We start from the raw sequence: 144179 nt of genomic DNA, 5'->3' as shown, positions 1-144179 counted from the left end.
AAGGTACTGAAGTGACTTTTGCGTGTGCTCCTATTCTTGCTCTGACCCGGCTGGGTCCCCTCTGTCCTACATCCCCCCTCCTACGCTGCCCTGAGGCCCTGCTCCACCTGTGGGGAGCGATATCATCTAAGCTGCCACAACACCGGCGTCAGTGGACTGCTGCAGCGCTGGTGATCCTCACCAGACACCACAGGTGGCGTCACGAACATTTACAAACCTATTATCCCAATATACATTCCCCTCTTTTCAGTTGTCCACCCTGGGCCACGGACCGGGCCAGCCACCGTGATATCCCCCAAGCATCTGAGGGCCCGGCTGCCGAGAACCCCACGGCCCCGGGGGCGCGACAACTTCTGGCGTCACGAACAGGATCGCGTGCCCGCTGCAACGACGGATTGTTATGCGCATTGCCACCGGGTACTGTGTGCCTTTAATTAAAAACTGTGTACATTAAACTGTGGTGAAGATTGCCGCCATTGTTGGGCCGCCGAGCGAGAAGAAGGGCGTAACCGCGGGAAACTGAGGGGCGTACCTGCAAAAGTGCGCGAAGCCCCGGGCACACCTCACGCCTCGACATCAAACCAGGAAGCGCCAGGTCCTGGAAGGAGCGTCGCCGAATGCTCTGACGTAGGACACAAGCGACGCAAGGTCCTGAAGACGACCGTCATCTGCGGAGCTGCGGCCTACCGGAAGAAAAGAAAAGACACGGTTCGCTAGGGGGGCGCCAGAATGTCCGAAGAACAGTACAGCGCCGCAGCACCGGTTCACCGCCCTGATGTTCAACCCGAGCTCGGCACCGAGCAGGCCGAAGCGGCCGCCCCGTCAGCAGGACCTGTAACTCCTGTCATACCCATGACCCTGAATGTCCACAAGGTGGGGGAGGAGAGCAAACCCCCTCCATCTACGGCTGATGACCCGGCTGGGCCAGCCTATCATGGACAGGTGCTTTCCCGGAAGGAGCACCATTATTGAACTGCTGAAAATGTTTTATATGTTTCTAATGTTTTTGTTATGCAACGTTTAAGAAATATGCCTCCCATAAAGGGAAGATTGTTAATGTTTATTGTTTTATAAAATGTACTTCAGCCCGGGAGTGCTGAGCTTTGCTAGGGGGGAATGTGGCGCCCAGCTGCGCTTGGTACCACAGATCCTAGAGGGTTGCATAGAAGGATTTCTCCACAAGAGGCCCCTCACAGCATTCACACACCTCCACCTTCCACCTCAGACCACCAGAGGGAGCCCGTTAGGGATATAAATAGGGAAGGTGGAGCCAGGCAGCTCAGCGATTCAGCAGTTCCTGCTCAGACACAGAAGGAGTCAGTGCCTTCGAGCCAGAGCCTAGCAGTTCCTGCAGAAAGAGTTCAGTATAGTCTGTAGAGTGAGTCCAGACTAGAACTCACAGAGCTCAGGATAGAGAGCTAGGAGTGTGCCGACACTCTGAGAGCGGCGAAGAAGAGCAGCGTCCCGGCTGCAGTGTGTGTAGCCTAGTGAGGGCCCGAGCGGGGCTGAAGGCAAGTGGAAAGTGAGTAACATAGGGGACAGAGGAGCTTTACAAGCTCACCCCAGTAATATATACCGGACACCGGGTCCGAGTCTACGTGGATCTTCATGACCAGTAGAAAACAACCGGAACCCCTAGCAAACTACATGTCCCAGGATCACCAAAAGCTGATACGTACCAGGGTCAGGAATCACGGAGACCCCAAAGAATAGGGAGAGTGATCTTCAACAGAAGGCCCTATCACCAAGTCAGCAGGTGCAGAACAGAAACCAAGTTAGGCCTAGCTCTAGGCAGGTCAGAAACTTACTACTGAGAGGCTAGAAACAGGAGGCCCTACACCCGCTCACTGGGGAGAATCCGGACGTGCACCCCTCACCCTACAGTGCTCCGGGATGTGCCTGAATTTCCATGAGTAAAAGGTACTGAAGTGACTTTTGCGTGTGCTCCTATTCTTGCTCTGACCCGGCTGGGTCCCCTCTGTCCTGCATCCCCCCTCCTACGCTGCCCTGAGGCCCTGCTCCACCTGAGGGGAGCGATACCATCTAAGCTGCCACAACACCGGCCTCAGTGGACTGCTGCAGCGCTGGTGATCCTCACCAGACACCACAGGTGGCGTCATGAACATTTACAAACCTATAATCCCAATATACATTCCCCTCTTTTCAGTTGTCCGCCCTGGGCCACGGACCGGGCCAGTCACCGTGATATCCCCCAAGCATCTGAGGGTCCGGCTGCCGAGTACCCCACGGCCCCGGGGGCGAGACAAGTGTCTTGGCGCAGGGCAACTTAATGAATGGAACCAAATGGAACTAAAACGGTCGACGACCACCCAGATGACAGTAAAACCCTCGGACACAGGAAGATCAGTAATAAAATCCATAGTGAGATGCGTCCAAGGCGCACTAGGAACCTCCAGAGGGTAAGCAACCCTGCAGCAGGAGTATGTGAAGCCTTTGACCTAGCACACACAGTACACTGACGCACCCACTTGATGACTTCCTTCTGCCATCCAGTTCACCAAAAACTGCGACTGATAAGTCTCTTAGTCTCCGAAATTCCTGGATGACCTGCCAACCGAGACTCATGACACTCCACAAACAAATCTCTCCTAAAGGCTCTAGGCACGAACAACCTCCCATGGGGAGTGTTAGATGGAGCATCATCTTGAGCTTTCAGAATCCCATTCTCCAAAACGGAGTCCAAAGCCGCCACCACAACTCCTTTCTGTAAAATGCTCTCCTCCTCCTCGACACTGCCCGTAGGAGAGAAGCTGCGAGATAAAGCATCGGCTTTAACATTCTTAGTACCAGGGATATAGGTAACAGAAAAATGAAACCGAGAAAAAAAAAGTGCCCACCTAGCTTGACGGTCATTCAAGTGCTTGGCAGCATCCACATAGATCAAATTCTTATGATCTGTGAAAACCTGAATAGGAAATCTAGCGCCTTCCAAAAAATGACGCCAATGTTCAAACGCGAGTTTAATAGCCAGCAACACCCGATTTCCAACATCATAATTCAGTTCGGTTTCCGAAAATTTTTTCGAAAAGAAAGCACAAGGATGTACTCCACCCTTGTTCTCCTGAGACAAAACTGCTCCGACCCCCACCGATGAAGCATCGACCTCGACCAAAAAAGGCTTGGTCTCATCAGGCTGCATAAGGATAGGGGCAGAGCTGAACCTCTCTTTGAGATGCTCAAACGCTTCAATGGCCTCAGTAGTCCACTGGGCCATATTCGCACCTTTCCTGGTGAGATCGGTTAGAGGTTTAACAATTACAGAAAAATTCTTAATGAATTTCCTGTAATAATTGGCAAAACCCAAAAATCTCTGTATAGATTTCAAACCAACAGGCCTAGGCCATTCCTGCACAGCCTGAACCTTCACAGGGTCCATCTCAAAGCCCTCGCTGGAGACAATGTAGCCCAAAAAACTAATTTTCTGCACAGCGAACTCACATTTCTCCAGCTTAGCAAAGAGTGAATTATCGCTCAATAACTGCAAAACTTCACGTACACTCTGCCAATGGGACTCTAGATATGGTGAATAAATCAAAATGTCATCCAAATACACAACCACATTCTTACCAATCAAAGGTCTCAGAATGTCATTAATAAGGTTCTGAAAAAATGCAGGTGCATTGGTAAGACCAAAAGGCTTCACCAGATTCTCAAAATGACCTACCGGAGTGTTAAAAGCAGTTTTTCATTCATCACCCTCCTTCACACGTAACAAATTGTATACCCCCCGGAGATCAATTTTGGAGAACCACTTGGCTCCCACTAACTGGTTAAACAAGTCAGGAATTAACGGTAATGGGTAGGAATTGCGTACGGTAATCTTATTAATTTCTCGAAAATCCAGACATGGACGTAAACCGCCGTCCTTTTTTTTAACAAAGAAGAATCCAACTGCCACAGGCGACTTAGAAGGTCTAATGTGACCAGCAGCCAGACTAGTCTGTATGTATTCCTCCAAGGCCTTTCTTTCAGGGATAGTCAGATTAAACAAGCGACTTTTGGGAAGAGTAGCACCCGGAACAAACTCAATGGCGCAATCATAATCCCTATGAGGAGGTAAAACTTGCGGCTCCTCCTCCGAAAAAACCCTCCAAAAATCTTGAATAGGTACCGGTAATTCCCCTTTTTCCACAGCCCCAATGCGACCATTACAACATGTATCATAGCACTTCGGACTCCAAGACTTAATCACATTAGTAGACCTGTCCAATAAAAGGTTGTGCAGTCTTAACCAAGGCAATCCTAGAACAACTGGAGAGGGCAAATTATCCAAAACAACCAAGTCCAAAATTTCTTGGTGCACTCCATTGATAGTGAGAGGAAATGCAGCAGTCTTGTGAGTAATACATTTCAAAGGAGTGTTATCAATTGCAACCACAGAAATAGGTGATGACAAAGGTTTGGATTTCAATTTAAGGTTTTCCAAAAACCCTTTAACAATCACATTAATTGTTGAACCACAATCCAGAAATACCTGAAATTCAATCAAATCTCCCTGCAGAGTAGTACTCCCAGAAAGAAACACTCCTGCAGAGCGTAAACAAGCTATACGGGCGTAACTGACCTTTCTTTTTTCTTTACTTAAACAACGCTCACAATACTTAATCAAATGGTCAGCTTTACCACAATAAAGACACAATCCCTCGGCGAATCTCCGGTCTTTTTCCTGAGAACGGAGTGACATCCCCCCAACCTCCATCGGTTCCCCGCCGTCAGAGCAGATTTTCTGGGGACTGGGACCTGACATTACAGGAGTCTTTACCTCATTGAGCCTGCACCTCAGTCTCCTGTTTATACGAATAGCTAACTGCATAGCTTCCTGCAGAGTCTCAGGTGCAGGGAATGCAATTAGCAAATCCTTAACCCTTTCACTCAGACCAGCAAAAAATAAACATCTCAGCGCCGGGTCATTCCACTTAACTTCTGAAGCCCATCTCCTGAAGTGTGTGCAATAATTTTCAACATTATCTGACCCCTGATTCAAACGTCTAAGTTCTGATTCAGCAGATGAGATTCGATCAGGATCGTCATATAATAGCCCCATAGCAGAAAAAAATTCTTCAACAGACCTTAAACATGGATCATTAGGCTGGAGAGAAAAAGCTCACCCCTGTGGTTCATTGCGCAAAAGTGACATAATAAAATCAATGCGCTGTGATTCATTCCCAGAAGACCTTGGTCTCAGACGAAAATATAACAAACAAGCATTTTTAAAGGAAAAAAAATCTTGCTGTTTACCATAAAAAACATCAGACAGTCCTACCTTGGGTTCCACAAAATGCACTCCAGAACAGCTACTCACGTGTTGCTGAAGTTCGGCCACCTCCAGAGACAATCCCTGCAGGCGTTGAGCCAAATCCTGGACGGAAACCATAGTGATCCCCGAATTTCTTTCATTTTATTTTTTTGGGCTGGACTTACTGCTATGATCTGCAACATGTACTAAGGAAAGACAGGGGAAAGCTGTCCCTACAGTAAGACTAAGCTGAATCCCTACAATGTAGCGGGCTGCCTGTTCCTAGTGAACAGACCCGCCTTAGTCCTCGGCTAGTCTGAACGAAGACCTATAGAATTAAGTGAGGGGTCCCTAAAAGAACTAAGGACTGGGACAAAAAAGGGACACCTCCTAAACAGAAGTTGTTGCAGAACATAAAAAGACAAACTGACAAAAAGTACTAGAGGTCCCAGAGAACCAAGCAAACTTGACAGAGAAAGGCACAGAAGCACCAGGCTAGAGAGACAGTAGAACACTGAAGTCCAGCACTGCTAGAAGGGCGGAGCTGGAATATAAAGGCAGATGGTCACATGACCGCAAACCACAAGATAGAAAAAACAAACAGGAGGGTTCTAACAGGGTCCCCCGATCTAACACCACATCGGAGGGAACCCCGTGAAGCTTCACAATCTCATTTACATCAACATCAACACCATTTACATCAACATCAACACCTGAGCAAGAGTCTTGTCATTTGGAAGTGCAAATGTGGCACCCCAGGGGTCTGGTTTCCACAGTAACGGCAATGTTATGTCTGAGAGCAGGTGGGAGGTCTCTTGGTCAGGAATCCTATGCATGCCACACCTCCTGCCCAGTCCTGGGAGGGGAAGAACTTCCCCTGTATAAACCTGGGGCTGAGGCAGGGTTAGAGAGTGGAGAGGGAGAGTTCAGCCAGGAGGGCTGACAGGGAGCTGTGGCTCCGGCTGGGCCCAGCTCCTGGGCCATGCCAGAAGTAGAGAAGAGAAGCAGCATAGGAAGAAACAACAGGAGCTCTGTGGGAGCAGTGTTACAAAGAGTCAGGGGCTGGCAGCTGCAGAGCTCGCCCTGACTGAGAAGATTTCTTACCGGACCCGGAGTCCGAGGCTGTGGGGACTAACTCCTACCCAGCAGCAGAATCCGTCAGGCAGGGGATTTCAGGTCCTCTGGCCAAGAAACCCGAAGGCACGGTCACACGCATGGGACCAGCACCGCCGTCGTGGAGCGGAAGCTACTAGAAGGCCCCGAGTCACCGGCCATACGGGTGAGCACCACACGGTACACTCAGGGACGTGGGCTACTTATACTCGCTTCTAGCAAGGTAGCCAGAAGAGTATCGTTAGTTTGGGAGGCCTACAACTCCGCCTGGCCAGGGGAGATCCCATCTGCTCAAGGACTGACCAGGCCCCAACCGCTAGCCAGTACTCCGGGAGGGTCTATCTTTGTCACCAGTAAAGACCCTGAACTACACCGCATCGTCTCTGAGTGGTTCCTGCTACCCCCATCATCCACGTCGGCTGCCCTGAGGCCATACCCCTCCCGTTGGGGGTTATACCATCCACGCTGCACCATCCTTCCACCGGCCTCAGCGGTCTGCCCTGCAGCGGCAGCTCCATAGCTGTACTCAACGGGTGGCGTAGTCGTCCAACATCTACCGCTAATACAGCGCCACTTAGTCTGACTCCCTGGGCACGGACCGGGTCACCGCCACGAGACTACAACCCTCAACAGATCCGGCTCCGGGTAAGCTCCCGCGTGCGCAACGCTGCGCGACACAGGCCCAGGGGTGCGTCACAGGCAATGCGACGAAGTGAACCATTTTACTGAACCTATCTACTACCACCAAAAACACCGTTTTGCCTGCAGAAACAGGTAGGTCAGTAATAAAATCCATGGACAAGTGTGTCCATGGCATATTAGGGATAGGTAGCAGAAGAAGAGTACCAGACGGACGGGTATGCGAAACCTTAGAACGCGCGCAAATACTTCAAGCAGCTACGTGTTCAAACACATCCCGATGCAACCCCGGCCACCAAAAACTACGAGCGAGGAGGTCCGCGTTTGCCTTACCACCTGGATGCCCAGCAAGCACAGAGTTATGATGTTCTTTAATTACTTTGTGGCCCAGATTAGATGGTACAAATAACCTTCCTAAATGGCAGGAGCCAGGGGCGTCCCTCTGAGCCTCCAACACCTCACCCTCCAGTTCAGAATATAGTGTCGAAATAACTACCGCTTTCTGTAATATCGGAGAAGGGTTCTCATGGTCACCACCATCAGGGAACCACTGGGACAAAGCATCAGCCTTGACATTTTTTACCCCTGGATGAAAAGTGACAACAAACTTGAACCTTGTAAAAACAGGGACCATCTGGCTTGCCTAAGGTTGAGACATTCAGCTGACTGGAGATATGATAGGTTCTTATGGTCAGTAATAACAGTAATAGGATGAACAGCCCCATCCAACCAATGTTGCCATTCATCGAACGCCAATTTGATCGCCAAAAGTTCCCTATTACCCACATCATAATTTCCCTCAGCCGAAGACAATTTTTTAGAAAAGAAGGCGCATGGACGCCATTTACCAGGGGACGGACCCTGAGACAACATAGCCCCAACCCCGACATCTGGCGCAGCCCAGAAAATGTTGTAGAGTCTTCAGGTTCTCGGGACGTTCCCAGTCAAGGACTACACTGATCTTCTCCAGATCCATCCGAAAACCTGAAGATGACAATAAGTACCCCAAAAAACTGCACCTCCTGAACAGCGAAAACACATTTTTCCAGTTTGGCATAAAGTTTGTTATCCCTTACTATCCGGAGCACCTGCTTAACATGCCCCCGATGAGTCTCAAAATCAGGTGAGTATACCAAAATATTGTCCAGATAGACCACCACAAACCTCCCCACCAAATGATGGAAAATATAATTTATGAAATGCTGGAATACTGCGGGTGCATTGGTCAAACCAAAAGGCATAACCAGACTCTCGAAATGCCGCTCAGGGGTTTTGAATGCCGTTATCCATTCATCCACTTCTCTGATTCTAACCAGATTGTAGGCTCCCCTTAAATCCAACTTGGAGAACACCTTAGCTCCCACAACCTGGCTGAACAAATCTGGAATCAGAGGAAGAGTGTTTGGATCTCGGATGGTAATTTGATTCAATTCCTGGAAATCTAAACTGGGAAGGAGACCGCCATCTTTATTCTTCACGAAGAAGAACCCTGCCACCACGGGCTAAGATGAGGGTCTGATATGTCCCTTCTCAAGACTTTCCACAATGAAATCCTTCATGGCTTGTCTCTCAGGGCCAGAAAGATTACACAGTCTGGATTTCGGTAGTTTAGCTCCGGGGGTCAGGTTAATAGGACAGTCATAAGTCATAAGCACGACGAGGAGGCAAATCCTGACACCCCCTCTCAGAAAAAAACGTCCTTAAAACCAGACAGAAACGCAGGTAATATTTCCGTAGAGACAGTAGCAAGGGAAATATCTAAACAGTTCTCATGGCAGTAATCTCCCCATTCAATAATCTCCCCAGCTTGCCAATTCACCAACGGATTATGTTTAACAAGCCAAGGGATACCCAAAAAAATCAATGTGGGAAGATTGTCCAGGACATACTGTAGCAAGGGATTATTTCACAATGAACTGACCCCACCCTCAGTTTTAATTATGTACAATCTGAGTAAATGCTTTTTGTGCAAGTGGCGCCGAGTCAATGGCAAAGATGGAAATAGGTTCAGCTAAAGCACAGCAAGCAAGACAGTGAGTTTTCACAAACTCAGCATCAACCATGCCCACTCCTGCTCCACTGTCAACAAACACAGAAATTTTCTCGGTTTTGCTCTCTAGCACCACCTCTGCTGACAGGATAAAGCGGGAACTGCAGGTTGGTAACAAATGCACCCCTTGTTTATCCAACTTCAGACTACCAAGAGTTAATCGAGACTCCTTTTGTTTAGGAATTGAAGGATAGGTCCCAACAAAATGTCCCTTTTTCCCACAAAAAAAATATGCCTTTTTTCCTGCAAATCTCTGGGGAGATGTATAATGTAGAGACACCCCCTAGGTGCATGGGATCCTCCATCTCCCCCAGTACTGGCTCAACCCCAGACCACTCCCCCGGCAGAGGTACACAACCCCGACCAGAAGGCCCCGAAAAAAGGTGGCCTCACCCGTCTATCCCGAAGGCGTCTACAAAGACGTATGGCCAACGACATGGCAGCCTCCAAGGACTGAGGGGTTTCATATACTTCCAAGGCATCTTTCAACCCTTCAGTAAGCCCCTCATAAAATTGACTTCTAAGGGCTGAGTCATTCCATTTGGAATCCGTTGCCCATCTATGGAATTCCAAATTGTACATCTCCACTGACCGATTCCCCTGCTGAAGGCAACGTAGCCTAGTGGCTTCATAAGAAGCATTTCAAGGTCCTGGAGTGGCCTAGCCAGTCTCCAGATTTAAACGCTATAGAAAACCTTTGGAGGGAGTTGAAAGTCTGTGTTGCCCAGCGACAGTACCAAAGCATCCCTACTCTAGAGGAGATCTGCATGGAGGAATGGGCCAACATACCAGCAACAGTGTGTGCCAACCTTGTGAAGACTTACAGAAAACGTTTGACCTCTATCATTGCCAACAAAGGATATATAACAAAGTATTGAGATGAACGTTGTAATTGACCAAATACTTATTTTCCACCAAAATTTGAAAAAAATTTCTTTCCAAATCAGACAATGTGATTTTCAGGATTTGTTTTCTTATTTTGTTTCTCATAGTTGAGGTCTACCTATGATGTCAATTACAGGCCTCTCTTATCTTTTTAAGTGGGAGAACTTGCACAATTGGTGGATACTTTTTTTCTCCACTGTATTTATACACCCAGGCAGGGTGTTAATTAGCCAGAGGGAGGTAGCCGCTGGGTCATAGAGACAGCCTCTAGGAAGATGTCTGTAATGCCAAATGTAGAGATCTCCTGCAACCAACTACAGGGCGGCTGTCTGTCAACTCTGACACACCCGTGACAGCAGCACAGAGACCAAAGGTAAACCTGAAGGAGCAGCAGAGTTCCCAAGCAGAGACTGGAGTATCTGTCCATATGACCACAATAAGCCATACACTCCATAGAGGTGGCCTTTATAGAAGAGTGGCCTGAAATAAGCCTTTACTTACACACAAAAATTATAAGGCTCCTTTTGAGTTTGCCAAAAGATATGTGGGAGACTCCCCAAATGTATGGAGGAAGGTGCTGTGGTCAGATGAGACCAAAATTGAACTTTTTGGCCATCAGGGTAAACGCTACAAGCTCATCACCCCAAGAGCACCATCCCCACAGTGAAACATGGTAGTGGCAATGTCATGCTGTAGTGATGTTTTTCGTCAGCAGGGACAGGGGAAATGGTCTGAGTCGAGGGGAAGATGGATGGTGTGAAATACAGGGATATTCTAGAGCAAAACCTGTTTCAGTCTGTCAGTGATTTGAGACTGGGATGGAGGTTCATCTTCCAACAAGACAATGACCCAAAGCATACTGCTGCAGCAACACTCGAGTGGTTTAAGGGGAAATGTGTAAATGTTTTGGAGTGGCCTAGTCAAAGCCCAGACCTTAATCCAATTGAAAATCTGTGGTTAGATTTGAAGATTACTGTTCACCTGAGGAAACCATCTAACTTTAAGGAGTCTGTTGTGTTTGTTCATACATTGTGTTTTTGCAGCTTTTTTTTCGCGGAAAAAAATGCATAATTTTACAGAATCAGCAAAGTCAGTGAGATTTCTGAAATCTCATGCACGTGCTGTTTATTTTTTCCATGAAGATTTGAATCTTCAAGGCGTTTTTTTCAAATCGGCAGCATGTCAATTATTTCAATATTTTTGCATAGTTTTTAACCCATTCAAATTAAAGGAAAAAATGCAAGTAAAAACCCGTCAAAATAGTGCACAAAAACACGCACATTTTATGCAGCGTTTTTATTGCCGAAACTCTGGATTTTGCAGCAGAAAAATGTGCTGCAAATACAAATTGTATACACATACCCCAAAGGCGTTTTGTCATCATAGATGTGTGAATGCTACCGGCCATGACTGCAGTCTATCAGAGGTGGTACATTTTTTTATAGCACATGCTGCTCTGAAGCTGACCGGATCGCCGCCCCCCCGGCAAGTAGAAAGCCGAGAAGTTGTGGGCAGTATGCTCCTGAGGACAGATTGTGTGAACAACCCTTTAAGCAATCATGATCAACAGTAGTAACAAGTGATGTGTGACTAGCCAAGATTTCATTTAATTCCTGGTACAGTTCCCGTTTATGATATAAGACCAAATAAAATGAAATTGCTGAACATTGCCGTAGACATTTAGGCTGTGTGCAGACTGTGTGTTTTTGCAGTGTTTTTTCAGTTCAGATTTGTCACAAAACCTAAAGGGTTTCCAAAGTGAATGAGGATCCTGAAGTCTCATGCACACGTTGCTTATTCCTGACTTGCAGATTTGGTGCAGATTTAATCAATTTTAATCAAGTAAAAAAAGCAGCAAAAACACGGCAAAACGCACATTTTTTGCCCCTGCATTTTTCCTGCCAAGAGATGCAGAAATGGTGCAGAAATTTCTGCATTAAATTTTTAACATGCGCACATACCCTTATACATACAGTTGCACATAAACTTATTGATTGAAAAATACAACCGATCATATCGATTTAAACACTCAATGAGGTGCGTTCAGTATTTGGTCAGTATTTTACATCAGTATTTGTAAGCCAAAACCAGGAGCTGTTGAAAAATGCAGAAGTGGTGACGTGTTTCGATTATACTTTTCCTCTGATTGTTCCACTCCTGGTTTTGACTTACAAATACTCATGTAAAATACTGACCAAATACTGAATGTGTGAAAATGGCCTAAAAAATGTTACAAACAAAGGAAATATTAAAGGAAATGGCCATCAACAAATTACATATTGTTTAAACCAGCTTTTGAAGTAAATTTTATTTTATATTTTTTCCAGTTTTTTCCAGTTTTCTATATCACTATGTATATTTAAAAAAAATTCTGAAATTTTGCTATTTCCTCACTGGCCACTAGGCTTTATATTAAGCCATTAAGCCATGGTCCATTATCAATATTTGGTCAGTATTCGGTCAGTATTTTTTTTCAGGAGTGGGAGCCAAAACCAGGTGAGGAACATCAGAGAAAAGGTATAATAGAAACAAGTCACCAATTCTGCATTTATCACCCACTCCTGGTTTTGTCTCCCACTCCTGAGAAAAAGTACTGACCGAATACTGACCAAATACTGATAGTGGGGCCGCAGCCTTAGGGTCATCGAGTGTTATCCTCTAATCCTTAGGTCTAGGTGGGCACACAGACCCGGGGCATTGATGCAGCAAGCAGGAGGGCACGTGGGCTGCGAGGACTTGACACACACAGAAATTTCAGGATGGATGAAGTGTAGCCCAGCAGGGATGGAAGCCAGTAAAAGACAAAAGAAAATACAGAAGGTGGAGCACACCAAACATAGAGGTCTGGGGTCTCTATCCCAAGACACAGGTGTGCGTCTAAATGGGTCTTAACCCTAGAACGCATGACCATAAAAATCTACACTTTCACATACTCTGAATTGTATAATATAGATATTGATACGGAAAATTGTAAAAAATATATATCAAAAACTTAAAAAAATATACATTTAAAATAAAAACCTGATTTAAAAAATTAGGTTCAGAATTTTTTGGCAGATATGTTCCTTCACATAGTCCCACATCTCCACACAGTCTCTCACCAAACATATCCATCTTGTGTAAAGTGTCAATCTGCCCCAAACTCTCACCCTACTGCCAAGGATCATATCTTCTGAAACATTCTCTCCTGCCTTTCCAGGCTTCTGCCTAGTCGGTCACTTTTTCCTATGTTTCTAGGGTTTAATCCCTCACTGGTTTCTCACCGCTGGATACCCTGACCCCACCTCAGGTCCTCGCTCTCACAGATAGCGGTGCAGCCTTACACACTCCCTCTATCTTAGGGCCACTGTAGTGTTACTCCATCCGTTATAAAGTCCATGCTCTACAACCAACTTCAGGACGGCACCACTAGGCCACATTTCTATCAAACAAGTAATGCATTTTAAGAAATAGAGGAGATGGTCCAGGGAACTTGGTGAACCCTTCTTACAAGGTGGCCCACCGTGAAGGCAGGCCAGGTGTAATGTGAGACAAACTGGTCACTATGGATGTGTTGCCTAAAAATCCTCCATAATATCTGTAGCTGTTAGGGAGTGTGTCCCGAGCAACCGGCAACCGGTCTTTTTTAGGTTACTCAGCTGTCTATTTCAGCACTTAATTGGTACACGTGTCGTCAGCGGTCACACCACGCCATTTCCCATTCTCAGCTTGCACTATTTATTCGATTTTTTTTACCATTAATTCAGGTGTAAAATTACTAAGTAGGAAGTTTTGTTTCATGTATCGGTGCACACAGTGGAAATCTGTCATATTCGTTTGTGCCTATAGCTGTTTTTTACGCTTCTGACTTATTTATCATTGGTGGCTGCTGACAAATTTACTCCATTTTATGAAACATCTGAAATTTCCGACTTGTTTAACAGGCTGCAAATCCAAGAATGGTGTTAAAAGGCTCATTCAACACCCATCCTGCCGCCTGACAGCGATATCAAAGCTGTGTTCGCATCTGGGGAAAAAAAAGGCCTCCTTATCACAAGAGATTCATTGCCATGGAAACGCTAGGGAAGAAATGTTGTCTGGAAGCTTTAGTCCTTGATAGATGGTGAAGGATGTTGTATGTATGAAGCTGTGCACCTACATGTGTGTACACGCTGCCACATACTGTTGTGTAAATTCAAGATGTATCATTGCTAGGCAACCCCTGCACCCCAACATGGCTTATCAGCCTCCTCTGCGGACGAGGGTTTCACACATGATCCCTTTATGTTTAGAACAAATAAATGATCACTGTGTGTTGGTATTATTTGAGCAATGTTTGGTTGTATTTACGTTGGCATTATGGCACTGCTGCTAAGACACTGTATATTACTTTTAAAAAGTATGGTGGTGGTGAAACTGTATATCATTGGAAAGAAAGAAAGAGAGAGAAAGAAAGAGCTAGGGAGGTAATTACCATATAAATAAAATAGCCTCCACTGTCCTAGAATATTAATAGGACTGGTTCCTGTGAGCCTGTGCAGTAGAAAGTTCCTCCCTCTCTCTTCATGTATAGAAAGACGTTCGCCCATTGGATATTTTTATACAGCGGTACCAGGAGTGCTGAGGTAAGAAGAGGCTGCTCACACTGCTGTGTATCCTGTCTATCTGATTTAGCACTGGAGATACCAGGGGTGTTGCGATAAGAAGAGGCTGCTCACTCTGTTGTCCACCCTGTCTATATGATCAAATACTGGAGATACCAGGGATGCTGAGGTAAGAAGAGGCTGCTCACACTGCTATCCTCCCTGTCTATCTGATCTAATACTGGAGATACCAGGGGTGCTGAGAACAGAAGAGACTGCTCACACTGCGGTCCACCCTGCCTATATGATTTACTACTGGAGATACCAGTGGTGTTGAGTTAAAAAGAGGCTGCTCACACTGCTGTCCACCCTATCTATATGATCAAATACTGGTGATATCAGGGGTGTTGAGTTAAGAAGAAGCTGCTCACACTGCTGTTCACCCTGTCTATATGATCTAATACTGGTGATATCAGGGGTGTTGAGGTAAGAAGAGGCTGCTCACACTGCTGTTCACCCTATCTATATGATCAAATACTGGTGATATCAGGGGTGTTGAGTTAAGAAGAAGCTGCTCACACTGCTGTTCACCCTGTCTATATGAGCTAATACTGGTGATATCAGGGGTGTTGAGGTAAGAAGAGGCTGCTCACACTGCTGTTCACCCTGTCTATATGATCTAATACTGGTGATATCAGGTGTGTTGAGGTAAGAAGAGGCTGCTCACACTGCTGTTCACCCGGACTTCCTCTACACCTGCAAAGGCTTCCTAAGCATTTAAAAAGGTCCCTTAGTCTGTTTCAGTAGGCTCCACAATCATGGGGAAGACTGCTAACTTGACAGATGTCCTGAAGGCAGTAATTGATACAGTCCACAAAGTCCCAGAGGTCCAATTTTCATTTGGAAATCAAGGTCTGGAGGAAGAGTGGAGAGGCCACAGCCCAAGCTGCTTGAGATCTAGTGTGAAGTTTCCACAATCAGTGATGGTTTGGGGAGCCATGTCATCTGCTGGTGTAGGTCCACTGTGTTTTATCAAGATCAAAGTCAGCGCAGCCATCTACCAGGAAATTTTAGAGCACTTCGTGCTTCCCTCTGCCGACAAGCTTTTTGGAGATGGAAATTTCATTCTCCAGCAGGGCTTGGCACCTGTCCACACTGCCAAAAGTACCAATACTTGGTTTAAAAACAACAGTATTGTGGCGCCCCTGCTGCGCATTGGTGCCACAGATCCTAGAGGGGTGCATGGACGGATTCCTCCACAAGAGGCCCTCACAGCATACACACACCTCCACCTTCCACCTCAGACCTCCAGAGGGAGCCCGGATAGGGATATAAAAAGGGAAGGTGGAGCTAGGCAGTCAGTTCCTGCAGTAGATGAGCCTGAGAGAGGTCAGCCTGCAGTGGAGCTCAGTCTAGAGAGAGCTCAGACTAGTGAGCCAACTGTTAGAACCTTGCTGTTAGGTTTTTTTTCCTTTGCTGGTCACATGACCTTGTTGGCCTATTTAATCCTGCTCCGCCCTTCTGGCTTTGCTGGACTTCATTGTATATCTACTTTCTAGCTAGCCTGTGCTCTGTATCTAACTCTGTTAGTTTGCTTGGTCTACGGACCTCTAGGTTCTATCTATTTTGTTTGTTCGTCTGTCTGCTACTATTTCTGTTAGGAGGTGTCCCATATTCCTCCCAGTCCTTAGTACTTGTAGGGATTCCCTCCCCAAATCTATAGGTCTCCGTACAGACTAGATTAGGACTTTAGCAGGTCTGATCGCAGGATCAGGTTCCCTGTTACATCGTAGGGATTCAGCTGAGTCTTATAGTAGGGACAGATCTCCTCTCTTTCCTTAGCTTTGGTAGCAGAACATAACAGTAAGTCCAGCCTGTAAATTCTCTAAGGAAAGATTTTTTTTTGTTCCATCATGGTGTCAGTTCAGGATTTGGCTAAACACCTGCAGGGACTCTCTCTGGAAGTGGCCGAGCTCCGTCAGCACGTGAGTAACTGTCCTGGAGCATATTTCTTGGAGCCTAAGGTATGTTTGCCGGATTTATTTTTTGGTGAACATCGAGAATTTTTTTCATTTAAAAATGCTTGCTTATTGTATTTTCGTTTGAGACCCAAGTCCTCTGGGGATGAATCCCAGCGCGTAGGGTTCATAATGTCACTTTTGCGCAAAGAGCCTCAGGAGTGGGCCTTTTCTTTGCAACCTAGTGATACATGCTTCAGATCAGTGGATAGTTTTTTTTCTGCTTTAGGACTATTATATGATGATCCTGACCGTGTGGCATCAGCTGAGACTGAGTTGAGACGTTTAAAACAAGGATCAGGTAATATGGAAAAATATTGTACACATTTTCGTCGTTGGTCCACTCAAACAGGGTGGAACGATTCTGCTCTGAAAAGTCTATTTCTTGCTGGGCTCAGTGAAAAGGTTAAAGACCTGCTAATTGCTTATCCTACACCTGAGGATTTGCAACAGGCTATGCAATTAGCTATACGGGTGGACAGAAGACTGCGTGCTAGGGTTAATGAGAGCAAATCCTCTGCTATGTCAGTTTCTGGTTATGATAATGTGTGTACTAACAGTGGTGAACCGATGGAGATTGGATCGGTGGCACCTCGCTCTCAAGAAAAACACCGTCGTTTTTCAGAAGGCTTGTGTTTCTATTGCGGGAAATCTGGTCATTTGATTAAAGGCTGTGAGCTTCGTATGAAGAAAGAAAAAAAAATGGTCAGTCACGCCCGTATTGCCTGTTTAAATTCCAAGGGTATATTTTTAGCTGCTTCCACGATTGCTCAGGAAAAATTAATGGAATTTCGGGTGTTTGTTGATTGCGGGTCTACACTGAATGTTATTGATGGGGGATTCGTGGAAAAACTCAATTTAAAACCTGAACCTTTATCATCCCCCATTGCTGTGGTTTCTGTGGATGGCTCCCCTTTGAAGAATATTACTCTCAAGGTCGGTGAATTTCCTCTCACTATTAATGGTGTTCACCATGAGAAATTGGATTTGGTAGTGTTGAATAACTTGCCTTCTCCAGTAATATTGGGTTTGCCCTGGTTAAAATTTCACAATCCTGTACTGGATTGGTCTACCAGTGAAATTAAATCCTGGAGCCATAAATGTTATGACAAGTGTTGTAACGGGCGTATTGCAGCTTTGGATAGGGGAGAATTGCCTGTTCCTATTCAGGATTTTTGGAGAGTTTTTTCTGAGAAAGAATCGCAGGTTTTGCCTCCCCATAGAGACTATGATTGTTCTATTGAATTTGTCCCTGGAGCGACTCTTCCTAAAAGTCGTTTATTTAACCTTACTATTCCTGAGAGGAAGGCTTTGGAGGAATACATACAGACAAGTTTGGCCGCCGGTCACATTAGGCCCTCTAAGTCTCCTGTGGCGGTTGGATTTTTTTTTGTAAAAAAAAAGGACGGCGGTTTACGTCCTTGTCTGGATTTTCGTGAGATTAACAAAATTACGGTACGCAATCCTTACCCACTGCCATTGATTCCTGATCTGTTTAACCAGTTATTGGGGGCCAAGTGGTTCTCTAAAATTGACCTTAAGGGGGCATACAATCTGTTGCGCATGAAGGAGGGTGATGAATGGAAGACTGCTTTTAACACTCCTGTGGGTCATTTTGAGAATCTGGTTATGCCTTTTGGTCTTACTAATGCTCCTGCATTTTTTCAGAATCTGATTAATGACATCCTTAGACCTTTGATCGGTAAAAATGTGGTTGTGTATTTGGATGACATTTTGATTTATTCGCCAGATCTGGAGTCTCATTGGCGGAGCGTGCGTGAGGTATTACAGTTATTAATGGACAATTCGCTTTTTGCTAAGCTGGAGAAATGTGAGTTCGCTGTACAGAGAATTAGTTTTTTGGGCTACATTATCTCCAGCAAAGGTTTTGAGATGGATCCGGTTAAGGTTCAGGCTGTGCAGGAATGGCCTAGGCCTATTGGTTTGAAATCAATACAGAGGTTTTTGGGTTTCGCCAATTACTATAGAAAATTCATAAAAAATTTTTCTAGTATTGTCAAACCTCTGACTGATCTCACCAGGAAAGGTGCTGATGCGGTTCAGTGGTCTTCTGAGGCCATTGAAGCTTTTGTGTATCTCAAGGAGAGGTTCACCTCTGCTCCCATCCTTATGCAGCCTGATGTTACTAGGCCGTTTTTGGTTGAGGTTGATGCTTCCTCTGTGGGGGTTGGCGCAGTATTGTCTCAGGATAACGGGGATGGATTACATCCCTGTGCATTTTTTTCAAAAAAATTTTCGGAGACTGAATTGAATTACGATATTGGTAATCGGGAATTATTGGCTATTAAACTCGCATTTGAACACTGGCGCCACTTCTTGGAAGGTGCGGAATTTCCCGTTCAGGTTCTTACGGATCATAAAAATCTGATATATCTTGACGCTGCCAAGCGCCTGAATGCCCGTCAGGCTAGGTGGGCACTGTTTTTCTCGCGGTTTAATTTCTCCGTTACTTACATCCCTGGTACTAAGAATGTTAAGGCGGATGCCTTGTCTCGCAGTTTTTCTCCCATAGTCGGTGCTGAGAAAGAGGAAAACATTTTACAAGAAGGTGTTGTGATAGCTGCTTTAGACTCCGTTTTGGAAGATGAGATTCTTAAAGCTCAGGAGAATGCCCCATCTAACACTCCTCATGGGAGGTTGTTTGTGCCTGGGACCTTTAGGAGAGATTTGTTTGTTGAGTGTCACGAATCTCGGTTGGCAGGTCATCCCGGAATCTCTGAGACCAAGAGACTGGTGGGTCGCAGTTTTTGGTGGCCTGGATGGCAGAAGGAAGTCATTAAGTGGGTGCGCCAATGTACTATATGTGCTAGATCTAAGTCCTCACATACTCCTGCTGCGGGGTTGCTTTGTCCTTTGGAGGTCCCCAGTGCTCCTTGGACACATTTGGCTATGGACTTTATAACTGACCTTCCCCCCTCTGAGGGTTTTACTGTCATCTGGGTGGTCGTGGACCGTTTTAGCAAGATGTGTCACTTGGTTCCCTTCGTCAAACTGCCCTGCGCTAAAACTCTCGCTAAGGCCTTTGTCAAGGAAATTGTCAGACTTCATGGCGTTCCTACTGACATTGTTTCTGATAGGGGTCCTCAGTTCGTGGCTCGTTTTTGGCGTGCCTTTTGTGACAGGTTGGGAATTCATTTGTCGTTTTCGTCCGGATATCATCCTGAATCTAATGGCCAGACAGAAAGGAAAAACCAGGATGTTGAGCAGTTCTTGCGTTGTTTTGTGGCAGACAATCAAGAGGGGTGGTCTGAGTTTCTGCCACTTGCCGAATTTGCTCTGAACAATCATACATCTTCTTCTGCTGGTTGTTCGCCTTTTTTTTGTTGTTCTGGGAGACATCCGTCGTTTGGGTCGTTCTCCAAGTTGGGATCTGCCGTGCCTGAGGAGGAGAATTTTTCCGGTGATTTGGAAAGAGTTTGGACGGATGTGCGTGGTAATCTTCAGGAGGCCAACAGAAAATCTAAAGACTACTTTGATAGGAAACGACAGGAGGTTTTGTTCGCTGTTGGTGACATGGTTTGGTTGTCCTCTAGGAATCTGCGGTTGAGGATTCCTTCTAAGAAATTGGGTCCCAAGTTTGTAGGGCCCTTTAAGGTGCTTCAGGTTGTCAACCAATCTGCTGTTAGGTTGGAGGTTCCTACCTCCTGGAGAATTAATCCGGTCTTTCATGTCTCTCTGTTAAAAAAAGCTGTTGTGTCGGATGGTGACGCCTCTGCCTCTGTTCCTCCGGTGGTGGAGGACGGGGAATATGAAATTTCTCGCATCCTTGACTCTAGACGGTATAGAGGTAGTTTGCAGTATCTTGTGGCCTGGAAAGGTTTCGGACCCGAGGATAACTCTTGGGTGAGGTCGGATGATGTTTCCGCGTCCAGACTTATCAGAGCGTTTCACAGGAGATTTCCTGATAAGCCTGGTCCTAGGGGATCCGGAGGATCCTCTTAGAAGGGGGGGTACTGTTAGAACCTTGCTGTTAGGTTTTTTTTCCTTTGCTGGTCACATGACCTTGTTGGCCTATTTAATCCTGCTCCGCCCTTCTGGCTTTGCTGGACTTCATTGTATATCTACTTTCTAGCTAGCCTGTGCTCTGTATCTAACTCTGTTAGTTTGCTTGGTCTACGGACCTCTAGGTTCTATCTATTTTGTTTGTTCGTCTGTCTGCTACTATTTCTGTTAGGAGGTGTCCCATATTCCTCCCAGTCCTTAGTACTTGTAGGGATTCCCTCCCCAAATCTATAGGTCTCCGTACAGACTAGATTAGGACTTTAGCAGGTCTGATCGCAGGATCAGGTTCCCTGTTACATCGTAGGGATTCAGCTGAGTCTTATAGTAGGGACAGATCTCCTCTCTTTCCTTAGCTTTGGTAGCAGAACATAACACCAACGGCATGCCGACGCCATAAGAGCGGTGAAGAGTAGCGAGGCCTACTGCCAGTGTGAAGCCTAGTGAGGACCCTGAGCGGCCGAAGGCAAGTGGAGTAGCGAGCTACATAGGGGGCAGAGGAGCTTAGCCAGCTCACCCCACAACCATCTACCGAACACCGGGTCCGAGTCTGCGAGGATCTCTAGGACCAGCAGAAACTACCGGAACCCCTGGCGAACTACATGTCCCAGGAACACCAAAAGCTGACTGATATACCAGGGTCAGGAGTCACTGAGGCTCAAAATTCCAGGGAGTGTGAACTCCAACAGAAGGCCCTACCACCAGGTCAGCCGGTGCAAGACAGAGACCAAGTTAGGCCTAGCTCCAGGCAGGTCATAAACTTACTAGGAAAAGGCAAGAAACAGGAGGCCCCACACCCACTCACTGGGGAGAGTCCTGAAATGCACCCTTCACCCTACAGTGCCCTGGACCGTGCCTGAAACAACACCAGTAAAGGTACTGAAGTGAACGTTCGTGTGTGTGCCTATTCTTCCTCCGACCCGGCTGGGTCCCCTCTCTCCTGCATCTCCTCTTCTACGCTGCCGTGAGGCCCTGCTCCACCTGTGGGGAGCCACACCATCTAAGCTGCCGGAGCACCGGCCTCAGAGGACTGTAGCAGTGCTGGTGATCCTCACCAGATACCACGGGTGGCGTCACAAACGTTTCCTATCCCATACACCCTCCATCCCTTTCTTTCTTTTAAAGAGTGACCCCAGGGTACGGCCTCGGGAGCCGACCACCACGGCATCCCCCAAAACTAACAGCAAGGCCCGGGAGCCGAGTCCCCATCTCTTGGGCGCGTCAGTATCACTGTGCTTGATTGGCCAGCAAACTCGCCTGACCTCAACCCCAGAGGAAGATGAGAGACATCAGACCCAACAATGCAGACGAGCTGAAGGCTGCTATCAAAGCAACCTGGGCTTCCATAACACCTCAGCAGTGCCACAGGCTGATCACCTCCATGCCACGCCACATTGATGCAGTAATTGATGCAAAAGGAGCCCCGACCAAGTATTGAGTGCATTTACTGAACATACACTTTAGTAGCACAACATTTTGGATTTTAAAAACATTTTTCAAGCTGTTGTTATAAAGTATTCTAATTTACTGAGATAATGACTGTTGTGTTTTCATTGGCTGTTAGCCATAATCATCAACATTAACAGAAATAAACACTTGAAATAGATCACTGTTTGTAATTATTCTATATATTATATGAGTTTCACTTTTTGTATTGAAGAACTGAAATAAATTAACTTTTTGATGATATTCTAATTTAGTGAGATGTACCTGTATTTGACCAACACTGAGAATTATTATAGGGGCTCCATATTTATTAAGCTTATAGTTAGGACTTGATTGATGTATCCAATCTAGGGTTGTCCCTGTATGCGATAAGGTTTTTGTAAATGCATCAGAAAATTAAATTATTATGACACTTATTTATTATAAGAAAGGGTTTCTTCATAAAACAGAATTTCCAAATGGTTTTTCTTGAGATATTCTCCTTTGTCAAGATTTAGATTTTTTTTCAGACATTTCTTATAGATATATCTATTTCAGGCTTTCAGCAACAAGAATGTAAACCCGCTGCTACCATATGGCAAATATTTGTAGCAAGGTGAAGGTACGCAATACAATAATTAAATGACGTTAATGTTGAACTTTGTCTTCAATAAGAAGAGCAAAATAATCCTCCATATTAACAAAGGTAAAAATAGATAGGAGGTTGGTCACATGTGGAAAGTGCCATACTGGACCCACTTACTTAAGTTTATTGGCTGTGAACTGCAGTAAGCTTACTGACGTCACCGCTCACGGACCCCGAACAAGGAGAGCCACCAGGGATTGTGATTCTATAGGATTTTTCAGGAGCTGAGAGGGAGAAGAGGGAGGTGATCAGCTAACTGCTGTATAGAAATCAGTGGGCTCGAGAGAGTTGACTGGTATGTTAGGAGTTAACGCCTCTCCAGGAATGTAACTACTGGGCAGGCACTGGTGATTAATTTCCATGGAAACCAACTGTACATTATGAAAGATAAAAGCTGTCAATAGAATGACAGCAGCTAGAAAAAGCAAATCAATTCCAAACTTGCTTATTTTCATGCTGTCTAACTAACTAACTAATCAAAGCAATGTAATAACTTGAGAATATCCCTTTAAGTAAAAAAATAAAAATTGTTCTCAAAGGTGGACAATCCCTTTAAATGTCAGCTGTGAGCATGTAAATGATATGCAGCTTTCTGTTAACATGACAAAAAGGATTTTGAGCTCAGAAACGCGTTTATTAAGTTTTAAAACTATAAATGGCTGCAAAACTAGAGGAGTTCTGAAATTTTTGGATGACTGTGCCACTGAGGGTCTTCTTTACTGGGGGTTTCCAAACTCGGTGACTGTCTTCTCTGCAGTTCATCCCTCTCGAGGTCGGCATCTCAATTCTAAATGGAACAGAGTACAGGCAGCATTATCCACACCTTATTTAACAGTCTTGTGCCATTCGCCGCAAAACCAATCAAGGTGAGCACCGAGGATAAAAGCCACCTCTGATTTTACACTCTGACCTGATGTGGTGCCTATCCTCTATTTCCTTCCTTTTTTTTGCTTTATATATTTTCTTATCCTCCTGTGTAGCCTCGTACAGGTTAAGGAATGGGCTGCGGACTGAGGGGGAGGTTTCAAAGAAGGAGAGGTACGCTTTAAAAAATGGGAGAAGAGATGGGTTGGAAGGGTATAGGGGTTTAAAGGGAACCTGACAGATATATGATGTCCGAGTCACAGATGTGGCACCCCAAGAGTCCGGTTGCCACAGTGGCATTGCCTCCCTCACATGCCTGGAAGCAAGGAGGGGTCCCCTAATCAGGTTTTGCTAGCATGCAACACTTCCTGGCTCCAGACCAGCAAGGGGAGCTCCTCCCCTTAGCAACTGGGATATGGAGGCGGGGTTAGTTAGTGTGAGGAGAGCAGACAGGGGTTGAAGTCAGGACGTCGACGAGGAAGGGCCAAGGGAGTGGAGCTGCATGGCAGTTCACCCCAGAGGAAAGCGCAGAAGAACCGGACACCAGAGTCCGAGGTTGTGGGGCACCGAAAGCCCAGCAACAGAAACTGGAGGGCAGGAGACTGCATGTCTCCTGGCCCCATCAGACGCCCGAAGGCTCAGCAACACGATAGGGCCCAGCACCGCCACGTGGGAGCGACACCCCAGAAAGGCCCAAGCAGCCTGCCATACGGGTGAGCACAAAGACGTTTTACTCAGGGATGAGGGCCGCAGCATAGCTATATGCAGCAGGGCCAAAGAGGTAGCGCAAAGGGAAGGCCTACAACTCCACCTGGCTAGGTGGATCCCCCAACTTGCTTCCAGGCCGCCGAGAACTCTACTACCAGCTAGTACCCGTGCCCTGGTCTGCCTAACCACCACAAGTAAAGATAAGAGGAAACCGCCATTAAGTTGTGGACTGATTATTAACTGCGCCATCCTCTGCACTACACTGCACCACGAGTGCTACTTCCATAACAGCAACATCTACACTGCCCTGGAGCTAAGCTCTACCTGTGGAGAGCCGAACCAACTCTGCTACATTAACAACAGCTCCAGAGGATCTGCTCCGCAGCGGCGGCTCCCTTTAGCCACATACCACAGGTGGCGTCACGAACTGTATATAAAAACTATAAATCTCCTGTAAATATCTCCTTTTATTGACCGCCCTGGGTCACGGACTGGGTCACCGCCACTGTGACATCTCCCCTAGCAACGACTGGCCTGGCACCGAGTACCCCACGGACCAGGGGGCGCGTCAACTTGGAGTCATGAACAGGATTCACAAAGCGCGGTATAACCGGGTCCTGTGTGCCATAGACTGTACTGAACTGTGTTATCACGTCATTTGCCGTCAACCGAGGTGAAGCAGGAGGCCCCGATCCAGAACCGCCGGGTAAGATATCCTTTCGCCTGCAGAGCAGCATACTGGTACGTCAGCGGAAACCCAGGACCTGGCTGAGGTTCACTAGGGGGGAGGAGGATGCCCAACCGAGGAGAGGATTCAGCCGCGGCCACTGTAATGCCGTTATGGATGCCGTATATACCAGGGGTGGCATGGTTACCCCAGTACTCAGGGGAGTCGCACACCCTGAACGACTTTGAGGAGAGACTGCGCAGTTTGTTTAAAGTGTACCCCCTGTCTGAGGAGCAAAAAGTCAGCATCCTCATAGGTCAGCTAATCGGTGGAGCCCAGAGAGAGGTGAAGTCCTGGCCGGGCAGGGACAAAGGCACTGTTAAGGAAATACTGGCCCGATACCTTTGACACCCGCACCGCAGCAGAGATTAAAATTAAGTTCTACGGGTGCAAACAAAGGGTGCAGGACAGTGTACGGGACTATGCTCTAAACCTGCAGGAGGCGCTGCGGGCCATTAAACAGGTGGACCCTGACAGTGTGCGAGACGAGGACAGATTGCTAACTGAGCAGTTTATTGAGGGAGTCCTGTCTAACGCTCACCGGACACAGTTGCGCATTATGGCTTTGCAAAACCCTGATCTGGACTTTGCGCAATTTAAAGACGGAGCCATCCGGGTGCTACGAGAACCAACCCCAGGTGGCACTGCACCCCTCCGGCGCCCAGCTATCACATACCACCAGGAGGTGGCGTCCTTTCCCCCAGCACCTTTGGAGGCTGACGCGCAGACTCTAGACAATGACCCGTCTGCAGACCTATGCCTTCAGGTCCAGGAGCTGACCAAAAGTGTGGCTACACTAGCTAAAACTGTGCAGGCCATGCAAGTGTCTCCAAAGGAAAAGATCCAGCTGGCTTCCAGTCCAGATGACGTCCTGTGGCGACGACAGAGAAAAATTCCACCGACCAGAGGTAGGAACAGCGATCGCTATGACCAGGATGGACAACCCATCTGCCGCCGCTGTCAAAAGGCAGGGCACTACGCAAGATTCTGTAATTTAAACAAGCAACCCCTGGGGCAGAGGGTCAACCTCCAGGAGTAAGACGACCAGGCCCACAAAGCTGGTGAGACAAGTACATGGGAGGACGACCGGTCCTGCTTGTCATGCTTGATGGCATCCCGATGAATGCACTGCTGGACACTGGGTCCCAGGTGACAACGATTCCATATATCCTTTATAAACAATACTGGACTGATTCAGACATTATCCGCCGTCCAGATGAACATCTTAGTATCTATGCCAGTGTGGCGCCCTGCTGCGCATGGTGCCACAGAACCCAGAAGGGTGCATGGAAGGATTTCTCCACAAGAGGCCCTCACTACATACAAACACCTCCACCTTCCACCTCAGACCAGCAGAGGGAGCCCTGATAGGGATATATAAAGGGAAGGTGGAGCCAGGCAGCTCAGTCTGAGTTAGATAGTTTGAGTATGTGTAGTTTGTGCTCAGTCAAAGTGAGAGGAGCACGCAGGCTGCTGTGTGAGGCAAGCTAGGCCTCCAGCAGCACGGAAGACTAGTGAGGGCCCCGAGCGTGGCCAACGGCGAGGAGGAAAGGAGAGTGGAGCTAAGGGGGCAGAGGAGCATAGTAAGCTCACCCCGTTAAACAAACCGGACACCGGGTCCGAGCCTACAGGGACCCTTTACACCCAGTAGGGATAACCGGGATCCCAGGAGGACTACAAGTCCCTGGCAAACCTGAAGCTAGACACATACAAGACCAGGAACCACGAAGGCACCGACGTCCAGGGAAAGTGGTTACCAACCAGAGGTCCTACTTCAGAGCAACAGGTGGAGTAAAAGCAGGACACATAAGCTAGGACCAGTTGCAGGCTGGCCAGGAGTTTACCCAGAGGCAGACACGGATCAGGAGGTCTTATACCCGCTCCCTGGGGAGAAGTCCAAAAGTGCGCCCTTCACCTGGAGTACCCTGGACCGTACCTCACAGCTGTACCAGTAAAGGTAATGAAGCAAAACCCCCTGTCTCTGTAAGTTACTCTGGCTGCGCCATCGTTCTCTTCCTGCACCACAACACCCAGCGCACCATCTATCTATCTACACTGCCCTGAGGCCCGCTCCACCTGTGGGGAACTGTACCATCTTTAGCTGCCTTGACACCTGCCTCAGAGGACTGTTGCAGCGCTGGTGACCTTCACCAGACACCACAGGTGGCGTCACGAATTCTCTGAACTTTTACTAATAATCGATACCCCTTTGTGCACTGACCCCCCTGGGCCAGTAACCGTTATATACACCAAACAGTAAGGCCCTGGGGGCGAGTCATCCAACTGGCGTCACGAACAGGTTTGTACTGTGCGCCTTAAGAGTCTGTAAATTTTACTGTGGTGAAGTTTTCCCGCCATTCCTGAAGTTTTCCCGCCATATCCGCCATTTTTCCTGTTGCCGCGCGGGAAGAAGAGGGGCATAATCGCTGGAAGTCGAGGACACGCCCCCCCGACGTCGAACCAGGAAGCGTCTGGTCCTGGAAGGAGCCGGAGGACGCCCTGACGTCAGACGCGAGCGACGCCAGGTCCTGAAAGAAGACCGTCGCCCGCGGAGCTGCGGCCTACCTAAAAGAAAAGTTCAGAAGGTAGGCTCCGGTTCACTAGGGGGGCACAACGATGTCCGAAGCCCAGCAGAGCGCCGGAATACCGGTTAACGGCCCCGATGTCCCACTTGCGCTCGGCGCTGAGCAGGTTGAAGCGGCAGCTCCACCCGCAGGGGCTGTAACCCCTGTCATACCTATGGCCCTGCCGTATATCCCTGGAGCGAAGTGGTTCCCCCAGTATAATGGCAAACCGGACAAACTGTCCGGATTCAAGAGGAAAATATGCGGCATACTGGATATGTACTCTATGACTGGCAAGCAGAGAGCCGCTGTAGTTTTAAGACAATTTACTGGGGCTGCTGAGCGAGAAGTTGAAACCTGGCCAGCCGCAGACCAAGAATCAGTGTCCACCATCTTTAAAAGACTGCAAACAGCGTTTGAAAACCGCACTGAGACAGATCTCCGGATGAGGTTCTACCATTGTGTCCAGAAACCTGAGGACAGTATCCGGGACTATGCCTGGCGCTTACAGGAGGCCCGGCGGTCCCTGAAATAGGTTAGTCCAGCCAGCATCCATGATGAAAATAAAATGCTGACGGAACAGTTCATCCGGGGGTTAAAGTCCCAGGAGGAGAGCAGAACTGTGCGGTGGTGGGCCTTAGACCATTCAGATGCCACCTTTGACACCCTTAAGGACATGGCTATAAAGGGCCTGCAGCCCCTGGAAATCACAGACACTGCTATCCAGCGTTACCAGGGTGGGGCCACCCCAGTGCCTGCAGCACCCACCGCTCCTTCACTAACGGACGAAACAAGGATGCAAACAGTGCCCCCTAGCGAGCTGGACAGCCTAAGCTCTGAAGTGCGCCAGTTAAGTAAAACCCTGGCCACTGTCATGAGCACCCTGCAGCTACAGATGGAGCCTGAGCCGGAAGGAAGAATCTTGCTAGCCGACAGCCCTGAGGATGTCCCCTGGATGAGAAGAAGAAGGAGGACAATGCCACCCCGTAGGAGGACAACGCCACCCCGGAGGAGGACAACGCCACCCCGTGGGAGGACCAACGATGCCCTCCAGAAGACTTCATCTGCTACCGCTGCAATAAAGCAGGCCAAACCATGCGGACCTGCCCTTTAAACGAGGAAACCCTGGGGCCGAGGACCGACACCCAGGAGTAGACCAACCAGGCCCATCAAACTGGTACCGCCAGTTTGTGGGAGGAAGACCTTTCCTGTCCATTGTGCTGGATGGCATCGCGACCCCTGCACTGCTGGACACAGGATCTCAGGTAACCAAAATGCCTGATGTCCTCTACAAAAGGTTCTGGTAGACGAACTGAGCCCGCCAGCTCCAAACCTTTCCGTGTATGCCTCCAATGGCCTTCCCCTTAACCTAGTCGGGGTTAAGGATGTGGCAGTAAAGGTGGGAAGAGTGGAACTGAAGGACCAGGGACTAATTGTAGTAGAGACTAATCCTGATGATACAGACATGTATATGGTACTTGGCACAAATATTGTCAGTAACTGTTTGGTAGAAGTGTTGTTTTTGCTCCAACAGATGGCTGACACCGCCAGACCAGGGCAGAGGAGGGTGCTCCAGAAAGAGATCCGAGCCCTTATGTACCAGCAACAGGTAAAGCTATCAGGTGGTGAAATCGGTAATGTATGGGTGACAGACCCGATACCCATTGTGATTCCCCCAATGAGTGAATTGCTGATTTGGTATAGAGCAGCAATAGGTCTCAAAGGACGGACCTACCAGGCGGTAGTAGAGCCCCTTAGCTCGGAGCATAGACCTACACTCTTGACTGCCAGGGGGGTAGTGGATGTACGCAATGGGAGGGTGCCCGTATGCCTCCTAAACTATGGGGAGGACGAGATTACATTACAACGCTACGCCACTGTTGCCAAACTGTACACAGTAGATAACAACTCCATACACACGGCGGAGTCCTTAACCTCACCAGACGAAGTGGAGGATAATGACCCGGGAACCCAGGTGGAGGATTGGTGTCAACAGCTCCATGTTGGGACAGACACCACTCCTGCCCATCAGAAACAGGGTCTACACCGGGTGGTTCAGGAATACGAGCAGGTATTCAGTAAACACCCACTTGACTTTGGGAGGATTAAAGGGGTACAACACCATATACCCAAAGGTGACCATCCACCCATCAAAGAACGTTACAGGCCCATACCACCAGCACACTACCAGAAGGCGAAGGAGATGTTGCACGACATGAAGAGGGCAGGGGTAGTAAGGGATAGCTGTAGTCCCTGGGCAGCTCCCCTGGTCCTAGTCAGGAAAAAGGATGGAAGCATGAGAATGTGTGTAGATTACAGACAGGTAAATCGCATAACACACAAAGATGCATACCCTTTGCCCCGCATAGAGGAATCCCTGGCTGCATTAAAGTCTGCAAATTATTTCTCCACCCTTGACCTCACTAGTGGGTACTGGCAAGTAGCTGTTGCTGAGGAGGATCGGGAGAAGACGGCCTTCGGCCTTCACTACCCCGATGGGACTCTGCGAGTTCAACAGTATGCTGTTCGGTCTCTGCAACGCCCCCGGAACGTTCCAGAGGTTGATGGAGTGCTGCCTGGGACACCGCAACTTCGAGACTGTACTGCTATACATGGATGACATGATAGTGTACTCCAAAACGTACGAGGACCATTTGAAGCACCTGGCAGAGGTATTCGAGTCGCTGTCCTCGTGTGGGATGAAGCTGAAGCCCTCCAAGTGCCACCTGCTCAAGCGAAAGGTACAGTACCTGGGGCACATCGTCAGTCCAGAAGGAGTAGCACCGGACCTGGAGAAGGTCACTGCCATCCAGAAATGGCCGCAGCCGAAGAGCCTCAAGGAGGTACGTCAGTTCCTGGGACTAGTCGGGTATTACCGGAGGTTTGTGAAGGACTATACCAAGAAAGCGGCGCCTTTGCAAGATCTCCTGGTAGGACAGTCTGGGAGAGGCAGAAACCCCCCTTTCCAGTGGGGTAAGGAGCAAGCTGAATCCTTTAAGGTGATGAAGGAGATCCTGACCGGCGAAGAGATCCTAGCCTACCCTGACTACAGCCAACCATTCCTGCTGTACACTGATGCCAGCAACGAGGGATTAGGAGCTGTGCTAAGTCAGAATCAGAATGGCCGAGAGAAGGTGATCGCCTATGCTCCGCCCGACCGAGAGGAACCCGGAGAACTACAGCAGCTTCAAGTTGGAGTTCCTGGCCCTGGTCTGGGCCACCACCGAGCGGTTCAAGTGACTCACCCCCTGGGCCGTGGGGCACTCGGGACCGGTCTTCAGGGCAATGCTGGGTGTAGTAGTGGCGACCCGGTCCCGTGGCTCAGGGTGGTCAGACCAGTGGTAGTCTATGATGTGCTGTAGGTAATGTCCGACTACGCCACCCGTGGATTGCGGTCAGGGCTAACCGCCGCTGCAGTGCAGACCGCTGGGGCTGATATAAATGTGCAGCACTGAATAGTTCAACTCCCCACGGGAGGAGTATGGCCCCAGGGCAGTGTATATAATGGATGATGGAGGGGATGATTCCGACCGCGTTAGCCAGGAAATGGAGGCCTCTTAAACAGTTCAGGGTCTTTATTAGAACAGGTAATATGACCCCGAAATAGGCCCGGCTAGGAAGGGCCTGGATGTCTGAGAACAAGTGGGAAGCTGGCCCTGGTCAGGGTGAGGGTGTAGGCCTACCGTGCTCTCTGTGCTCCTTCTGGCTATTTCCCTTCTGGTAATGTAACAGCCCACGTTCCTGAGCTCACCGTGTCCTCTCGCGCGTATGGCTTGCAACTTGAGTCCCTTGCTACTCCCGGCCTGGTACGGCTCTGCTGGTCCCTTCCGCTGTGGCAGAGCCTCCGGGCTTCTTAGGCCAAGGAACATACAGTCCCCTGCGGACTGGTTATCTGCTGTAGGATGTGGAATCCTCACAGCCTCAGACACCAAAGTCTGGAAGATTAGTTTCTTTATCTGCCAGGACAGACTCACTTCGCCTTTTGTCCCTGGCTCGTGGCTCTCCTACTGCCACACATCCTCTTAGGCTGCAACATAACTGTCTGTCCCTGCTCTGGGACACCTCTCAATCCAGAGACAGGTTGTCCAGTTCTCCCTAACCCAGCCCCCAGCTCCAGCTTTTATAGGGGCAGCCTGCTCCCCCTACTGGTCTGGGACAGGAGGTGCTGCATGCTAATGGTCCTTGACTAGAGGACCTCCCCCTTGCTCTCAGACACAGCTTTATTATATTTGTGGCATCCAGGCCAGGGTGAGACATTCCCCCCTAGTAAAATTTAGTACTCCGGGACTAAACAAGAAACAAGAATAATATGCATGACCATAAAACATTAGTAGACAAACGACGCACAGGTTGAGTTCTTAAGGTCACAGTGTGGTCTGTGACCAGGTGTCCATCTCACCAACACAACGGGGAGCCTTAACCAGGTGGGGGTCTGTCCTAGCCCCAAGTCCTTTACAGTCTTAGTTCATTCCTTGGTCAGGCTCCGAACACAATCCATACAAAGTCCCGGTTATTAAAAGTCCATAACCTTTGAGTCCGTATGGTAACTGTAAGAAACTGAAACACACAATTACCAATCATGCATGTAACTTTGCAAACATTTCAACACTTGGCAACAGGGTTATTTACAGTTTTAGTGCACCCTATATTCTCCAGCGAGCGGGTATCTGCCCCTTTGTGCTCCTGGTTGATCTCCTTATCCCACTGTCTGGTGGTGGACCGACCTGGCTTTCCCCACTAGCGTTAGGGGTACAGCTACCAGCTGGGTGTACAGGTAGGGCAGGCAGCTGTCTGCGGGTCCTTTGGCTTACCGCAGGCATGGCAGGCTCACTGTCAGAAGAGGGTTGATTCTCCTGGACTGCTGGTACAGGCTCTTCTGCCTCTGGAACTGCTTGCTCTTCTTCACCTTCCGGCTCTGGTGTAGGTTGTTGCTGAGCCGGTTGCAGGACGGGTACCACTATGGCATCGTTTATTCGAGTCCAGGACTGAGGAAACTCTCCGAGAACGGTGCTGATCATTTCTTCCTTGTCCTCTGCGGGTTCAAGGTCACTTTGATCCTCTTCTGCACTACGGAGTTGCTCGGGGCACCTTTTTAGGTGGTCTCTGGAGACGGTACTAGTGGTTTCTCCTCCATCCTTGGTGATCACGCACACCTTCGAGTTGTCGTGGTCAGACTGCAGTACGGTGTAGGGTTCCCTTTCCCACTGGTCGTCCAACTTATGTAGCCTTCTCTTTCACTTCAGGACCTGCTCACCAGGTTCTAGGGGACCAGCAGGGGCGTGTTGGTTGAAGAGTCTTTCTTGCCTTTCTCTCACCTGGGCCAGGCTCTTCTCCACACTCTCCTGTACCTTCTTGTACTGCAGTCGCCTCTCCGTATCCCAGTCCGCATCCGGGGAGGTGTCCTCAGGTGTTTGGACTCCCATCTCCAGATCTAGGGGCAGCTTACCTGGTCTGGCTCGCATCAGGTAAGCCGGGGTGCAGTTTGTAGCGTTCACTGGGATATGGTTGTATAAGTCTATCAGGTCTGGCAGTTTTTCTGGCCACAGGCTGCGTTCCTCCAGGGGCAACGTCTTCAGGAGATCAATGACTATATTGTTCATTTTCTCACACATCCCGTTGGTTCGTGGGTGGTAAGGCGTTGTACGAATCTTCTTACAGGCATAGAGGTTGCAGAACTCTTGGAAGATTTCGGCTTCGAACGCTGGACCCTGGTCTGTCAGGACCTGTTCCGGATATCCTTGTGGACGGCAGAAGTATTGCTGGAAGGCTCTGGCCGCCGTTTGGGCTGTCAAGTCTTTCACCGGGACCACCACTAGAAAACGGGAATAGTGGTCCACGATTGTCAGGGCGTAGATGTATCCTGACCGGCTTGGAGCCAATTTGACGTGGTCCAGAGCTACCAGCTCAAGAGGCTGCTGGGTGACGATGGGCTTCAAGGGTGTCTTCTGGCTGGTGCGGTCTTTTCTCCTTAAGTTACAAGGGCCACAGTCCCTGCACCACTTCTCTACAGCCCCTCTCATGCCGACCAAAAAGAACCGTCCTCTTAGCAGGAACTCCAGTTTCTTCCAACCAAAGTGACCCGCTCTGTCATTGTAAGCCCCCAGGATCATAGCTGCATCCCGCCTTGGGACCACGACTTGCCAGGTCAGCTCGTGTGTCCGGTGGTTGACAAGTCTTCTGCACAGCTTGCCTTCATAGAGGAACAGCTTGCTCTTCTCTTTCCATAGCTGCTTGGCTTCCTCTGGAGCATCCGGATCTAAGCGGGCGTCTTCCTGGGTCAGCAGATCTTTCACCAGGCAGATTGCAGGGTCACTATCTTGGGTCTCGGCCCAGCTGTGGTGAGGTAGGGGATTGATCATAACAGTTGTTAAATCTTCCTCTTTCACGCGGTGGGAGTATTGAGCGGCCCCATACCGGTGAAACGCAGGGAGTTCTACCTCCTCCAGCTCTTCTGGGTCTTCGTCACCTTCAGGTAAGTGAGGCATTCTCGACAGGGCGTCAGCGTTGGCGTTGGTTTTGCCTGCCCGGTACTTGATCACGAAGTCATAATTGGAGAGACGGGCCATCCACCGCTGTTCCAGGGCACCAAGTCTTGCACTGTCTAGGTGTGTTAACGGGTTGTTGTCCGTGTACACAGTGAACTTGGCGGAGGCCAGGTAATGCTTGAAGCATTCCGTTATGGCCCACACCACCGCCAAGAATTCTAGCTTGAAGGAGCTGTAATTCTCCGGGTTCCTCTCGGTGGGCCTCAGCTTCTGGCTGGCGTACGCGATCACCCTTTCTCTGCCCTGTTGGTTTTGTGACAGTACGGCTCCCAGTCCCACATTACTGGCGTCTGTGTGGAGAATAAAAGGCTGGCCATAATCAGGGTAGGCCAGGATCTCATCCCCTGTGAGGGCCATCTTCAACTGGCGGAAGGACTCCTCTTCCGGTTTATCCCACTTGAAGGGTGGCTTTTGGCTTCTGGACTTAGACTGTCCTATCAGGAGGTAGCCTACCAACCCGAGGAACTGCCTCACTTCTTTGATGTTCGAGGGGCTTGGCCAGCTCTTGATTGCCGTGACCTTGTCAGGCTCGGGGGCTACTCCTTCCGCACTTACCACGTGCCCTAGGTACTGGACCTTCGGTTTCAACAGGTGACACTTCGATGGTTTCACCTTCAGGCCATAGCCTGCCAGGGCTTCGAACACCTCGGCCAGGTGCTTTAGATGGTCCTCGTAAGTCTTCGAATAGACGATCACGTCGTCCAGGTAAAGGAGGACCGTCTCGAAGTTTCGGTGTCCTAGACAGCATTCTATCAGCCTCTGGAAGGTCCCTGGTGCGTTGCAGAGCCCGAAGGGCATACAGTTGAACTCGCTCAGTCCCATCGGGGTGGTGAAGGCGGTCTTCTCCTTGTCAGCCTCTGCCACAGGAACCTGCCAGTACCCGCTAGTAAGGTCCAAAGTAGAAAAGAAGTTAGCTGATTTTAGTGCGGCTAAAGACTCCTCTATTCTAGGCAGGGATATGCGTCTTTGTGGGTGATACGGTTGATTTGTCTATAGTCCACGCACATTCTCATGGTGCCGTCTTTCTTTTTTTACCAGAACCAGGGGGGCAGCCCAGGGGCTACAGCTATCTCTAATGACCCCAGCCTCTTTCATTTCTCTTAGCATGCCCTTGGCGTTCTGATAATGTGCAGGGGGTACAGGCCTGTGTCTCTCTTTTATTGGTGGGTGGCTCCCCGTGGGGATATGGTGTTCTATCCCTTTTACTCTGCCGAAGTCTAGCAGGTGCTTACTAAAAATTCTCTCGTACTCCTGGACTACCCAGTAGACTCCTTGTTTTTGGTACAGGGGAGTGGAGTCAGCACCCACATGGAGTTTCTGGCACCAGTCCTCCTTTTGTTTCTGGGAGTCATTACCCTCCGCCTGTGGAGATGGAGGTAAAGGCTCCACGGCCCTGATAGCTATGTGTTCGACAGCAAACAGTTTGGTAAGTGTAGCGTACCTGGGTAAGTGTACCTCCCTCTCCCCAATGTTGAGAATGCGAACGGGCACCCTCCCATGACGGACATCAACCACCCCCCGGGCTGTCAAAATGGTGGGCCTGCTGTCTGAGTACACGGGTTCTACCATGGCTTGGTAGTCTCTACCTCTCAACCCGATTGCAGTCCAACACCAGATCATCATTTCACTTTTGGGAGGCATGGAAATGGGGAATGGGTCACTTATTCTTACGCTACCGATCTCACCACCAGACAGTTCTACCTGCTGCCGTCTCATCAGGGCTTTTATCTCTCTGTTGATGACTCTCTGTTGGCTGGAACTAGCATTCACCGCCACCTGTTGTAGAATTTCAATTACCTCTGAAAGACAATTTTCAATCACGTTAGTACCCACAGTTATTTTAGGGTGACTTTCACGACGGTCAATGTCCACAATAATCACTCCCTGTGCCGGCAGTTCAACTTTACCAATCTTAATGGTCATCTCTTTGAACCCCATCTGCGGCACGGGCAAGCCGTTACTGGCGATGATGCTCAAGTCACTGTCTGGATACCGTGTTATATCAGCATCAGTCCAATACTGCTTAAAAAGTACATAAGGGATAGTGGTTACTTGTGACCCGGTATCCAGCAAGGCGCTCATGGGGATACCGTCCAGCACCATGGGTAAAACCGGGCGCCCCCCAACGTACTTATTACGCCAATTGTAAGGGCCTGGTGATCTTATGCCTGGGGGTTGGCCCTCTGCCCCAGGTTGGACCCGTTTAAATTACAGTACCTGGAAATGTGTCCGGGCTGGTTGAATCAATGGCAAATGGGCTGTCCATCCTCTGCATAGCGGTCTGTAGGCCTCCCTCGGAACGACGGGGTCCTCCTCTGTCGACGCCACGGGACATCCTCCGGACTTGAAGCCAACTCGATGGGTCTTGACGGGTCCACTTGTAACGCCTGAACGGTCCTGGTCAACGCCGCGACGCTCCTGGTGAGCTCCTGGACTTGGTGGTGCCGATATTTCGACGGGGCTTGGTTCAGGGCCTGTGCATCGGCCCCCACAGAGTTCATAGAGGAGGGCGCCGCCTCCTGGTGGTAGGTGAGAGCAGGGCGTCGGGGGTTTATAGCGCCACTTGTTGCGGGTTCACGGAGCACCCTTATGGCTCTGTCCTTGAATTGGGCAAAGGTCAGGTCAGGGTTCTGAAAGAACATGAGGCGCAGCTGGGTCCTGTGGGCGCTAGACAGCAGACCTTCTAGGAACTATTCTGTTAGTAGCTTATCCGTGTCCTGCACACTGCCAGGGTCAGCTTGTTTGATGGCTCTCAAGGCTTCCTGCAAATTTAGGGCATAGTCTCTGATGCTGTCCTGTGCCCGCTGCTTACATCCATAGAACCGCATTTTAATTTCAGCGGAGGTACGTGTATCAAAGGTACCCCGCAGCCGGGCCAGAATGTCCTTTACAGTTCTTTTCTCCTCAGCGGGCCATGACTTTACCTCCCGCTGGGCTGCGGCAGTTAACTGCCCTGTCAGTATGCTGATCTTCTGTTCCTCTGTCAGGGGGTATACTTTGAATAAACTGTACAGCCTTTCCTTAAAGTCAGTTAGGGCATGTGGCTCCCCTGAATACTTGGGCAGCCAGGCCGCTCCAGGGATGGAAGGCAGGGAAAATGGCATCACCGCTGCTGCAGCGGCGCTGGTGGTAGAAGGTCCCTCCGCGTCCGTCATCTTCCTCCCCCCTAGTTAAGCGTGGCCTACCTTCCGACGATCCTCTTCTGTGGGCCGCGGCTCCGCTGGTGCTGCTCCGGACGAGGACCTTGCGTCGCGTCCTGGTGACGTCAGCGTCGTTCTCTCTCCCTTCCAGGACCTTGCGCAGCGTCGGTGAGTGGGGCGGAGCTTCGGGTCTCGCGCGGTTTGGGCGTCCACGCCCCTCTTCTTCCCGCGCGGCATCCTGAAGATGGCGTCCGATGGCGGGAAAATGGCTGAAGATGGCGGGAACCGACGGAAGATGGCGGGAGACGGCTGGAAATGGCGGGAAACGGCTCCGGATGGTGGGAAACCTCTTTTCAGGTGCGTGTATAGTCTTTTTCAGGCACGCAATACCCATTTGTGGCGGGTTGGTTGCTATCCTGTCGACTACGCCAAAGCTGACTCACCCCCTGGGCCGTGGAGCACTCGAGACCGGTCTTCAGGGCAATGCTGGGAGTAGTAGTGGTGACCCGGTCCCGTGGCTCAGGGTGGTCAGACCAGTGGTTGTCTATGATGTGCTGTAGGTAATGTCTGACTACGCCACCCGTGGATTGCGGTCAGGGCTAACCACCGCTGCAGTGCAGACCGCTGGGGCTGATATAAATGTGCAGCACTGAATAGTTCAACTCCCCACCGGAGGAGTATGGCCCCAGGGCAGTGTATATAATGGATGATGGAGGGGATGATTCCGACCGCATTAGCCAGGAAACGGAGGCCTCTTAAACAGTTCAGGGTCTTTATTAGAACAGGTAATATGACCCAGAAACAGGCCCGGCTAGGAGGGGGCCTGGATGTCTGAGAACAAGTGGGAAGCTGGCCCTGGTCAGGGTGAGGGTGTAGGCCTACTGTGCTCTTTGTGCTCCTTCTGGCTATTTCCCTTCTGGTAATGTAACAGCCCACGTTCCTGAGCTCACCGTGTCCTCTCGCCTGTATGGCTTGCAACTTGGGTCCCTTGCTACTCCCGGCCTGGTACGGCTCTGCTGGTCCCTTCTGCTGTGGCGGAGCCTCCGGGCTTCTTAGGCCAAGGAACATACAGTCCTCTGCGGACTGGTTATCTGCTGTAGGATGTGGAATCCTCACAGCCTCAGACACCAAAGTCTGGAAGATTAGTTTCTTTATCTGCCAGGACAGACTCACTTCACCTTTTGTCCCTGGCTCGTGGCTCTCCTACTGCCACACGTCCTCTTAGGCTGCAACACAACTGTCTGTCCCTGCTCTGGGACACCTCTCAATCCAGAGACAGGTTGTCCAGTTCTCCCTAACCCAGCCCCCAGCTCCAGCTTTTATAGGGGCAGCCTGCTCCCTCTACTGGTCTGGGACAGGAGGTGCTGCATGCTAATGGTCCTTGACTAGAGGACCTCCCCCTTGCTCTCAGACACAGCTTTATTATATTTGTGGCATCCAGGCCAGGGTGCCACACAAGCACTACCTAGCCTAGTAAGTTCACTGCCTACACTGATAATAACCCCTTGACTCACCTGGAAACAGCCAAGTTAGGAGCCATGGAACAACGATGAATGGCTCGGCTGTCAAACTACCAGTTCACCATTAAGTACCGGGCAGGCCGTAAGAATGCCAACGCCGATGCCCTGTCCAGGATGCCTCACCAGTCGGACACTGAAGAAGAAGTGGATGACCTGGAAGAGATTGAGCTACCTGCCTTCCACCATAATGGAATGGTCCACGAGCAACAAGCCTCCAGGAGGCATCGCGATAAGACGCTAAACCCTTTGCCTCACCACAGCTGGAAGGAGTCAAAAGGCCAGCGACCCGGTTGTCAGCCATATTAAAGAACTGATAACCCAGGAAGGTTCCTCCCTGGAGAAGGAAGCGTCTCTACAAGCCAAGCAACTGTGGAATGAGAGAAGCCGGCTGTTAATCTATAGGGAGAAGCTGTGCCGAAGATACGTCAACCCGAGGACCCATGAGATGGTGTGGCAGATCGTAGTGCCCAGGACGGACATCCAGATGGTGTTGGAGGCCTACCACGATCAAGCGGGGCACTTTGGCTGGAAGAAGCTAGAAACCCTGCTGAAAGGTCAGTTTTATTGGGTTGGAATGCGCAGTTCCATAGAGAGATGGTGCTGGGATTGTGGACCCTGTAGCCTCAGAAGAAAAGACTACAGCAGCCAGAAGGCACCCCTGCAACCCATCAAGACAACTCGACCCTTGGAGATCATGGCCCTGGACCATGTCAAGCTGTCACCCAGCAGGTCAGGATATTCCTATGCCCTGACCATGGTGGATCACTACTCACGGTTCCAGGTGGTCGCTCCCGTCAAGGATCTGACGGCAGAAACTGCGGCGAAGACATTTCAGGCGTACTTCTGCAGGCCCCATGGATACCCGGAGCAGGTGCTGACAGATCAAGGCACTGCCTTCGAAGCCGAATTGTTCAAGGAGTTCTGCCATCTGTACGGGTGTAAGAAGATCCGGACTACACCGTACCACCCCCAAACCAATGGACTGCGTGAAAAGATGAATAATATCGTCATCGATCTGCTGAAGACCTTACCGCTAGAAGAAAGAAACCAGTGGCCCGACAAGCTACCTGACCTGGTAGATTTGTACAACCACATACCTCTGAGTTCCACCAATTGTACTCCAGCATATCTCATGCGAGCAAGACCCGGAAAGTTGCCCATGGACCTGGAGCTTGGTGTAGTAGAACCCGATGCAGATATGTCCACTGAGGACTGGGATACGACTCGACAGGAACAGTACAGGAGAGTACAAGCCTGTGTCGAAGACAGTCTGAATAGGGTAAAAGACAAGCAGGAAGCACAGTACAACAAGAGTGCACCAGCACAACCCTTAGCACCTGGAGAAGTCTTGTTAAAGAGAAAAAGAAGAAACCACAAACTTGACGATAAGTGGGAAAGGGAACCCTACACTGTGTTAAATTCAAGATTTGATAACAGGAAGACCTGTTTAATTACCAAGGACGGAGGAAGAACGACTGCAACGGTATCTAGAGACCATCTGAAGTTGTGTCCAGGTCTGCTAAAGCCCCAGGAAGAAGTGCCTCTCATCGTACCGGAAGAGCCTAAAGAAGCAGTGATACATACTGAATTAGGAGATTTCCCGGCAGATTGGCCCCAACTAGGAGGAGCAGTGATAATACCTGTGATCCCCTTCTTCCAACAGCCAGAAAAACCTCCACAGCAAGTAGAACCTGTAAGTGCCCCAGAAGAGCCTGCTCAGGAAGAATCCCCAGAAGAAGGATCCCCGGTTGGAGCAGAGCAAGAAGGCCCAGCCAATGGTACACTTTCCAGTCCCATAGAGAGGTTAAGGCAGTTTTACAATCTACCCACACGTAGAACTGACAGAGTAGCAGATGGTGCAGACACAGATACCATCCACACTCCCGTACTATGCAGATCAACACGTAGCACCAAAGGCCAGGCCCCTGCCAGGTTTAGTGAATAAATAGAAATACCAATAGTATAAATAGTTGCCCCTGGGTATGTTATTCTTGTGTGATTTTCATGTAATTAATTATTGATGTGTTTTGCCTTATAATGGACAATTTATATGAACATTAGTTACCCGTAAGGGTGTATATATATATATATATATATATATATAAAGACTTGAAGGCTGAGGACTGTGAGCAGCCCAAAAACTATTTACTGTAAATAGTTGCGCTCCCTGGAGTGCCTTGTAAATGACCACTGAACAAAAACCCGTTTGTCGTGGCCGAAGACGTGGTCCATCACCTGGATCACCTATGCCCTGCAGCCATGCCCAGGGCCTACGTGGAGGGTTTTTGGACGGGTCCCTCATGCTACTTATCTGCTTTTGGTGAAAAGGACACCAGGTTACGGGACTTGCTGTAACCATATTGTTATTATTGTAATTGTTGTTATTATTGTTTAACCTGTTTTTGAAAAATGCTTCAGTCCAGGAGTACTGAGTTTTACTAGGGGGGAATGTGGCGCCCTGCTGCGCATGGTGCCACAGAACCCAGAAGGGTGCATGGATGGATTTCTCCACAAGAGACCCTCACTACATACAAACACCTCCACCTTCCACCTCAGACCAGCAGAGGGAACCCTGATAGGGATATATAAAGGGAAGGTGGAGCCAGGCAGCTCAGTCTGAGTTAGATAGTTTGAGTGTGTGTAGTTTGTGCTCAGTCAGAGTGAGAGGAGCACGCAGGCTGCTGTGTGAGGCAAGCTAGGCCTCCAGCAGCACGGAAGTCTAGTGAGGGCCCCGAGCGTGGCCGACGGCGAGGAGGAAAGGAGAGTGGAGCTAAGGGGGCAGAGGAGCATAGTGGGCTCACCCCGTAATACAAACCGGACACCGGGTCCGAGCCTACAGGGACCCTTTACACCCAGTAGAGATAACCGGGATCCCAGGAGGACTACAAGTCCCTGGCAAACCTGAAGCTAGATACATACAGGACCAGGAACCACAAAGGCCCCGACGTCCAGGGAAAGTGGTTACCAACCGGAGGTCCTACTTCAGAGCAACAGGTGGAGTAAAAGCAGGACACATAAGCTAGGCCCAGTTGCAGGCTGGCCAGGAGTTTACCCAGAGGCAGACACGGATCAGGAGGTCTTATACCCGCTCCCTGGGGAGGAGTCCAAAAGTGCGCCCTTCACCTGGAGTACCCTGGACCGTACCTCACAGCTGTACCAGTAAAGGTAACGAAGCAAAACCCCCTGTCTCTGTCCGTTACTCCGGCTGCGCCATCGTTCTCTTCCTGCACCACAATGCCCAGCGCACCATCTATCTATCTACACTGCCCTGAGGCCCGCTCCACCTGTGGGAAACTGTACCATCTTTAGCTGCCTTAACACCTGCCTCAGAGGACTGTTGCAGCGCTGGTGACCTTCACCAGACACCACAGGTGGCATCACGAATTCTCGGAACTTTTACTAATAATCAATACCCCTTTATGCACTGACCGCCCTGGGTCAGCCACCGTGATATACCCCAAGCAGTAAGGCCCTGGGGGTGAGTCACCAGCAATGGTCAGCCCTTGCCTCAGGTGGGGTATAAAGAGGTAACCATAAAAGTTGGCCGAGTAGAACTGCCATCACAAGGAATGATTATTGTTGATATTGATCCGAGAAAATCATCCTATGATAACTATAGGCACCAATGTGATAGAGAATTGTATTGGGGAAATTATTCTTTTGTTGCAGCAGGTCGCAGAGACTGCCAGTTCCAGTCAGCAGCGAGTTCTGCAGAAGGAGATCAGAGCCCTGATGAAAAGACAACAGGTAGAGCTGTCTGGTGGAGAAGTTGGCAGTGTCAGGATGAGTGATCCATTCCCCATTGCAATGCCCCCTAGGAGTGAAATGTTAATATGGTGTCGGGCAGCAATAGCTCTCAGGGGTCAAGATTATCAGGCCCTGGTAGAACCCGTGTACTCTGATAGTAGGCCCACCATCTTGACAGCCAGGGGGGTAGTCGATGTCCGCAAGGGGAGAGTACCGATACGCATCCTGAATTGTGGGGAGAAAGAGGTCCATTTACCCCGGTATGCTACCCTTTTGCTAAGCTGTTCACTGTCAGTAACAATGCAATAAAGGCAGTGGAACCCTTGCCTCCATCCAAACCGGCGGAGGATAACAGCTCCAAGGGGCAGATGGAGGATTGGTGTCAGAAGCTACAAGTCGGCACTAACTCCACCCCTTTGCACCAAAAGCATGGAGTATACCGGGTGGTCCAAGAATATGAGCGAGTCTTTAGCAAACACCCACTAGACTTTGGGCAGGTAAAAGGGATCCAACATCATATCCCCACAGGAGATCATCCGCCAATTAAAGAGAGGTACCGGCCTGTACCCCCAGCTCACTATCAATGTGCCAAAGGAATGTTACGGGAGATGAAGGAGGCTGGGGTGATCAGAGATAGTTGTAGCCCCTGGGCAGCTCCATTAGTTCTCGTCAGAAAGAAAGATGGTACAATGAGGATGTGTTGATTACAGGCAGATTAACCGCATAACACATAAGGACGCCTACCCATTACCCAGAATTGAGGAATCATTAGCAGCATTGAGATCAGCTAACTATTTCTCCACTTTGGATCTCACCAGTGGGTACTGGCAGGTTCCTGTGGCAGAGGCGGCCAGAGAAAAGACCGCGTTTACAACACCAATGGGCCTCAGCGAGTTCAACTGCATGCCATTCGGGCTCTGCAACGCCCCAGGAACCTTCCAGCGGTTAATGGAGTGTTGCCTAGGACACAAAAACTTCAAAACCGTCCTGCTGTACCTAGATGATGTAATTGTCTACTCAAAGACATATGAAGACCACCTGGAGCACCTCGAGCCTACCCCGACTATGGCCAACCCTTTATACTTCATACGGATGCCAGCAACGTGTGGTTGGGAGCAGTGCTTTCCCAGGTACAGCAGGGCAGAGAGAGAGTGATTGCCTACGCCAGCCGGAAGCTCCGGCCCACGGAAAGGAACCCCGACAACTATAGTTCCTTCAAGTTGGAGTTTTTAGCCATAGTCTGGGCTGTAACAGAGTGCTTCAAACACTACCTCACCTCCTCCAGATTTACAGTCTTCACAGACAACAACCCGCTGACGCACCTGGAGACTGCGAAGCTTGGTGCCCTAGAGCAACGATGGATGGCCCGACTGTCTAACTACCAGTTTACCATCAAGTATTGGGCGGGGCATAAAAACACAAATGCTGATGCGCTGTCCAGGATGCCCAACTTGCCAGATGGGGGAGAAGACCCGGAAGATCTGGAGGAGATAGAGCTACCCGCTTTCCATCGTCACGGGGTGACCCAGTGCTCCCACTGTGTGAGGGACAAGTACTCTGCCAGCAGAGAGGCCAGGTTCAACCCACTGCCCCATCATGGATGGGCAGAGACGCAGGATAGCGATCCAGCTGTCCGCCTGGTAAAGGAGTTTCTGACACAAACTGACTCGCACCCTGATCCAGATGTTCCACAGGAGGCCCAACAGTTGTGGAAGGAGAAGGGCAAACTGTTCATCTACGAGGGAAAGGTGTGTCGAAGAAGTATCAACTCCCGGACACACGAACTGGTCTGGCTGGTGGTAGTCCCAAGGCGGCATGCGCCAATGGTCTTAGAAGCGTACCACAAGGGAGCAGGACACTTCGGGTGGAATAAGTTGGAAGTCCTGCTACGTGAGCGATTCTACTGGGTTGGCATGAGGAAAGCAATCGAGAGATGGTGTAGAGAATGTGGTCCATACAACCTGAGACGGAAAGACCGTGATAGCCAGAGGGCTCCCCTGCAGCCCATAATCACCAAACAACCACTTGAACTGGTAGCCTTGGACCACGTGAAGCTAGCCCTAAGCCGGTCAGGCTATGTCTTCCCTCTCACCATAGTAGACCACTACTCCCGATTCCTTGTAGTAGTGCCAGTGAAAGATCAGACGGCTCAGACGGCAGCCAAAGCGTTTCAACACTTTTGTCGCCCGCACGGTTACCCTGAACGAGTGTTGACCGACCAAGGTCCAGCCTTTAAAGCAGAGATGTTCCAGGAATTCTGTAACTTGTACGGCTGCAAGAAAATCAGGGCGACACCGTATCATCCCCAGACCAACGCGTTGTGCGAGAAGATGAACTAGGTGGTGATAGACCTGTTGAAGACGTTGCCCCTTGAAGAACGTAGCCTGTGGCCAGAGAAGTTACCAGATTTGGTGGACCTATATAACCACATCCCGGTGAACTCCAGCAACTGTACACCCGCTTACCTGATGAGAGCAAGACCTGGAGAGCTACCCATCGACTTAGACATGGGAGTCTTAACACCAGAGATGACATCACCAGATGCAGATTGGGATACAGAGCGGCAGCAACAATACCGCAAGGTGCAAGAATGCGTGGAGAGAAGTTTGTCCCAGGCGAGACAGAAGCAGGAGAAAACTTACAATCAGCATGCGCCTGCAGTTCCCTTGTCACCTGGAGAACAAGTACTCAAAAGGAAGAGACGAGTCCACAAATTAGATGACCAGTGAGAGGTTGAGCCATACACCGTCCTACCCTCAAATTTCGATAACACCAAGGTGTGCCTCATCAGTAAAGATGGAGGAGAAACTTCAGCAGCAGTCTCAAGAGACCACCTGAAGAAATGCCCTGAACAGTTGAAACACAAAGAAGAAGACCAAGACAGCCCTCAGCCCACTTAAAAAGTGGAGGAAACGGTCCAGACAGTCCTTGGAGCATTTTCCCGGTCTTGGACGCAGGTGAACAGAGCAATTGTGTTACCGGTCCTGACCTTTCTCCAAGCGGCCTCACCGGAAGCTGCAGAGGCTCCAGAATAGCAGAGAGACCAATCGGCCTCAGAGGCAGAGGTTTCATCAGCAGAAGATCAGGAGAATCTACCCTCTGCTAGCAGTGAACCTGTCGTACCCAGGGTGAGTCAAAGAATTTGTAGGAGATTACCCAGCCTACCGGTGTTACCTCAGACTACCTGTAGTGTAGTTCACACTGAACCCACCACACCAGGGGTAGACACTAGGGACCAGAGTAGGTCAGTGACAACAAATGTACTACGTAGATCGACCCGGAGTACTAAAGGTCAGCTCCCTGCCCGCTGGAGGAACTAAAGTGTAAGAGAACTAAAGAGTATGTTATAAATAGTTGTAATTGTTAAATAATGTTAGATATATATATTTGTTAAATTTATGGATAATTGGACCACAGGACTAGGTGTGGTCAGGACAATGTTGGATATAGTTACTAATTGGCATAGAAAATAAACCGCAGGTGTGGCTGAAGACCAGACCCACCGAAAGAGTGCCCTGAAGCCATGCCCAGGGACGCTATACACAGTGGGTTGATGCGGTTCCCACCAGCCAAATTTCAGTTTCCCGGATTGTGGCGTAAAGACTAAGCGCCGCAGTGACTACTGTACGTTTTTGCTTGGGTTTTTGTAGTTTTTGCTTTTTGAGATTTTGTAAACTGTTTGTAATGTGAATTGTTATTGTTAATTGTTCATTTTAAAAGGTATCTTCAGTCCGGGAGTACTGAAGTTAACTAGGGGGGAATGTGGCACCCCAGGAGTCCGGTTGCCACAGTGGCATTGCCTCCCTCACAAGGGGGTGATGCCATGCCTGGAAGCAAGGAGGGGTCCCCTAATCAGGTTTTACTAGCATGCAACACTTCCTGGCTCCAGACCAACAAGGGGAGCTCCTCCCCTTAGCAACTGGGATCTGGAGGCGGGGTTAGTTAGTGTGAGGAGAGCAGACAGGGGTTGAAATCACGACGTCGACGAGGAAGGGCCTAGGGAGTGGAGCGCAGAAGAACCGGACATCGGAGTCCGAGGTTGTGGGGCACCGAAAGCCCAGCAGCAGAAACCGGAGGGCTAGAGACTGCAGGTCTCCTGGCCCCATCAGACGCCCGAAGGCTCAGCAGCACGATAGGGCCCAGCACCGCCACGTGGGAGCGACACCCCATGAAGGCCCAAGCTGCCTGCCATACGGGTGAGCACAAAGACGTTTTACTCAGGGACGAGGGCCGCAGCACAGCTATATGCAGCAGGGCCAAAGAGGTAGCGCAAAGGGAAGGCCTACAACTCCACCTGGCTAGGTGGATCCCCCAACTTGCTTCCAGGCCGCCGGGACCTCTACTACCAGCCAGTACCCGTGCCCCGGTCTGCCTAACCACCGCAAGTAAAGATAAGAGGAAACCGCCATTAAGTTATGGACTAATTATTAACTGCGCCATCCTCTGCACTACACTGCACCACGAGTGCTACTTCCATAACAGCAACATCTACACTGCCCTGGAGCTAAGCTCTACCTGTGGAGAGCTGAACCAACTCTGCTGCATTAACAACAGCTCCAGAGGATCGGCTCCGCAGCGGCGGCTCCCTTTAGCCGCATACCACAGGTGGCGTCACGAACTGTATATAAAAACTATAAATCCCCTGTAAATATCTCCTTTTATTGACCGCCCTGGGTCACGGACCGGGTCACCGCCACTGTGACATCTCCCCTAGCAACGACCGGCCCGGCACCGAGTACCCCACAGCCCAGGGGGCTCGTCACAGACACATATCAGACACTGGTTGTATGATTTCTGCCATGTCTATTTGACTTTTAAACGCTGAAGCATTTCAGAGAAAGACATACTTTAACAAGTGTCCAGCTTCTTTCTGCCTGTGCCTCTTGAGTGACGGGTCTTTCCCTGCGTATGTGTATAGGGAGAAACCTCTCCATCACTGGCAGTGGGAGGGGAGAAGTCGCTGGGGATCTGCCTTTCCAAATAGACTCCTGTGTGGCTCGGTCCCCCAGACAGCCTTTAAAGTATTTCTTTCTCTGAAATGCCACAGCGTTTCAGAATCAGACATACCTGGCTGAGATCATACAGCTTGTGGTTCGGGCAGCGTGTATCAGCTATCAGGAGACATGAGGCAAAGACATTCACCTTCGGGCATCTTGGATTGCAATGTAATGGAGATCCTCAGGGGCCAGGCAAAGGTAGCCAGAACCTAGTAGCTTATCTTGTGTCCTGTTCACACTTTCAGCACTTCTGGGAGCTTCATCCATCAGCGGGTGCAGAGGGAGCCTAATGCTTGGTGATCTTATGGGATCTGATGGAGAAGAACTTCAGCAGTGGCTTCAGAATTCGGCATTCGTTAGCATATGGAGGTACCATGGTAATGTTCAGGCTAAGTGGTTAGTCGATGTCGAGGGGACAGTTAGCAGCAATGAAAGGACATTTTTGGTTTTGATTTCCTGGTTTGGTTATGTTCCCCCCAATGCCTCGGCAAGTACGGTTCACAAATCCTTGTCTGCGGCTTCTTTTTTGTTACAGTTGCACAAGACTAGGGACCTTACTAAACACTTTGTGATAAGACAGACACAAAAAGGTTGATAGAAGGAGAGAACAGTGTTACACTCCAGACGGCCTATATCCTTCCAATAGTGATTACATCTGATATATTGGTGGTGGATTATGCGGATTCTCAGGAGGTCAGGTTGCTCAGAGAAGCCTTTTCAGTTGCTTTCTTTGGGGTTTTGCACATCGGTAAAGTGGTTACACCTGGCAGTGGGTGATTGATGTTAAGGCATGTGGTCGTTTTGGAGAATTCCATAAAGATCTGCATAAAAAAAAATGTAAGTCAGATACGAAAATATCGGGCAGAGGTACGGGGATATGGGTTCAATCTCTGGAGTCGCAGTAAGACCGGGTACGTCTAGTGAGGGATATTGTACGGTGAGAGGAGAAGGGGCCCCTATTACTTACAGAAATCCGGGTTGCCTTTGCCTTGATTCCAGTATGTGGCTGTCCCGAAAGCCTGATTAAGGAGTTAGGGGTGAATGAGTCAATGTTTGGGTCCCTTTCTGCAGGGCCTTCTTGGATTCTTGGATAGTCGGTCGCCTTCTTGGTATTGTACAGTAGATGAGAAGGGTCTACAGTCTCGTTGTCGATCAGCATGGGGTCTGTTCCAAGAGAGGTCCATCGCGGGTATAGGTCGCCAGGTAGCCCAGTCTTACTCTGTGGTCTCAGGGCGGAAGCAGCACAACAGGTGTCTGATGAATCTGCAGGAGATAAGACCAGGGTGAGGAGAACAGACAGGCCTGGTGGTGACAATGGGGTTTGCGGAGAAGGGTCTAGACTGGGAGGAGAGGGGGATTACTGGGGGGATCACGTCTGTACAGTCTTGTACTGTCCTCGAGACACAGATGATTTTGGTGAGCCTGCACACAAGTCCTCCCACAATCAGCCGGTGTTACAAGAGGGAAATGTAAGTGATAACTGCACAACTGTCAGTAAGAGAGTGGAGTCCTGATGGGAGACCCTTACTGTTACCTCTATTTGTGCTAATATGGCAGGAATAAAAGTTTTGTATTAACCTTGGTGGTTTTATTCCTCCTCTGCTGCTTCTGCTCCTGGGGAAAAATTTGGACTTATTATTGATAAATTCACTGCATGAGAAAAAGTAGAGGCAATCCTAGAGCTGACAACTACTCCCCCCCATCTTTTTCCACCCCTGGAGCACTTTATGATAACACAGATAATTAGGATCATTCATTTTGCAGCCACTAGCGAGAACTCAGCGCAGACTGATTTATATACAGTGCAATGGGAGCTGTATAAATCCCTCTGCAATGAGCACCCTCTAGTGGCAGCAACAAATACACTGCAGGTAAGCCGTCACTCACATGTTCTGCTCCTTGTGTCTCAAACTCTTCGATGTCCACCACCTGCATCTTTTCCTAAGAGAGAAATTCAGAGATGAGATTAGTGATGAGTGGAGGACATTCCCCAGGATCAGTCCACACAATACTCTGAGATTATGTCATGTTCAGTGTCCAATGATTAGGGCAAAACGAAAGTATGTGACCCCCAGGACACCAGCAGCTTAATAGACATTTGACCTCATGTCCCAACATCTAAGCTCTGAGATCACTGCACGGATGGTGATCCCATCTATAATATAATCCTGGGAGCGTAGCCCTGTCCGAAGCCTTTATAGACTGCGCAAGTGTGGCGCCCCTGAGGGTTCGACCGCCACAGGGATGCTGCACTTCTCTAATGGAGTGTGGTGCTCCACTTCTGAGGTAAGAACAGTGTGATAGTCGTGACCCAACCTTTGCATCCAACACCACATTTCTCCACCAGAGGGGGCTAGTGTGCACTAGGTGCTGCCCTCCTGGTTACAGGGAGACTGGTGAACCAAGAGTTAGCGGAACAAGGTAGTGGGTGAGGGTGGAGGACTTACAAGTTAGTTACACTTTAAATTTCATATTTAATAAAAAGCCATATTGGTTCTTGGTCTTTTGCTGGTCCTTGTTAGTCAAGTCAGTTGTGCTGTCAAATACTGTGTGTAACCGTAACCTCCCACCCTGAGTGTGGATCCTGTGTGGACCTGCGGGGAGGGAAACACGGCCCTCGTACCCCGGCCTTGGGACGAGGGGCAGGTTGCCGACGGGGAATGTCTCAACCCGGCCAATGACCAGGACCAAGAAGGCCCGGAGCTTAAGAGTGTGGCTCCACAGCAAATGGATCCCAGGCAGGATGCAGACGGAGCGGTATACGCCTCCTGTCCTCGCCATGCTGATATATTCAGAGGGAGTCTGGCTGCAAGAGGGGTACTGGCCCCCGACACCCCACCTTGCTACTCCATGTCCTTGTCGGGAAAGCCCGGTAGGCCCTGAGGATCCCACCAGGTATCGGACGGAGCGGAGCTGCCACCCGTGCCCTTGTTCTGAGAGGAGCTCAGAGGGAGACCCGGCCTATTCGCACACACACGGACAGGAAAGGATTCGGTCTGTAGTTCAGGAACACTCTGGTGTAGGGTCCCGACTTAATGCTGGACTTACTCGGAGGTTGTCGGACCCCCGTCCCTGGTGACCGCAGGACTCCGCGGGGAGCAGGGAGTCACCTTCCTTCTGCCAACTCTAAAGTGAGTAAAACCTTGGAAGTTCACCCCTATGGCCTCCGGACTGTTTATTCTGCGCTACACCGCACGACGCGGCACCCGTTCTCCTCTACTACTACCCCCTCCATCCTGTCCCTCTGCCCTGAGGCCTTGCTCCGCCTGTCGGGAGTAGTAATAACTCTGACCGCCATAACACCATGCCTCAGCAGACTGCGGCTGCGCTGGTGGCCCTTCACCATGTACCACAGGTGGCGTAGTCGTTAATCAGCCACTCAACCCGGATAAGCCCACACCATCTCTTTTAATGTGACGGCCCTGAGCACGGGTCGGGTCTGGGCCACGGCTGAACCCCATCTCTCCATCACAGGACCCGACTCCGAGTACCCCATCTCCCAGGGTAAATAAAAGGGCTTTTCGAGTAAGAGGCGTCACACAAGCGCGACGCGAGGATGGGGATTGAGGCCCGCGATCTCCGGCACAACAACTTACCTATCCAGGGTCGCCGCGGGGTCTCTTCGGCCCGGGGGCCGGGAGAGGAATCCACTGTCAGAAACGGCGCATGTGCATAGCGCACTTCCAACGACGTTTTAGTGAAGACACACTTGCAGTGTGTCTTCAACTAAATGGCACCGGATAGCGCGGACTGCGCATGCTCTGATTCAAGCGCCACAATCCCGCAGTAGCACATGACAGAATGGGGGCGCAGGATGGGAGCACTACATGACAGGATAGGGGCGCAGGATGGGAGCACCACATGACAGGATAGGGGCGCAGGATGGGAGCACCACATGACAGGATAGGGGCGCAGGATGGGAGCAGCACATGACAGAATAGGGGCGCAGGATGGGAGCAGCACATGACAGGATGGGGGCCCAGGATGGGATCAGCACATGACAGGATGGGGGCGCAGGATGGAAGCAGCACATGACAGGATGGGGGCGCAGGATGAGAGCAGCACATGACAGGATGGGGGCGCAGGATGGGAGCAGCACATGACAGGATGGGGGCGCAGGATGGCAGCAGCACATTACAGGATGGGGGCGCAGGATGGGAGCAGCACATGACAGGATGGGGGCGCAGGATGGCAGCAGCACATTACAGGATGGGGGCGCAGGATGGAAGCAGCACATGACAGGATGGGGGTGCAGGATGGGGGTAGCACATGACAAGATGGAGGTGCAGGATGGAGGCGCACAAAACAGGATGGGGGCTGCACATGACAGGATGGGGGCGCAGGATGGGAGCAGCACATAACAGGATAGGGGCGCAGGATGGCAGCAGTGTAAGGGGGAAGACCAGGGTGTGAGTGCTTTTAGAGCAAGGGATCCGGAACATGTGACAGGGAAGCAGGGGGTGTGTCGAGAGAGAGAGCTGGGAGGTCAGGTGACAGAGGGACTCCTGGTGTGACTGGAGAGAGGAAGAGACGAGGACCTTTTGCGCGGGAAAGCGCAGCTGGATCCGGCTCAGCAGAGCAGTGTGAGAGGGTCCAGGCTTCTGGCTCCAGGACTGGGAGCAAGAGCCGAGTGCAGTGGACCGGAGGAGTCAGGCCGACTAGAGAAGAGACGCAGGGTCGGTGGAGCCGGGCATGTGAGGTGCCGTGTTATGGACTAGGGGCTCAGCGGGACAAACTGGAGACCACCCGCTGCCGCCAGAAGACAGAGCATTGTTTGGGCGGGGAAGCCTGAAAAATCAACACCGGCATCAGCGTGCATCTGCCTTGTGAGGAGCGAGAGTCAGCTAAGTGAAAAAAACTATTGATTATAACTGGTTTGACTCTGCGACATCCAATTAAACTGTGAACTGTCAGTGATAGACTTTGACCTGCTTTTCCCTTGTTTTTCTCCCATATTTTCGCCTGATACTCCCTGCATGGAGATTTACCCTGTTATTATAAACTTCCCCTGTTTATTAACCCCGTATTGGCTGCTCTGTGTTTCTGTGTCGCTGCATCTAAAGTACCTGTGTTACATTTGGCGTAGTCGGCAGGATGCAGTCGTTAGACACAGACACTGCAGATCAGTCCATCCTGGAAGCCCCTAGATCTAGCTTGCCGCTGGGGGCCATGCTCAGCAATCTCCCAAAGTTCACTGGGGACAATATGATGCTGTGGGACTGGACTGAGAGAGTTAGGAGTATGTTACGTATGCACCCGATGACCCCAGCTATGCAAGCCGAAATAGCCTTACTGGCCCTGGACGGCGAGGCCCGACAGTCTGTGATGTACCGCCCTCCCCATGACCGGGATACTGTAGAAAAAGTGGTGCGGATACTGGAGGAGATGCATGGGGATCCCACCAATGTTGGAGCGCTGAGGATACGACTGTTTCACCAAGTGCAGCAGGAGGGGGAGACTGTGACGCATTATGTTAATGCCTTACAGAGGGTGCATGCCTATATCACTAGAAAAGGCGACATGGGGAATTTGGGAATGGGCCCCCCTGACGTGATCTTAAGGGACCAGTTTGTGGCAGGCCTCAGGGATGTGCAGCTGAAGCAGGCCTTGCGGGAGCGCCTGCGCGCCAACCCACGTATGACTTTTCTAGAAGTGGGGGCGGAGGCACGTGTGAGAGAGCAGGAGATGGGGGTGACGGCCCTGGCAGGGATGGTCCGGAGTAATGAGGTACCCACCCCGCCTGCAGCTGAACCGGAATGGGCTCGAGAGATGCGGAAGGAGATAGAGGAGATGCGAGATGAATGGTCCAGTCTCAAGAAGACCCCTGCCCCGACACCGGAGATACCCAGATCGATTGCCCCAGTTATGGAAAGAATTGAATTCAGGACCCCCCCCTGCAGGAGAGTTCCATAGAGGAGGGAGGCAGCCCTACACAGACAGAGACACGACCTGCTGGAAGTGTGGAGGCGCAGGACATTACGCCAGGGGCTGTGCTAGCCGAGGGCGGCCCCTGTCGTGACAGCCGTTAATGACACATGACAGGATGGGGGCGCAGGACGGGGAGTAGCACATGACAGGATGGGGGCGGAGGATGGGGGGTAGCACATGACAGGATGAGTGCGCAGGATGGCAGCAGCACATACCAGGATGGAGACCATATACCAATATAAATGCTCGCCACGCGGGCGTAAAACGGGTTCAATAGCTAGTCTTTTTATATCCAGATGTAGCAAATGTTAGATACAATGAGAAACGTTCTATCTGCAGGTCAGGAATATTCTCATCATACACATGATACAATCTGATATCGCTCCATGTATCCATCGTAACAGCCAATCCGACGGATGGGTTTATTAATGGGATTGTTCATGAATGTGGCAGGGTAAAGATATAAAGTTGCGAGGAGGCAGAGTAGAGGGTCAGGGACATCTCTATGATCAGTATTGCTCCTAATCACAGGGAGATTATCAGCTCATCATTACACAACATATAATATGGGGGGGGGGCAAAACTAGTGCAGAATAAGCACCATGATCGCGGCTCTCATAACTCCAAAATCAATTGGAATAATTGTACATTGTTCAAATATATGTCTAAAATTTCAGTGATGTATAAATATACAGTACAGACCAAAAGTTTGGACACACCTTCTCATTTAAAGATTTTTCTATATTCTCATGACTATGAAAATTGTACATTCACACTGAAGGCATCAAAACTATGAATTAACACATGTGGAATTATATACTTAACAAAAAAGTGTGAAACAACTGAAAATATGTCTTACATTCTAGGTTCTTCAAAATAGCCACCTTTTGCTTTGATGACTGCTTTGCACATTCTTGGCATTCTCTTGATGAGCTTCAAGAGGTAGTCACCGGAAATGGTCTTCCAACAATCTTGAAGGAGTTCCCAGAGATGCTTAGCACTTGTTGGCCCTTTTGCCTTCACTCTGCGGTCCAGCTCACCGCAAACCATCTTGATTGGGTTCAGGTCTGGTGACTGTGGAGGCCAGGTCATCTGGCGTAGCACCCCATCACTCTCCCTCTTGATCAAATAGCCCTTACACAGCCTGGGGGTGTGTTTGGGGTCATTTTCCTGTTGAAAAATAAATGATGTTCCAACTAAACGCAAACCGGATGGAATAGCAACCTAGAATATAAGACATATTTTCAGTTGTTTCACACTTTTTTGTTAAGTCGGCATTCCTGCCCAGCTCTACTCCGCCCTGCGGCTCTGCCCTGCTCTGCTTCCCGTCCACACCTGTGGCTCTGCCCTGCTCTGTCTCCCATCCGCACCTGCGGCTCTGCTCTGCCCTGCTCCGCTTCCCGCCCGCACCTGCGGCTCTGCTCCGCTTCCCGCCCGCACCTCCGGCTCTGCTCCGCTTCCTGCCCGCACCAGCGGCTCTGCTCCCTATCCATCCTGTCTACCCACCCGCACCTGCTGCTCTGCTCCCTATCCAGCCTGTCTACCTGCCCGTCTGTATATCAGCCGTGCCCGCCAGTACCTGCCCGTCTTTCTACACACCAGCCGAATCTGCCCGTTCCTGCATATCCCGGTGTGGGTCAACAGCTGTGTGACCGAGGTCTGCCCTGGAGTAGCACCTGGGCCACCTTCCTCATCCCTCCTCGGACCACGGAGTCGATTAGGCCGCTGTGCGTCCATGGTTGGATCTTGTGAAGCCCCTAGTCACGCCCCCCCAAGCACTCCTCGGTTCGTGGCCCAGTGGGACCACAAACCACACTCACGCCAAACAGTCCGGGCGTGAGAGAAACACAAAATAGCCAAATTGTGCCCAATTAGCCATTTTCCCTCCCCGTTGTAATGTGACTCACTACTGTTACCAGGTCTCAGGTGTGAATGGGGAGCAGTTGGGTAAAATTTGGTGTCATCTCACACTCTGTCATACTTTTCACTGGAAGTTCAACATGGCAAAGAAGTCTATGAGGATCTGAAAAAAAGGTTTGTTGCTCTACATAAAGATGGCCGAGGCTATAAGAAGATTGCCTACACCCTGACACTGAGCTGCAGCACGGTGGCCAAGACCATACAGCGGTTTAAGAAGACAGGTTCCACTCAGAACAAGCCTCGCAGTGGTCGTCCAACGTAGTTGAGTGCATGTGCTCAGCCTCATCTCCAGAGGTTGTCTTTTCAAAATTGACATAGGAGTTGCTACCAGCATTGCTGCAGAGGTTAAAAGGGGTGGGGGGTCCACCTGTCAGTGCTCAGACCATAAGCTGTACACTGCATCATATTGGTCTGCAAGCTGTTGTCCCAGAAGGAAGCCTCTTCTAAAGATGATGCACAAGAAAACCTGCAAACAGTTTGCTGAAAACAAGCAGACTAAGGACAAGGATTACTGGAACCATGTCCTGCGGTCTGATGAGACCAAGATAAACTTATTTGGTTCAGATGGTGTCAAGCGTGTGTGGAAGCAACCAGGTGAGAATTGCAAAGAAAAGTGTATCAAGCATGGTGGTGGGAGTGTCATGGTTTGGGGCTTCATGATTGCTGCCGGCTGTGGGGAGCTACATTCATTGAGGGAACCATGAATGTCAACATGTACTGAGACATACTAAAGCAGAGCATGATCTTCAGAAATCATGTTCCTTCGGAAAGTGGGCCTCAGGGCAGTATTCCAACATGATAACGACCCCAAAAGACGACTGCTTTGCCTTCGAAACTAAGGGTAAAGGTGCTGGACTGGCAAGGGATCTCTCCAGACTTAACCCTAGTGAGCATCTGTGGGGCATCTTCAAATGGAAGGTGGAGAAGCACAAGGTCTCTAACATCAATCAGCTCAGTGATGTCATCATGGAGGAGGATTCCAGTGGCAACCTGTGAAACTCCAGTGAACGCCATGCCCAGGATTGTTAAGGCAGTGTAAAAAAAAGTACCTCCCAAAAAAATCCTACATAGAGGGATCAGATGGCAACGTGAACGCTCAAGTAGCATTTAAAAAAATAGTACAACTTTTATTAGTTTCACATGAAAATATAAGCACAACACACAATTGATATAAAAAGTAGGTGCCTCTAGTATGGGGGACCAACAAAACAGATCAGTGCATATAGCTCGTATAACCATAGAATAGCCATATATATATATGGTAAGTATTATAAACAATATTTTTATACACCCATACATAGGTCATGTACGCCAGCAATGATAGTATTTCTTTGTATAGCAAAAAGTACCTTAAATATGCTACCATGCATATAGGCAACATGGATACAATTGCTGAATCAATGCTAAAATAAAGTGCTAGGCAGTGTGCTTAAAAGAAGCATATCTTGCCATATAAAGTAAAGTTAGGGTCCTTATTGTCCATGAAACGTGCGTTGGAGGAGAGGGATACCTGACAGATTGTGCCACACTGTATACAGCCCCATACAGGTAAAATATGACCTATTACATGCTCTAGCTGTTTATTGTTATATCTAGCTGCTCTGCATACCTTATTCTGTATACTTATATGCTGCTACAATGCACTGGTACTTTAATGGAATTTTGTTCTACATCTAAATAGACTTTACTTGCAATTATGTGTTGTCCTTATATTTCCATATGAAACTAATAAAAGTTGTACTATTTTTTTAAAAGTTACTATCTGATCCCTCTATGTAGGATGTTTTTGGGAGGCACTTTTTGATTTACAGTGTTTTGCTATGTGCAGGTCCGCCATCAGGGCATTACTGCCCTTACTGGTGTATAGGGCCCGGTAAACAGAGCCCAGTTCTTCTGCTCTCTAGGCCCCAGTGGCAGAATTCTGCTGTTTCAGTTACTGAATTTGCATCCTCGACACATGTTCGCTTGAAATCTATTGCGTTGTGGGAAGCTTGCAACACGACAATAGTTAACAGAGCCGGGCAGGATAGCAGGATGAAGAAATTTGGGGCAGGATGAAGACATGAGGGCAGAATGGAGACAATGGGGGCAGGATGGAGACATTGGAGGCAGGATGGAGACATTGGGGGCAGGATGGAGACAATGGCGGGCAGGATGGAGGTATGGAGGCAGGATGTGGGACATTATTACTGTAGGGGCTAATTAATAGATATTATTACTGCTGTGATGTATTTAATTTAATTTTATTTTTTATGATATTGTTTTCAGTGGGTGGATCCTGTTACTGTGCAGGGCTGCACTATGTCGCTTTTTTTCTTCATCTGGTATATTGTAGAAGTTGGGGTAAAAATTTGGGCATGTGCTCTGGAAGCGGTGCTCTAGATAACTGTGATATTTTATGCAGAGACTAGTCGTGGCTGGAAGAAGTGATGGCAGTCTGTGCTGGATGAACAAGAAAAGCGAAGATGAAGGACTTCAACTAGAGACATCACCGGTGAGTCAGTGTGTTATCTGTACACTAACACTATACACTGTATACTATGTACAGAGCTCCTGTGTATAATGGCACTTATGGTAATATTAGTATTTTTTTTTTATTAATAATCAGTATTGTAGTATTCGGTCACTATGTGGTGTAATATGTGGTCCGGTCATGGTGTGACCGTATTTGTCCCTTGTATGTGGTATTATTTGGTCAAATAGTGGTGGTAATATGTGGTCTGGTCATGCTGTGGTGGAATTTGTTCCTTGTATGTGGTATTATTCAGTCTCTATGTGGTGGTAATATATGGTCAAGTCACAGTGTGGAGGTATTTCTTCCTTGTATGTGGCAGTATTCGGTCACTATGTGGTGGTAATATGTGGTCTGATCATGGCGTTGCGGTATATGCTCCTTGTATGTGCTATTTTTCGGTCTCTGTGGTGGTAATATGTGGTCTGGTCATGGTGTGACGATATTTGTCCTTTGTACGTGATATTATTGGTCATTTTAAAAAATGTATGTGACACATTCCCTTAAATAAAAATAAATAAAAATATACGTAAAAAGAGTATTGGGTATTATAAGAAATTTTTAATAGGTTAGAGTAGAGTACGGCCCGACCAAAAGAGTCTGCCTTGTTGTAGTGGCAGGTTTAAAAAAATCTAAATCTGCTGGCTATGTATGTATGTGATATGGTGTTTGATGGGAACTGTTAATGTGTGATTGGTGAGGATGTGGTGCAGAAAGTAGTTTTTCCAAGAGTGGGCGGTGAGACTGTGGAAGGTTCGAGGGATGGAGGCGGAGCTTGGTGGAGGCGGAGCTGGGGTGGAACCTGGGGGAGCCTCAAGGGGTCCTGAAAATTTTGCCAGTATACGTCCCCGAAATTCCTGGTGGCAGCCATGGCTATGTGACCTCCCTTTCTCTTGATTTATTAGAGTTAAGACAGTGCTTGAAAATAATGGTGGCCCCACAGAATATTGACACTCTGGGCGCAATTTGGCCAATTTTACTTAGAGTTGTAGTCACTTTTGTTGCCAGCGGTTTAGACACTAATGGCTGTGTGTTGAGTTATTTAGAGGGCACACCAAATGTACACTGTTATATAAGCTTACACTGACTACTTTACATTGTATCAAAGTGTCATATCTTCAGTGTTGTCCCATGAAAAGATATAATAAAATATTTGCAAAAATGTGAGGGGTGTACTCACTTTTGTGATATACTGTACATAAAACTTGACAATATAATGAAACCATACTCTTAAATATGGAACATCATTTTGATAAAAAATCTTAAACAATTGTTATTGTATTGTTATGTTGTAATAGACAAGATATTGTGATCAACCACAAATGCAGATGGAGAAGGATATTAATGGTTGTCGTCCCAAGTTTGAAAGTTATCAGCTCACACTGGCTTGTCTAGATATTTATTTTCGTGGTACGTGACTTGTTGCATCTGCTAGAATTTAGAGACTACTTTTAGCAAGATACTTACTACTCTTACGCCATCTTGTAGTTGGCTCACTTTAGAGTATAAATTTGTGGATAAAAACTGGGACATGCCCATAATAAATCTGGACAAGAATTGATTAAAACCATGAAAAAACGTAGAAGGAAAAATATCTGGTAGTTTAAAAAAGAGACCACAGTGGTTACATTACTAATTGTTCACATTGTTTACAGAAAGGAAACACTTGAAAAAGAGGAAACCGTTCCCCATAAGGATGTTCAGTACCATCATAAAGATATGATAGCTTCGACACAGAAAAGAATACTTGTCAGGAAAGGAATATCTAAAGCAATCAACTAAACCATATCAAATAAAAATTTGAAAAAAAAAAAAAAGCATCACAAACACTAAAAAATTTGCAAGAGATGATAAGCTCAGTAGACAGGGGCAGAGGCATTGTAGCCCAAGGAGATATGCCATCACAAGGCTTTATGCATCTTCATGGACAATAAATATTGTAATAAACTGGATTATAAACTCTTAAATATACATTTCAGGGAATATTTGTCTCTTTACGAGCGTGTTTTGTCAATCGACAATTCTTGCATCACACGCCTAAAGCGCATGAGGGTAAAAGTAATCCCCTAGTAAGATCAATCACTTATTTTTTTTTATTAGCTAACTTTTATATTTCATAGATCTATTTCTACCGAAAATTTTAGTCAAATTACTATTATAACTCAGAGACTCAATAGCACTTAATGGTTATAGAAAAAGTGGTGTATGTGACTATGTCTTCTTAACTTTAGATGTTACCTTCCTATACTCCAATACTGAACAAGAGTTAGGAATTTAAAAAGCTGCTTAGTCTTTGGAGAATGAAAACAATCTAGAAAATGCCTAGAAAATCTGGCATTTATAGTGACCCACAACATTTGTATCTATTATAAAATATTTTAGTATCAAATGCAGGGGATTGTAATGGGGACCACGATTACACTTAGTTATGCAAATTTGCCCCATTTAACAAATACATGAAGACTACCTAGAAAATGCCTTTAAAATCTGGCATTTATAGTGACCCACAATATTTGTATCTATTATAAAATATTTTAATATTAAAGGGAATCTGTCACCACTTTGGAGTTATCAGACCTCTACTATGGCCATACAGGGTATAGAAAAGTAAATCTTTACATACCTGTATGGCCCATAGTACAGGTTTGATTGCAGAGAAATCTGGTTTTATAAACTCCGTTTTGCACAGGCTTGGCGTCCAGGGAACACCAAGCAATCCCCTCCTATGTGCTTATTATTACCCCAAATCACGGCCTATATGCTTAATTATCATATTCCCTCCCCTGTACGTCACAGGGCCCTGTGACGTGCACTGTGCTCCCTGACTTCTCGGGCTTGCGCAAGCGCCGCTCACATAGAGCTCACATAGAGCGCGCTTTGCTTCATCCCGGCCCCGTTTGCCTGTGCACTGCGCCAAAGGCTTCTATTGCGTAGGTGCCGGGTAGTCACTGTCACTTCCTGGCTCCTGTGAAATAGAAACCTGCGGCGCAGTACACAGGGCAGGGATTTGGGGGAATAATAAGCATATAGGCGGGGATTTGGGGGAATAATAAGCATATAGGCGGGGATTGCTTGGCATCCCCCGGACGTCAAGCCTGTACAAAATAGAATTGATTAAAGTGCTTTTCTCTGCAATCAAACCTCTACTATGGGCCATACATATATGTATAGATTTAATTTTCTATACCCTGTATGGCCATAGTAGAGGACGGATAACTCCAAAGTGGTGACGGATTCCCTTTAAATGCAGGGGATGGTAATGGGCTTCCCGGTTACGCTTAGCTATGCAAATTTGCTCCATTTAACATCATAAACAACTTGTTTTTCATAAGAAAATGTACCAATGACCCAGTAACAATCTCTGTTGATCACCTCAATGACAATACTTGGGATTTGGTATGCACCTCTGATATGAGCCGATGAATGCTATTTCTTGATTTGGATTTCGGTCACAATGAAAAGGGAAAGTAATTTCAAAAACAATTTTAAAATTGTAAATATAGGTTTTTTTTTTACTAATGTGTCCACTATAAAATTAGACACATAATATTCCATTCAGCTGTTGCAGAAATATTTATAAAACTGTAGAAATACAGCTGATTTCAAATGGCAACTTAGGGTACTAGATCAAAGATTTTCTGAAAAATGGATATGCTGGAAAAACATTTAAAAGGTGCATTTTGCAAAACCTGTCCATAAGTTAAGAAGAATGTTTACAAATGAAGAATAAGTAAAAAAAATTGCAATAATTTCATTACAATTTTCAATACAGTAAATGGAATAAAAAGAAAACACCTAGATAAACATTCAGACAATTATATCAAATACTGAAAAACAATATTCCAGACAAACTTTTAGACTTTCAGTAGGGTTTGGAAATTAATAATCAATGCCCATGAAAGACTAAAAAGAAAAAAAAATCTCATAAGTTAAAAGGCTTGTATAAATACGCACAAAAGTAATGTCTGGAGTTGAACAGAAGCAAGGTCTCTGCTGTGATAAAAACACCCATGTCAAAAAAGGTATAAATCCAACAACACAAAGGTAGATTTCTAGACTTTTGCAAACCCTGGTTTATCCTTTGTTGTGTAACTTACTATATCAATACAATGGAAGGGGGAAGGGGAGTGGAGGGGAGCAGAGGAGAAAGGCTCCGTTTTATAGAAGGGATCCCAGGGGGTACGATGAGTGCAGGACGGCACCCGTACGGCCAGAATCTGCCAGGTGTCAGAGTGATCAGGCCGCAAGAAGGGGACCGGCTCCTGGACCAGCCGTGTTACTCCAGGTCTCGGCTGGAAAAAACGGAGGCTTCTGCACTTCCATGGTGCAGTCGCCACAGTCTCACCCTAGTCACCGTGAAGGGCATCAAGTAGGTCCGGGAACTCCAGGTTGCCCAGAGGGACTTCAGAGCACCCGGGACTGTGTGTGGGGAAGCGCAGGGCAGGGGGGAGAAGACCCAGCGTGAGAAGTCGGTCTTGTAAGGAACACAAAGAAAGCGGGGTTCCGTCAAGCGCTCCTGATATATCTGAGAAAGTGCTGAACCCCTGGTCTGGTAGACGCAGTGCGACGCGGAGGCGGACACCCGTACAGTGTACCTGAGAACCTTGAACAAGAACTGTGAGTAAAACTCGGATGACTGCACTCCACTGCCTCCATCAGTTATTTCAGCTGCGCCATCCCGACTGCACTACAAGCCCCAGCATCACCACCCACCGTCAAACTCTACACTGCCCTGAGGCCCGCTCCACCTGTGGGGAGCTGTTCCATCCTAGCTGCCCTATCAACTGCCTCAGAGGTCTGCAGCAGTGCTGGTACAAATTACCAGAAATCACAGGTGGCGTCACGATCAAACTACAAATCCCATATAAACTATCCCCTTTTTGTTGACCGCCCTGGGCCACGGACCGGGCCAGCCACTGTGACATACCCCCCACCAGCATCCATAGGCCCGGCTGCCGAGTACCCCTCTGCCCAGGGGGCACGTCATCTCCAGAGCTGGGTTTGTTATAGAGTCCATTGCAGACCTGACAGCAGTATAGCAGAGTTACCTATCGATGTAGCAGAGCTGGGTTTGTCACAAGGTCAAGGGCAGGAAAACTGTCCTCAGTGGCATCCTGGGCTCCAACTTCCTGAATACTCAGATGGCGTGCTACCATCTGAGCTGGCCTATAAGGCCCAAGACCGTAACCTTATAGAAACATATTGGGTTGCTGTGATAACCCAAAGCACAGTAGAGCAGCGAGACCCAGCCCCTTCAGACTGTTTGGAACATCAGGATGAATGATTGTATGGAGAAGAAGAGTTGATTGCTGCTATGAGTCCAGGGTCACGCCAACAGTAAAGCTCAGGGAGTGGGCTTGCACACAATTTTCCATAAGAACACTGCCATGAATAAAGGATGGCATCTTAACAATTCAATCCAGGAGCAATTTGGTGAAGAACAGTGCTCTTTCCAGCATGATGGAGACCATGTCACAAGGTGAAAGCGATAACTAAGTGGCTCGGGGAAGAGAACATTGGCCAGGAAATTCCCCAGATCTCAATCCCATTGAGAACCTGTGGTCAAAGCTCAAAAATTGGATGGACGAACAAAAAAAAGAAATTGTGATAAACCCCAAACACTGATTAGGTAAGAATGGGCAGTCATCATTCAGGATTTGACATAGAAGCTGATATCCAGCTGCCAGACCGAAGGGCCGGAACATATAAAATACTGATAATTGTACTTCAGGAACCATAGAAACATCTGACTAAAAGATCTAAAAACACTGAAGCAGCAAACTGTGAAAACCTACATTTGTGTCAGTCTCAAAACATTTGGCCACGACTGTATTTGAAGAAGGTGTAAGCTGGCAGGTGGGGAGCAGAAGTTTAGTACATACTATAGTGCAAGCTGGCTTTGTCCTCTACCTACTAGATCCTTGGGGTACTTGCACAGTCTGTAAGGGGTACATGCAATGCTCTCATATCATTTAAAGAGAATCTGTCACCAGGTTGTTGGTACACCATCTGAGAGCAGCATGACTTAGGGGCAGAGACCCTGATGCCAGCGATGTGTCACTTACATTACTGGGTGCCGCAGTTTTGATAACATCCCTGTTTTATCTGCTGCAGATCTACCAGTTCTCTGAATGCTGAGCTCTGTATAACCCCGCCCACATCACTGATTGGCAGCTTTATACTGTGCATAGTCAGTAATCTGCCAATCAGTGGTGGTGGTGTGATTGGACTACATTGCAGCAGGTTTACTAGTCCTCTAGTGATAACCTCCTGCTCTTAAAACTGTGATTTTGTGAAAACTACACTAAGCAGCCCAGTAAGTGACACATCACAGGAATCAGGGTCTCTGCTACTACATTATGCTGTTTTCAGATTTGGCAGCAAAAGCCTAAAAGCCAAAACATTGTATATGATTGTTGCTTTGGGGTAATTTGGTACATTTTTATTTTTGCAGCAGCGTTTTGGTTTAGAGATATAGAGTAACACCGTCTAGCTAAAATCCAAAGGGGAACATCTTACCACTCTATGTCCAACTATGGCATACAAGAAAGGATTATGCACATAATTGTCATTTGTTACACTGATGTTACTTGTTGTTGTTTTTTCTATGTGTTGGTCTATGGGTTCACATCGGGTCCAGAGAACATTTTGTATTTAGTTAGGTTTGTTCTTTCACAAGAATAGAAACAAGGAAGAGTCAAAAGGAACATTCTGCAGCAAGGTGATAGTTTGCAGAACCAGTGAAAAATGATGATGGCACTTACATGGCATGAAGCCTGGCATTGTCTCTGAAAATTTCAGCAAAGCTTTTAAAGAGCGGAGAAGATCAGTATGTTTACCCATCTATTATAATCCATGCAGTCAGCTGCACAAGCCTCGGATCTTATTCACCATGCAGCTAGCAGCAACCGAAACTTTCGAAACAAGTGCCAAGTAGCACACGGGGCACAAAAGAGCGAGCAATTCTACAAATTCATCAACCAGGTTTGTATTAATTGCTACGCCGCTGGGCTGAGTATTTGTCATGAACCTGTTTCAATTAATCTTTAATTAAACAGATTTATTACTTGACAAATGCTCTTGATGCCGGAGCTTTAATCACCAAGGAATTAACACTTTTATGTTCAGCCTGAGCAGAGACCAAGCAAAAGACTAATATTTCTGTCCATAGACCAACAAATCATTGCAGCTGGGAAATCTTTCAATTAGAATGGCCATACGCGGTGTCAGTTCTATGGAGGTGGACGAGATTAGCAGGTGCCAGACACTGACACTACCAATTATCTTGGATGAAAGAATAAAAAAAACATATAAACTTGACACATAAAGCAGAAAGGGGTGACATCAAGATCTAGGGAAGGATCTGTAAGTCTAAGCCGTCTTAAGCACACATTATCGGATATAAAGTGTGCATAGCTATAGGGGATGCAGAGGTTACAGTTCTGCCTGGGTACTGGTGCCAGATTTCATAGACGCCGTTCACACTGCATTTAGTATGTGCCCTTAATATACTGTACATGTTGTATATGTAGATGTATATATGGACAATGACACTGATAACCAAGAATGGAGATCTTTTTCAGTATGAAATACTTGATGATCGGCATTGAAACCTGCAGACTGGACTTCTTAGGCCACTTCACACTTTCAGTATTTGGTCAGCATTTTACATCAGGGCTTGAAAGACAAAACCAGGAGTGGGTGAAAATGCAGAAGTGGTGATGTGTTTCTATTATACTTTTCCTCTGATTGTTCCATTCCTGGTTTTGGCTAATAAGTACTGAGGTAAAATACTGACCAAATACTGAAAGTGTGAACGTGGCCTTTCTTGATGTATATTTGGGAAGCATAGCCCAGACATGTAGGGGGTCAGCCCTTACTGGACATTGAATGACACTGTGGCTTTAAGAGACCTTGCTCACCTCTGATTATTGCTCTTGGACTAGTCGACTCTCCCCCCTGTTGTTTTGGTGTGTGCTGTGGAAGGGAGAAGAATCAAAAAGTGAGAGACCTTGGGTGTCTGAGGTAACAAACAGGACGTTTGTATATGTCCTGATAAGTTGAGACATTAAGAAGAGCTGATGTTCTCTGAGGAAAAGATAAAACTTAGACTATTGCAATATTTGTTGTCAGAACTGTGTCCAAAAGTAAAGAGCTGAATTGCTTCTCTAGAACAGCTTCCTTGAAGATTGGTGACCTGATGTAACAGATAACACAGAGTGCGGCCAACTATCATCATTGAAAGTGAAACCAGACTTGCCTACCTGCAGAGGGAAAGAGATCCAATATACAGGAGAAAGAACTCAAGTGCAACTCACCCAGGTTAGCTATATCAGAACTAAGCAGCAGCTGTCTTTCTGTCCCTAATCTGCACAATTGTGAGTGAAACACCGGTGTTGAACTGTGTTAGAGTTTAGCGCAGTTTTCTTTAGTTAGGACGCTGTAGCAGCGTGGCCGATTAGCGGAAAGTCAGATAGCGAATTAGCAGAGAGTAGTTTGTGAAAATTGATTTATACTGTTTGCATTGTACTGTCATTGCCATAGATGGACATAGTTTTGTGATACATTTCAGCTATTTCTTATATTCATGTTATTAATATTATAATTGTAAATACTGTTATTCTTATCTTCCGGCAAATAATTCCTTTTTACACAATAAAGCCGGTGTTTTGTTTCTGCCTCCTCGTCTGCTGTGCTGTACTTGAATCCTGCTTTGCGGTGTTCTTTGGACACTGCTGAAGACATATGCAGTAAAATGCCATGAGTTGCATATTTCTGCATTTGACACCTGTTGCAAAAAGAATGTAAAGTTCGAGGTGTGCATTTTTTTTTACTGAACGTTATTGTATTGAAAAGTGTAATTTTTCAATACATGATCACTTGCAAAAGCATACTCCAGTACTCTGATATACAGTGGCATGTAAAAGTTTGGGCACCCCTGGTCAAAATTACTGTTAGGGTATGTGCACACGATGCAGAAATGCTCAGGATTTTTTCCTGAGCGTTTCTGCATCTCTCTGGCAGGAAAAAACGCATGCGAATTGTACATGCGGTTTCCTGCCAGGGACATGCGGAAATGAAGCGGTCTTCACTTTCATTTCCGCATGCGGGTTGACAAGCGCTTCCCAAGCGATTTTAGCATCACTTGGAAAGTGCTTGTCAACTTCACACTATATAAATCCATGCAGCCGGCATGGATTTATATAGCGTGTGAATGTCAAAAAATAAAAAATAAATATATACTTTACCCTCTGATGGCCCCCGGTGTCCGGCTTCGCTCGGTCCCGGCTGCCGGCAGTGAAGACTTTAGGACCTTCCGACGTCAGCGTCACGTGACCCGTCACATGACTCTGACGTCAGCGAAGGTCCTTCTTCATTCAACCGCGAAGTGCGGGGAATCAAGCAGGAGCGCTGTGCGGGCCGTCAGAAGGTGAGAATATATATATTTTTTATTTTATTCTTTTTTTTTTAATGGTACCTGGGTCTGGATGAGAGTCCTCTCATCCACACCCGGGTACCATCCGCACATTAGACCGCATGAAAAGCGCATCAACATATACAGTGATGCGGATTCCATGCGGTCTAATGCAAGTCAATGGCGGCAAAAGAGCAGCGTTTCCGCAAAATTAATTGACATGCTGCGGATTTTTGACCGCAGCGTTTACGCTGCGGAAAAATCCGCATCATGGGCACAGCACATGCGGATTTCAATTGGGGAACATTGCTGCCCTTCTACCATGCGTTTTTCATGCGTTTCCGCGGCGTTTACGCAACTGCAAAAACACCGCGGAAACGCATGAAAAACGCATCGTATGAACGCAGCCTTATTGTGAACAGGTAAGTAAGTTGAAGATGAAATGATCTCTAAAAGTCCTAAAGTTAACATTTCCTTTGTATTTTACACTGTGTGCAGAATTATTAGGCAAATGAGTATTTTGATCACTTTGATACTTTTTATACATGCTGTCCTACTCCAAGCTGCATAGGCTTGAGAGCCAACTACCAATTAAGTAAATCTGGTGATGTGCATCTCTGTAATGAGGAGGGGTGTTGACTAATGACATCAACACCCTTTATAAGGTGTGCTTAATTATTAGCCAACTTCCTTTCCTTTGGCAAAATGGGTCAGAAGAGAGATTTGACGGGCTCTGAAAAGTCCAAAATTGTCAGATGTCTTGCAGAGGGATGGAGCAGTCTTGAAATTTCCAAACTTTTGAAGCGTGATCACCGAACAATCAAGCGTTTCATGGCAAATAGCCAACAGGGTCGCAAGAAGCGTGTTGGCCAAAAAAGGCGTAAAATAACTGCCCATGAATTGAGGAAAATCAAGCGTGAAGCTGCCAAGATGCCATTCGCCACCAGTTTTGCCATATTTCAGAACTGCAACGTTACTGGAGTATCAAAAAGCACAAGGTGTGCGATACTCAGGGACATGGCCAAGGTAAGGAAGGCTGAAAAACGACCACCTTTGAACAAGAAACATAAGATAAAACGTCAAGAATGGGCCAAGAAATATCTTAAGACTGATTTTTCAAAGGTTTTATGGACTGATGAAATGAGAGTGACTCTTGATGGGGCAGATGGATGGGCCAGAGGCTGGATCAATAAAGGGCAGAAAGCTCCACTCCGACTCAGACGCCAGCAAGGTGGAGGTGAGGTACTGGTATGGGCTGGTATCATCAAAGATGAACTTGTGGGACCTTTTCGGGTTGAGGATGGAGTGAAGCTCAACTCCCAGACCTACTGCCAGTTTCTGGAAGACAACTTCTTCAATCAGTGGTACAGGAAGAAGTCGGTATCGTTCAAGAAAAACATGATTTTCACGCAGGACAATGCTCCATCACATGCATCCAACTACTCCACAGCGTGGCTGGCCAGTAAAGGTCTAAAAGAAGAAAAAATAATGACATGGTCCCCTTGTTCACCTGATCTGAACCCCATAGAGAACCTGTGGTCCATCATAAAATGTGAGATCTACAGGGAGGGAAAACAGTACACCTCTCGGAACAGTGTCTGGGAGGCTGTGGTGGCTGCTGCACGCAATGTTGATCGAAAACAGATCAAGCAACTGACAGAATCTATGGATGGAAGGCTGTTGAGTGTCATCATAAAGAAAGGTGGCTATATTGATCATTAATTTTTTGGGTTTTTGTTTTTGCATGTCAGAAATGTTTATTTCTAAGTTTTGTGCACTGATATTGGTTTACCTGGTGAAAATAAACAAATGAGATGGGATTATATTTGGTTTTTATTAAGTTGCCTAATAATTCTGCACAGTAATAGTTACCTGCACAAACAGATATCCTCCTAAGATAGCCAAATCTAAAAAAAACACACTCCAACTTCCAAAAATATTAAGCTTGGGTATTTATGAGAACATAGTTGTTGATCAATAATAAAAATAATCCTCTAAAATACAACTTGCCTAATAATTCTGCACACAGCGTAGGCAAAAAAATAAATTTATATATAGATTTATAAAAACCCAGCCTCCTCTAACCTTGTGCCAAAAAACAGCAGCCATGGGTGCTTCTAACAATCTCCTGAATCCATAATTTACTCATGAAAAAAAATCATGCTCAAGACAAGAAGGACTGCAAGCTCACTGAGTGATCAGATTATAGTTACTTATCAAAACCTAAGAAGAGAGAGGAGACCCAGACTGGATAGCAAAGTGAAAGACAGAGAGTCACAGACACACACAGATTGTGATGCTGTTTTCTCGTAAGTGTTTTATCTCACCCTCATAGATGGATTCACAGTTACACTGTGCAGTACTACTGTATAATGTCTTCTATGTTGCTTCTGCTTTTGAACATATTCTGAATTCACACAGAAGAGCCGGAATTCCTCATAAGTCTGTGTGTGCTGTGTATGTCAGTCATCATAGCAGCTAAGCTCTACCCACTAGCTCGGAAACAATTGCAAATTAGTGCTTTCATAGAGGTAAACTGGAGAACAATGCAAGCTATAGACCAAATGCTGGCCAGAAATTGTGTTATTCCCTCAGTACACACATGACATCTTATTCTGAAATATTGATATCACATGACTTCTTGGAATAATTTCTTCTTAAAGAGGTGGTCCGACTCCAAAATAATTTTTATTTTAGGCATTGATGGTTTTAAAATAATAAATGGAGGAATATTCACCTTCCAGCGCTTCAGAAGAAAAACAGATGAGAAACTATAAAAATGCATCATCAGAGAAACATCCAATGATACCTACTTCTGGCCACATGACAACTGCAGCCAGTCCAATTCTTTGACTTCCAAATGGAGCAGGCATAATAATAATACTTTTTTTATTTCTATAGTGCCAACATATTCCGCAGCACTTTACAATTGAGAGGGAACTTTTACATACAAGATAAGATGTTACAGAGTAAGATATAATTAATCACAGAGGAGTGAATGCCCTGCTCGCAAGCTACAATCAATGAGGAAATAAGGGGGACACAAAAGATTAAATAAAGTGTTGTTGTGTAATGTCCAGACATCAAATAAAGCTGCATGAACCATTCACCACTCAGTTTGTGTACAAGTACAGATGCAAAGCACTACTGAGTGCGTGAAAGAGAGAACACGGGATAGTTAGATTAGTGAAGCAAAGTGATAGACCAGTCTAAAGAAATGTGTTTTCAGGGTAGGCTTGGAGCTGTGGATACTGGGAATTAACTGGATTGTCCGGGTAGTGCATTCCAGAAAACTGGTGCATCACGAGAAAAGTCTTGGCGCCGGAGTGGGAGGTTCGGATTATAGAGAATGTTAGTCTTAGGTCATTAGTGGATCAGAAAGGATGGGTAGGGTGGTAGACAGAGATCAGGGAGGAGATGTAGGGCAGTACACAACTGTGAAGAGATTTGTGGGTAAGAGTGATAAGTTTATATTGGACTATGTAGCAGATGGGCAACCAGTGCAAAGAGATGGCACTATCTGGTATAGATAGGTTAGTAGAGAGAGGAAACACAAAGAGTTCAGTTTTTCACAGATTTAGTTTTAGTTAGAGGGAGGACATGATGGTAGAGACAATGGACAGACAATCACTGGTATCTTGTAGTAATGCATGGGTGATGTCAGGCGAAGATGTGTATAATTTGGTGTCATCAGCATAGAGATGGTACTGAAAATCAAATCTGATGATGGTTTGTCCAATGTTGCGGTGTATAGAGAGAAGAGGAGGGGAGCTAGGACTGACCCCTGAGGAACCCCAGGAGAACCAAGAGAGAACAGTCATCAATTCCAGAGCCAGCGCAGACCTTCAGAGCTGTCTGCACTGGATCCAAGGGGGGCACTGGAAGGCGAGTATACCTTTGTTTATTATTTAAAACAATTAATACTTAAAAAAAACAAACATTTTAACTCAGTTTCTGACAACCCCTTTAAGTAAAACTTTTTTGTCCTCAAATAAAATTTGACCTCTAATATTATATTCTTTAATCCTGAAGAATGAAAGTTCCACATTGTGCTTTTATTATCAGGTCAGCAATATATTCTGTCATTCGATTTAACATTACATAAGACAAGGAAGAACATGAAGTCGCCAGACAAGAATAGAGAACACTGCAGACACCAAGACTTTCAGGAGGGGGCGAGAGGTCAGTCGTCTCTGGGTCACTGCTAGCACATTTCCTGACCCAGCACTGCTCCTACTCATTGATCGGGAGGTGAATGTTCTGTACCGCACCTTCCTTCCTTTATTTGTTCTAGATAATGCATACCTCATGTCTTGCTATTGAAGAAGTGAATCTTATTAGAGTGAAGGCCTTACTGGCTGGGCATACAATGCTGTTTGCATAAATACTGTCTAAGCTATTGATTTCTATGGCGATTAATATGTCATGCCCATGCCAGAGTCCTGGCCACACGGCCTCTGTTGTCTGATATGTAAGTGGTATATGTGTGCTGTATTAGGGTAACAAGTAAGCAGTGTGTGTATGCGTTGTATACGCCTAATGCGTAAGGCTATGTTCACATTTACACTTTGGGAGTTCTGCTTGACTGTTTTGTTTTAAAGAATGGACAGAGTTCATACACAAAATGGATCCATTGCATAAGTAATACATAAGGATGCAGAGGGGCCCCATTGATCATTGTGGGGTTCTGTGATATTTCAGTTTTTAGAATAGAAGAAAAAGTTCTACATTCTGCTCTTTTTCTTCCATTCTAAAAATTGACACCAAACAGAAACCAGAAAGACACCATAATAATTTTTTTGGAAATAATTAGTTTTTTTGCATGAGTTTCATTTGTCTGTGCCAAAAATGGAACTCCCTAATGTCTGAATATATCAGAAATGTGAGCGGTGTGTGCTGCATGTATCTAATGTGTAGGTGCTGTGTGTACAATGTGTGCAATATAATAGTGGTGTGGTTACTGTATGTGTCTAATATGTGAGCGGTGTGTGCTGCATGTGTCCGATATGTGAGCGGTGTGTGCTGCATGTGTCTGATATGTGAGCGGTGTGTGCTGCATGTGTCTGATACGTGAGCAGCGAGTGTGTTACATGTGTCTGATATGTGAGCAGTGTGTGCTGCATGTGTCCGATATGTGAGCGGTGTGTGCTGCATGTGTCTGATATGTGAACGGTGTGTGCTGCATGTGTTTGATATGTGAATGGTGTGTGTGCTGTATGTGTCTAATATGTGAACGGTGTGTGTGCTGCATGTGTTTGATATGTGAATGGTGTGTGTGCTGTATGTGTCTAATATGTGAGCGATGTGTGCTGCACGTGTCCGATATGTGAGCGGTGTGTGCTGCATGTGTCTGATATGTGAACGGTGTGTGTGCTGTATGTGTCTAACATGTGAGTGGTGTATGTGCTGCATGTTTTTCATATGTGTGCGGTGTGTGTGCTGCATGTTTTTGATATGTGAGCAGTGTGTGTGCTGCATGTGTCTGATATGTGAGCAGTGTGTGTTACATGTGTCCGATATGTGAGCGGTGTGTGCTGCATGTGTCTGATATGTGAGCGGTGTGTGCTGCATGTGTCTGATATGTGAGCGGTGTGTGCTGCATGTGTCTGATATGTGAGCGGTGTGTGCTGCATGTGTCTGATATGTGAACGGTGTGTGTGCGCTGCATGTTTTTGATGTGTGAGCAGTGTGTGCTGTATGTGTCTGATATGTGAACGGTGTGTGTGCTGCATGTGTTTGATATGTGAATGGTGTGTGTGCTGTATGTGTCTAATATGTGAGCGATGTGTGTGCTGCATGTGTCAGATATGTGAGCAGCGAGTGTGTTACATGTGTCTGATATGTGAATGGTGTGTGTGCTGCATGTGTTTGATATGTGAATGGTGTGTATGCTGTATGTGTCTAATATGTGAGCGGTGTGTGTGCTGTATGTGTCTGATATGTGAACGGTGTGTGTGCTGCATGTGTTTGATATGTGAACGGTGTGTGTGCTGTATGTGTCTAATATGTGAGCGGTGTATGTGCTGCATGTTTTTCATATGTGTGCGGTGTGTGTGCTGCATGTTTTTGATATGTGAGCAGTGTGTGTGCTGCATGTGTCTGATATGTGAGCAGTGTGTGTTACATGTGTCCGATATGTGAGCGGTGTGTGCTGCATGTGTCTGATATGTGAGCGGTGTGTGTGCTGTATGTGTCTGATATGTGAGCGGTGTGTGTGCTGCATGTTTCAGATATGTGAGCAGCGAGTGTGTTACATGTGTCTGATATGTGAACAGTGTGTGTGCTGTATGTGTCTAATATGTGAGCGGTGTGTGTGCTGTATGTGTCTGATATGTGAACGGTGTGTGTGCTGCATGTGTTTGATATGTGAACGGTGTGTGTGCTGTATTCGTCTAATATGTGAGCGGTGTATGTGCTGCATGTTTTTGATATGTGAGCGGTGTGTGTGCTGCATGTTTTTGATATGTGAGCGGTGTGTGTGCTGCATGTTTTTGATATGTGAGCGGTGTGTGTGCTGCATGTTTTTGATATGTGAGCGGTGTGTGTTCTGCATGTTTTTGATATGTGAACAGTGTGTGTGCTGCATGTGTCTGATATGTGAGCAGTGTGTGTGCTGCATGTGTCTGATATGTGAGCAGTGTGTGTTACATGTGTCTGATATGTGAGCAGTGTGTGTGCTGCATGTTTTTGATATGTGAGCAGAGTGTGTGCTGCATGTGTCTGATATGTGAGCAGTGTGTGTTACATGTGTCTGATATGTGAGCAGTGTGTGTGCTGCATGTTTTTGATATGTGAGCAGAGTGTGTGCTGCATGTGTCTGATATGTGAACGGTGTGTGTGCTGCATGTGGCTGATATGTGAGCAGTGTGTGTGCTGTATGTGTCTGATATATGAACGGTGTGTGTGCTGCATGTGTCTGATATGTGAGCGGTGTGTGTGCTGCATGTGTCTGATATGTGAGCGGTGTGTGTGCTGCATGTGTCTGATATGTGAGCGGTGTGTGTGCTGCATGTGTCTGTTATGTGAGCGGTGTGTACTGCATGTGTCTGATATGTGAGCGGTGTGTGTGCTGTATGTGTCTGATCTTTGGATAGTTTATGCAATGCAGAAAAAAAACACATAAGCGCCATTTTCTCTATTAAAATACTTTTATGTAAAAAAAACAACCCTAAACAATTAATATAGACCACATAATGGGTATTGATACATCTATAATCCCCATATTTATTAAAGTAATGGACACCATAAAAATAAAAATTCATTGCCAGAATTACATTTTGGTTCATTTCATGTTCCAGAAACAATAAAAAGTGATCAAAAAGTCATATTTAATCCACAACGGTACAAAACCGTCAACTCATACCGCAAGAATACAAGCCCCTACACAGCTGTTGGAGGAAAGAAAAAAAGTTTGTGTATTGGTGTCACCCTCTGCCACAACTTCCCTATCCCTACAATGGAGCACACCTAGACCCCTCCCAGGTGCAGAGTTTTTAACAAAGCAGATATCTATTGGATTAAGTTTCTATAATGCAAATCCCATAAACATGAGATTTCTTGCAGCCCCCTGCTCCATATTCCTGCCTGCTTCTGCTGCTGGTGAACTTATTTCTGTGTGCACACGACGTCCTAATGCTGATGCAGCGCTGGAACTGTAGAGAAATCTGGAGCAAAAAGCATTAAATATACGCCACAGCCTAGCCCAACTCGCCCAATTAACACTATATCACACCTATTTAGAACCAACTCTGTGGCTCACCCTAGAGGCTCCTGAATGTCACCCACTAACTCTTGATATCTTGCTATGGACCCTCCCAACCCAACGCAAACATATTACTAATCCTGTCATATCACATTCGCTTAAAATGTGGGGCTCCCTGAAATATTCCTCCTCTCTAATCTTTCCCTTTTTTACCTCTGGCCTCACTCTGGGTTAACCCACAGTTTCCCCCGGGAAATGAGTCCCTACCGAACTTCCGATCATGGATCGTAGCCGGGATTACTAAAACCCACCATTTATTTAATGTTAATGGTATCATCCCATTTCCAGCCCTTCAAGATAAATATAAACTTCCCCCTAAAGAAATATTTTGCTATCTACAACTTAAGAATTTCATCCCCTTACTGCTGAGAAACTTTACCCCGCCGTATGCATTTACTCCTTTTGAACAGCGGTGCCGTCAAAACCCACAAGATGCAATATCTCTCCTTTACTCCCATATCAATTATACTTCACATAGACGTACTGTAACCTATACCTCTCGATGGGAATCTGACATTGGCTCCGTCCTATCCGACTCTGAATAGTCCCAAATTTGGTATTCATCAACGGGAGGTATAATAAACACCTTAATGCTGGAAACAAACTATAAGGTGCTAACTAGATGGTACCTGACCCCAGCTAGAGTGGCTAAAGCAATCCCTAACTACTCTCCCAGCTGTTTCAGGGGTTGTGTCATGGATGTGTCAATTTTGACAGATAGTCATACTGGAACTGGCTGTAGAAGGTCGCTGCGTTTGGCCTTGCAAACATCTTCTTGATCCTTTCATCATCCCTCTCCCTTTAGGACCCAGCGGTGATCTCCACCTTCTGCTGCTAATTAACACACCCTTGCTGGATCCTTAAATACACTCAGTTTCTCCAGAGAGGTGTCGGTGATTAGTCAATTCCTTTTTTCAGGTCTGGAATTCTAGCAGTCGGCTAGATTCTCCTTGGAGTTCCTTTGTGGATTGTAGTCGTGATTAGTGTTGAGCGAATTTGTTCGGCGAATGTTCGAAAGTTTCAAATTCGGCACGAATATGGCACATTCGCATTCGTGATCACAAAGGCGAGAAATTTTTCTTAAAGTCGGAAAAGTTTGACGAATTTGCGCGGGACCATGAATACAGGGCAACCACGGCATTTTGAACAGTTTTGTTAGCATAGTGCAAGTGTATGATGAGCGATGACATATGCCAGGTGAGAGTGGGGGCTGTGGAGAGCTTAGAACAGGTCAGTTCAGCGGTGCACTGTTTTTTTTTTCTGTGGGGGGTAACTTTAACTGAGGAAAGCACGGCCAGCCAATCATAGCGCAGGAAGCGTCTACACTGTCCAGACATAAGGGCTTCTGCAATTGGCTGCAGAAATCACATGTCCTCTCAATATAAAAAGCCGCCATGTTCCCTCAGCGCCATTATATCCATGTCACTGCTGGAGACAGATGCCGCTCTGTGTTCTCCTGTGTAATGAGAGATATTAGCGTGATAGATGGGCGCTTGTGTGGTAGTCAGATAGTGTAGATAATTCCTGGCCTGTGTACCTCTGCAACCGCTGGTGCAGCACATTTTTGGTCTTCTTGTGCAAGTACTGAGATTCTGACAGAACCAGCTGTGCACCGCTGGTATATAGCTCCATGTCTCAGTATACCTTGAATCTTTTTTTGCACTTGCTAATGTGATCAAGCAAGCGCCGTGCACCTTTTCATTTAGTGGGGTTGAAATTGTGCTCTGCACAGTCTGCAGAGCTTCTTATTGCAGAGCACAAAATCTGTTTTTCTTTTCTGTTCCTATTGTGATATTGAAAGCAGTGTGCACTAAAGTTTTTTTTTAGTGTCAGATCCTATTTTAGTGGAGTTGAACTTCAGGTGGTTTCAGAGTAAAAAATAATTTTTTTCTCTTGCTACGCCCAGTCCAAAAAATATTTTTTCCTGTGCCAAAAGTCATACAGTGCTATAAGCCAGCTACTAAGTCAGTGGCGGTCAAATTCTGCTTGTACGCACAGTCAAACCTACATATATTTTTGGTTGGCAGACAGAGTCCACCAAAGGTTTTTTACTATGGTAAAGTTGATCCAGTCTGCTAAAAGGCAGATCCTATTTTAGTGGCGTTGAACTTGTCCTGGTTTCACAGTAAAAAAAACAAAACTTCTCTTACTAGGCCCAGTCCAAAAAATATTTTTTCCTGTGCTAAAAGTCATACAGTGCTATAAGCCAGCTACTATGTCAGTGTCGGTCAAAGTCAACTGGACGCAGAGCTTATGCAGAGTAACCCAAAATTTTTTTTTGCTGAGTAAAGTGATACAGCTGGCTAGATCTGAGTTTGAAATATTTTGGAGCATATATTCTATGTCATACTGGCCTCATCCACATAAAAAAAAAAAAATTCTCCTGTTTCTAAAGTAATACAGCAAGGGACATCTCAGTTTGAAATTGTTTGGAGAATATCTCGTAGGTTTTATCGGCCTCATACACACTAACAAATTTCTTTTGTCTGTTGGTAATGACTCACCCCCTGGGCCGTGGGGTACTCGGAGCCGGGCAACAGGAGACGATGGGGGTAGTGGTGGCAACCCGGTTCCGTGGCTCAGGGTGGTCAGACCAATGGTAGTCTGCTATGTGCTGTTCATGTTGTCCCACTACGCCACCCGTGGATTGCGGTTATTATGAACCGCCGCTGCAAGGTAATCCCCTGAGGCTTATGGTGTACGCAGCTGAGGTTGTTTAACTCCCCACGGGAAGAGTGTAGCCCCAGGGGTCTGCAATGGATGATGGGGGTGATGGTGCAGGGAGTCCCAGTACCCGTAGTGCTGGAGAAGCGAGAAAGTACACAGACAACGTACTGCAATCCAATGTCTTTTACTCACAGTTCATGTGCTCCGGGTCACTTCTGTACAGGTAGTGACCGCCCGAGCCGTGCTGCGTCCACCAGGTGTGGGGCTCGGTCAACTCCCAGGCAGTTCAAAAGTCTGGCTTAGGACCCCCTTTTGTCCTTTCTCTGGCCTGCCTCACCAGTGATCCACTTTTGTCCAGCTGCCGCGGATCTGCGCGGGTAAACGTGGGCCCCGTTCCCCGCTGTCCTATATGGTGCCTTCCTAGCAGGTTTGATGAGGTGTCGCACCAATAAATGATCACGACCTCCGGTCTTTGGCTGAGGGTAGTTTCTCCTCCACCAACTTGGGTTCCGGTACCCTTAATCTGCCTGACCCTTCACCCGGTATTCTCATGGGTTCTTAGGGTCCCTTCCACCTTCTTGTTCCTGAGCCCTTCTGTTTCTCTATCTGTCCTCCTCCTTTTCTGTTCCTTCTTCTCCTGTTCCTTCTCTTCCTCCTTTCTCGGCCTTTTCTCTAGGCCCACTCGTGAGCAGAGCTCCTACAGAGCCTCTGCTCCCTGTCTTCTCCTCTGACTGAACAGACCCTGATCTAAGATGGTGCCCACCTTTTATACTTCCCTCTAAAGCATGAGCCCAGGTGACCAGCAACCAATGGACTCCTGTCTACGCTCAGGAACCGTCCCCTCCTGCTCCTACATCACTGGGTTTTCCTCCCCCTCCCCACTCCAGCCAGGGACATGGTCTGTCGTGCTTGCATTACTGTCTAATGGGAGCACCGTTGAACTGTCCCTCGGAAATGGGGTGTGTGTGCTGTATTCAGTTACCTGAGCCCTGGTCCATACTCCATCCTTACCCGGGAGTGGAATATGACACCTCTGGCAGAGGTGCAATACCCTTGTAGCGGCCGAACCCTCGGGGCGCTACAGTAACGTTATACGGCAGGCCATATCTTACCTTGTCATTTAGTGCCACTGAAATTCAGGTGTGTGCTGAGCTATTGCACAGGAAAAAAACATATTTTTCTTTAGTTAGTTGGGTGCACCTACCACTGTATCTGACCAACATGAGTGGGGAAAAAGAGAGGGCGTGGTGGAAGGGGTATAGGCTTGGTGTTCAAGGTGTACGTGGGGTACGTGGTAATGTTAGTGGAAGCACTAGTGAACCAACACAAACAGGTCCTATCCAAAGACAACTGACAACTTCTGTTACTGGACGGGCTACTCCACTCCCTCCCTTTGGCAGCCGCACAGCGATACGCCTTGTTGATAAGGCCCAGAAAGAGCAGGTGCTCCAGTGGATGGCAAGTTCTGCTTCCAGTGGCCTCTCCTCTTCTTCCTCCACCTCAACATCACACGCAGTACAGTTCACAGAGGTGGCACCCCAATTACCCATGCTTCCCCCTGCGTCACAACTGGCCAATTGCCCAACTGACAGTAGCGAACCACAGATGAGCGAGTCTGTAGAACTCTTCACCCATTCTGCACCATGGGCATCAGAAGTGTACACCAAACAGTCACAGAGTCAAGGGGAGGAAAGCATCTGCACCGACGCACAAATTTTTTTTAGCTTGGATTCGGGGCAGGACGAAGTAGGGTCCGAGCAGGTTCCTGACTCTCGTCACCAGACCTTAACCACAGAGGAGGGACGTGATCCCGATGAGACTCAGATACCTGAGGCTCATGCGGACTGTACTGTGCTGTCAGAGCAACAAGAGGAGAGGGGTCACCCTGAGGGCGAGGAATGGGATAACACATTGGATGATGAAGAGGTTGAAGATCCTACTTGGTGTGAACCCAGAGTCACGCAGCCGTGTAGCTCATCTGAGGAGGTGGAGGAGGAAGACGAGGAGGTTACATTTCGCCCTACGGCGCAGACATGGAGTGATGCAAGCACGAGGAGCACTGCATCCTTAGCCACAACCGTTGCTGTGGCCAGCAGCAGTCACGTGTCTGCAGCTCGCAGGGGCAGCAAGGGTTGCCTAGCATGGGCCTTTTTTATCACTGCAAAGCATGAGCCAACTCAATGTTATCTGCAAACTTTTCAATAAAAAACTCAGTAGAGGGAAAAACTGCAATAATTTGACTACTCCATGTGACGCGCCCCTGGGCCTGCTGCGTCGCGCGGCATCGCGCGCACGGGGGAGCTTACCCGGAGCCGGGTCAGATGGGGGTAGTAGTCTCGTGGCGGTGACCCGGTCCGTGCCCAGGGAGTCAAACTGAGCGGCAGTCTTTAGCAGTAGATGTTAGAATGTTCGACTACGCCACCCGATGAATGCGGCTATGAAGCCGCCGCTGCAGGGCAGACCGCTGAGGCCGGTGGTAAGGTTGTGCAGCGTAGCTGGTAGAACCCCCAACGGGAGGGGTATGGCCTCAGGGCAGCAGATGTAGATGATGGTGATAGCGATGGTGCAGCAAGAAAGCTCAGAGACTTGTGATGCAGTTTCAGGGTTTTTACTCACAGGTGTTGCTCCGGTCACTCCGGCCTTGAGTGACCACCCGAGTCGTGCTGCGTCCACCAGGTGTGGGACTCGGCCAACCCCCAGGCAGTTCCAGAGCGTGGTCCTGAGCTCCCCTCTCTTCCTTCCTACTGGCCGTCCCCACCAGGGACCCACCTTTGTCCGGCTCCCTCGGGCCTCTTGGTGGTAAAACCTTCTCTGGCTTTCCTGACCCTATTCGTGGTATGCCTTCCTGGTGAGTGTGGTGAGGGTCGTGCCAAAGCTTGACCACGACCTCCGGTTCCTGGTTAAGGATATCTTGCCTCTGCCAGCTTGGGATCCGGTACCCTTTTCTGCCAACCCTTCACCCGTCCACTTGTGGGATCTCAGGGTTCCCTCTTGTCCTGCGTCTCTGGGCCTTTCTTCCTCCTCCTCTCCACTACAGGCCTGGCCCTGGAGCTGGGCCCAGCCGGAGCCACAGCTCCCTGTCAGCTCTCTCTCTGAACAGACCTGGACTCTCTCCCTGTCCTAAGATGGTGCCCACCTTATATACTCCCTCTATGTGTGAGCCCAGGTGACTAGCACCCAATGGGCTCCTACTTCTATGCCCAGAGTCCCTCCCCTATCTGCCCCTACACTACTGGGATGTTCCTCCCCCCCTCCCACTCCAGCCAGGGACAGACGCTGTCGTACCTGCACATCTACCTAGTGGGAGTACCGTTGTTCTGTCCCCCGGAAATGGGATGAGTGTAGTGCATGCAGCTTACTGAGCTCAGTCCCACACTCCATCCTTACCCGGGAGTGGAATACCACACCACTGGTTTGAGGTGTAATACCCCTGTAGCAGCCGAGTCCTCGGGGTGCTACACATGCATGAACGTTCATATGCTCACACAACATTCTTTTCGCTGGGAATCTTACCGCTCTGAAATGCGAACCAGCAGACCTCAACAACCATCAGCTGCTCCATCAAACGCATCCGCTGCTTCATCCTCCTCCTCTGTTACCGTGCCAAGTATTGTCACGCAGGTGTCCCATTGCAGAAACTCTGGTTCTTTACGCGCTCCAGTCAGGCTGAGTGACAGCCCGTCAGAAGTAACGGAAGGGGACACGTCTGCTGTGTTTGTTTCACTGAGCACACCGCATGTTTCTCAATCCACCGTAACATCTGCACCTCACTCACACTCCACCAGTTTTTCCAGTTCACCATACTCCACCCTCTCTCAGCACCTTAGCTAGATCTTGGTCCCGCAGTTGTGGTCACGTAAAAGATTGTTTCGTCCTACGCATGTGACGCGCCCCCGGGGCCGTGGGGTACTCAGCAGCCGGGCCTCTGGTTGCCGGGGGATATCACGGTGGCTGGCCCAGGCGTGACCCAGGGCGGTCAGTGAAAAGGGGGGACTTCTATTATATGGGGTTTTTGGGATTATTCGTGACACCACCTGTGGTGTCTCGTGAAGATCACCAGCGCTGCAGCAGTCCTCTGAGGCAGATGTTAGGGCAGCAAGTGATGGGACGGCTCCCCACAGGTGGAGCAGGCCTCAGGGCAGTGTAAGATGGAGTGGTGGTTGCGCTGGGCGTTGTAGTGCAGGGGGAACAATGGTGCCGCTGAAAGAATGGACGGAGGCAGTGCAGTGCAGTCATGCAAGATTTTACTCACAGTTCTTTAGACACTTCACAGGTGCACGGTGCAGGTAAAGGCCTCCCACGTCGCGCTGCGTTCATCGGGCAGAGGTTCAATCCTTCCTCAGGCAACTTGGGAATACCCGGTAGAACCCCACTTTCTCGTGTTCCTATTTTGACCGTCTTTACTCTGGTCCTTCTCCCTCCTGCTCTGCGCTGCCCACTCTCAATCCCGCTCGGGTGCTCTAGAGTCCTTCCTGTACGTCGGATCCGGGACCTACTTGACCCTCCTGGGGGATTAGAATGCCGCAGCAATCCCTCTGTCTTCTCTCAGATGCGGGGCGTACGGGTGCCGTCCTGCACGCGCCGTACCCCTTGGGATCCTTTCTGTAGAACGGAGCCTACTCCCTGCTCCCCTCCGGGGCCTTCACACTTGGCCCTAACTGCGGAGCAGATCTCTTAATGAGACTCTGCTCCCGGACTGTTCCACCGAACAGTCCCGAGCTGTTCTTCTGAACAGCTCCCTAGAACTGACACGACTACTCCACCACTCAACTAAACTGCCACCCTAAGATAGCTTCCCTATTTATACTCCTATGAAAAGTGCTTCCTCTATCTACTTCCTCCACCCACACCCACTACTGGTTCCCCCTACCTTTGGGTTCCCCCCACTCCAGCCAGGGTCAGGGCTCAGCAGAAACATACATTGCGTCTTGCCCCTCCAGCCGGCATGGAGTAGTGTAGTGTTGGATGCAGGTGTTTTGGGGTTCTGTGCAGCACTCCCATCCTACCTGAGAGAAGGGAGACACCACACCTCTGGGTGAGGTGCAGTACCTCTGTGGCGACTGAACCCTCAGGGGCGCCACATTCCCCCCCGGTAAAACATAGCACGTCCGCGGGCTGGAACAAAACAAAAACAGGGATATATGACATGCAAAATTTTTAAGATGCATCCGCATATAAGATTATAAAAACATTCTTCCCTTTATGGGAGGCACATCACTTTAAAGTTGCAAGTTACATTTTTAGAAATATTATAAAACTTTCTTAAATAACATCTTTCTTCTTCATAAGTGCAACAGGTAGCAGTGTAGCACCCTGAGGATTCGGCTGCTACAGGGGTATTGCACCTCAACCCAGAGGTGTGATATTCCACTCCCGGGTAAGGATGGAGTGTGGAACTGAGCTCGGTAGGCTGCATGCACTACACACATCCCATTTCCGAGGAGCAGACCAACGGTACTCCCACTTAGAAATGTGCAGGTACGACCGAGTCTGTTCCTGGCTGGAGTGGGAGGGGGGTGGTACATCCCAAGTAGTGTAGGGGCAGATAGGGGGAGCAGCCTGGGTAAAGATAGGAGCTCATTGGGTGCTGGTCACCTGAGCTCACACATAGAGGGAGTATATAAGGTGGGCACCATCAAAGATCAGGGTCAGTCAGTCAGTCTTTGCAGAGGAGTCAGTCTGCCACAGTCGGTCAGTCTGTCAGAGTCAGCAAGGAGAGCAGAGGAGCAGAGCGGCCTGAGCCAGAGTGAGAGAGGAGAAGAAAGAGAGACCCAGAGGGGGTGAAAAGAAAGGACTCTGAGAACCCAAATTCAATCCCCGGGTGAAGAGTCGGCAATAGGGTACCGGATCCCAAACTGGTGGGGGCAAAAGCACACCCTAGCCAGAGACCGGAGGCCGTGGGCAGCGTCTGCCACGGCCACCCACCACATCCACCCCGAAGGCAGACCACGTGGAGGGTCAGGGAACCCAAGGCCAAGGGTCTCCCAACAGAAGGCCCGAGGGAGCTGGACCTAGGTGGATCACTAGTGGGGACGGCCAGAGGAAAGGACAGAAGGAGAGCTCAGGGTCACGCTCCGGACTTGTTTGGGGGTTTGCTGAATCCAGGACCTGGTGGACGCAGCACGGCTCGGGTGGTCACTTGAAGCTAGAGTGACCGGAACATCAGCAGTGAGTAAATACCCTAAACTGCACAACCCGACTCTGTCTTCATTTAACATCTATGCTGTACCACCACAACCCCCATCCTCTGCACCTGACCCCCTGAGGCTATACCCCACCCGTTGGGGGTTATACTACCAAAAGCTGCACCAACACCATCAGCCTCAGCGGACCCTGCTGCAGCGGCGGCCATAGTGACCGCAATACAACGGGTGGCGTAGTCGACATTAAGAACTTTATAACATCTGTAGGACTGCCACATACTCTGAGCTTGACACCCTGGGCACGGACCGGGTCACAGCCACTCGGAAGACTACAACCCCCATCTGATCCGGCTCCGGGTATTCCCCTAAAGAATATGGCCCAGGGGGCGCGTCAGCAGCATGAGGGACCAGTCCGCAAACCCTCAACGCAGGCCCTGGGCGTGGCTGCAGGGCATAGGCGATCCTGAGTTGGACAACGGCTTCCGCCACGCCAAATGGGTTTTTGTTCTGTGGTCATGGGCATTATTATAAAACCAATAGGGTGCACTTTAAGAAGTGCTGAACTATGTACAATGTCAACGTCCGGCTGCTCACAGTCCTCAGCCTGTATACCCTTACGGGTAATAGAAACACACACTCTACATTATTCAACTTTTTAACGGTAATAGCAACGTCCAGTCCCACTTGCCGGCTTAATAGTGGGGACCCCGCCTGGGGTATTCCTCATTTTTCCCTGACGAGGGACTTCCTGCAGCCGTGCATCCTTGTTGACATGCAGGGCATACCAGCCACGTTCTCCATGGTGCCAGGTGAACGTGACATGATCTCCCGGATACAGGTTCCGGTCGGGATGGCCTTCCTCCAGCTCGGGCTCCACATCCCGCCGGTTGACAAATATGTCCCTGTTGAACTCGGGACTGCGGATGAAGCCCCAACCAACCTTCAAATTGAATTTAACGATGAGGCTTTCCTCGCGGGGGCTGGGGTGGGCTGTCTCCACCTGGCGAACTTGTGCCTTGGCGGCCTTATCTCGGGCCTCCAGGCATTCACTGCGCGCTTCTCGTGCGCGTCGCTCCCTTTCCAATTGCCGGAGCTCCCGCCTGCAGAACTCTTTCCTCTGCAGGGCGGCGGCCTCGGTTTCTTGGGAGAACCCCATCAGGTCACCTCCCGGTTGTCCCAGCATAACTCCTCTCCGCCGGGGCAGGCAACCGGCGGCGCTGGTATTGGGAGGAGCGGGCACGGCTGCTGATCCTCGAAGAGGGCGGACCAGTCAAAGACCGGCGCGCCGTAGATCCACTCCGGTGCCGGAGGCGGAGGGAGGGCTTCCAGCAGTAGGCCTGCAGCTTCATCGCCTGGTATTAGAGGTTCCGGGGGGGCACTATACGGGGGGGCCCTCTGTTTCAGCGCCCGGGGGTGGAGGTTCCGGGCTGTATGGCTGTTCCAGCCAGGGTACGGCAGCATACGGCAAGGGCTGGGGGAAGAGGCGCAGGAGCAGGTCGGCGCTGGCAGCGCCCGGGACTGGGGATTCTCTCCTACCTGCTCCTGTACTCCATCCGGGGTCAATTTCTGTCGTGCTGCTAACTTTTCCAGCAGCTCGCTTTTCCATCTTGCGACCGCTGCCTGCTGGGCTTGTTCCACCTGCTGGCCCAGCTCGAGAACCTCGCTCTCGAGGATCTCCACGTCCTCCGTGGACAACTTTTCCACTTCTCCCTCTATAGTGAGTGGGGTGACTGGATGCTGTGGCAGGCCAGAGGCGGAGGCTGGACTATTGCTTCCTTCCATCCTGGCTGCCGGGTGCGGTCTGGCTAGACGGGTCGAGACCACACCCTGTCTCCATTCCTTTTCTCCGCCTCCTCACTTCTTTTGGGGGCGGTCCCATGGCCATCTGCTGTCGGTCACTCCCTGTGACGGCCTTCCTGCCTTGACGGACACATCTATGCAGACAGTCACTGTTGCAAGGGGCAGGGTATGCTTTTGGCGCCATTCTGGGACCCGGCTCACGATGGGAGGTTCCATACTGTTGTCTTTGATCACGCACATAATGGCGCCTGTTCTTCTGGGGCGAGCGCCACATCCAGTAACATTTCACAATACTTTAGGCACACTTCACCCGCCGGTACGGGCTGGTCACGCATCCTGTCCGTGACGCCAAAACATGACGCGCCCCCAGGGCCGTGGGGTACTCGGCAGCCGGGCCTCTGGTTGTCGGGGGATATCACGGTGGCTGGCCCGGTCCGTGTCCCAGGGCGGTCAGTGAAAAGGGGAACTTCTATTATATGGGTTTTTTTTGGGATTATTCGCGACGCCACCTGTGGTGTCTGGTGAGGATCACCAGCGCTGCAACAGTCCTCTGAGGCAGATGTTAGGGCAGCTTAAGATGGAACGGCTCCCCACAGGTGGAGAGGGCCTCAGGGCAGCGTGGGGGATGGACTGGATGGTGGTGCAGGGGAGAGACGGCAGGACGGTCCCAGAGGAAGGATGGACACTCACACAGGGGTAAGCTTCAGTACCTTTACTGGTGATGCTGCAGGCACGGTCCAGGGTACTCCAGGTGAAGGGCGCACTTCTGGACTCTCCCCAGCGAGCGGGTATAGGGCCTCCTGATCTGTTGCTTTATTCTCTAAGCTTCTGGCCTGCCTGGAGCTGGGCCTAGCTTGGTTACTGTCTCTCTCTGCACCTGCTGACCTGGTGGTAGGGCCTTCTCTTTGGAGATCACTCTCCCTGGATGCTGGAACCTCCGTGACTCCTAGCCCTGGTACTTTAGTCAGTGTTTGGCGAACCTGAAACCTGTAGTCCTCCAGGGATTCCGGTGATTCCTACTGGGTGTAAAGGGTCCCTGCAGGCACGGACCCGGTGTCCGGTATATATATCGGGGTGAGCCTGGTATGCTCCTCTGCCACCTCACTACTTCTTCCTTCTCCTCTCACCTTCGGTCCCCTCAAGGCCCGTACTAGGCTTCCACACGTGCTGTAGGCCTTGGCTCTCCTAAGCACAGCAGCCAGCTTGCTGCTTTCTTCACTGCTCTGAGAGTGTCAGCACACTCTCAGCTCACTCTCTGTGTCTCAGCAGGAACTCAACTCTAACTGCCTGGCTCCACCCTCCCTATATGTATCCCTAACAGGCTCCCTCTGCTGGTCTGAGGTGGTAGGGTGGAGGTGTGTGAATGTGTGAGGGCCTCTTGTGGAGAAGTTTATCCATGCACCCTTCTGTGTTCTGTGGCACCAATGCGCAGCAGGGCGCCACACATGACAAAGCTAAGAGATTGAACTCCACCATCTCCAATCTGTTGGTCACGGAAATGCTGCCGTTCTGCCTGGTAGATACAGACGGTTTCCTAAACTGATGGTTGTCGCAGTCCCCCAGTACCATTTGCCCAGTCGCCATTACTTCTCTAAGAAAGCTGTGCCTGCGCTACACCAGCATGTCGCAGACAACATCACCCGTTCCTTGTCTAAATCTACGTGTGCCAGGGTGCATTTCATCACAGACACCTGGACGAGTGAGCATGGCCAAGGGCATTACATCTCACTGACTGGGCACTGGGTGACTCTGTTGGCTGCGGGGGCAGGCAGGGAAGGGGCTGCTCCACAAATCTTGGAATCCTCAAGGCTTGCAGAAGAAACCTCTGTATTTCCCATTTCCTCAGCTGCTTCTGCATCCTCCACCTCCTCTAGGGCCTCCACCTGCGCACTCAACCTCTGCCTTAACAAGACACGCGTTCCAAGGGTGCGGAGCGAATACTCACCACCTCCGTACTGCGTAGTCAGGGCTCACCGTAATCAAGCAGTCTTCAAATTAATATGCCTAGGAGATCGCAGTCATACAGGTGAAGAGTTGTGGGCAGCTCTCCAGGCTCAGTTTGAGCAAAGGCTGTCTCCGCTGAACCTAGAGCCAGAGAAGGCCATGTGCAATAATGGTGTGAACCTGTTAGCGGCCCTAGGCCGAGGCAAGCTCGCACACGTGCCTTCCATGGCTCACGTCCTCAACCTAGTGGTATAGCAATTTCTCTGCCACTATCCTGGCCTTGATGAGCTGCTTCACAAAGTATGGAAGCTGTGTGCCCACTTGCGCTGTTCGCACCCCTCATGTCATCGACTTGCATAGATACAGAGGTCTTTGTCTGTGCCAGTTAACAGGTTGATCTGTGATGTGCCGACGCGGTGGAATTCCACTCTGCACATGTTGCAGCGACTGTGCCAGCAGCAACGAGCTCTGACGCAGTATCTCATGACGTATAGCTTTGGGCAACACAGTACGGACTTGGGGCATATCACGTTTGCGGAGTGGGAACAGATTAAGGGCCTCTGCACCCTTCTGCACGGTTTTGAAATGGCTACTAAACTGGTTAGCGCTGACGATGCCGTCATCAGCATCACTATTCCGGTCATATACAGTAGAGATCAAAAGTTTGGACACACCTTCTCATTTAAAGATTTTTCTGTATTTTCATGACTATGAAAATTGTACTTTCACACTGAAGGCATCAAAACTATGAATTAACATATGTGGAATTATATACTTAACAAAAAAGTGTGAAACAACTGAAAATATGTCTTATATTCTAGGCTCTTCAAAGTAGCCACCTTTTGCTTTGATGACTGCTTTGCACACTCTTGGCATTCTCTTGATGAGCTTCAAGAGGTAGTCACCGGAAATGGTTTTCACTTCACAGGTGTGCTCTGTCAGTTTTAATAAGTGGGATTTATTGCCTTATAAATGGGGTTGGGACCATAAGTTGTGTTGTGCAGAAGTCAGGTGGATACACAGCTGATAGTGCTACTGAATATGCGAAAAGAAAAGAAAGGGCGCATTTGTAGACCTAAATGTATGTGTTGTGGCGTTATAACCAATAATGCAAAAACCTTTAAATCTAATACCACTAATGAGGTTTTCCAGATCAAACAGAGATTAACATGTCAATCCACCTATGTAGTATACCTGCTGGAGTGCCCTTGTGGCTTGCAATACATAGGCCGGACAATTCAGACAGCCCATGCCCGATTAAATAAACATAGATCTAATATAAGGGCAGGATATCAATTACATAGTGTCTCTAGACACTATGCAAACCATCACCACAAAGACCCGAGTAAGATGAAAATAACCATTATTGACCACATTGTGGATAATGGACCAGAACGATTGAGTACACTTATAAAGAAAGAAAGTTTTTGGATATACAAAATGGGTACTTTGTACCCTGAGGGTTTGAACCTTACGATTGAAAACACATCAAACCATTAAATCTGAGAAGGTTTAATGTTGTCCCTCTCATATCTTTCCCGGGTTGTCATCAGCCGTTTAATGATGGCTTGCGGGGTTACCTGCACAGGATTAAAGGTATGGTATGACGTAGCATAGCAGGAGATTAGCTTGCCCTTTCGGGTTGGTATTTAGTTCATTTTTCCTATTGTCGTCAGTTACTTAGTTTACTGGAAGCATAGGTTCCGATCATGTTAATGGATAGCATTGGGTTTTATGAGCTTTAGAATAGTAGTGGGCAATTGTATAAGGTTATTTTCGGCCATTTTATATGAAAGTGTACTGTCTCTTTAAGAAACTTAACTTTTGAATTGGGGGTTGGTAATCGTAGTATAGCATTGTCAGGACACCCTGGGAAGGTTCCCAGGGTGTTTTTAAATATTTATGGGGTTTATAATCGTAGTGGGCAATGGTACAAGGTTATTTTCGGCCATTTTATATGAAAGTGTACTGTCTCTTTAAGAAACTCAACTTTTGAATTGGGGGCTGGAAACTGCAGTATAGCACTGTCAAGACACCCCAAGAAGGTCCCCAGGGTGATTTTAATAATTTATAATTTTTAATAGTTGGTAATAAATATAATTAAAACAAAAATGTTATTTATTTTTTTAAACACAAATAGGAAGTTTTTACTAAGAATTGTGATTTTATGAATCCATGTAGGGATTTTTTAGTGCACAATGCTGTTTCCAGGGGAAATAAGAGGTTAATTGGTCAAGAATGCATTATATGGAGTTTTTCAATGAAAGGGTTAATTGATTACAACACGTGGTCTAAATTATGTAAAATACCACCCCTTTATAGAGCTGTCATTGTAACATTCTCCTTTACCTCACCTGATGAAGACGGCTTAGACCGTTGAAACGCGTTGTGGCAGTGGTATTGGAGGAAGAATAAAAGTCGGTTGCCATCTATTAAATTGTCCAGTATTCCTTTGGCGCTCCCTGAGACCGCTGCACCATTGTTTACTAGTGCTACTGAATAGACTGTTAGAATATGTATTATGGTAAGAAAAAAGCAGCTAAGTTAAGAAAAACAAGTGGCCCTCATTACTATAAGAAATGAAGGTCAGTCAGTCCGAAAAATTGGGCAAACTTTGAATGTGTCCCCAAGTGCAGTTGCAAAAACCATTAAGCGCTACAAAGAAACTGGCTCACATGAGGACTGCCTTAGAAAAGGAAGACCAAGAGTCACCTCTGCTTCTGAGGATAAGTTTATCCGAGTCTCCAGCCTCAGAAATCGCAGGTTAACAGCAGCTCAGATTAGAGACCAGGTTAATGCCACACAGAGTTCTAGCAGCAGACACATCTCTTCAACAACTGTTAAGAGGAGACTTTGTGCAGCAGGCCTTCATGGTAAAATAGCTGCTAGGAAACCACTGCTAAGGACAGGCAACAATCAGAAGAGACTTGTTTGGGCTAAAGAACACAAGGAATGGACGTTAGACCAGTGGAAATCTGTGCTTTGGTCTGATGAGTCCAAATTTGAGATCTTTGGTTCCAACCACCGTGTCTGTGCGACGCAGAAAAGGTGAACGGATGGACTCTACATGCCTGGTTCCCACCGTGAAGTATGGAGGAGGAGGTGTGATGGTGTCGGGGTGCTTTGCTGGTGACACTGTTGGGGATTTATTCAAAATTGAAGGCATACTGAACCAGCATGGCTACCACAGCATCTTGCAGCGGCATGCTATTCCATCCGGTTTGCGTTTAGTTGGACCATCATTTATTTTTCAACAGGACAATGACCCCAAACACACCTCCAGGCTGTGTAAGGGCTATTTGACCAAGAAGGAGAGTTATGGGGTGCTACGCCAGATGACTTTGCCTCCACAGTCACCAGACCTGAACCCAATCGAGATGGTTTGGGGTGAGCTGGACAGCAGAGTCAATGCAAAAGGGCCAACAAGTGCTAAGCATCTCTGGGAACTCCTTCAAGATTGTTGGAAGACCATTTCCGGTGAATACCTCTTGTAGCTCATTAAGAGAATGCAAAGAGTGTGCAAAGCAGTCATCAAAGCAAAAGGTGGCTACTTTGAAGAACCTAGAATATAAGACATATTTTCAGTTGTTTCACACTTTTTTGTTAACTATATAATTCCACATGTGTTAATTCATAGTTTTGATGCCTTCAGTGTGAATGTACAATTTTCATAGTCATGAAAATACAGAAAAATCTTTAAATGAGAAGGTGTGTCCAAACTTTTGGTCTGTACTGTACATGCTGGAGCAAACTTTGAATAACCTGCGGCAGGAGGTGGTGGCCCCAGAAGAAGAGGAGGATGTGGAAGGGGTACCAATGTCTCAAATTTCCAGACTGTCGTTACACATGCGGATGCCAACTGACGGTGGATTATAGCGATCGAGGGGGTTTGGTGATACCAGGCAAACTGTTAGTGAAGGTGCAAGAGCCGAGGAACTAATGGAGAAGTAAGAGGTGATGGGCAAGCAGCTGTCAGGGGATGAAGAGGATAATTATCCCCTCTTGTTTGAACGTGGTTGGCAGGAGGGGACGGAGGAAACAAGCATCAGTGTTACGCAGCCCACACACAGCCTGGCTTTGGACCTCCTGGAACAGCCCGACATATGAGTGCCTTCTTGATCTGCAATATGATCCCCGTATAGTTAGGATTCGAAATAATGCTGACTACTGGGTTGCCACTCTGTTAGATCCACGTTATAAGAGTCAATTTTGCCAGATGCTTCCCGCCCTGGAAAGGGATCTGCTTATGTTGGAGTATTGAAACAAGCTCTTAAGCAATCTTAATAGAGGTTTTCCCCAAGATAACAGTGAGGCACACTTTCATCAAGTGTGCATCGCAGCCGTAGTCTTTCAACCTTCGGCACGTCAGTTCGTCAATGCCAAAACATTAGCAGCAGCAGCAGAGTAAGTGGCAGAAGCAATTTCTGGGAGTCCTTTCACACATTTTTTGCACTTGCTCGTGCACCAGCACAACAGAGTACAAGTCTGACACGTGGTGAACGACTGGAGAGGATGGTGCAGGAGTATCTAGAGTTCAATATCAATAATCAATACCATCAGGCAGGGTTTGGACCCTTTTACATTTTGGTCTTCAAAAATGGATGAATGGCCTGAGCTCGCCTCTCACGGCGTGGAGGTTTTATCATGTCCGGCAGCCAGTGTTGTCTCTGAACGTGTCTTCAGCACTGCTGGTAGTGTTTTGACGGATAAGCCCACCCGGCTGTACCCTGAAAGTGTAGACCGCCTAACTTTCATCAAGATGAACAAGTCATGGGTCTCCAAGGACTTTTGCACTCCAATTGCAAACTGTACAGAGTAGGCAATGTTGTTGTTTTGAGTGTGCTGCATTGATCTCTTGAAATTGCAGTCTGTGATATGGCTTCTGTGCCTGCTCTTGCTGCTGGCAAATATGGGAAATATGGAGAACTCTGATTGTGTCTCCATCCATTGGGTTGGCTGTAGTGGGACAGGTTTGGGTCTGCGTTAAACTACTTGTAGTCTGATGACATTGATGCCACTTCGGTGGTGTTAGGCCCTCATTTAGGGCAATGTGAACACTCCTGGTTATGTCTCCAACTCCTGGGTTAGCTGCACTGGAAGAGGTGTGGGTCTTATTTACACTATTTGTACAGTATTGAAATTGATGCCACTTTGCTGGCGTCTGCCACTAATTTTTTTTAAATATGGGGAATCCTGATTGGGTCTCCATCTATTGGGTTGGCTGTAGTGGAACCTTCCTTTTCTGAAGTCTAAGTTGTGTAAAGTTGCGTACCAGTCCTTGCTGTACTCCTGATACAGACTCTGCCTGCTGCACTCCTGATACAGACTCTGCCTGCTGCACTCCTGATACAGACTCTGCCTGCTGCACTCCTGATACAGACTCTGCCTGCTGCACTCCTGATACAGACTCTGCCTGCTGCACTCCTGATACAGACTCTGCCTGCTGCACTCTGATACAGACTCTGCCTGCTGCACTCTGATACAGACTCTGCCTGCTGCACTCTGATACAGACTCAGACTGCTGCACTCTGATAGAGACTCTGCCTGCTGCACATTCTAGTCTGTCCTACTGGGTCCAGCTGCTGCGCGTCCATTGGTCTGTCCTGGAGTGGCACCTGGCATTCATCGCGAGCCAAGTCTAAGCTCACCATCAGAGGCTCTAGTGAACAGTCCAGTGCTCGCTTAGTCATGCCCCTCCAGGCTCTCCGGGGTCCATGGCACAGTAGCTCCACAAACCACGTCCGTGACAGTGCACCCTCGCAGGCAGGGTCCTCTCTCCTGTTGTACCAGTCGGTGATCCATTTTGACATGTAAAGCGCAATTGAATAAATGTCGCTGTCACAGTAATAATAATTATAGTACTTGTACTCTGGGTCAATTGATGGCACTTCCCTGGTGTCTACACCTAATTTGATGTGTTTTGGCAGCTTTTGGTCCCATTTCTAGGTGTTGTATATGCATTTTTTTGGTCCCCCCATTGACTCCTATGGGATTCGGAAATGTTCGTCGAACATTCGGTGAATAAATTCGGCGAATATCAATTTGTTCTGCAAACGTTTCCGAACCGAACATTGAAATGTTCGCTCATGCTTAGTCGTGATCTCTCTGGTGTCTTCTCAAAGCTATGTGTATCCCCTTGTCTGTTTCCCTGGTTTGTGTTTAGTTTCAGTGGGCTGACTAGTTCTCAACCCTCCCCCTCCCTACCTAGGGCCTAGCTCTAAAGTCAGCCAGGGCTAAGGTATCCAGCTCAGCGTTAGGTGCGGAACCTATTTAGGGCTGATAGGGGAGTCAGGGTGTTGTTAGATCTGCTTAGGGGTCTCAACTCCCCCTTTCCCTAGTTGCTGGGCTTCCCCCCCTTTTCCCATCGTCGTACGCTGGGTTCTTTCCATACTTAAAGTTACAGGGTGGCTATGCCCTAAAGTGCACAGATATTGGATCAGAGTACACCATCGAATTTTTTCTGTCACAAATATTAATCTTAAAAAAAAACCTTGGGAGGCTTTACTTAACAAACCAATTCCTAGCACCCCTAAATAAACCCAAGCCCTTATTTCCTTTATATTTCTAGCTGCTAAGCTAGTATATGGTCAGTGAAAACTATCTGCTATACTTTCGGATAAAGTTCAAAAATTTGAGAAAGTCTGGCTTTCCTGGGCAGAATATGCCAACCTCACCCCCTTTGCCACCCCATCACTTCGACTACATGCTCCTGACTCCCCTGACTTGTCTTAAGTCAACATTCTGGATTTCAACTTGATACACTTTCTTATCTCGGGCCTCCCCCGCCTCTACCCTTTATATGTTTGCCTTCCCTGTTGTACCCCACTTAAACATATGCTCTGTTACGCTCACGCCCGGACTAACTGGCGTGAGCATGGTTAGTGATCCCACTGGACCATGAACCAAGTAGTGCCTGGAGTGGCGTGACTAAGTATCAACTCAGTCCGACCAAGGTCGCACGGCTGCTCAGTCGACTGTGTGAACCAGGGAGGAACCGAGCAGAGGGACCAGGTGCTACTCCAGGTCACACCCCGGTCACAGCTGTTGACCCACACCGGGGAATGCAGGAACGGGCAGGCACAGCTGGTATGCAGACAGGTGGGTACTGGCAGGCACGGCTGGTATGCAGACAGGCGGGTACTAGCAGGCACGGCTGGTATGCAGACAGGCGGGTACTAGCAGGCATGGCTGGTATGCAGACAGGCGGGTACTAGCAGGCACGGCTGGTATGCAGACTGTCAGATACTGGCAGGTATGAACGCAGGCTGGATAGGGACCAGTACAGACTGGGATACAGGAATAGAGCCTCGGGTGCGGTGGACTAGCAGAGCAGAACCGCAGGTGCGGAGGACAAGCGGGCTAGAGCAGAACAAAACCGCAGGTGCGGTGGACAAGCAGAGCAGAGCGAAACCGCAGATGCAGTGAACAAGCAGAGCAGAGCAAAACCGCAGATGCGGTGAAGCAGAGCAGAGCGAAACCGCCGGTGCGGTGAACAAGCAGAGCAGAGCGAAACCGCCGGTGAGGTGGACAAGCAGAGCAGAGCGAAACCGCAGGTGCGGTGGACAAGCAAAGCAGAACAAAACTGCAGGTGCGGTGAACAAGCAGAGCAGAGTGAAACCGCAGGTGCGGTGAACAAGCAGAGCAGAGCGAAACCGCAGGTGCGGTGAACAAGCAGAGCAGAGCGAAACCACAGGTGCAGTGAACAAGCAGAGGAGAGCGAAACCGCAGGTGCGGTGAACAAGCAGAGCAGAGCGAAACCGCAGATGCGGTGGACAAGCAGAGCAGAACAGAGCAGAACAGAGCAGAAGGTGCAGGCAGAAAGGACAGGGCTCTGTTCACATGGAACAGACTGGAAAATACAGGAAGATAGTTAGAACACAGGAGGTAGATACGGAGGCAGGGAAACGGGACAAGCAGAACCAGATACACACAAGGTACTGTACTTACAATGAAGTAGCGAGTGGACACAGAACTCACAAACAGAAGTACAGAGACATCGAGTTGGAGTTAGGTGCAGGTTCAGACACTGCAGGAAAATGGAAGGTTCGGACATAGAGTCAAACAGGTAACAGGCTAGGACACAGTTCAGACAGGAACTGAACCAGGAACAAGATACAGGAACTAGCCTGGGAACTCAGCCCCCAGGTTGGTGGAAACAGACTAGAAGTCACAGATACAGGCAAGAGGCCTGGGTATACAGCCCCAGGGTGGCGGAACAGACTAGATGTCACAGATACAGGTAACAGGCCAGGGTATACAGCCCCCAGGGTGGCGGAAACAGACAAGATACAGGACAGGACCTGGCAACTTAGTTGCAAGGAACACACTGAAGAAAAGTGTTGCTCAGGCACCTCCTACTGGGTGGAGGGGGTTTAAGTATCCAGTGACTCACAGTAATAGGCTGGGGAGGCATTAGGAGTGCGCACACAGTAACTATAAGAATCAGGCAGTAACCGCGCCGCCGCCCTAAGCAATCAGACAAGAGACACAGCAGGTACTGGAGCAAAGTGTGCAGCCTAGACTGATAGGTAAGATGGCGGTCTTGAATGGTGGGAGGTGGTAAGCCATGCCCACACCCCGCCAGGGATGTTACAGTACCCCCCCTTTACGCCCCCTGTTCTTCAAGCCTGCAAGGATTTTCTGCAGAGAATTTGGAGGCCGATCCTTCTCTTCAAGAAGATTACCTCTTCTGTCCACTAGAGGGAACAAAACTGGTCTCACCATCTTGGTGACTAGGATGCTTCCTCCCATCGAGCCATCCTCAGCAACAGATGAAGTGAGTGAAGTACCAGGAACAGGACACCGGAAAGTCTCTCTCCATTTGTTAATATCGGGTAGCACCCCAAAGGATTCACGGGACAACTGGAGATCCTCCAACGGGTTGGAGGGGTGCAGAGACTCGGGGGTAACCACCGCCTTGACGTACACTTTGCCAAGCTTACTGGATGAAGTGGGCGAAGTACTAGGTACAGGGTGCAGAAAAGTCTATCTCCATTTGTTATCAGGTAGCACCGCGGAGGATTCAGGCGACAACTGGAAGTCCTCCGCCTGGTTGGAGTGGTGCAGAGACTTGGAGGTAGCCACCGCCTTGATGGACTTATTGCCAGATTTATTAGAGATGGAGGATCCTTGCTAAGGGACCAACTTCAGTCTGGTTTCTGAGATGACATGTCTGAGAGGCGGGGTGGTACCTAAAGCCAGATCATTGGTACAATCGTCAAGACTGAGTGGGGACAATGCCTCCGCTTCCCTTCCTTCGGAGACTTCAGCGCACAGTGAGTCAGCGACTATCAGATCTGGTGAAGAAGAAGAAGAAGAAGACACTGCTGACTGTCCTGAAGATCTGGGGACTGGACACCCCCTGTACCTCAGCAGTCCCCCAGGAAACACCATGTAGTATCTCCAGACCTGAGCGGGCACTAGATCTCTCAGCTCAACTTCACTTTAGTGGGAACTGAGCTGCAGTACCAGGGAACAGCCACATGGCGGATAGGTCATCAGTATCACAGTCCTGGACAACCCCTTTAAATCTCTCACTCATAGTATACTTTCTGTCATTTGCAGGACTTTGTTAGCTGTCATCCTCTACATCCCTATAAAATACTTAGAATTCTATCCTAGTATATTCTCACTATCTCATATCTATGTGTGAATACAGATAATGAACAGCATAAGGCCGTCATCATTTATTTCTAGATGACAAGCGTGAATGTACACACTGAGATACGCATCCTGCAAGGATCATCTGCAATCCTCATTATACTCATTTGCACGTGAAATGTTCATTTGCAGAACACTCATTGTGCTATAATGACTCTCATATTTCTGAAGTGTTTACATTGTATGTAAAGGAAGTGATTTAATCTTTATGTATCTTTCCTTTGTTGATGATGATCATGGATTCTCCATAGCGCATGGGCTTGAATGTACAATGTGCTCGTCACATCTGATGGATTGTGTCAAAGTTAATGAAGGTGTATAAATATATTCAAAATAGTTCTCCGTCAGGAAGAAGAAAGCTAATGTCAAATCTTTTAAGGGTATGTGCCCACTTAGCGTTTTACTAGCGTATATGCTGCGGAATTTCCGCAGCGTAAACGCTTGGGAAACACTTGGTAATCCGCCCCCCATGGTCCCCAATGACAAGCCGCAATGTCAATGCCCATGCTGCGGATTTTTCCACAGCATTTATGCTGCGCTCAAAAATCCGCAGCATGTCCATTAATTTTGCGGACATGCAGCGTAATCGCCGCCATTGACTTGCATTGGAATGCATAATATCCGTGTCAGTACATTTGTACACACGGATATTATGCATTTCTATGTGTGGATGGTACCCAAGTGTGGAGGAGAGGAGACTCTCATCCAGACCTGGGTACCATAGAAACTGTAAAAAAAAGAATTTAAAATAAAAAATAAAGTTTATACTCACCTTCCGTTGTCCTCCCGGTGTTTTGTCTGCTCCCTCCGGTGTCTTGCACTTCTCGCACTGTTGTGAAGGACCTGCCATGACGTCACTGAGTCATGTGACCCATCACATGGCTCAATGACGTCACCGAAGGTCCTTCACACCACCACGAGCAATGCAAGAGATCGAACGCAGCAGAGATAACACCGGGAAGACACCGGGAGGTGAGTATAAGCTTTTTTTTTCATTTTTTACCATTCTATTCTTTTTTTAACTATTACTTGGTCACACTATATAAATCCATGCCGGTTGCATGGATTTATATAGTGTGAACAAGTTGTCAAGCACTTTTCCAAGTGATGCTAAAATCGCTTGGAAAAGCGCTTGATAACCCGCATGCAGAAATGCATGCAAAAACGCTTGACAAACGCTTCTATCTGGCAGGAAAAAGGCATGTAAAATCCGCATGTAAAATCCCCGTGCATTTTTCCTGCCAGGGAGAAGCGTAAAAAATATGCAGCATTTCTGCATCGTGGGCACATAGCCTAATAAGTCCTGCAACATGACATAAGGTGCATTTGACGCGCTCCCAGTGCAGTGGGGTACTCGGTGTCCGGGCCTATGGATGCTGGGGGGAATATGTCACAGTGGCTGGCCCGGTCCGTGGCCCAGGGCGGTCAACAAAAAGGGGGATTCTATTTATAGGGGATTTGTAGAGTTCGTGACGCCACCTGTGGAATGCGGCTAAGGGGAGCCGCCTCTGCGGAGCAGTCCTCTGGAGCTGATGTTACTGCAGCAGGGATGGTGTGGCTCTCCACAGGAAGAGCTAGCTCCAATGCAGTGTAGATGTTGCAGGTTGCGCTGGGCGTTGTAGTGCAGGGATGGATGGCGCAGCAAGAAACACAGAGACAAGGAAGTGCAATCCCAGGGTCTTTACTCACAGTTCTTGTACAAGTTTCTCAGGTACACTGTACGGGTGTCAGCCTCCCGCGTCGCACTGCGTTTGCCAGACAGGGGTTCAACGCTCTTTCAGGTAGATTAGAAGCACTTAATGGGACCCCCTTCATTATGTTCCTTACTAGACCGACTTCTCACGCTGGGTCTTCCCCACACACAGTCCCGATCTGGTGCTCTGAAGTCCCTCTGGGCAACCTGGAGTTCCCGGACCTACTTGACCTTCACGGTGACTAGGGTGAGACTGTGGCAACTGCACCATGGAAGCCTCCGGTTTTTCCAGCCGAGACCTGGAGTAACACGGCTGGGCCAGGGACCGGTCCCTTCTTGCGACCTGATCCCTCTGACACCTGGCAGATTCGGGGCGTACGGGTGCCGTCCTGCACTCACCATACCCCCTGGGATCCCTTCTGTAGAACGGAGCCTTTCTTCTCTGCTCCCCTCCTGGGCCTCTATTACTAGGCCCCACTTGTGGAGCAGAGCTCCTAAAGAGACTCTGCTCCCCTTACTGCTCACTGACTGTCCTCACTCACTTCTCTGCCACCCTAAGATGGCTTCCCTTTATATACCTCCTACAATGGTACTCCCCTACTCTGCATCCTCCACCCACACCCACTACTGGTTCCCCCTCTCTTTGGTTCCCCCCACTCCATCCAGGGACAGGGCTCAGCAGGAGACACAGTGCATCTTGCCCTTCCAGCCGGCCTGGAGTAGTGTAGTGTTGAATGTGGGTGTTGGGGTCCCGGGCAGCACTCCCTCCTTACCTGAGAGAAGGAGACACCACACCTCTGGGTGAGGTGCAGTACCTCTGTGGCGACTGAACCCTCAGGGGCGTCACACTCCCCCCTGGTAAAACACAGCACGTCCGCGGGCTGGAACTGAGCAAAAACACGGTATTTAGACATACAAAGATTTTTAGAATGCATTCGCATATAAGATTATAAACAAAACATTTCTTCCCTTTATGGGAGGTACTTTTCTTTGAACGTTACAGGTTACCATCATTGCAAACATTATAAAACATTTTCAGCTGACTACAGCGCGATCTGCAGCCAGGTGTCCATTCCTTTTTCAACCAGGTGCAAATGTAGCAGCATGAGGGACCTGTCCGAAAACCCTCAACGTAGGCCCTGGGCGTGGCTGCAGGGCTTAAGTGATCCTGGTGCTGGACCACGTCTTCGGCCACGCCAAACGGGTTTTTGTTCTGAGGTCTGCGGCTGCAATATAAAACCAATATAGAGCACTTTAAGAAGTGCAAACTATATACAAAATCAGTCCTTGGCTGCTCACAGTCCTCAGCCTGAAGTCTGTATACCCTGACGGGTAATTATGCACACAAAAAGAAACGAATTTTCTGTTGGTACCCATACAGGCAACTTATTTACAATGTTCAGTTCCACTTACTGGTACCTAGTAGTCAGGTCCCCGCCGGGGGTATTCTTGATTTTTGCTGGCTGACCCAGCCGAGTCATCAGCCATGAACTGCGTTGGCATGTCCTTTTCCTTCTCGACCACGCGGTATACCCGCAGCTCTGCTTGGAGGAACTCGGCATCCTCCGGGGCAAGTTTGCTTGTCGCTCCCTCCAGGGTGAGGGGGGGGCACTTGCTGTTGCAGGCTAGAGGCGGAGGCTTGATCCTGGCTTCCGTCCATGCTGGCTGCCGGGTGCGGTCTGTCTAGACTGGTGAAGACCACACCCTGTCTCCATTCCTTCTCTCCTCCTCCCCTCCCCTTTCGGGGGCGGTTCCATGGCAGCCTGCTGTCGGTCACTCCCAGGGACGTCCTCCCCGCCTTGACGGGCACATCTATGCAGACAGTCACAGTTGCAAGAGGCGGGTTGTGCTTTTGGCGCCATTCAGGGACCCAGCCCACGATGGGAGGTTCCATATTGTTGTCTTTGATCACGCACATAATGGCACCCGTTCTTCTGGGGCGGGCGCCACATTCAATGTGGAAAAACAGTTCATATAAGGTACACAGTAACCGCTGATAACGGGCTGGTCACATATCCTGTTCGTGACGCCAGATTTGACACGCCCCCAGGGCAGTGGGGTACTCGGTGTCCGGGCCTATGGATGCTGGTGGGGAATATGTCACAGTGGCTTGCCCGGTCCATGGCCCAGGGCGGTCAACAAAAGGGGATAGTTTATATGGAACTTATAGCTTGATCGTGACGCCACCTGTGGTTTCTGGTAATTTGTACCAGCACTGCTGCAGACCTCTGAGGCAGTTGATAGGCGCTAGGATGGAACAGCTCCCCACAGGTGGAGCGGGCCTCAGGGCAGTGTAGAGTTTGATGGTGGGTGGTGATGCTGGGGCTTGTAGTGCAGTCGGGATGGCGCAGCTGAAATAACTGACGGAGGCAGTGGAGTGCAGTCATCCGAGTTTTACTCACAGTTCTTGTTCAAGGTTCTCAGGTACACTGTACAGGTGTCCGCCTCCGCGTTGCACTGCGTCTACCAGACCAGGGGTTCAGCACTTTCTTAGATATATCAGGAGTGCTTGACGGAACCCCGCGTTCTTTATGTTCCTTACTAGTCCGACTTCTCACGCTTGGTCTTCTCCCTCCTGCCCTGCGCTTCCCCACACTCAGTCCCGATCGGGTGCTCTGAAGTCCCTCTGGGCAACCTGGAGTTCCCGGACCTACTTGATGCCCTTCACGGTGACTAGGGTGAGACTGTGGCAACTGCACCATGGTAGTGCAAAAGCCTCCGGTTTTTCCAGCCAAGACCTGGAGTAACACGGCTGGTCCAGGGGCCGGTCCCCTTCTTGCGGCCCTATCCCTCTGACACCTGGCAGATTCGGGGCGTACGGGTGCCGTCCTGCACTCACCGTACCCCCTGGGATCCCTTCTGTAGAATGGAGCCTTTCTCCTCTGCTCCCCTCCTGGGCCTCTATTGCTAGTGACGCACCCCCTGGGCCATGTGCAAGGGATACCCGGAGCCGGATCTCGATGGGGGTAGTAGTCCTTGTGGCGGTGACCCGGTCCGTGCCCAGGGTGTCAAACTAAGTGGCAGTCTATGGCAGTAGATGTTAATTTGATCGACTACGCCACCCGTTGAGTGCGGCTTTGAAGCCGCCGCTGCAGAGCAGTCCGCTGAGGCCGGTGGTATATGTGCAGCAGTGATGGTATAACCCCCAACGGGAGGGGTATGGCCTCAGGGCAGCAGGTGTGGATGATGGGTGTAGTTATGTTGTAGAAAGGAGAGTCAGAGACTTGAGGTGCAGTTTCAGGGTTTTTACTCACGGTTGTTCTCTCAGTCACTCTGGCCTTGAGTGACCACCCGAGCCGTGCTGCGTCCACCAGGACTCGGCTAACCCCCAGGCAGTTCTGGAGCGTGGCCCTGAGCTTCCCTTCTCTCTCTCTGTCTCTGGCCGTTCCCACCAGGGATCCACCTTTGGCCGGCTCCCTCGGGTCTCTTAGTGGTCAAACCTCCTCTGGGTTCCCTGACCCTATGCTTGGTGTGCCTTTCTGGTGGATTTGGTGAGGGTCGTGGCAGATCCTGCCCACGACCTCCGGTTCCTGGCTAAGGTTTGTTTTGGCCTCTGCCAGCTTGGGATCCGGTACCCTTGTCCGCCAACCCTTCACCCTTTTGTCTTTATTCTGGGGTCTTGGGGTTCCCTTCTTGTCTTTCTCTCTGGGTCCTTCTTTTCTCCTCTCTCCCTCTGCAGGCTTGGCTCTGGAGCTGGGCCCAGCCGGAGCCACAGCTCCCTGTCAGCCCTCCTGGCTGAGCTCCTCTGCTCTGCTTCTCCTCCTCTCTGAACTGAACCCTGATCTAAGATGGTGCCCACCATATATACTCCCTCTATGTGTGAGCCCAGGTGACTAGCACCCAATGAGCTCCTAGCTTTACCCAGACTACTCCCCCTATCTGCCCCTACACTACTGGGATGTTCCACCCCCCTCCCACTCCAGCCAGGGACAGACGCTGTCGTACCTGCACATATACTGGTGGGAGTACCGTAGTTCTGTCCCCCGGAAATGGGATGTATGTAGTGCATGCAGCCTACTGAGCTCAGTTCCACACTCCATCCTTACCCGGGAGTGGAATACCACACCTCTGGGTCGAGGTGCAATACCCCTGTAGCAGCCCAATCCTCAGGGTGCTACATTCCCCCCTGGTAAACCACAGCACGTCCTCGGGCTGTAAAAGAGCAAAATATCCAAAAACATACAAAATTTTTGCAAAAACATCATAAACATATAAAACACTATATATATATCAGTAGCATAATACTCTTCATATAAAACTTTTCATAAAAAACATTTTTGACCTCTGGCCACTTGTGCAACTTGTGACCAGGTAAGTGCCACAGTCTCTGGTAGAAAAAACAGTTTCCTATAAAACCGGTAGGGGGCACTTTAGGAAGCGCAACTATTTACAAGGGATATGGCCGCTCTCAGTCCTCGGCCAGTGGGGAAAAGGGGATGGCTGCTCACAGTCCTCAGCCTGTGGGGAGATGGGACACACTGGAACAGTTCACTGGTCCCAACGGGGACTATAATGGTAACAGTTCCTGTACCCTTCAGACCCGTCCGGGTCCTCTTGCTCCTCCTGACACCTCAGCTCTTTCTCTGTCAGTCGGTGCACATGAAGGGCATAGGGTCCTTTGGCACATTGGTGCCGGGTGAAGGTGACCTCATCACCCAGGTAAAGATCACGACCTCTGTGTCCCTCCGGTAGGTGGGACTCGACATCTCTTCTGGTCACGAAGACGTCGCCGGGGGTGTGATGATCTCTGATGAAGCCCCAACCGTGCTGCAGTTGGAATTTGATTACAGTCCCGGTGGCACGGGGACCGTGGGCTGCACGGGGGTTCCTTCGGGTCCGGCTCTTTTGTTCTGCACTCTTTACTTGCAGCCGCTCCTCGCGGACCCGTCTCTCTCTCCGTTCTCGCTCAAAGGCTTCCAACTGCTGGCGGCAGCACTCCGCACGCTCCGCTGCAGCCGCCCGGGTCTCTTGAGTGAACCCGATGAGGTCTCCTCCTGCGGGGTCCCACTCAAACTGCGCCTCCTCTAACGAGAGCGGGGTCATCTTGACGGGCGCCGGAACCGGGATTAGGGGCTCATCCAGGGGTCTTTCTTTCCGGAGTCGGGGATGGTGGTACTCCGGCGGCCACACAAAGGGCTGCCCATCCTGGCAAGTGTGCTGGGCAAACAAGTCCTCACCCAGGTGCGGCACAGTGGAAGTTGAGGGCGCGGTGGTGGCAGTGGCGCCCGGGATCACTAGGCCTTGCGACCAGGCTTGGGGTACCCTGAAGGTAAAGGGCACCGTGAAGACGGCGGCGCCCGGGGGCACTCGGCCTTGCGACCAGGCCGGTGGCGTCTCCTGCTTGGCCGCGCTCAGGGTTGAGGCGCGTGACGTCACAGGGGGCGTGGTCGCGGCTCCTGCTTGGGGCCTAGTCTGGAGCGGTAGCGGTGCGGCAACGGGCACGTTCAGTGGGACCTCGGGCTCTGCGACGGGGAGCGGTTGTAGGCTTACGGCGGCTGGGCTTGGGGTAGTGACGCACCCTTTACTTGCCTCCGTCTCTTCAGCTCCCTCTGCGGCGTCGTCTCCGGCCTCCGTCCCTTCTGCATCCTCTTCAGGGGCAGGCGTGCTCCTCGGTGCAGGTGGTGTGCTCCGCTGGCGGGTTCCAGCCTGCTGGGCCATCTCCCTGCTCCATTCCGTCAGCGTTTCTCGCTGCACCTGGGCCATCCTCCGTGCGAGGCCCTCCAGCGCGGTCTGTGCACGCTCCCGGTCTCGGGGGAGCTGTGCCAGGATCTCCACCAGGTCTTGTGGGGTGGTTGCTCGCATCAGGCTCCTGACCACAGGGTCGGTGCTGCCTGCCTCTCCCTCCATCTCCGGGTACGGCTCCTCTAGACTCCTCCAAGCTGCTCCCATCTTCTCTCTTTTGTTCTGTCTCCGCCCCCATTGAGGGCGGTCCTGGGGCAACTTGGTGATTGTCAGTTCCAGGGGCAGACCCCCCACGCTGATGGACATCTCAATCATTGCGGTCTCTGCTGGTGGGGGCCGTCTTCGTTTTTGGCGCCATTCTTGGTCCTGGCCCACGATGGGAGGTCGTCTCTTACCACCCTCTGGCACGCCCATAATGGCGTCCGCTCTGCCAGGGCGGGAAATCTTCTCCGATGGCGGGAACCGCTTCCCAGTGGCGGGAAACACTGCAGATGGCGGGAAAAGACTGCAGATGACGGGCAAATGGCGGGAACTGATCCGAGATGGCGTCCGATGGCGGGGACCCTCCGGAACCGGCGGGAGACTTCTTTTTGAGGTAAATGCGAACTTTTCTTCAGGCACGCAGTACCCGATGGTTGCGGGCACGTGATCCTGCCGACTACGCCAAAGTTGACGCACCCCCTGGGCCATGTGCAAGGGATACCCGGAGGCGGATCTCGATGGGGGTAGTAGTCCTTGTGGCGGTGACCCGGTCCGTGCCCAGGGTGTCAAACTAAGTGGCAGTCTATGGCAGTAGATGTTAATTTGATCGACTACGCCACCCGTTGAGTGCGGCTTTGAAGCCGCCGCTGCAGAGCAGTCCGCTGAGGCCGGTGGTATATGTGCAGCAGTGATGGTATAACCCCCAACGGGAGGGGTATGGCCTCAGGGCAGCAGGTGTGGATGATGGGTGTAGTTATGTTGTAGAAAGGAGAGTCAGAGACTTGAGGTGCAGTTTCAGGGTTTTTACTCACGGTTGTTCTCTCAGTCACTCTGGCCTTGAGTGACCACCCGAGCCGTGCTGCGTCCACCAGGTCCTGGACTCGGCTAACCCCCAGGCAGTTCTGGAGCGTGGTCCTGAGCTTCCCTTCTCTCTCTCTGTCTCTGGCCGTTCCCACCAGGGATCCACCTTTGGCCGGCTCCCTCGGGTCTCTTAGTGGTCAAACCTCCTCTGGGTTCCCTGACCCTATGCTTGGTGTGCCTTTCTGGTGGATTTGGTGAGGGTCATGGCAGATCCTGCCCACGACCTCCGGTTCCTGGCTAAGGTTTGTTTTGGCCTCTGCCAGCTTGGGATCCGGTACCCTTGTCCGCCAACCCTTCACCCTTTTGTCTTTATTCTGGGGTCTTGGGGTTCCCTTCTTGTCTTTCTCTCTGGGTCCTTCTTTTCTCCTCTCTCCCTCTGCAGGCTTGGCTCTGGAGCTGGGCCCAGCCGGAGCCACAGCTCCCTGTCAGCCCTCCTGGCTGAGCTCCTCTGCTCTGCTTCTCCTCCTCTCTGAACTGAACCCTGATCTAAGATGGTGCCCACCATATATACTCCCTCTATGTGTGAGCCCAGGTGACTAGCACCCAATGAGCTCCTAGCTTTACCCAGACTACTCCCCCTATCTGCCCCTACACTACTGGGATGTTCCACCCCCCTCCCACTCCAGCCAGGGACAGACGCTGTCGTACCTGCACATATACTGGTGGGAGTACCGTAGTTCTGTCCCCCGGAAATGGGATGTATGTAGTGCATGCAGCCTACTGAGCTCAGTTCCACACTCCATCCTTACCCGGGAGTGGAATACCACACCTCTGGGTCGAGGTGCAATACCCCTGTAGCAGCCGAATCCTCAGGGTGCTACACTAGGCCCCCCTTATGGAGCAGAGCTCCTAAAGAGACTCTGCTCCCCTCCTCTCCTTACTACTACTGACTGACTAACTGCCCGTCCTGCCACCCTAAGATGGCTTCCCCTTATATACCTCCTACAATTGTGCTCCCCTACTCTACATCCTCCACCCACACCCACTACTGGTTACCCCTCTCTTTGGTTCCCCCCACTCCATCCAGGGACAGGGCTCAGCAGGAGACACAGTGCATTTTGCCCTTCCAGCCGGCCTGGAGTAGTGTAGTGTTGAATGTGGGTGTTGGGGTTCCGGGCAGCACTCCCTCCTTACCTGAGAGAAGGAGACACCACACCTCTGGGTGAGGTGCTGTACCACTGTGGCGACTGAACCCTCAGGAGCGCCACACATTATGATGAATCGACAATCGACTAAGGAAGCACTTGTAAACGGCTCATTGGGTCATTTATGCCGGCATAGGCGACGTGCTGCCAATAAAATGAATCTGTGTGGGGACAGAACAATCATGTTAACAATAGTTCTGTTTCCATCAGTATATGTCGGCCTGTGCACCGATTGACTTGTATATACACTAGTTAACAAGCCATAATTGACCTTTCTAAATGAACCTTTGAGAGGTTGTCCAGGCATGAGCTTCAAGTCTGCAGTTGTAAAGTGGCATAGGGCAGCAGCCGTGGGCAAAGTACTCGTCTCTTGCATGTACGTTACATAAAGATGGAGGTTCTGACTGGGTGTGTGGACTTGTGCTGTTAGGGCGCTACGCCTGTGCAGGCCCCATGTAACCAATGTTGACGGTTTTCCAGGACCAGATGTTTTTCAGTTCAATGAGGGAGACCACCAGTTAAAAATCAACTTTTTACTGAACAGGAACTTGATAGAGAATATATACTCTTTTTAATTGTCCTCCGCATTCATTGTTTCTCACTACTTCACCACAAAACAGCTCGACATTACAGTCCTGCTTAGCAAGAGTCCTTTACGCAACCCGCGGTTGGGCGTCTTCTCTCCCCTCAGGGTACCAGTACTTATATTTTCTAGTGCTGACGTTCCGGGGCACTCTGTTCGTCTCACATTCTCAGTCCTGTCTAGGCCCTTTACCTCTTGGAGTTATATAAACTTTGGGCCTTACTGCTAAGCATCCTCTCCGAGGACCTGTTTCCGATAATCATCGTTAGAGTGACATAGAGTGACTGCAGACTTGAAGCCCAAGCCTGGACAACCCCTTTAAAGAGGACCTGTCACAAGTTCAAAAGTGGCCATTTTTTGCTTCTATTCTATTCCCTTTCCTTCGCTGAATATTCAGGTTTTTTTGTGTTTTTTAAATCCGCCATAGGGTTCCAGAGATATGGGCTTTCCTCATTTAGTGCTAATTTTTCTAATCTTTTCCAACGGGGCATGGCTCACAGTGTTCTCGTGTTTTTAAGCTTCTCTGCATTATTAACCTGAGAGCTAGGCCTATTTAGTAAAGACCATAAAAATTAGCGCTAAATAAAAAGACCCATATCTCTGTAACCATATGGTGGATTTAAAAAAAATAAAAAAACGTTAAATTAAGAGGAGCAACAGGAATAAATTAAGGGCAAAAAACTGGTCACTTTTGACCAGTAAAGATATCAAAACAAACTAAAGTATTTTCTAAAAGGAAAACACTCATCCGCAGACAGCTGTTTTGGAGTTCTTGCTACTAGTCTGCTAACCATCTTCACAAGAAGAATCTATACCCTCTAGAGTGGACCTTGATTCAAGACCTCTAACTCAGTGTTCCCCAACTCCAGTCCTCAAGGCCCACCGAAAGGCCATGTTTTCAGTATTTCCTTAGTATTGCCCATGTGATAATTGCATCACCTGCACAGGCAATAATTCCCCATCTGTGTAATAGAAGGAAATCCTGAAAACATGACCTGTTGGTGGGCCTTGAGGACTCGAGTTGGGGAACACTTCTCTAACTTGTCCAAGTAGCAAAGTGCAAAAAACCCACACAATTTTAGTGCATGGTAATGCAACCGAACAGAAGGAGTTGATGTTTGTGCTGATACTAATGTTCATAGAGAAAGAAGTTGTGTGTCCTGAATGCCCAAAATGATAAGAACAACCGTAACTGGCTCCATTCTCTCCAGGGACCATATAGCAGCCGCATAGGCTGCTCCTATTAACAATGAAGTCACTGGACAAAGTCTTCAGTGAATATTTCAATGGCAACGAAGACACGGCTCGTATATAGTTTGGTCTTTTCTGTGGTAACATACAGATGCGTAACCTGGACAATAAAGAAACAAGACAGAAGAAGAATCAACTCCTTCAAAATGTGGTGCTGGAGAAGGATGTTATCAATACCATGGAGGGAAAGAAGAACAAACAAATCAATCAAGCCAGGCAGACATGTCACTCGAAGCAAGGATCACCGAGCTACGACTTGCCTTCTTTGGACACATCTTACGAAGAGAGCAAATGTGGCACCCCAGGGGTCTGGTTTCCACAGTAATAGCAGTATTACGTCTGTGAGCAGGTGGGAGGTCTCCTGGGCAGGAATCCTAAGCATGCCACACCTCCTGCCCAGTCCTGGGAGGGGAAGAACTTCCCCTACATAAACTGGGGCTGAGGCAGGGTTAGAGAGAGGAGTTCCAGACAGAGACGGAGTCTGGTCTGGACACGCAGAAACAGGGACAGATAGACATCAGGAGCTCTGTAGGAGCCAAGGAGAAGCGCCAGGGGCTGGAGCTGTGCAGAGCTCGCCCTGGGAGAAGGTACTAAAACCGGACACAGGAGTCCGAGGCTGTGGGGACTAAGATATACCCAGCAGCAGAATCCATCCGGCAGGGGATTCCAGGTCCTCTGGCCATAAAAGCCCGGAGGCTCAGTCACAACGAAGGGACCAGCACCGCCATCCCGGAGCGGAGGCTAACAGGATGCCCCAGGTCACCAGCCATACGGGTGAGCACCACACGGTATACCCAGGGACGTGGGCTACTTGTAACCGCCGAAAGCAGGGTAGCCAGGAAGGGTACAGACTAACGGGAAGGCCTACAACTCCACCTGGCCAGGGGAACTCCGGCTTACTCGCAGACTAACCAGGCCCAAACTACTAGCCAGTACGCCCGGGAGAATTTGCCTTGTACCATCAGTAAAGGCCCTGAACTGTACCCTCGCGTCTCCGTGCTTCCTTGTCGCACCGTTAGTGCTGGGACATCCATACCATCACTCCCAACATCACCCACATCCGCTGCTCTGAGGCCATACCTCTCCCGTTGGGGGTTATATCAACATTGCTGCACACCTATACCACCGACCTCAGCGGTCTGCCCTGCAGCGGCGGTTTCATAACCGCATTCAACGGGTGGCGTAGTCGGACACTAATACCATCATACCAATAACTGCCACTTAGTTTGACCACCCTGGGCGCGGACCGGGTCACCGCCACACGAAGACTACTACCCCCATCGGATCCGGCTCCGGGTATCCCCCGCGCGCACGCGCGCCGCACTACAGCACTGGCCCAGGGGGTGAGTCAACTTTGGCGTAGTCGGCAGGATTACGTGCCCGCAACCACCGGGTACTGCGTGCCTGAAGAAAAGTTAACATGTACCTCAAAAAGAAGTCTCCCGCCAATTCCGGAGGATTCCCGCCATCGGACGCCGTCCGGAGTCGTTTCCCGCCGTTTGCCCGCCATTTGCAGCCTTTATCCGCCATCCGCGGAGTTTCCCGCCATCAGGAGACGATTCCCGCCATCTGAGACGGTTTCCCGCCCTGGCAGAGCGGACGCCATTATGGGCGTGCCAGAGGGTGGCAAGAGACCACCTCCCATCGTGGGCATGGCCCCAGAGTGGCGCCAAAGGAAGAGACCGCCCCCACCAGCCGAGACTACAATAATGGAGATGTCCATCAGAGTGGGGGGTCTGCCCCTGAAACGGACTGTCACTCAGATGCCCCGGGACCACTCCCAATGGGGACAGATAGGGAATAAAGCTGAGAAGATGGGTGCGGCCTGGAGGAGTCTGGACAGATCACACCCGGGGATGGAGGAAGAGTCGAGCAGCACCGACCCCGTGGTCCGGAGCCTGTTGCAGGCCGCCACCCCAGAAGGCCTGGTGGAGATCCTGGCACAACTCCCCAGAGATCGGGAGCGTGCACAGACCGCGCTGGAGGCCTTGGCCCGGAAGATGGCCCGAGTACAGCAGGAAGCACTGGCCGAATGGAGAAGGGAGATGGCCCAGCAGGCTGGAACCCGCCAGCAGAGGACGCCACCCGCAACGTGGGGCATGTCTGCCCCTGAGGATGGTGCAGGAGGGACGAAGGCCGGAGACGACGCCGCGGAGGGAGCTGCAAGGATGGAAGCAGGTAATGGGGACGTCATCACCCCGTGCCCAGTAGCCGTAAGCCTGCCCCAGCTCCCCGTCGCAGAGCCCGAAGTCATACTCACCGCGCCCGTTGCCGCACCGCCGCTGCTCCCAACTAGGCCTCAAGCGGCAGGAGCCGCGGTCGCGCCCTCTGTTACGCCACGCCCCTCGACCCTGAGCGCGGCAAAACAGGAAGTGCCACCGGCCTGGTCGCAAGGCCGAGTACCCCCATACGCCGCGGTCTCCACAGCGCCCTCTACCTCCACTGTGTCGCCGGCCTGGTCGCAAGGCCTGGTGCATCCGGGCGCCGCTGCCCCCACAGCGCCCTCTTCCCCAAAGGTGCCATACCTGGACCTAAAGAGGATGCCTCCGGCCTGGACGCAAGGCCGGGTACCTCCGGGCACCGCTGCCCCCACAGCGCCCTCGACCTCCACAGTGCTGCCCCTGGGCAAAGATCTCTTCGCGCAGCATACTAGCCCGGACGGGCTGCCCTTCATGTGGCCACCGGAGTACATCAACCCCCGACTCCGGAGGGAACGGCCCCTGTGTGAGCCTCTGATCCCGGCACCGGCGCCCGCCAAAATTGTCCCGCTCCCGTTGGAAGACGCCCAATTCGCATGGGATCCGACCGGTGAGGACCTCATGGGGTTCACCAAGGAGACCCGGGCGGCCGCAGCCCGGCGTGAGGAGTGCTGCCGTCAACAGCTGGAGGTCTTTGGGAGAGAACGGCGAGAGAGGCGAATCCGCGAGGAACAGCTGCAGGCCCAAAGCGCGGAGCAGAAACGCCGGGCCCGACGAAACCCCCGTACGGCTCACGGTCCCCGCGCCAACGGGACCGTAATAAAGTTTCAACTGGAGAATGGCTGGGGCTTTATCCGGGATCACCGAACTCCCAGCGACGTCTTTGTCACCCGCAGGGATGTCGAGAGCCACCTGCCGGAGGGACACCGCGGACGTGACCTCTACCCGGGTGATGTGGTCGCCTTCACCCGGCATCAGTGTGCTAAAGGACCGTACGCCCTTCACGTACACCGGCTGACTGAGGAGGAGATGCAGTATGAGGAAAACCAAGAGGACCCGGACGGGTCTGAAGACTACCCTCAGGAAGGTGCAGGAGGACATCGTTACTAATGAACGGTAACTGAAACTGTATATAGTTACCCGTAAGGGTACCTGTCATGCTGCTAATTGGAGTGTGGTCCCCGTTGGGACTAGTGTCGAGTTATTAAAGGGACTGTTTCCTGTGTGCCCCTATCCCTAATCAGGCTGAGGACTGTGAGCAGCCACTCCCTTATCCCCACTGGCCGAGGACTGAGAGCGGCCACACCCTGTAAATAGTTGCGCTTCCTAAAGCGCCCCCTACTGGTTTTATAAGAACTGCTTTTCCTACCACGGAATTAGCGACTGTTGCACTTTACCGGGTCACATGTTGCACGGTGGCCAGAGATCAAGAACGTGTTGGTCAAGAATGTTTTATATGAAAAAGTTTTATATGATGCTAAAAGAGTTAATGGTATTTTATAAGTGTGTGCAGAAAGTCTGATAATGTTTCCGTAATGTTTTATACCTGTAACGTTAAGAAGAACAGAGTACCTCCCATAAAGGGATGATTGAAAGTTAATATGTCTTACATGCGAGTGTACACTTTAAAAATGTTTGTATGTTTTAATTTGCTTTTGCTCTTTTCCAGCCCGAGGACGTGCTGTGATTTACCAGGGGGGAATGTAGCACCCCGAGGACTTGGCTGCTACAGGGGTATTGCACCTCGAACCAGAGGTGTGGTATTCCACTCCCGGGTAAGGATGGAGCGTGGAACTGAGCTCAGTTAGCTGCATGCACTACACTCACCCCATTTCCGGGGGACAGACCAACGGTACTCCCACCAGATAGATGTGCAGGTACGACAGCTTCTGTCCCTGGCTGGAGTGGGGAGGGGGGAGGAACATCCCAGTGGTGTAGGAGCAGAGAGGGGAGGGACTCTGGGCATAGGTAGGAGCCCATTGGGTGCTAGTCACCTGGGCTCGGGTGTCAGAGGGGAGTATATAAGGGGGGCACCATCTTGGATCAGTGGTCAGTTCACAGGGGAGCTCAGCCAGAGAGGGCTGACAGGGAGCTGTGGCTCAGTCTGGGCCCAGCTCCAGAGCCAGGCCTGGAGAGGAGGCCTGAGGCAGAGAGAGAGAGAGAGAAAGAAGAAGAAGGAGAAACAGGAACACCAAGAAAGGCCCAGAGACGCAAGAAGAGAGGGAACCCTGAGATCCCACGAGTTAACGGGTGAAGGGTTGGCAGAACAGGGTACCGGATCCCAAACTGGTGGAGGCCAATTATCCTTAGCCAGGAACCGGAGGTCGTGGTCAAGTTTTGGCGCGACCCCTCGCCACATCCACCAGGAAGGCAAACCACGTATAGGGTCAGGGAAGCCGGGAAAGGTTTCACCACCAGAAGGCCCGAGGGAGCCGGACAAAGGTGGATCCCTGGTGGGGACGGCCAGTAGGAAGGAGGAGAGGGGAGCTCAGGACCACGCTCTGGAACTGCCTGGGAGTTGGCCGAGTCCCGCACCTGGTGGACGCAGCACGGCTCGGGTGGTCACTCCTGGCCGAAGTGATCTGAACACCAACTGTGAGTAAAGCTTTAAACCTGCACCACAAGTCTCTGCGATTCCTTGTCACACCACCACTACCACTATCATCATTTCCTGCTTCACCGGCTGCCCTGAGGCTATACCCCTCCCGTTGGGGGTTATACCATCCACGCTGCACAACCATACCACCGGCCTCAGCGGTCTGCCCTGCAGCGGCGGTTTCATAACCGCATTCAACGGGTGGCGTAGTCGGACACTAATACCATCATACCAATAACTGCCACTTGGTTTGACCACCCTGGGCACGGACCGGGTCCCCGCCACTCGGAGACTACAACCCCCATCGGATCCGGCTCCGGGTATTCCCCCGCGCACACGTGCGCCGCACTACAACATGGCCCAGGGGGCGAGTCAACTTTGCTCCGGACCACGGGGTCGGTGCTGCTTGACTCTTCCTCCATCCCCGGGTGCGATCTGTCCAGACTCCTCCAGGCCGCACCCATCTTCTCAGCTTTATTCCCTATCCGCCCCCATTGGGAGTGGTCCCGGGGCATCTTAGTGACAGTCCGTTTCAGGGGCAGACCCCCCACTCTGATGGACATCTCCATTATTGTAGTCTCGGCTGGTGGGGGCGGTCTCTTCCTTTGGCGCCACTCTGGGGCCATGCCCACGATGGGAGGTGGTCTCTTGCCACCCTCTGGCACGCCCATAATGGCGTCCGCTCTGCCAGGGCGGGAAACCGTCTCAGATGGCGGGAATCGTCTCCTGATGGCGGGAAACTCCGCGGATGGCGGGTAAAGGCTGCAAATGGCGGGCAAACGGCGGGAAACGACTCCGGACGGCGTCCGATGGCGGGAATCCTCCGGAATTGGCGGGAGACTTCTTTTTGAGGTACATGTTAACTTTTCTTCAGGCACGCAGTACCCGGTGGTTGCGGGCACGTAATCCTGCCGACTACGCCAAAGTTGACTCACCCCCTGGGCCAGTGCTGTAGTGCGGCGCGCGTGCGCGCGGGGGATACCCGGAGCCGGATCCGATGGGGGTAGTAGTCTTCATGTGGCGGTGACCCGGTCCGCGCCCAGGGTGGTCAAACTAAGTGGCAGTTATTGGTATGATGGTATTAGTGTCTGACTACGCCACCCGTTGAATGCGGTTATGAAACCGCCGCTGCAGGGCAGACCGCTGAGGCCGGTGGTATGGTTGTGCAGCGTGGATGGTATAACCCCCAACGGGAGGGGTATAGCCTCAGGGCAGCTGGTGAAGCAGGAAATGATGATAGTGGTAGTGGTGGTGTGACAAGGAATCGCAGAGACTTGTGGTGCAGGTTTAAAGCTTTACTCACAGTTGGTGTTCAGATCACTTCGGCCAGGAGTGACCACCCGAGCCGTGCTGCGTCCACCAGGTGCGGGACTCGGCCAACTCCCAGGCAGTTCCAGAGCGTGGTCCTGAGCTCCCCTCTCCTCCTTCCTACTGGCCGTCCCCACCAGGGATCCACCTTTGTCCGGCTCCCTCGGGCCTTCTGGTGGTGAAACCTTTCCCGGCTTCCCTGACCCTATACGTGGTTTGCCTTCCTGGTGGATGTGGCGAGGGGTCGCGCCAAAACTTGACCACGACCTCCGGTTCCTGGCTAAGGATAATTGGCCTCCACCAGTTTGGGATCCGGTACCCTGTTCTGCCAACCCTTCACCCGTTAACTCGTGGGATCTCAGGGTTCCCTCTCTTCTTGCGTCTCTGGGCCTTTCTTGGTGTTCCTGTTTCTCCTTCTTCTTCTTTCTCTCTCTCTCTCTCTGCCTCAGGCCTCCTCTCCAGGCCTGGCTCTGGAGCTGGGCCCAGACTGAGCCACAGCTCCCTGTCAGCCCTCTCTGGCTGAGCTCCCCTGTGAACTGACCACTGATCCAAGATGGTGCCCCCCTTATATACTCCCCTCTGACACCCGAGCCCAGGTGACTAGCACCCAATGGGCTCCTACCTATGCCCAGAGTCCCTCCCCTCTCTGCTCCTACACCACTGGGATGTTCCTCCCCCCTCCCCACTCCAGCCAGGGACAGAAGCTGTCGTACCTGCACATCTATCTGGTGGGAGTACCGTTGGTCTGTCCCCCGGAAATGGGGTGAGTGTAGTGCATGCAGCTAACTGAGCTCAGTTCCACGCTCCATCCTTACCCGGGAGTGGAATATCACACCTCTGGTTCGAGGTGCAATACCCCTGTAGCAGCCAAGTCCTCGGGGTGCTACACAATCACTGGAGAAGGACATCATGGTTGGAAGAATAGAGGGAACAAGGCGAAGAGGAAGACCAGTCACCTAATGGCTCGATACTATCAAAATAACAGTAGAGAAGACCCTGGTGGACCTATCTAGGCTTGCACAAGATCGATCTTCCTACATATCGTTTTCCATCAAGTCGCCATGGCTCGAAATTTGAGAATGAGTTGAAGGTCGTTAAAAAAAAATGCTATGGACACTTTTGGTACTAACTATACTAGGACACTCTTTCCACTGTGTCTACTGTATAGAAACACTAATTTTCATGGTCAAAAGAGAAGGAAATAGGAGGTGCCATCCCTGTGTCCCATAATCGCTAACTCCAACACTTAAGGTCAGCGACTTCCTTAAGATGTAGAGCTCAGGGAGCTCCTCTGATTCTCGGCCAAGTGCTTACGGCTCTTAATGGCGCCAGACGTCCTTCACCTATTAATCTTATCCCTGCCGATAGCTACCTTTTGTCTGTAGGTGTGGTACTTCCTTCTAGTGCAGAATAATACTTTCTTTACGTACGTTGGGTTATTAGTGGGTATCTATAGCAGATCATATGCAGATTTATAGAATGGTCCGCTCACGGCTCACTGACCTATGTGTGACACGAGGAAGTGCTGCCCCAAAGGTCACACTTTTACATTGTCTTAAGATTTGCTGAGTAATAATAACCCCATGACATATAATCTAAGATTGTATTTGCATAGGAACTTTCTTGGTTAGTAGAGGGGATTGCTGATTTTTATGGCTTTTTTTTGTGCAGGGTATTCTACTTTTGGACAATAAAAATTGCAATTTTCACAATAAAATTGACATAAAAGAAGTTTTCTTCTTTAGAGCTCGGAATTAATGTGAAACCTTTGTCATCATATAATTTCGTGCACAAGATTCTGTGCTGATTCATTTCTTAAAACATAGATGGGAACTTTGTATTTCTATTGGGGAGCTCAAAACCCTTGACATAGACATGAGTTAAAGGACATCAATACCTTGAAAGACATTTTTTTTTTTACTTAAATGTATTTTAAGCTAAAAAAATAATTTTTGCAAATGGGTTTCATTCAAATTTTTGCATCGTTTGACTTTTACAGCCTGTTTTTTTCATATTGCTGGCTACGGAATGAGATAACTGATAACCTGTCAGTGAGCTCCTTGTGACAGGGAGTATATAACTATTTTATGTGGCTTTTCCAAAACTTAAGTGTGCTGACTTATAGTCACAGATTGCTGAACTGAACTCCCAGGAGTGAATTGACGATTTCTTAGTTAAAGAAGACGGTTCACCAGGTGAAAAGTGAAAAGTTTTTGCTCTTGTTCACTTGCTGCTCCCATGAGTAATCCTTTTTTTCTTCTTTTAAATCCGCCTTAATTAAGACTACGTTTCTACAATGAGCTTTTCGTCAGTTTTTGATGTTGCAGATTTTCTTAAGAATTTCTGCACCTAGAAAGTAAATTAGTTTTTTTTCATTGCATTTTTATGAAATTTTTAACTTTGCGTTTTTTTGTCTCTTGTTGGTGTTGCTTAGTTTTTTATACTTCCTGGTATTTAGCTTTGCCAAAACTTTATTGATACGGTCATGTGCAGATTATTTGCGTTTCCGCTGCTGCATGTGCGTTTTTTTACCTGCGGATTTTCCATATCTATTGTAACTCTAGGCTGTGTTCACATGATGAGTTTTTGATGCTGCGTATTTTCACTTAAAAAAAAACGCAGCGTATTTATTTGCTCAGTGTAAACTGACCTGCGGTGCGTGTTTCAAGTCCGCAACATGTCAATTTCTCTTGCGGGTGCACTAGATTCTAAAAACCCACAGGTATTAAAACGCACATGCGTTTTTAGTGCATTTCCGCAGCAGAAAAGCAGAAAAAACGCATGTAATCTGCACAGGACTGTATCAATGAAGTTTCTTCAAAGCCAAATACCAGGAAGTATCAAAAACAAAGCAGCTTTCTTTAAAGCATGACAAAGTAGCAAGAGACAAAAAAGCGCGATAAAAACACATGTAAAAAAAAAAGAAGCAAGTAACCTAATTTACTTAATAGGTGCAGAAATTCTGCACCATCAAAAACTCACCATAAGCTCATCATGGGAACGTAGCCCTAAGTGAAAATCCACACCTAAAACTCAGCATACCCACAGGAGAAATTGAAATGTTTCATATTTCTATAAATCCCATCCACTTTGATGAAACTGTAAGACGCTGCATTTTTGAAGCAGCAAAAATACCCAGAGTCAAAAACTCACCAAAATCTCATTGTAGGCACATAGTAGAGATCTGGGACTTTTCATTTGGTGCTACATTTTCTGGCCTTTAGTAAAGGGGGCGTGGCTCACCAGATCCTCGGGGGCGTGTCTTTAGGCTGCTCTGCATTATTACCCTGTTAGCACCGGGCCTTGGTAAATACCATAAAAAATAGCACTAAATAAATGTATTTAATTTATGGACATGACAATACTATATATGATTTTTTTATTTCTTTATTTTTAACTCATGAAAAGTGATTTATTTTTCTTAGATATTTTCAAACCTTTTTTTTCCGCTTATTTTTTAATTTTGAACCTGCCGTTGTTTCATCACTTGTTTGTGAGACTACAGGATAACCCTTAAAATGATGGTCTAAAAATCGCAGCTTCACATGAATACGAAAATGGTGGCTATGGGGGCCTTCATTAGACCCCCAGCTAATATGGCATCCCATTAGCTCCATACGATTGAATTTCAGGGGGCCGATGGGCACCAGGACGGAGTCCTTGTCAAGATTGCACCATTTAAATATCACTTCGTAATTGACTGCAGCATATAAATGTCTAATCAGCACCGATCGAGTCCGGTCACTGCTGTTAGGGGCAGGAGCTTTCTGAGCCCTCTTCATACATCCACTCCCCGCACATGTGACGTCCTGGTACATCTTGGTGATGGAAGGGGTTAAATATTTTTACATTGAATATTTTGAATGTGTCTCCTGCTCTCATGGAGCACTACATCGCGGCACAGCGTATTCAGACCGTACCCTAAAAACATCCATGGTTAGATAACTCTTGGGAGAAGTTAGTGCACATGGATTTTTGGAAATGTTCCTAGAACAAACAGTTCTATCTAAATGCACTAAATATAATAAATGCCATGAAAAAGCCATGATGTTTGGAAATTAAAAAAAAAAAAATTGTGCAGAGCATTTACTCAAACTGATGGTGTCGCTGTCAGAGAAGACATCATCCTGCTGTGACTGAGACAAGTGATGTGCCATGTATTCCGTAATGCCCTCCTGCCCTTCCTCACCAGTACACTTGCCGGAGGCAAAAGAGGCCATTGTGCAGTACATTTGGTAGTACTAGGGCCCAGAAGGCTGGTGCCAGTGGTTGTGGTTCTCCTGCTGCTAGTGAAACCTACATTCTTAACCGTGGTATAGTTTTTTTCTCCTTTTACACTGCACCATTTATTGTCATTGCCACTTTTTCTGGTACTATTCTTGTACCATTCATTTTGTACACCACTATAATTAACTTTGACAATCTTTTCAACCACAGTAATTCACCCCTTGCAAAAAAGGTTGGACTAATAAAACAGTTGTGTAGTAATAGACATGAATAGTTAACCAAAGCCTGATTAAGCCACATTTTTCTAATCTGATGTGTCAATTTAAGTGGTAATAACTTTAATATTACAGATGAGAGAATAAATTTGAGTGGAATTGAATTCTACTTAAATTTTACAAAAAACTAAATGTGACAAAATGCTGATTTTTGGTAATTGACTTAAGTGCAGATTCAGCAAAATGGTGGTCGATAATGAGTAGTGATGAGCGCGCATGCTCGCTACTGCTCGGTGCTCGCCCGAGCATCTCACTGCTCGAGATGCTCGGCGCTCGCCGAGTATTTCCGGGTTGCTCGGGCGGGAACTCGGGTCCCCTCCCTGCATGTTTGGCACTCTTTAGAGAGCCAATGAACATGCAGGGATTGCCTGCCATGTACTGTAATGCCATAGCCATGTTGGTTGTGGCATTACAGTGATTGGATGGCCGCACAGCGTCATCAGGTCTATATCAGACCTGGCGCCGCCATGCTCGTCACAGCCACTCCGGATCAGACAGTGTAGGGAGAGCTGCTGCTGTGTCAGGGACAGATTTGCTTGTGTATTAGGTAGTGTAGGGAGAAAAACCATACATTACACATATTCATCTTAACAAACAGTCCTTCTGAGGACTAATCCATCTGCAGAGATATCAGGCAGGCAGGGTGTATAGGCAGGCAGGCAGTGTATATAGCAGACTGCAGTGCATATAGCACAAGAGGCTCCATTCCAGTTCTGCTTGCTGCTGCTGTTAGATATTTCTATACAAAGGCCCAGGTCTCAGGGGCCAGGAATACTTTTCTTTCGAACTTAATCCTCATTATTTTCTTAAAAAGCAATCCAGAGAACACCATTTTTTCTGTGCCATTTGCTTGTTGGCACTGCAGAATACAGCCAGGTCCTTTCCATATTACAGCGCTAGAAATCCAGCTATTTAAAACGGTGTTTTCCCCGTCACACGGATCACATATACGTTGTCAGAAAATACTGCTATTTCTGGCCTCCATTAAAAATTTCTTTCAGTGGGTCAGTGAAGCAATTCACAGCAGTTTGCTGGTCAAACTACTTACCTACAGGCCAGCTATTTAAAACTCTGTTTTCTCTATTACACGGATCACATATAACTTCCAAACTCAGTCATTTGTAGTGAGCGTGGAAGATACTGTCCACCATTTAAAATGGGCAAGGCACGTGGCAAGGGACGGGGAACTGGACATGATGGTAATGGTGCATGCAGAGACCGAGGACAAGGCCGTGGGCAAGCCAAAATTGTGCCACAACAAACACCCACATCTTCTCGCCTGACCTTCCTGTCCCAATTTCTAGGGGACCGCAGCACACCACTATTGAATCCAGAGCAGTGTCAAAAGGTTGATGGTTGTATAGCAGATAATGCTTCCAGTCACTTAGCCACCACCACCCTGTCTTTCACACGGACAAGTCTCAGTAGCCGTGAGTCTGGACCGCATATTCCTCACCCTGATCCTCCTTCCTCCCACCATGCCGAGTACCCAGAGACAACTGATCCCACACTTGGACACTCTGAAGAGCTGTTCACTTTTCCATTTATAGTTTCAGGTCTCTCGCCTGGTCCACTTGAAGCGGGGCAAGAGGAGATCGCATGTAGCGATGCCCAAATATTTGAGCAGCCATGGTCACATGAAGACGATGGTGGGAAAGAGTCACAAGAGGTGGACGATGATGAGACACAATTGCCAGAAAGTCAGGAGGAGGACCAGGGTGCAGAAGTGAAAGACGAGGTGGTGGATGATACAGTAACTGACCCAACCTGGCAGGAGGACATGCAGAGTGAGTACAGCAGCACACAGGGGGAGGGAGGCAGAGCACCCCAACAGGAAGAAGCAGTATGGTGGCCGCAGAGAGAAGGTGTGTCACCCCAGGCCTGGATGCCACAAACTTGTAAGGCTGTGCCTGAGAGCAGGAGGGAGGTTCTCTGGCCAGGGACCATTTGCATGCAGCACCTCCTGTCCCAGGCCAGTAGGGGGAGCAGGCTGCCCCTATAAAAGCTGGTACTGAGGGCAGGGTTAGGGAGACCAGGACCCACTTCTGAAACATCCAGAAGGGTTCCCAGAAGAGAGGGACAGGTCAGCCGCAGCTGAGGAGTCCTGGAGGCAAAGGAGGAACAGAAAGCCAGGGACAGAGGCAACGAGAGCCGGTCCTGGCAGAGAGAGAACTACACAACCGGACACTGGGGTCCGAGGCTGTCAGGATTGCAAGTCCTGCAGCAGATCACCTACCTGCGAGGGATTTTAGGTCCCTTGGCCCGAGAAGCCTGGAGGCTCCGCCACACAGAGGGACCGGTACAGAACGAAGAAGCTACAGGTACCTAAGGCCCGAGTCGCAAGCCATACAGGCGTAGTACACGGCAAGCTCAGGGACGTGGGCTATCATACCACTAAAGGGGGAGATAGTCAGCAAGGGCAGAGAGAGAACGGTAGGCCTACCCACTCACCCTGGCCAGTGGAGCTCGCCCGAATGCCCTCAGACACCCAGGCCCATTCCTACCCTGCACTCCTGGTGGGTCTGTGACAAGATCTGCAGTAAAAGACCCTGGACTGCATTATTGGACTCTGTGTGATTACTGCGGCGTCTGCACCATCACCCCCAACATCCTATTACACTGCCCTGAGGCTACACTCCTCCCGTGGGGAGTCGTACTATTCCCTGCTGCATCCCCAACACCAGCCTCAGTGGTCTGCCTTGCAGCGGCGGTCCTCCCTGACCGCAATCCACGGGTAACGTAGTCGGACATTGCACAACATATAGAAGACTGCCACTGGTCTGACCACCCTGAGCCACAGGACCGGGTCACCACTACTACTCCCAGAATTGCCCTGAAGCCCGGTTCCGAGTGTCCTACGGCCCAGGGGGTGAGTTAAAGGCAGGCAACCGTTCTCCTTAACACCAACACGAAGGAAGTTGCCAGTACAACTGTTAGGTCTTCCCGAGTCTGGTTGTTTTTTAAAGACTCTGCCGATAACTCCAAAAAGGCCATTTGCACCACCTGCCAGGCCAGCATCAGCAGGGGTGGCAAAACGATGAGCCTGACCACCACCAGCATGATCAGGCACATGGCAGCAAAGCACCTGACTTTGTGGGCTGAACCCCAGGGTCCAGGAACAGTGTCTGCAGGTGGCACCATTGCTTCTTCCACTGTTGTGCATGCAAGCCAATCCCCTGTCCATGGTGCATGCGAAGACGCCTCCTGCCCTGCACCTGTCATTGCACACTCTCAAGTAGCTGCATCAGGAAGCACGTCCATGTCCTTGTCCCAGCGTAGCGTTCAGTTGTCAATACCCCAGTCCTTGGAACGCAAGCACAAATATGCAGCCAATGCCCCACAGGCCGCACTACTAAATTCTCACATTTCACGACTGCTTGCGCTCGAAATGTTGCCTTTTAGGCTGGTAGAGACGGAAGAATTCCACAACCTGATGGCGGCGGCAGTCCCTCAGTACTCGGTCCCCAGCCGCCACTATTTCTCCCGGTGTGCCGTCCCCGCATTACACAAGCACATGTTCCAAAACATTAGTCGTGCTCTCAACAACGCAGTTACCGGTAAAGTCCACCTAACCACGGACACGTGCACAAGTGCTTGTGGGCAGGGACAGTACATCTTGCTGACGGCACATTGGGTTAACATAGTGGAAGACGGGACCCGGTCGGACCTTGGGACGGAGCACGTCCTCCCGACGCCAAGGATTGCGGGCCCTAGGTCAATCAGGGTTGCCCCCACGGTCTACAGCTCCTGCACCTCATCCTCCTCAGCCTCCTCCTCCTCTTCAGCCTCCAACTCCGAAATAACCACATCAGTCACAAGCTGGAAGCACTGCAGCACTGGCCAAGCGGCAACAGGCTGTGCTGAAGCTAATATGCTTAGCTGAAAAACCGCACAATGCTGAAGAGTTGTGGACAGCTCTGAAAGAGCAGGCAGATCTGTGGCTCACACCGCTGAACCTACAGCCAGGCATAGTCGTGTGTGACAATGGTCGGAACCTGTTGGCGGCTCTGAGGCGAGGCGAGCTCACACACGTACCATGCCTGGCCCATGTGCTTAACCTCGTGGTTCAGCGGTTTCTCAAAACCTACCCGGAGCTGCCGGATCTGCTTGTTAAAGTACGCCGCCTGTGTGCCCATTTTAGAAAGTCAGCTACAGCTTCTGCCACCCTTGCTGTGCTTCAGCAGCGTTTGCAGCCTCCGGCTCAAAGACTGGTGTGTGATGTTCAAACGCATTCGAACACTACACTGCAGATGTTGGGAAGGATTTATGAGCAGAAGAGGGCAGTTGTTGAGTACCAGAATCAACAAGGCCGTCGGTATTCACTTCAGACTTCACACATAAGACCTCAGGAGTGGACATGGATGTCAGACATATGTACCATCCTCCAAAACTTTGAGGACTCCACCAAGATGGTGAGCGGCGATGACGCCATAATTAGCGTCACCATCCCGCTTCTCTGTCTTCTGAAACGCTCTCTGCTCACTATCAAAGAGGATGGATTGCAGGCAGAGCACGATGAGATGGAGCAAGGAACCATACAGGGTGATTACACACAGCCCAGCCTCATCTCATCCCAATGTGCATTGGGTGACAATGAGGAGGAGGAGGAAGAACAGGAGCTAGTTTCATGCGCTATAGACGGTACTACCTGCACAACTGTCATACCGTCAGTTTAGCGTGGATGGCCTGGGGACAGAGAGGAGGAGAAGGAGGAGGAGTGCATGGTCACTCGTCCTCTTGGTGAGGGCATGGAAGTCTTGCCTGTTAGCAGTCTGGCACGCATGGCTGAGTTTATGTTATTATGCCTTTCCCATGACTCTCGCGTTCTCAAAATTTTCGGTGACAGTCATTACTGGTTTGTGACACTTCTAGACCCACGCTACAAGGAGAACTTTATATCTCTTATTCCTGAGGCGGACAGGTCTACAAAAATGGGGCTGTACCAGAAGGCCCTTGTTGCGGAACTATTAAAGAAATTCCCATCTGAAAACGCTGGCGGCAGAGGGCACACTTCGTTGGACAGCCAAGGAGTACAGGCGAGAGATGCACAACTTCAATCAAGCAGAGCCAGGGGAACACTGTCAAAGTTCTGGGAGAGTTTTCTCAGACCCTCCCATCGCACAGGCCCTGAGGCACGGGGTATTCTCACAAGGAGTGCAAAATTTTGGGAAGATGCTGAAGGAGTACCTTGCCGACCGTACCAACGTCCTCCGTGATTCCGCTGTGCCTCATAATAATTGGGTATCCAAGCTGGATACGTGGAATGAACTGGCTCTCTATGCCTTGGAGGTCCTGGCCTGCCCTGCTGCTAGCGTTTTATTAGAGCAGGTTTTTAGTGCCGCTAGTAGAATTATAACTGATAAGCGCATCCGCCTGTCAACTGAAAATGCTGACAGGCTGACTCTTATAAAAATGAACAAGGGCTGGATTGGGCTAGACTTCTCAACACCACCGAATGATAGCAGCGTAATATAAACTCAAATCCAGTGTCTTTTTTGGGAGGTGTATTCCCATGCACCTTTTCACACCCACACATGGGTATACGCTTCCTGATTTTGGCTATTTGCTCTTGTCCTCCTCCTTCTCTTCATCTTCCACCACCATATCACCAGGGTGACCGTGGTCCGTGATGCAACACCCACATAATTTTTTAAAGGGTGTTTATGATGCCCGTAAAAGAAATGTTTTATACAGTATGTTCATGTATACCCCCCAGGGGTAAATGTTTGTCAGCCCATACACTTAGTGCATGAGCATTACAAGTATAGGAGACCCGCTACTTTCTAATGGGAACATTTTTTTATGAGGCCCTCTAAGTCTCTTCCCAGGGGAATTGGAGTGCCTCCCAATTTTTGGCAGCCCTTGCATTCACTGCATAGGCCAACACTATGGGAGACCCACTTCCTAACAGTGGGAACATTTTTTCATGAGGCCCTCTACGTCTCTTCCAAGGGGCATTGAAGTGCCTTCCAATTTTTGGCAGCCCTTGCATTCACTGCATAGGACAACACTATGGGAGATCCTCTCCTTTCTAATGGGAATTTGTCATTACTGTGGCCCTGCTCTATGTGTCTTTAAATTGTTAGTGCAGTTTTTCCTAAATTTGGTCAACCCTTGGACTCACTGCATACCCTATAACTGTATAGCACACCCACTCCTTTCTAATGGAAACATGTCATCCTCGTTACTGTGGCCATGCTCTATGTGGCTTTAAATTCTTAGTGTGGTTTTTCCCAAATTTTGGCAGCCCTTGCAGTCACAGCATGGGCATTACCACTATAGGAGACCTGCTCCTTTATAATGGGAACATTTTTTTTACTGAGACCCTCTTTTATGTCTCTTCAAAGGTGTAATGGGTTGCGTCCGAATTTTTGGCAGCCCTTGCAGTCACTGCATATGCAATAACAGTATAGGACACCTGCTCTTTTATAATGGGAACATTTTTTTTACTGAGACCCTCCTCTATGTCTCTTCAAAGGGGTATTGGGTTGCGTCCAAATTTTTGGCAGCCCCTGCAGTCACTGCATACGCTATAACAGTATAGGAGACCCACTCGTTAATAATTGGAACAACAAAGCATAGCCGGCTGATGACTCTCTAACTATAGCGAGGGCCGAATGCTGGCCTTTTAAGAATAGTAAGGGCCGCCTGATGGCCCTATAAAAATAGGCTTTGTGACTTTCAGAATCCCTCCATCATAAATGAAATAGGATGTGTCTGATGATGTGTCATACACCACATTGCCAGATAAGGTTGTAAAATGTTAAAATGACATTTCCCGGTGAATGCATTTGTCTTAAAAAATAAAGTAAAAAAAAACAAAAAAACAGTAGGATCTTTCTTTAGTATAAAAAACAAAGTTGCCAATGTAACCTCAATTTAATCACATTGTTCAGCTCCTGCACCTCCTCCTCCATCTCCAAAATGACCACATCAGTCACAAGGTGAAAGCACTGCAGCACTGGCTTGGCCAAGCGGCAACAAGCTGTGCTGAAGATAACATGCTTAATGCTTAGGTGACAAACCGCCCAGCACTGCAGAGTTGTTGAAAGCTGTAACACAGCAGCCTGATCTGTGGCTCTCACCACTGAGCATACAGCCTGGAATGGTCGTGTGTGACAATGGGAGGAACCTGGTGACTGAGAAATGACAGCCGTAGTAGATACGGTTTCCCTCTATGCCAGTCCTTTCACCGAGCTAAAGAATGTGGTGAAATACAACTCCCACTGAGAAGCTTGAAAAACACTGGGCCCACCAGAGGATTTGATTCTGAGGGCTCACCTTTCTCCCCCACTCAAGAGCCCCATAGCAGCTGCAAAGTTAGCGCTATCATAAACTCTCCTGATGTAGAAGCCAGGGTACACCAGAGATGGAGAACATACAAAACCTTGCAGATGTTGTCCTTGCTGGGATTTGAACCCAGGATCCCAGCGCTGCAAGGTTTCAGTGCTAACCACTGATCCGTTCACCCGCTGATATCTAACAGACTGGAGAAGCTTGCACCTACTGCCACTCTATCTTCAGCTCCTTTGTGAGAAACTAATGTATTTGGGCAGCCACTCAGTCTACCAAATAAAATTCCTGAGAAGGAAATTGGGGATGGCTTCGCTACTGGTACTGGGGGCAGTGCTAATACTATGGCGTCGTACCACAGTTTACTGGAAATATTCCAGGCTGGTAGGAGGCAAGCAGATTCCCACAGAAAAGTACCAGCAGTAATGTTCAGGGACCCGTGCTTGTAGAAGGCGGAGACAACTCCGGGAGAAATAGTGGCGGCTGGGGAACGAGTATGGACACGAGGCATAAGGCATGAGGTTGTGAAAAGCTTCCGCCTCCACGAGCCTAAAAGGCTACATTTCAAGTGCAATAAGTGTGTGACGCTCGAAAGCCCAACCCTGGGAGATGGGGACTCGGAGCCGGGTCCTGTGTGGTAGATGGGGTGCAGCCGTGGCCCGGACCTGCTCCGTGCCCAGGGCCGTCGCACTTGAAAAAGGATGGTATGGGCTTATCCGGGTTGAGTGGCTGATCTTGACTACGCCACCTGTGGCACCTGGTGAAGGCCACCAGCGCTGCTGCAGTCCGCTGAGGCAGGGTGTTATCGCAGCCATAGTTGTTACTACTCCCCACAGGGGGAGCAGGGTCTCAGGGCAGAGGGACAAGATGGAGGGAGTTGTAGTCTAGGAGGTCTGGTGCTGCGTAGTGCGGTGTAGTGCAGAATAAAGAGTCCGGAAGCCATAGGGGTTAACTTCCAGGGTTTTTACTCACGATGGAGATGGCAGTAGGAAGGCATCTCCCTGCTCCTCCGGAGTTCTGCGGTCACCAGAGACGGGGGGTCCGACAACCTCCGAGTAAGTCCAGTGTTCAATCAGGACCCCGCACCAGAGTGTTCCTAGACTTCAGACCAGATCCTTTCCTGTCTGTGTGTGTGTAGATAGGCCGGGTCTCCCTCTGAACTTCTCTCAGAAAAGGGGTACTGGTGAAAGCTCCGCTCCGTCCGATACCCGGTGGGATCCTCAGGGCCTACCGGACTTCCCTGACCAGGACGTAGAGTAGCAAGGTCAGGTGTCGGGGGCCGGTACCCCTCTTGCAGCCGGAATCCCCCTGAATAGATCAGATAGGCGAGGACAGGTGGCGTATACCGCTCCGTCTGCATCCTCCCCGGGATCCATTTGCGGTGGAGCTACACTCCTAAGCTCAGGGCCTTCTTGGTCATGGTCCTTTCCGGGCTGAGACATACATTGTCTGCAGCCTGTCCCTCGACCCAATGCCAGGGTACGAGGGCAGTGTCTCCGACCTCTGCAGGTCCACACAGGATCCACGCTCAGGGAGGGAGATCACGATGAAAGAACGATCAAAGAACCAAGAACCAAAATGGCTGTGGATTAAATATGAAATTTAAAGTGTCACTAAAATGTGAATCCTCCACCCTCACCCACTAATTGGTTCCCCTATCTCTTGGTTCCCCAGTCTCCCCAGTGCCAGTAGGGGCAGAACCTAGTGCCTACCAGCCCCCTCTGGCGGGAGAAGTGTGGTGTTGGATGTGGAGGTAGGGTCCTGACCATCGCACTGTTCTTACCTCAGAGGAGGAACACCATACTCCATTAGAGAAGTGCAGCATCCCTGTGGCGGTCGAACCCTCAGGGGCGCCACAGAAGCTGCCCAGAAATCTGGCAGTTTAGTATTGCGGCTTGTGGGTGGGTGGGTGGCTGGCTGCATACTTGCGCTTGCATTCCAGTAACAGAAAACTAAGCAGATGGTGGCCTCTATCATCATCATGGCCTCACCTCGGCACTATGAACTCTCCTGAAGGAGAAGCCAGGGCCCACCGGAGGAGTCTCCGGTTCTCTGATGGGCCCGTCCAACCCTGCCAAAGAGCTGCCCTGGCTAAGAAAAGTGTGTGGGAAGGTTCCCGGACACTCTATGGCTGCTTTTTTAATGTGGATTGGATGTGCTTATGCATGTTATTTCTCAAACCGCATTGCAGATCAGGCCATTGCCCAACTCTGAAACACACAAAGACACAGTAAAACAAACGTATAAAAATACTCTGTTGTAAAAAAGTAACAGTAAACAGCAAGTGCTAGTAAAAAGGTGATAAAAAACAGGCTATTTAGCTGACACGTTTTTTGCAAAAAATGTATACTAAGCCGCTCTACCAACGTCAAGTAACCCAGATCAGAGCAGTCCCTATGTGATGTATTTAAAAACTGATCATGTGTATGGTACCTACAGTATATGAGAAGATCTAACAGGTAATGTCCATGTGGACACGCTGCAGAGGACGGACATTACCTGTTAGATCAGGGAGGTCTCCACCCCTCCGTTGTGGGCCATGCACATAAAATGCCATCCTCTGCAGCGTGTCCGCATGGACATTACCTGTTAGAACTTCTCATATAGGTACCATACACATGATCAGTTTTTAAATACATCAGATAGGGTCTGCTCTTATCTAGGTTACCTTGACGTTGGTAGAGCGGCTTAGTATGCATTTTTTGCAAAAAACGTGTCAGCTAAATACCCTGTTTTTTATCACCTTTTTACTAGCACTTGCTGTTTACTATTACTTTTTTACAACAGAGTATTTTTATACGTTTGTTTTACTGTGTCTTTGTGTGTTTCAGTCTTTTGGTGGTGTGAACACTGTCCTACAGACTTGTTCACTGTGTGCATGGCCCATGTGTTTGTATTTAATTCATTGCCCAACTCTGTAGTCATGAAATTAAAGGCGCAAAGAAAGATGTTTGTGTGTCGAAGCACCACCGACAAGTGCAAGCTGATGTTGGACGGGCTGCCATTGCTTCTGCAACAAGCTGCATTAGAGGACTTCCTGGGTGAAATGACACCCAGAGTAGATACGGTTTCCCTCTATGCCAGTCCTTTCACCGAGCTAAAGAATATGGCTGTGGTGAAATACAACTCTCATCAAAAAAAGCTGTGGACTGGCTCCGTACCGTCCCTGGCCACATTCACCTGTCCACATGTTTGTGGTTAGGCGGTCCTTCCCAGTAAGTGCACTGGGGAGGGCATGTTGTGTGACCTGTGCTTGTGGAAGGCGGAGACAATACTGGGAGAAATAGTGGCGGCTGGGGACTGAGTATGGACGCCCGGCCACCGCCGGCATGAGGATGTGAAAAGCTTCCGCCTCCATGAGGCTAAAAGGCCACATTTCAAGTGCAAGCAGCTGTCAAAAATTTGGCAGTATAGTATTGCAGCCTGTGGGTGGGTGGGTGGCTGCCTGCATACTTGCGCTTGCATTCCAAGGAATGGGTAGGGACAACTGAACGCTGCACTGGGACAAGGACGTGGACGGTAATTGTTGCAAGTCTGCAATGACAGGTGCATGGCGGGATGCATCTTCACATGCGCCAAGGATCACTTATGATGGGCACACTTTTAGGCAGTGACGTGGGAGTCAGAGATGCTTCCAGGGGTCTTCCCCATGCTGTTCCCATGTCTTTTGAGCACTGTATGCATGTGTCTGATGATGTGTCACACACCACATGGCCAGATAAGGTTGTAAAATGTTAAAATAACATTTCCCAGTGAATGCATTTGTCTTGGGTGAAAGCAATGCAAAAGTGCAAAAACGCATCAAAAACGCTACGTGTGAACATATCCCAAGGTGTGAAGGAGTATTTTTGGTTTTGGCTATTTATTTTGCCTTATATACAAGTCATTACCCTGTAAAGGATGTTCCTCACCATTTCCCAGGAAAATCCATTTTGGTTTCGTTTTTGTGTTTTATTGTAAGTCCGTAAAAGCGGAGTAATACCTCTGACAACGTTGTTGACAGCAGTGAAATGCTGTTCCCATGTCATTTGAGCACTGTCCCCATCGATTTGAGCAATTTTTAGGCCCTTAGGACTTCTGGGGGGAGCCGCCTGAAAAATGCTCGAGTTTCCCATAGTCTTACATTGGGCACGTTGCTCGGGTCGAGCACCCGAGTATTCCGATTTGCTCGACCCGAGCATCGAGCACCTGAGCATTTTAGTGCTCGCCCATCCCTAATAATGAGCCATCAAAAGGTTAAAAAAAACATAAAAAAAAATTATTATACTAACCTCACAACTCACCTCTTAGGCCTCTCCTCTACTATGAATGAAGCGAGTGGGATGTCAACGGCATCATGATGTCACGACATGACACCCAGAAGTCTCGGTACAGTGCGAGAGGACAGAAGATTCCAACGCGAATGGTGGTGGATCAGAAGATGAGACAATGACTGAACAAGTAGCAGTGAGCTGGGGGAGCAGGAGGTGAGCGGTGAGGGTTTCAGTCACGGGGGCGGCGCCGGCACAGGTTCAGTCACTGCTTTGTGTATAGAGTGGCAGCAGTAACCGTTTCTCCGACACTGACTGACAGTGGCTCAGCATTAGACCTGATTGTTAGTCGGTGCCGGGGGCAGCTTTCTTCCTATCTCTATTGCATAGCTGGGTACTCTGATGTCCTTTCTCTTTCCTGAATGTTCCTAAATTAGCTACTGCATTACCTGCCTCGGCTTTTATATAGCCTTTGATAGTTCCTCCTGATTGGCTGTGCTATTCCATGTGACAGCTACTTAGCATTATGGGGAAGCCCGTGCGGCCACGCCTGATCTCAGCCTTTAGTGTCTGCGTCTTCAGTGACTGGCCCAATCTTCTACAATGTGTAAAATACAAGCAGGCATTTTTTGGGGTGATTTGCAAAAATTTAATTACAATTGTTTGAATTTGCCGACACCTGCAAACGTCATAGAATTTGTCACAAATTAGATTCACATCAATTCTCACTCATCATGGAACAGCTCAACTTTAGGCCCGATTCATCAAAGCTTTTATGTCAGAATTCTGGTATAAAAAGCTTTAAAAAGTCACATAATTTTGCCGCAACTGGAGGCTGTACTAAAATTATGCAGTCTTTGGTGTTCTTACACCAGTTTCTCCCAGCTTTTCTCCCAGCTCCAGCAAAGTGGGCAGTTCTGGGGTGGGATGGTGGTGTGGTGATTTCCGCTCATCAAATCCATGCTGAGCGTTGCTGTTTGCTATGAATGAATCATGCTACAGCAGGGGCTGGAGTAGGATTTGTGGCAAGGCGCATATAGAAGTGTCCACTTGTCTGATGCTCCTGATTCGTAAAGACACATATTGCCTCTTCATGAATCAGGATCGTCTGACTCCACAACATCAATTCACCAAGACCCACCCGTCTTGATGTATCGGGGGCCCTTTGAGTTTACACTCAGTTTCTGCTCCAAAAACTCAAGTGTGCACATAACCACTGTTGGAAAAGCACGACCGAAAAAAAACGGGAAAAATGACTCTTCAGGATAAAAAAAAATGCCAGAGTTTCCTAAAGTGACTTCTGCTTGAAAAACTTGGTGGGTTCGCCTGAGTTTAACAGACGTTCTGTGCACATAGCCTAAGAGTCTGAACAAAAATGTCTATCTTACATAAAACCTGATGCTGCAGTTAACCATGAAATCAGGAATAATCAATGTAATCATCCATTCTCACGAAATATATTTTGCGCACAAACAGACTATTGTCCTTAATGCCGTTCCCAGTATTTTTCCTCTGGTAATCCAACCATAACTACTGCCGAGAGGCGAGAGCTTAGATAACACGAATGACCAGAAGGAATGAGTGCTGCCCATTTAGCCAAGCTAGCCAAGTTATTATGTGTGACGCCAGACAAGTTATTTTCATTTAAGGGTAGCAAAACACCACAAAAGGCAACTTATTTAACCCCGTAATGACTAAGGCGTTTTTTATTTTTTTGTGCTTGCGTTTTTTTCTCCTCTTCCAAGAGCAATAACTCTTTTTCTTTTATCATATAATGTACTGAAGAAAACCGGGGGAAAAAATTACAAGTGGAGTGAATTGGTGAAAAAAAATGCAATTCCGCCATTATTTTGGGGTTTTGTTTTTACGGTGTTCATTTTACAGGTCAGTATGATTACGACGATTAAAATTGCATATAGATTTTTTATATTTAAAGTAGTGAAAATTTCAGAATTTTGTAAAAAAAAATATTGTTTCTGTGGCCATTTTCCATTGATAGGGCTGTGTTAGGGTTGTTTTTTTTGCAAGGTGAACTCACGGTATTATTGATAGCATTTGGGGGTACATATGACATTTGGATAGCTTCTTAAAAGCTGCATTTCTGGCATTTCTTCAGTTTTTTTCTCAGTTCTTGGCCCCTTCCTCTTTCAGCTTTTTCAGTTTGATTTTCAGTACCATCTCTATGCTGATGACACCCATTTATACACATCGTCTCCTGACATCACGCCTGCATTATTACAAAACACCAGTGACTGTCTTTCCACGGTCTCTAACATCATGTCCTCCCTCTATCTCAATCTGTCAAAAACTGAACTTCTTGTGTTTCTTTTCTCCACTAACCTACCTATGGCCGATATTGCCATTTCCGTGTGTGGTCCCCCTATTACACCCCAGCAACATGCCCACTGTCTTGGTGTCATATTTGATTCAGATTTTACCTTCACTCCCCACATCCGATTACTCGCTCACTCATGTCATCTACATCTCAAAAACATCTCTAGAATTTGATCTTTTCTTACCTTTGTGTCTGCAAAAGTTCTTACTGTTGCTCTTATTCATTCTTGTCTGAACTATTGCAACTCTCTACTAATCGGTCTCCCTTTTACTAAACCCCCTCCCCTCTCCAATACGTCCTGAATGCAGCAGCCACCATCATATTCCTCTCCAACTGCTACACCGATGCCTCTACTCTGTGCCAGTCATTGCACTGGTTACCCATCCGATATCGAGTTCAATATAATCTCATGACTCTGACGCGCCCCTGGGCCTGTGTCGCGCTGCGTTGCGCACGCGGGAGCTTACCCGGAGCCGGATCTCTTGAGGGTTGTAGTCTCGTGGCGGTGACCCGGTCCGTGCCCAGGGAGTCAAACTGAGCGGCGATGTAACAGCGGTAGATGTAGGACGACTACGCCACCCGTTGAATGCAGCTATGGAGCTGCCGCTGCAGGACAGTCCGCTGAGGCCGGTGGATGGATGGTGCAGCGTAGATGGTATAACACCCAACGGGAGGGGTATGGCCTCAGGGCAGCAGATGTGGATGATGGGGGTAGCAGGAACCACTCAGAGACGGTGCGGTGTAATTCAGGGTCTTTACTGGTAACAACGATAGACCCTCCCGGAGTACTTGCTAGTGAACGGGGCCTGGTCAGTCCTTGAGCAGATGGGATCTCCCCTGGCCAGGCGGAGTTGTAGGCCTCCCAAACTGACTGTACTCTTCTGGCTACCTTGCTAGAAGCGGATATAAGTAGCCCACGTCCCTGAGTGTACCGTGTGGTGCTCACCCGTATGGCCGGTGACTCGGGGCCTTCTAATGGCTTCCGCTCCACGATGGCGGTGCTGGTCCCACGCGTGTGACCGTGCCTTCGGGTTTCTGGGCCTGAGGACCTGAAATCCCCTGCCGGTCGGCTTCTGCTGCTGGGTAAGAGTTAGTCCCCACAGCCTCGGACGCCGGGTCCGGTAAGAAAGCTTCTCAGTCAGGGCGAGCTCTGCAGCTGCCAGCCCCTGACTCGTAGTAGTATTGCTTCTGCTGTTTCTTGTCTCTACTCTCCTTGACTGACTAACCCTGCCTCAGCCCAGGGTTTATACAGGGGAAGTTCTTCCCCTCCCAAGACTGGGCAGGAGGTGTGGCATGCACAGGATCCCTGACCAAAGGACCTCCCACCTGCTCTCAGACATAACATTACATTACTGTGGAAAACCAGACCCCTGGGGTGCCACATTCCCCCCTAGTGAAATTTAGTACTCCGGGACTAAACATATTTTAGAAAAAACATAACAAGATATAACAACAATAATAGTACAATAAGAAGAAACACATAAAGGTGGTCACGGCATGTCCGTAACCGGGTGTAGTCTTTGAAGAAAGCAAGGTGTCCATTTCACCAAAACAGGGAGACGTAACCAGGTAGGGGTCTGTCCTACCCCGAGTCCTTAACAGTCTCTAGTCCATCCTGGGTTACGCTCCAACTATGTACAAGGATTCCCGGTAAATCCACCAAGGATTCCTAAAAATAACTGGAAACACAAAATTATACACAAGCAACAATACACAGATAAACATAAATAAAACAATTTATACACTTCAAATCCTCCAGCGTGCGGGTAACTGGCCTCTAGTGGCCCTAGTGGACCTACGGAGCTGACTGTCTGGCCCTGAACTACAGGGTGTAGGAGCTGTCAAGGGTAAACTGGACAGCTGTCTACCGGCTCTTTGTCTCACTAGGGGTACGGCAGGCTCACTATAAGCAGAGGGTTGATCCTCCTGTTCTGCTTGTGTGGAGTCTTCTGCCTCCTGGACCGGCTGTTCTTCCAGCTCTACCTGTTGCTCCGTAGGTGCTTGGGATGCTGGTTGGAGGAAGGTGAGTACGGGTACCACAACTGCACCATTGACTTGAGTCCAAGACCGAGGGAAGTCCCCGAGCACAGTACTAACCATATCTTCCCTTTCCTCTACGGGTCGATGGTCTTCTTGTTCCTCTTCAGGGTTCCTCAGTTGTTCGGGACACTTCTTCAGGTGGTCCCGGGATACAATGGCTGTGGTTTCCCCTCCGTCTTTACTGATGGTACAAACCTTCGGGTTCTCGTGGCTTGAGGGCAGTACGGTGTACGGGTCCTTCTCCCACTGGTCATCCAACTTGTGGAGCCGTCTCTTCCTCTTCAAGACCTGCTCTCCGGGTACCAGGGGAACAGCGGGAGCATACTGGTTGTAAGTTTTCTCTTGTCTTTCCCTAGCCTGACAGAGACTTCGCTCCACGCTCTCCTGTACTCTCCGGTACTGCTGCTGCCTCTCTGTGTCCCAGTCTGTTTCTGGTGAAGTGTCCTCGGGTGTCAGGACTCCCATTTCCAGGTCAACAAGTAACTTACCAGGTCTTGCCCTCATTAGGTAAGCCGGGGTACAGTTGGTGGAACCTACCGGGATGTGGTTGTATAGGTCCACCAGATCGGGCAACTTCTCAGGCCACAGACTGCGTTCTTCCAGGGGCAACGTTTTTAGAAGATCCATTACCACCTGGTTCATTTTCTCACAAAGTCCATTAGTTTGCGGATGGTAGGGTGTCGTCCTTATCTTCCGGCAGCCATACAGATTGCAGAATTCCTGGAAGACCTCCGCTTCAAAGGCAGGTCCCTGGTCCGTCAGCACTTGGTCCGGGTACCCGTGTGGACGGCAAAAGTGCTGCTGGAAGGCTCTAGCTGCTGTTTGAGCCGTTAAGTCCTTGACGGGGAAGACAACCAGAAACCGGGAGTAATGATCCACGATGGTTAACGCGTAGACGTAGCCACTTCTGCTTGGGGTCAGTTTTACATGATCCAAGGCTACCAGTTCCAACGGTTGCCGGGTGACGATGGACTGCAGGGGAGTCTTCTGGCTGGCACGGTCCTTCCTTCTCAGGTTGCACGGGCCACAGTCTCTGCACCACTTCTCGATGGTTCCCCTCATGCCTACCCAGTGGAACCGCTCGCGCAGCAGGAACTCCAGCTTCTTCCACCCGAAGTGTCCAGCTCCGTTGTGGTATGCCTCCATCACCATAGCTGCGTCTCTTCGTGGCACCACTACTTGCCAGAGTAATTCATGCGTCCGGGAGTTAACCATTCTGCGGCACAACTTCCCTTTGTAAAGGAACAGTCGACTCTTCTCTGCCCATAGTTGTTTGGCTTCCTCCGGAGCGTCTGGTTCAAGGCGAGCCTCCGGCCGAGTCAGCATCTTCTTCACCAGTCGGACGGCAGGGTCGCTGTCTTGCGTTTCCGCCCAGTTGTAGTGGGGTAAGGGGTTCAACGTAGCAGCCTGCTTACTCCTTACCCGGTGGGAATACTGGATAGTCCCATGACGGTGGAATGCAGGGAGTTCAACTTCTTCCAGTCCCTCCGGATCTTCTCCTCCGTCCGGCAGGTTGGGCATCCTGGACAGGGCGTCCGCGTTGGTATTGGAGCGTCCTGCCCGGTATTTGATTGTGAACTCGTAGTTGGACAGACGGGCCATCCACCTCTGCTCCAGGGCACCGAGTCTTGCCGTGTCCAGGTGTGTCAACGGGTTGTTATCCGTGTACACGGTGAACCGGGAAGAAGCGAGGTAATGCTTAAAGCGCTCGGTGACTGCCCATACTACGGCCAGGAACTCTAACTTAAATGAGCTGTAATTCTCGGGGTTCCTTTCGGTGGGTCGCAGTTTTCGGCAATTACTCGTTCCTTCCCCTGCTGGATCTGGGACAGTACGGCTATAATCCGGGTACGCCAGGATTTCGTCCCCCGTGAGGGCCATCTTCAGCTGGCGGAAGGACTCTTCTTCCAGCTCCTCCCATTTGAAGGGCGGCTTCTGGTTCTTGGCCTTCCGGGACTGGCCTATCAGGAGGTCCTGCATAGGTGCTGCCTTTTTGGTGAAACCGGGAATAAACCTTCGGTAGTAGCCTACCAACCCGAGGAACTGCCGCACTTCTTTTACGCTGGAGGGGCTTGGCCATTCCTTAATTGCGGTGATCTTATCAGGGTCGGGAGCCACTCCGTCAGCGCTCACCACGTGTCCCAGGTACTGCACCTTTGGTTTCAGGAGGTGACACTTGGAGGGTTTCACCTTTAGGCCGTAACTTGCCAGAGCTTCGAACACTTCCGCCAGGTGTTTCAGGTGGTCCTCATACGTCTTGGAATATACGATGACATCTTCCAGGTACAACAGGACCGTCTCGAAGTTTCTGTGGCCCAGACAACACTCCATTAGTCGTTGGAAGGTTCCCGGTGTGTTGCAGAGTCCGAACGGCATGCAGGTGAACTCGCTAAGTCCCATCGGGGTGGTGAATGCGGTCTTCTCCCGGTCCGCCTCTGCTACAGGAACCTGCCAGTACCCGCTAGTGAGATCCAAGGTAGAGAAGAAGTTAGCAGATCTTAAAGCAGCCAATGACTCCTCTATCCTTGGTAAGGGGTACGCATCCTTGTGTGTGATACGATTGATTTTCCGGTAATCTACACACATCCTCATGGTGTTGTCTTTCTTTCGGACTAAGACTAGTGGAGCTGCCCAGGGGCTACAGCTATCCCTGATCACCCCAGCCTCCTTCATGTCTCTAAGCATCCCCTTGGCGTGTTGGTAGTGGGCAGGGGGTACGGGTCGATACCTCTCTTTTATAGGAGGATGGTCTCCCGTGGGGATGTGGTGTTCTACCCCCTTGACTCGCCCGAAGTCTAACGGGTGTTTACTGAACACTCTCTCGTACTCCTGAACCACCCGATAGACTCCTTGTTTCTGGTGTGCGGGAGTGGAGTCAGTACCCAGATGTAGTTGCTGACACCAGTCCTCCATGTTTTTCTTAGAGCCGTTACCTTCCTCCGGGTGAGATGGAGGCAAGGGTTCCACAGATTGTATAGAATTTTGGTTAATGGTATATAATTTGGCTAGCGTGGCATACCGGGGCAGGTACACTTCCCTCTCCCCGATATTTATTATGCGAACGGGCACCCTCCCATGGCGTACATCAACCACCCCCCGTGCTGTCAAAATGGTGGGCCTACTGTCCGAGTAAACTGGTTCTACCATTGCCTGGTAATCTCTACCTCTCAGACCAATAGCTGCCCGGCACCAAATCATCATTTCACTTTTTGGGGGCATGGCAATAGGAAAAGGGTCACACATTCTTACGCTACCAATCTCACCGCCGGAGAGTTCCACCTGTTGCCGTCGCATCAGTGCCCGGATCTCTTTCTGGAGCACCCGCTGCTCGCCGGAGCTGGCGTTCTTGGCAACCTGCTGTAAAAGGAAAATCACCTCTGCAAGACAATTTTCAATTACATTAGTTCCTAGAGTTATTTTTGGGTGACTCTCATGTTTGTCAATATCTACAATGATCAGTCCCTGTGCTGCCAGTTCGACTCTACCGATTTTGATGGTCACCTCTTTAAATCCGATCTGTGGCACGGGCTGGCCATTGCTGGCGATGATACTCAAGTCGTCGTCAGGGTAGCGGGTAATATCCGAGTCATTCCAGTACTGCTTAAAGAGCACGTACGGGATGGTGGTGACCTGTGACCCGGTGTCCAGTAGGGCACTCATGGGAATGCCATCCAGTACCACAGGCAAGACTGGACGTCCTCCCACATATCTGTCGCGCCAGTTCGATGGGCCTGGTGATCTTTTTCCTGGGGGTTGGCCCTCTACCCCAGGTTGTGCCCGTTTAAAGAACAGTACCTTGCCATATGTCCAGGTTGATTGCAGCGGCGGCAGATGGGTCGTCCGTCCTCGCTGTATCGGTCACTGGGTCTTCCTCTGGCCGGTGGGGTCCTCCTTGGTCGACGCCACGGGATGTCCTCCGGTCCGGATGCCAGCTGGATCTTCCCTGGGGTGGAAGCCTGTAAAGACTGCACAGTTCGGGTTAGCGCAGCAACGCTCTTAGCTAGCTCTTGGACCTGATGGTGTAGGTCTGGAGCCGGGTCATTGTCCAAAGCCTGCGCATCAGCTCCCACAGGCCCTGCCGACAAGGGCGCCGCCTCCTGGTGGTAAGTGATAGCAGGGCGCTTGTGGGTCACAACGCCACCGGGTGCCGGTTCTCGGAGCACCCGGATGGCTCTGTCCTTGAACTGTGCAAAGCCCAGATGGGGATCCTGTAAGGCCATTGCCCGCAACTGGGTTCGGTGGGTATTACAATACAGTCCCTCTATAAACTGTTCGGTCAACAGCCTGTCCTCGTTTCCCACTCCATCAGGGTCGGTCTGCTTAATGGCCCTCAGGGCCTCTTGTAGGTTTAGTGCATAGTCCCTTATACTCTCATGCGCTCGCTGCTTGCACCCGTAGAATCTAAGCTTAATCTCGGCTGAGGTGCGGGTATCAAAGGTGTCCTTCAGCCGGGTTAGTATCCCTGCGACAGTCTTCCTCCCAGGTGGCCAGGATTTTACTTCCCTTTTGGCTGCCCCGGTTAGTTGGGCCACCAGGATGCTCACTTTTTGCTCTTCTGTGAGGGGGTACACCTGGAAGAGGCTATCCAGCTTTTCTCTAAAGTCATGCAGGGTATGTGACTCCCCTGAGTACTGGGGTAGCCAAGCTGCTCCCGGGATATAGGGCATGGTGAAGGGCATAACTGCAGCAGCGGTAGCGCTGGCGGGGGTTGAGGCAGTGAAGCTCTCCTCCGTATCCGACATCTTCCTCCCCCCTAGTGGACCGTGGCCTACCTTGCGATGATCCTGTTCCGTAGGCCGCGGCTCCGCAGTGGATCGTCAGGGTTGAGGACCTTCCGTCGCGCTCCTGTGACGTCGGCGTCTGCTGGGCTCCTTCCAGGACCTTACGCAACGTCCGGACGTGAGGCGGGGCTTCAGTTCTCGTGCGCTTTCGGAGTCCACGCCCCTCTTCTTCCCGCGCGGCGTCCTCAAGATGGCGTCCAATGGCGGGAAAACTCCACGGATGGCGGGAAGAAGGCAGAAGATGGCGCCGGATGGCGGGAAACTTCACCGATGGCGGGAAGAAGGCTGAAGATGGCGCCGGATGGCGGGAATCTTCACCACAGGTAAGTTTGAAAAGTCTCTTTTTCAGGCACGCAGTACCCAGTGGTTGCGGGCACGAAATCCTGCCGACTACGCCAAAGTTGACGCGCCCCTGGGCCTGTGTCGCGCTGCGTTGCGCACGCGGGAGCTTACCCGGAGCCGGATCTCTTGAGGGTTGTAGTCTCGTGGCGGTGACCCGGTCCGTGCCCAGGGAGTCAAACTGAGCGGCGATGTAACAGCGGTAGATGTAGGACGACTACGCCACCCGTTGAATGCAGCTATGGAGCTGCCGCTGCAGGACAGTCCGCTGAGGCCGGTGGATGGATGGTGCAGCGTAGATGGTATAACACCCAACGGGAGGGGTATGGCCTCAGGGCAGCAGATGTGGATGATGGGGGTAGCAGGAACCACTCAGAGACGGTGCGGTGTAATTCAGGGTCTTTACTGGTAACAACGATAGACCCTCCCGGAGTACTTGCTAGTGAACGGGGCCTGGTCAGTCCTTGAGCAGATGGGATCTCCCCTGGCCAGGCAGAGTTGTAGGCCTCCCAAACTGACTGTACTCTTCTGGCTACCTTGCTAGAAGCGGATATAAGTAGCCCACGTCCCTGAGTGTACCGTGTGGTGCTCACCCGTATGGCCGGTGACTCGGGGCCTTCTAATGGCTTCCGCTCCACGATGGCGGTGCTGGTCCCACGCGTGTGACCGTGCCTTCGGGTTTCTGGGCCTGAGGACCTGAAATCCCCTGCCGGTCGGCTTCTGCTGCTGGGTAAGAGTTAGTCCCCACAGCCTCGGACGCCGGGTCCGGTAAGAAAGCTTCTCAGTCAGGGCGAGCTCTGCAGCTGCCAGCCCCTGACTCGTAGTAGTATTGCTTCTGCTGTTTCTTGTCTCTACTCTCCTTGACTGACTAACCCTGCCTCAGCCCAGGGTTTATACAGGGGAAGTTCTTCCCCTCCCAAGACTGGGCAGGAGGTGTGGCATGCACAGGATCCCTGACCAAAGGACCTCCCACCTGCTCTCAGACATAACATTACATTACTGTGGAAAACCAGACCCCTGGGGTGCCACAACTCTCACCCACAATGTGCTCCACGCTTCAGAACCACACTACACCACCCCACATGATCTCAGTCTAGCACCCTACCTGTGCCTTCCATTCTGCTAATGACCTAAGATTAACATTCTCATTAATCCAAACCTCCCATTCCTGTCTCCAAGACTTCTCTCCTTACGAGACTTGAACCTGCGTCCATGAAACAAGGTCCAAGCATACACTACGATGGACAGACTGGCTGCACGTCTCCTGACCAGGGCCGGCTCCAGGTTTTTGTGGGCCCCAGGCGAAAGAGTCTCAGTGGGCCCCTTTAGCACATACCACGATTCATGATGCACAGATACGGCGGAGAAATATAGGTATACAACACAGGGCCCAGCCTGCCACCTCATCCTTCACATATGCAAACATGCACGCACACACACAGTACGCAGACATGCACGCACACACAGTATGCAGACATGCACGCACACACAGTACGCAGATGCACGCACACACACACAGTACGCAGACATGCATGCACACACACAGTACGCAGACACGCACGCACACACACAATACGTATGCACACACACAGTACGCAGGCACACACACACAGTACGCACACACAATACGCAGACACACACGCACTCACACACAATACACAGACACGCACACACACAATACGCAGACACGCACACACACACAATATGCAGACACGCACTCACACAATATGCAGACACGCACTCACACAATACGCAGACATGCACACACACAATACGCAGACACGACACACAAAATACGCAGACACACACACACACAATACGCAGACACGCACACACACAATACGCAGACATGCACACACAATACGCAGACATGCACACACAATACGCAGACATGCACACACACAATACGCAGACACACACAATACGCAGACACACACAATATACGCAGACTCACACACAATATACGCAGAGACGCACACACAATACGCAGACATGCACACACACAGTACGCAGACACGTAACATAGAGGGAATGTAGGGAGAGAACAGAGAGTTATGAGAACCAAAAGAAGAGCTAGGATGAATTTGTATCAGATTTTGATGACTAACTTGATAGGTGAAAGTCTTATAAAAAAAACTCTGCAGCAGAAAATGGTAGGAAATGTTAATGAAGACGTTTTTCAAAGTTGCCTAAATATGCAATTAGGAAGGAAACAATTAAAAATCTTTCACATCAGGGGTTCAGACCTGGTAGACATGCAGCAATCACGTGCTGATGGTCAGAATAGCATCATTGCAGGAAATCTACCAGTGGGCCACCAGAGCGGAAGAGGATTTACCACGTTTGTATAGGTAGCAGTGTTATTTTATCATGCCCTCTGCTTTTACATTTTTAACAAATCTTAGACAATTCTTTTAAATTCCAATAGATCAAGTCTGTTCTGAACTCTATTTTTATACTGACTATACAGATATGACCAATGTCAGTCAAACCCACCAATTTCGCCAGTGTCGGCCAACAAATTATTGCAGTTTTGACTAAAACAGTTTTTGCTAGAATGCAAATGGGAGGCAGTTTTCAAACAAGTGACCATGTTCTGCACATTTGTTCCCTAGCTGCACAATTCTCTTTTAGATTTTGACTAAAGCCTCATTCAGTGGTCCATGTAATGCGGTCCATGTACAGACTCTGATGCACAGACTGGCTGCAGGTTGTCTGACCTGAACTTTATATTCCCATATACTCCTATGTAGCTGTCAAGTTTGGGTCAGGAGACCCATGGCCAGTCTATGTATCATGGTCCGTGTTACATGGATTTGTAAATAAGACTTAAAGTTGTGGTTCGAAACTAATATTGTTTTTAATCCAAAATGGCTATCTATTTATCGTACTAAACTGATCGTTTGTTAAATACACTTAAATTAAAAAATCCCTACCACTCCCTACATGCTATATCTAACCACTTATTTATTTTTTACCTACTTCTGTTCTGATGACGTACAGTACAGACCAAAAGTTTGGACACACCTTCTCATTTAAAGATTTTTCTGTATTTTCATGACTTTGAAAATTGTACATTCACACTGAAGGCATCAAAACTATGAATTAACACATGTGGAATTATATACTTAACAAAAAAGTGTGAAACAACTGAAAATATGTCTTATATTCTTGGTTCTTCAAAGTAGCCACCTTTTGCTTTGATGACTGCTTTGCACACTCTTGGCATTTTCTTGATGAGCTTCAAGAGGTAGTCACCGGAAATGGTTTTCACTTCACAGGTGTGCCCTGTCAGGTTTAATAAGTGGGATTTCTTGCCTTATAAATGGGGTTGGGACCATCAGTTGTGTTGTGCAGAAGTCAGGTGGATACACAGCTGATAGTCCTACTGAATAGACTGTTAGAATTTGTATTATGGCAAGAAAAAAGCAGCTAAGTAAAGAGAAATGAGTGGCCATCATTACTTTAAGAAATGAAGGTCAGTCAGTCTGAAAAATTGGGCAAACTTTGAAAGTGTCCCCAAGTGCAGTTGCAAAAATCATCAAGCGCTACAAAGAAACTGGCTCACATGAGGACCGCCCCAGGAAAGGAAGACCAAGAGTCACCTCTGCTTCTGAGGATAAGTTTATCCGAGTCACCAGCCTCAGAAATCGCAGGTTAACAGCAGCTCAGATTAGAGACCAGGTCAATGACACATCTCTACAACAACTGTTAAGAGGAGACTTTGTGCAGCAGGCCTTCATGGTAAAATAGCTGCTAGGAAACCACTGCTAAGGACAGGCAACAAGCAGAAGAGACGTGTTTGGGCTAAAGAACACAAGGAATGGACATTAGACCAGTGGAAATCTGTGCTTTGGTCTGATGAGTCCTAATTTGAGATCTTTGGTTCCAACCACCGTATCTTTGTGCGATGCAGAAAAGGTGAACGGATGGACTGTACATG

General features: G+C 49.3%; 1 long non-coding RNA gene across 3 annotated transcripts; it reads left to right on the top strand.

The window, feature by feature from the left end:
- Positions 1-51864: 51864 nt before the first annotated feature.
- LOC141264502 (uncharacterized) lies at positions 51865-130918 on the top strand. 3 transcript variants are annotated; one of them, XR_012319973.1, is made up of 6 exons: positions 51865-52253; positions 57680-57769; positions 65960-66109; positions 70957-71087; positions 71268-71384; positions 130782-130918. It is a non-coding gene; the product is annotated as an uncharacterized lncRNA (long non-coding RNA). The 3 variants fall into 3 exon arrangements; XR_012319974.1 differs by lacking the exon at positions 65960-66109; XR_012319975.1 differs by lacking the exons at positions 51865-52253; positions 57680-57769 and adding an exon at positions 64465-64771.
- Positions 130919-144179: the final 13261 nt, after the last annotated feature.

Source organism: Phyllobates terribilis, unplaced genomic scaffold (assembly GCF_046119375.1).
Source record: "Phyllobates terribilis strain yellow unplaced genomic scaffold, ASM4611937v1 Scaffold_4__5_contigs__length_816908805, whole genome shotgun sequence".
Lineage (NCBI taxonomy): Eukaryota > Metazoa > Chordata > Amphibia > Anura > Dendrobatidae > Phyllobates > Phyllobates terribilis.
This window is presented reverse-complemented; position numbering and strand designations above follow the sequence as displayed.